At 37.9% G+C, this 105,202-nt stretch overlaps 3 protein-coding genes across 10 annotated transcripts; all 3 read left to right on the top strand.

Moving 5' to 3' along the window:
- Positions 1-2,109: 2,109 nt before the first annotated feature.
- On the top strand, positions 2,110-14,554 carry LOC137038292 (uncharacterized). Of its 3 annotated transcripts, none has more exons than XM_067412762.1 (9): positions 2,110-2,522; positions 2,884-3,057; positions 3,148-3,305; positions 6,565-6,763; positions 9,625-9,721; positions 12,084-12,255; positions 12,345-12,494; positions 13,089-13,210; positions 14,306-14,554. In XM_067412762.1, the coding sequence occupies exons 1-9, from the start codon at positions 2,158-2,160 to the stop codon at positions 14,366-14,368; spliced, it is 1,500 nt and encodes a 499-aa protein (XP_067268863.1). In that variant the 5' UTR covers positions 2,110-2,157; the 3' UTR covers positions 14,369-14,554. The 3 variants fall into 3 exon arrangements, with proteins under 3 accessions (XP_067268863.1, XP_067268862.1, XP_067268861.1); XM_067412761.1 differs by having other exon boundaries at positions 12,084-12,273; positions 14,309-14,554; XM_067412760.1 differs by having other exon boundaries at positions 12,084-12,273.
- Positions 14,555-15,803: 1,249 nt separating this feature from the next.
- On the top strand, positions 15,804-78,380 carry fgd1 (FYVE, RhoGEF and PH domain containing 1). Of its 4 annotated transcripts, none has more exons than XM_067414377.1 (17): positions 15,804-16,769; positions 56,864-57,022; positions 57,810-57,996; positions 58,636-59,323; positions 60,326-60,564; positions 63,398-63,554; positions 65,850-65,988; positions 66,199-66,257; positions 67,483-67,629; positions 69,387-69,479; positions 69,570-69,649; positions 69,836-69,866; positions 69,985-70,086; positions 71,270-71,398; positions 71,481-71,639; positions 72,457-72,603; positions 73,589-78,380. In XM_067414377.1, the coding sequence occupies exons 1-17, from the start codon at positions 16,622-16,624 to the stop codon at positions 73,856-73,858; spliced, it is 2,934 nt and encodes a 977-aa protein (XP_067270478.1). In that variant the 5' UTR covers positions 15,804-16,621; the 3' UTR covers positions 73,859-78,380. The 4 variants fall into 4 exon arrangements, with proteins under 4 accessions (XP_067270478.1, XP_067270476.1, XP_067270480.1 ...); XM_067414375.1 differs by having other exon boundaries at positions 56,810-57,022; XM_067414379.1 differs by lacking the exon at positions 15,804-16,769 and adding an exon at positions 42,724-43,132.
- A 661-nt stretch (positions 78,381-79,041) lies between these two features.
- Positions 79,042-98,244, top strand: tfe3a (transcription factor binding to IGHM enhancer 3a). Of its 3 annotated transcripts, none has more exons than XM_067414373.1 (10): positions 79,042-79,547; positions 83,423-83,536; positions 85,416-85,644; positions 85,747-85,971; positions 89,308-89,403; positions 90,977-91,094; positions 92,545-92,601; positions 92,775-92,850; positions 93,130-93,277; positions 95,777-98,244. In XM_067414373.1, the coding sequence occupies exons 1-10, from the start codon at positions 79,426-79,428 to the stop codon at positions 96,203-96,205; spliced, it is 1,614 nt and encodes a 537-aa protein (XP_067270474.1). In that variant the 5' UTR covers positions 79,042-79,425; the 3' UTR covers positions 96,206-98,244. The 3 variants fall into 3 exon arrangements, with proteins under 3 accessions (XP_067270474.1, XP_067270473.1, XP_067270475.1); XM_067414372.1 differs by having other exon boundaries at positions 90,977-91,106; XM_067414374.1 differs by lacking the exon at positions 79,042-79,547 and adding an exon at positions 81,620-82,022 and having other exon boundaries at positions 90,977-91,106.
- The last annotated feature ends 6,958 nt before the right edge of the window (positions 98,245-105,202 follow it).

The following is a 105,202-nucleotide window of genomic DNA, read 5'->3' as shown; positions in this document are numbered from 1 at the left end:
GTTTATTTTCCAATTAGCCCCAAACGTGCTCGATGGGGTTGAAGTTTGGACTTTGAGAGCCAGTCCATCATTTTCAATTTTCCAGGAGATTCCTTCCGTCGCAGGTAGTTCTTGCAATAGTTAGACAAATGTTTTGGGTCATTGGAAAATAAATCCAGGCCCAATAAGACAACTCCCAGACGTCAAGTGTTCTAATAATTTTGGCCACCACTCTAGTCACTAGTCTTCCACTAATAAATAAGGAAACAAATTATTAATTAAAAGTTAAAAGTGTGAATTCGTTTTTTTATTTTTATTTTAATGAATAGACATTTACAGGTTTTTTTAATTCACACAGACACATACACAAGAATAAGGTTGTTTATGCCAGTGAAGATGTTTTAACTTTCTTCAAGTGCACATTTAGCTTGACATTTTCATGTGAACAATCAACAAGTGCCGCTGTGGCGTGATGTTTGCAGGGCTGAAGTTTGTAATAATTTTTTTTCCAACTTCCTCTTTTGACACATAAATGTGATAATAAGGTAAGAAAAAAAGCAAAAGAGGAAATGAGAGTACTAGGGTACGTCCCATTTCTTTACTCACAGGCCTAAAGTTGAAAAAGTGGTATACTGAGAGAATTGTCAGAAAGCAGGAAAGAAATACAAATAACTGTTACCTTTAAAATGGATTCAACATCACACAGAATACAATAAATATACACTATCATTTCAGATTTGTACATATTTGGATTTCTGTTTTAGCTTTTGGAGTTATTGGGAATGTGTTTTTTTTATTTATTTTTTTATCCCTTTGCAATCAGAAAACACTTGCATGGGTACACATTCAACTAGGCTAACATTCAACAACACTTGCATCTAAAACATTGAAAACAGAATAAATCTGACAGCTAATTCCTTGAGAGGCACTAAATCCATACTAAACCCATCACTAGATAGATAGATCAATAGATAAAATATGTAGAATGTTATTAAAAATAAACATCAATGCACTAGCACATTTACTGGATACACAATTTAAATCCGAGGGTATTTTTGTCATTTTCAATAGAATTTTTTGCAGCAAATACAGCTTAATTTCACAAAAAAGGAGTGATGGAGTGATAGTGGCATGGAGGGCTCCTTTTTAGTTGATCAGAGTGTTTGCGGTGGTACAAGTGTTACTTCCTTCTCAGTACCAAAGAAACTTCCAACATGCATTTATAACACATTTTAACAAACAATTTCTGTTTTAATTTGTGAGTGACCCAGGTAAACCCTATGTTATGGGGACAAAATGTCCCCAGAAAGATGCCAACTACCAAATCCTTTTTTTGGTCCCTGTGTTATGGGTAGGTTTAGGGATAGAGAAGAGAATATACTGTTTGTACAGTATAATAATCATCATATCTACAGTCAATGAAAAAATGAAAAAACAATTTGTGTGTGTGTGTGTGTGTGTGTGTGTGTGTGTGTGTGTGTGTGTGTGTGTGTGTGTGTGTGTGTGTGTGTGTGTGTGTGTGTGTGTGTGTGAGAGAATGAGAGAATTTTGTGTCAAATATTGTGTCAAATGTGTATCATTTCAGCAATTTTGTTTAAATTAATTTGCAATCATGAAATTGTATTATGGTCACATAATAATAATAATAATAATAATAATAATAATAGTATAGGCCATATTTTGTTTAACCTGCGCTAAAGCATTTGTTGATTATATAGGCCTATTAGGCCTACTTTATTTATTCCATCACAGGAATAAATAACATTTCAATAAATACACAAAAATACTGTATATGTTTACAGTATTTTTGTGATAAATAAATGCAGTCTTGTTGAGCATGATACTTCCTTAAAAACAAAAAAAACAAATCGTACTATTTTTGAACAGTCGTGTGTATTTGCAACAAAGAAAGTATTTTTTTTAATATAGAGTTCTGAAAACGTATAATTTTAACGGTAGACCTTCATTAAACAGATGGTATGCAACTTGCAAGTAGATAATATTGTAATTTTCAATGTCACTAAACTGGCACAATTGTTTCTTGGAAATGTATCTGTACTGAAATGTATGTGTGTATCAATTTTAGGCTACTCCAGAACATTGCGTGGACTAAAGCAACCACAAGCCCCACGTAGCCTCACGTTAACACTATCTCCGGCCTGTAGGCGGAACCACCACATGTGGTTAATGAGACAAATTCTAGCTTTGTTCGCGTGGTGTGAACTTTTTGGTTTTTCCTTCCTATTAGTCATACATTATATTAAAAGGTTCTGTCTCTGCGTGTTCCTCAATTCCACGCGGACTGCAATGTGGACCACGGAATTTTTATGCATTTTTGTTATTGTCTGTTCCGTGAGTAGCGATAGAAGTTTAGAGGACAAAGGCCGCGTGGAGTTACTGCGAGTGCGTGAACTGTCGCAGCAGCCGCGCTATGGCGCGTGTTGGTCTCGAGCGCTGGAAAAAATACAGTCAAGCTGTAAAGATTTCAGTGATGATGTGCAGAGCAAGATTGCCTTGTCCTTCACACACTGCCACCTGCAAAGGTCAGCAGCTTATTTTACTGGAATCAGCTGAAACACATTGAACCAGCCATGTTTGTTAGGTGGTTTAAGATCTCATAGCCTGGCCAAGCTGGTTTTCATCTGAGCACCCAAAAGATCCATCCATCTAACAGCAAGGATATGTACAAATTATTATGAGGATATGGCTTCTTTTTCACTATGCCAAATATCTATTATTTGCATTTTATGTTTATTATTATTAATACATATTTTTTAATTAATATAATTTAGCATATTACATCTCCTGAACCATTTAAGAACCACTAGTTTAGCCTCAGTGTTGTGAGGTGACTCAACTTTAAATTTTCACTGTGTTCTGTGTTTCTCTAATTATTTATTGCAGGTCAGGTCGTAGTTTCCCCGAGTGTCCTGAAGGTAGCGATGTCAAAACCTGCACACAAGACATGGATCCTGTGGCCTTCAACACCTACACTGAGTTTTTTACCCATGCACACAGTATATGTCATTATTTGCAGAGTGAGCGCTGGCAACAAAGAGCTGAGAACACCATTCACAGGTACAAAGGTCCCTAGATGCATATTTCGAAGATGAAGGGTATTTATGTGTATAAAATATTAATGTGAGCCAATGTTTATCTGTGCTTCAGGTTGACTGAGAGTTCAGCTGGGGTGGCGGAGCAGTTGGCATCCACCCAGCGGATGGCAGAAGATCTGGTTGTAGCCCAGAGTGCTGCGCTCAAATCCCAGGAGAGCATCCTTCGCAATGGAGAGGAACTCAAGAGCACCCTGCAGGACTCAACTCAAGGTGCTGGTTACTGAATAAATAAGAGGGGAATATGCTTATGGAAGTGTGACATTAGCAGATATTAGAATATAAAGCATTCAAAACTTGCTTACTTCCGCCAATATGGATCGGGGATTTTGATGACATCACTCTGCACTTCAGCTTCTCATGAGATTTTCTGTCCAATCAAATGCACTCTATACTCTGAAGCGTCCTGCCCCCTACGTCATGAATAGACGCTGAAGCTGCGGCTCACTTCCTCACACATTTACTATTTTCTACTTAGTGAATGGCATATAATGCATTATATAGGGGATATGTTTAGAACATTTATTCAGTGTAAATTTGCTTTCCATATGGCCTGAGCTGTTCCACATGCCCCACCCACCTTGTCATCCTGTTTCAGTGGAAATTACGTCAGTACATTGAATAATGCTGTGAGTTTCAAGGCACTTCATTGGGCCTTTAAAGGGGGGTTGAAACACTCAGTTTCAGTCAATCTTGAGTACCTATAGAGTAGAATTGCATCCTTCATATCTCTGAAAAGTCTTTAGTTTTATCATATTTATAAAAGAAATATGGGCTGTACCGAGTCTTTCCGGAAAAAAACGAGCACCTGGAGGCGAATCGTGTGGGCGGAGCTAAAGAATGACGAGTGCGCACAAAGCGGTGACGTCCTCAAGCGTGGAGAAGAAAACGCTACCCTAAATAAACCATGGCTATTAATCAGGTTCAACTAATACATATATGATCCAGAATCATTCGGAAGCTGAAATAAATTGAACAGGAGAAGCAACAACAGCAGGACGTCCGTCTCTGTGGTATGTACTGTATTTAGTGGCCCGTCAACATTTGTGTGTCTTTACTCGCGGTGTATGAGGACATGATTCGGTTTATGGACTATTGTATGCGACTAAACCTTAGCAGTAGCAAGCAAAACGGTTTTGCACGTCAGACTAGTGTAACGTTATACATAAAACAACAATGGAGTAACCGTTAGCGCATTTGAATGACGAAGCACGCTTTGTGAGAACGCTAAGTTTATGTTTGGGTGGTTTTACAATAAACAAACTGACACCTACATTGGTCAGCTAAACAAATGTATTTAAACACACACCATAAATCGCATACTCCATTGATAAATTAACTATACACGATCGTGTTGTTTACTGATGTTTACTCACGTGACGATAGCCAACAGCACAGACATTTGAAGCAGTTTTGCTCACCGCCTGCTTCCAAAGCACGACCATGAAGCTTTATCGTTGGGGCCGCTCCGTCAAAAACACACTTCTTTAGTAACTGTTGATTTCGTTAAGTCCTGACAGCAGTGACTGTGGAGATCCACTGCGATGCGACTGAAGTGATGTTGTGAAGCTGCCCGTCATTTCTGCGTTCAAATGCAGCGCTGCCTTCCCGGAATGCTGTGCTGAAGCGTTGAAGTCGCTTGATGTCACCCATAGGAATAAAGTGGAGCGTGGCGCATCATAAGTGTTGCACGGACGAGTTGATCTGCACCTGAGAGCAGTGTTTATGGGCATGCATTTGGTCTCTCGCTCTAGTCACGCGTGCGCGCACCCTTCCGGGAGAAGAGCCTGTACGGCCAATACAAGGACCTTCCGCTCTATCGACGTAAAGCCGACCCATACTCGAAAAAAACTCTCCAAAACTTGTGAGAAACCGGAAGGAGTATTTTTAACACAGAAATACTCCATCAAACGTCCAACATTAGTTTTTGAAACTTTGTCCATGTTTAGGATGGGAATCCAAGTCTTTAACAGTGGAAAAATCTCAGTATGCATGAAACAGCATTTCACCCCCCCTTTAAATATTAAACTAAACTGCCAGTAGGTCATGGCAACTCATTGTCTTAAAAGGAAGAGTTCACCCAAAAATAAAAAGTAGCCCATGATTTACTCACCCTCAAGTCATCCTAAGTGTATATGACATTCTTCTGTCAGACGAATCCAATATGAGTTATATTTAAAAAAAGTCCTGTCTCTTTCCAGTTTTATAATGGCATTGACTTGATGGTTCATTTTTGAAGTCCATAAAAGTGCGTCTATCCATCATAAAACTGCTCCACAAGCCTCTATGGTGTTATCAAATGCCCTTTGAAGCAAAGTGGAGTAATTGCGTAAGAAAAATATCCCTATTTAAAACTTTACAGACTAAAATAACTAGCTTCCGGCAGTCAGCAGTACGCAAGTCGACTTACGGTAAGAGTCACCCCTGATGCAACGCATCGCACGCTTTGATGCCTCGTGGATAGTGCTTGGCAAAAACTCAAGCCCCTCTTATATCGAAATTCTCTGCCATTTCTCTTTAAAAATTCCCGTTTTAGACTAATTCTTTATCAATGTTTTGTTTTGCTCTATCCTCTGCACTTCTGCGTTGTTCAATACGCATGCGTCAAGGTTTCAGGGGTCAGGGGTGACTCTTTTGCCATAATTCGACTTGCGTACCGCTGCCCCGGAAGCTAGTTTTTTTTAGTGTATAATGTTTTAATATGGGTATTTTTCTTACACTAACGTGCCACTTTGCCTCAGAAGGCCTTTATTAATCCCCCAGGGCAGGGCCATGTGAAGCAGTTACATGATAGATAGATGCACTTTTATGGACTTAAAAAAGTCAATGCCATTATAATGCTTTGAAGAGCCAGGACTTTTTTAAAAATATAACTCAGATTTTATTTGTCTAGAAGAAGAATGTCATAACCTAGGATGACTTAGGTGAGTAAATCATGGGCTAATTTTAATTTTGGGGTTTAAGTAGTGAGTTGTTGAGTCATTTATCGGAATGATTTAAACGCAGATGCATTCAGTAACGAAACATCGCCGTGTTGCTCAGAGACACACAATGGCTCTGTTGTGGATCTGTTTGGAATTATTTTAATAAGTGAAAAACAGGCAATATTATAAATACAATATCTAAAATAGAAGTTTAACTAAATTTAACTTCTTAAACTGTTGAACTGTTCTATAAAATCAATATGACATTTGCAAACGTGCTGATATTCTGGAAATTATTTGAATAGTTTGTATGACAGTTCTTGCAAGTTTCTGCAATTAATTCACTTTTAACCACTTAACATGCAGTCTCCATTCCAGCTGTTTTGTAGATAATTTGAGCCTAATTTGAGCACGTTGTAGAGATGAGGCAATCAATGCAAATAAAACTGAAGTATGTGCTTGACCTCAAAATGTCTTTTCTTTTATCTCTCCTTCTTTGCATGTGTGTGCTATAATTCAAACTGAGCTAAATTGCTTGAATGTTTCAGGACTGAGAGATGTATTTGCGGAGATGAGGCATTCTGCGCAGGAGCAGCAGGTGGCATTTGCGGAAATCTTCAACCGTGTAGCCTTCCTCCAAAGCTTCATTATGTCCGAGACACACACGTTTAGTTCCCTTTTCTACAACGCTCTGGGCTTTGGTGCATCTTTTCTTCTGACCTCTGTGCGACGTACGGCTGGAGCCAGGTGAGTATAAACCAGTCAGTCAGTGCAGTGCTTGTAGAATATTAATGCTGTAGAAATAGTCAGCCAAAGATGCTGACATGGCATTAAATAAAACTAGAATGTTCTAAGGAGAACATTGCCCAAAGCATCACACTGCCTATGCTGGCTTACATCCTGGTGCCATTTGTTCACCAGGTAAGCGATGGACACGCACCCTGCCATCCACGTGATTTAAAAGAAAAAGTAATTCATCAGACCAGGCCACCATCTTCCATTACTTCGTGGTACAGTTCTGATGCTCACATGCCCACTGTTGGTGCTTTTGGTGGTGGACAGGGGTCAGCATTGGCACTCTGACTGGTCTGCAGCGATGCAGCCCATACACAACCATCTGTGTATTTCGACACCTTTCTATCAGAACCAGCGTTAAAGAGTTAGTTCGCCCAAAAATGACACACCCCAATGTCATTACGGGTAGTAAGACCTCTGTTCATCTTCAGAACACAGTTTAAGATATTTTAGATTTAGTCTGAGGGCTTTCTGTCCTTTGAATATAAGTGTATGCCCACTTGCTGTCCACGTCCAGAAGGTAATGAAAACATCAAAGTAGTCCATATGTGACATCACTTGGTTGGACTCTTTTGAAGCGTCGACAATACATTTTGGTCCAAAAATAACAGAAAATACTTTATTCAGCATTGTCTTCTCTTCCGTGTTCCTCAAATAAAGATTCAAATGAAATCATGATTCAGATCGCATGTCAAACTGGTAAACTGCTGAAATCACGTGACATTGGCGATACGAATCACTAATCAATCTGCTGATTCACGACCCTTTGAATCTTTATTTGAGGTTTGAAGACAATGCTGAATTAAGTCCTATTTTTTGTTATTTTTGGACCAAAATGTATTGTCGACGCTTCAAAAGAGTCCAACCAAGTGATGTCACATATGGACTACTTTGATGATGTTTTCATCACCACCTGGACGTCGACAGCAAGTGGGTGTACACTTACATTCAAAGGACAGAAAGCCCTCGGACTAAATATAAAATATCTTAAACTGTGTTCCGAGGATGAAGGGAGGTCTTATAGGTGTGGAATAACATTAGGGTGAGTCATTAATGAAAGAAATGTCATTTTTGGGTGAACTAACTCTTTAACTTCTTGAGCAATTTGAGCTCCAGTAGCTCGTCTGTTTGACCGGACCACACGGCCAGCCTTCGCTCCCCACATGCATCAATGAGCCATGACCCTGTCGCTGGTTCACCACTATTTCTTACTTGTACCGCTTTTGTAACACCCCACAAGAGCTGTAGTTTTAGAGGTGCTCTGACCCAGTTGTCTAGCCATCCCAATTTGGCCCTTGTCAACTCAAATCATTATGCTTGCCCATTTTTTCCTATTTCTAGCACATCACTCTTGAGGACATGTTCACTTGTTGCCTAATATATCCCACCCACTAATGACATGACATGTCAGTGGTCATAATGTTATGCCTGATCATTGTAAAATATAAGTCTCTTTTTTTTACTGTCCTGTCCTTCGGTAACAGCCTGTATTATATTGTGAGATGATCACAAAACAGTCCACACTGAATTGTGCTATTTATACTGTTAAAGGGGTGCTATTATACTTTAAATTTTCAGTGTTCTTGTCATGTTACTGTTTGAGCACGAAAAAGGTCTGCAAAGTCACGCCGAAGGGAGTTCTTCTCTATATCAGTGCACACTGTTTTCTGAACTTTAATGGAGGGAAACGTCTCCATTTGTAGTCTTGAATTTTCTTCCGGGAATGTATATGTTACAACTTACCCATTTAAATGATTAAAGGCATATGCAAAAATAGAGGGGTGAGGCCTGGTTGAGTTGCTTTAGTACTGTGTTCAACCTTATGGTTATTGTATGAGGCATGATATTTCCCAAACCTGCTCAAAGCGGTTGACCACTTATTATTTATTTATTACTTTAACAGTTTAACTAACCAAGAATAAAATGAAAATATGAACGTGTTTATTGCATGATACAAATATTGAATATATATATATATATATATATATAATATAAAACATTTTAATTTTTTGTTGTTGTTGATGAAATCCACACTTCTGCTGGGGTCAGGATAATCCTTTTTTTGTGGATCAATGGTATCCTAATCCTGCTCAAATGTTTTGAACAACAAACTGACGATTTGATCCGGATCAAAACCGGTGATTGGTTTCACAGCCAAGGCTTGAGTCTAGTCCCAGACTAAAATGGATGTTTGAGGTGTTTAACTGAAAGCAACTTGCATATATTACACATTAAAATATACACATTTACATGTATGCATTTAGCAGACGCTTTTATCCAAAACGACTTGCAACTGAGGAGTAGAGGAAGCGATCTATCATTAAGAGGCCTTAAATACAAAAGTGCCTTAAATACAAAGATTTGGATATTATTCAGAGTAGCAAAAGCCAGAATAGGGAGGGAAAAGAGAAAAATAGAGGATACACACCAGTAATGTTTTTCTAAGGCACATTTAAAGGCACCTAAATGTCCCAATTTACCCAAGGCCTACTGCTGTGTTAATCTAAGCCCTGTCTGTGAAACAAAGCCTAGATTTTGTGATCTAATTCATTTTCAGTGTCCTTTTTTTTTTCCTTTTCTTTTGAACAACCCATTTTCATGATTCGATCCAACCGATAGCTGAAGTCCAATCAGATTACTTTCGAACAACTGGGCACAGAATCTTATTTGCAAGTTTGGAAAAAGCCATTTACCCATCTCTTTGGGCTGGGGGGGAAGTTTTAAAGTTTGAATGTTTCTCACTACAATGACCTTAATATTGACCTTTTTAGTAAAAAAATACCCAGACACTGATGCATCTTGTTTCATTTTAGATTTTTTCTTTTTGGGCTTGTGGCTTTTAATATATACCTTGAAAGGATGATCTGTAAGACGGTGTTGGAAAATGAAGACCATGGTTTTCAACAGATGGTAAGACTAATGCATAGTAATGAATGTGTATAATCTTGTTTACATGCTGTAAACAAGCTAAATTATATTTGCTCTTTATATTTTTTTATGTAGTGTGACAGGCTGAAGTTTGTCTTTCTTTCTTGCTCTTGAACATTCAAGGGCCCCATTTTAATGCTCTAATGCATGGTCTGAAGCGCACTGCTCAAGTGTATTTACGGGCCGTGTCCGAAACCACTTTTGCTAGTTTATTGGTGGGAAAAATGGGCAGTGCACATAGTCTACAAGGGTTGTCCCCTATTTTCTTAAAGGGGGGGTGAAATGCTGTTTCATGCATACTGATCTTTTTACACTGTTAAAGACTTGGATTCCCATACTAAACATGGACAAAGTTTCAAAAGTTAAGGTGGACGTTTGATGGGAGTATTTCTTTGTCAAAAATACTACTTCCGGTTAGTCATAAGTTTCGGCAAGTTTTTTGCGATCATGCGTCCCCTTGACGTTAATGGGGGCGGAATTTCCTTGTATGGGCCTTACGGACAATTCTACCGGAAGAGCGTGAGAGAGAGCGAGAGAGGGAGAGAGCGAAAGTAACAGGCTACCCCCATTAAAGCGCTGGCTCGTAGGCTGCTGCACAGGTGATGTGCACAATTACAATGTCACCAAAAAAGTGCGTTTTTGGTTGCCAGACCAAGACAGTCCTGCACAGATTGCCCAAAAACCCCGCGTTAAGGCAACAGTGGATGTAATTTGCTTTTCCGGATCAGCAACTGAGTTGCGCGAATGTTTATATCTGTTCGCTGCATTTCGGTGCCGACTGTTTCATAAACAAGGCCCAGCTCGACACAGGATTTTCCCGATCGCCTAATGCTGAAGGATGGAGCAGTCCCAACGATAAAGGTCCCAACGTTAGAACCGCAGGCGGTGAGTGAGACTGCTTCAAATGTCTGTGTTTTTGCCTATGCCCATCAAGTAGCCCAAACATGATCACGTATAGTTAATTGATCAATGGAGCATGCGATGTGTAGTGCGTGTACATTTGTTTAGCTGGCCACTATATGTGTAACTTTATGTTTGTGTATTGTAAAAGCACTCCAAACAACAATACACAAAGAGGGGGGAAATATGTTGAACTAAATAAGCGCGCTTCTTCATTCAAATGCGCTACTATTCCGTGTCTTTCTATGTAAACACTAACTTAACCTGCCGTGCAAAACCAGTCCGCTTACTAACGTCTACACAAACCACGCGTAAACACACACACACACGTGCACAACTGCACTTCCCACATGTACACCTTCAAAGACAAAAATACGACGATATAATTCAAGTATAAATATGTAAATAACACAAGCCGCTAAGCATATTATATAGTTAGTGTATAACTTGTACCACATACAGACGTCCTGCTCTAGTCGTTTTTGCTGCTGCTCCTGTTCAACTGCAGCCTCTGGGTCTGATTCCGGATCATAGATGTATGGCTGTATCTGATTAAAAGCCATATTTTTATTTTGAATAAAGTTTTTTCCCGCTGTTAGGGATGACACAGCTTTACGACGCACTCAACACAATAGCAGTGGCGCACACACGTCATTATTTAGCTCCGGTCACACGATACGCCCCCACCCGCTCGGCTTTTTTTGGAAAGACTCGGAACAGCGCATCTTTCTTATATAATTATAAAAAAAATAAAGACTTTTCGGAGATATGCAGGATGCAATGCTACTCTATAGGTACTCAAGATTGACATGACACTGACTGAAACTGAGTGTTTCACCCCCCCTTTAATGAGTCATGGGTGTGTTTTGGGCAAAACAATGCACCTGAACACATCTTGTTTTCATACCAGCACGCCAATGGGCGCAAAAGCATTTGCTATTTAAACAACGGGGCACTTGATGTGAAAATGATAACTGTTGGGTTCAAACTAGCAAACAAAAGGCAAAAAAATAGCCTTACATTTTCCCCTCCTCTTAACCTTTTTTTGGGTTTTGATCTATATTGTGCAGCATTACAAGGTAACGATACCTAGGCCTACACTATGATTTACATTTTATCATAGTTTTTTTTCTTGTGTAATATTTATGTATACTGATTATACATTATATTCTCTGTCCCTTGCATTATGTTAATTGCATTAAAAAGTGTTACACTTGATTTGATTTCTGTAAACAGCAAACAAATTTCTTTCGCTCTATTTCGTAACTGTACTGGGTTATTTTTCTTTTACCCTCCCTGGCACCTGAATATGAAAAAAAATTAAATAAAGGTGACACCGCCACAGTTGTCTAGGTTTAAAATCTGTGGAAATTAAATTAGAAAAAATTAAATTAATCTGCATACTGTCAATCAGGATTTTATTGGGGAATTGTTTTGTGTATAGGAGAAAATCACTTTTTTAGTTGGACTTCTAAGAAAAACCATGGTTCTTGTTGGCTGCCTTGTTATGCTGTACTTTTCTCTGCGCTACCGGGATATCAGCCGAGAGAGTCTTGAAATTCTGAAGGAGCTCAAAGAGACCCGCTCGGATCTTCAGCAGGCCTTGCAGAAAGCAGGTATCTCCAAGAGAGCAGGTACCTTGACATTTGAAAAGGTTTAGTTCCAGAACTTGTTTTTGATCTTTCAATCATGTGATACTTTCTAGAATGTCTCTCGGCATCTGTGGATGAATGGAAGAAGTCCAGACGAAAACGCTGGGAAAGCAAGTGGGAAGAGAGAGATGACAGTTTAGTGATTCTGCATCCCTCGAGCGTCGTGAGTGCGGCCCTGTCGACATTCTCTGCGTCTCATGACAGTAAGCACAGCTTTGAAAAGTGTTGACATCATAATATGAGCAGGAGTTAATCTGCATGTCTCACAAGAGGACCTGGGATCAGATGGTGGTGTACATTTTGTTTTATGAAAGAGATGCAGCTCAGCCTTATCTAATAACTAACCTTAAACAGGGTCTTTACACATAAAGGTATTAAATCAGAACATAAATTCATGGGATTAAAGGTTGCATGCATTTCTTACTTAGTATTTTTCATCCTCCTGATTCCAATACAAAAATCTAAATGTCTTAATCAAGGTGCATTTACTTGAAATGCAAACGTAAAATGAATTGCCTTTGCAAACTGAGGTTATGCTTAAAACAAAATATGTCAATGAGTTATGAAAACGTCCATTTGAATTTTGATATTTTTTTAAGCCCATTGCCGGATATTTGTTCTGGTTTTAACCATAAACTTCCTTCATTTTTGACAAAGCAAACTTTATATTTGATAATTTTACTTTTTTTTTCTTTCTTGGTCTTAAAAATAAAAAAGACTTATTTTACTTGTAAAAAGGGGCATTATAAGATCCCCCTCCTAATCCTAATTCCAATGCAAATTGGTATTGTCATCAGCCAGACATCACGAGACACAGGGTACCTCGGAAGCCCTGAAGAGACGTCAGCGGCAAACTTCAGGGTCTCGGTTGCGGACGTCTTCCGCCACGGTCTACAGTGTGCTGGTGGATAACAATGAGGTACTGTAGCACAACAATACACATAATCCTTTGTATTAATGTTTCAGGGATATTACTGTCATTATTGACTCACCCTAATGTTTCATTCCAGGAAGTTTATTAGTAAATAACTTCAATAATTTGGGAGGAAGTTTGAGTGTTTCATGAGTACAGTGAACTTGATAACCCCTTTAGTGCAAAAGGCATGAAACTCTAGATGGTGCAATTTTCTTTTTGGACTTGTGGCTTGGAATGTATACCTCAAAGGGACAATCTAATGTGGTCCCAATCCCCTCTAGGAAGAGTATTAGAAAATAACTTAAAGGGGTTAGTTCACCCAAAAATGACCCAAAATGATCCCATAATTTACTCACCCTCAAGCCATCCTAGGTGTATATTACATTGTTCGGATTGGTTTGACTTTGTTCAGATTTCTTTGTTCAGATCTTTGACACTGGCATTGAAAATACTAATCTTATCAGGCAATACTGTATATGCACACATACTACATAATGAAGCACATTGAAAACACATTTGTCCCCATTAAAAACCTGTATAAAACAAAAAAAAAACTTCTTTCAGCTGAACAAAATCAGAGTAATATTAAAAGATATCCGGGCTCTTCCAAGCTTTATAATGGGAGTAAATAGTAACTGACATTTTGAAGCCCAAAAAAGCACATCCATCCATATAAAAGTAATCCATATGACTCCAGGGGGTTCAAAACCTTCTGAAGCGAAAATAATGGTTGTACATGAGTTGAGTACATTTTTTTTAATATAACTGGTTGTGTTTGGCTGAAAGAAGAAAGACATGATGGCTTGAGGGTGAGTGAATTATAGGATAACTTTCATTTTGGGATGAACTACCTTGTTTTGCTTTGTTCCTCACTCAAAGCAAATGAATAATAGTTATATTGGAGATTTTCAGTCACTTTAAAATATTATTGTATTCAGTAATTTTTTTGAAGATTTTAAACTTCACATTTCTAGTGCTTTTCCCATTTAAATCATTAACACTGCTCTTTTTCTAGCAAAGCAATTATGGCCATGTGTTGTCCAGCTGTATTTTGATTGCAAATGTCTGTTTGCTAATATATTTTCATCGTTTCCCCAGCAGCCAAGGTATAGCCTGAGAAGTCGGAAATCTTTGTGCGGTTCAGAAGTTCAAAAGGACTGATGCAGAATCTCTGGAAAAGGTTTGATTGACATCCAAAGATCTGAGACGGTGATTAGCAGATGCCAGATTGTCCTCTGAAAGGTCGAGAAACATCAAGGACATTTCATCCATTTTTAATCTGTCGCTTTTATTCTTGTTTTGTTTTTACGTATACAATAAATAAATTGCAATGTAACCATTTTAGAAGCTGTCCGTTAAACTACTGTTTCAGAAAACCTCTTCTCCTTTTTTATCAGTATGACAGTTAAATTTTTTATCTGACTTTATAAGCAAGACTGACATCTAATGGCCAAACTGTGTAATTGTCGCCACCAATTATCGAAAAGGCTCAAAACACCTTCCTAATCAAATACTGTAGTTAGTGGTGGGCAGGTCCAAGTCAAAAATGGATTGAATTCTCTACTATAAATGACTGAACAATGAATTAGAGCGATAACTGAACCTCATTATACCTCCAATGATTAAGCACTGATGATAAACATCCAAAAACGTATTGCATATTAGAGAGACGTGTGAAGGGTTCCAGTCCTGCAGCTGGACAGAATCTTCTGGCTCAACTCAACTTGTATAAACATTGCAGAGTTTGATGGTGCTCTTTCCAGCCATAACATGTTCATTTATGGGAAAACACACTCAGAAGGTTCGCACTGCTGACAGAAAGGCAAAAAAAGTCGGGGTAATATCACAACCTGTCAAGGACATGTCAAAGTTATTTTTTAGAGATCACAAGAATGTAACGATATATTAAATTACGTATTGCTTACATGAAATGACAGGACCAGTGAGGTTTACTTGTTTGCACATTATTTTCACGACAAATTACGTTATCATTGTTTTGTTTATATACAAAATGTGATTGGACATGTTGTGTGATTCAATCATTAAGATCTTAAATGCAGTCAAAAATAATTTATATGATGAATCATGTGCCATAAAGGATTACATGACAATAGAGTGCTATTGACCTAATGACACGGTTAGATCCACCCAACTGCAAAACTGACTAAAAGTTGAATCAGAGTTTTTTTTCTTTTTTTCTTCTTCTCCTCCCTCTGAAACATCGAGCTACTGTTGCAATGTAGGTCAAATGGGACGAGTCCATGTTTACAACCACTTCAGGTCTCCTCAAAAATCCACATTTTTATGGGGTGTAAATGTTTAACTTATGAAATATAAACGATCTTCCCGATTAGGACACAGGAGTTTCTTTTCAGGAAGGGGGGCATTCAAATCCTTTGAAAGTTTTTCTTCTGCCTCAGATTTCAAGCACAAACCCTTTGGAAGAGAGAGAGAGAGAGAGAGAGAGAGAGAGAGAGAGGGGGAGAAAAAAATGAGAAACAGACTTTGGGAAAAGAGAGAGATGGAGGGGGTTGAAGCTCGGTTTCATATGTCCTAGAGGAGGAGAAGGAGGAGGAGGTTTTCAGTTTAACACACTTTGGCGTTGTCGAGTCCCACAAAAGAACAGACGAGCAACCGGTGGAGAGCGACAAGAGCGGAATTGTAACATTTTAACATTCTAACAATGGGACGGTGCGCCATGTAACATTTGTTTTGCTTGAGAATCCCGCTTAATACACACCGGCACTCGGACGAGTTTTCAAACGGCCAGTGTGAATTGTGTTTTAAAGCAGCTGAGTGTGCATATTTTTGGATACGGTTATTCTGAAAGGAAACGGAGGGGAAAACCGTTGGAATAATAACGACAAAACGCGGTGCCTTGTACATTCCGAAAGAAGTTGTTTAACGCGAAAGTTCGTTTTAAAACGCGAATGTCACTAACAGAACCAGTGTGGGTATTGGAAACGTCATGTAATAATGTTATTCTCTTCTGTTGTGGATTCTTAATGTCTGTGTGTACATTCAGCTCTCACGAGGATGACCGTAACACTGCAAATGGCATAAGAGGATGATTGCTTTTCATAAAGGTCATTGCGTACTGGGAGTTCTTTCTATCACATTTGCTTGGACTTGTATGCGGTTCTGGTTGAAATGATCGTTGATGGCTGTTTCTGTTGCTCAAATCGACTTGGATCGGATTCACTCTCCACCGGCTGATCAGGGGGGATCGATCTGCCTGGTTCACCCTTTACAGCATCTACAGGAGGAGGACGCCGTCGGGACACAACAGTGGTTGCACCTGGACTATTTTTAAAATTCGGCTTTTATATCTGGACCTGGAATATAGAGCTCGTTCACTGGAAGTAGCCCGCATCTTGTACCCTATATGTCTGCGTGAGGGTTTTGCAGGCAGGGATGCAGTTGAATCGACCCAAGAGCGCGCATCTCATCAGCTCCAGTCCGCACAATTCATCCTCCTATTCCAACCAGTTCAAAAGCATGCGCTTCTCGTACCACATCAGCAGCGGCTTACCCAGTCCACAGCCTGCCCTGCGCAGAACAGGTCAGTCTGGATCTTGCGTGACACATTATATGCTTTGGTGCCCATTTCATTTCCTTTCAGTGTCAGTGTTTTAGTGTCTCATGCGGCATCATTACACATGGTGACAGAGATGCATGCAGATGTGTGTGTCAGTGACAAATAAGGATGCTAGGAAGAAGAATTCTTGGAAAAAAATCTCTTAACTTGCCAAGCTCTTGGAAAAGTAATGCGTTGTTGTTGTGTCAAGATTTGTGTTTTTCTATAACAAAAAAGGTGATTGATTGAATAAATGTCAAGTGATGTAACCACCGTTTTCAAATGTAGACTAGGCTATTTGTTTACGTTTTAATCATAAATAAGGTTACTGTACCTACTTTTCATTTAAAAGGTAAAAATACATTTTAATGACACAGTCATGAGGTCCTGTCTGTTTTGATGGTTTTCTTGTCACATGACAACAAAATGGCTCTGTGTTGGTTGTACCACACTGACTTTAATTTGGCTGACAAAAAGTCTGATAGTAATAATGTTTTTAAAAAAATACATAACCTTTTTAAAGTATTAATTTTTTGAATGTTAATATTATGCAAAATTCCCTTTTTTTCAATGATGAAATATAATGCCACACGTATACTTCTAAAAGGTTTTTCAAAAATGTAAGCCTTTAGTATTAATCTGTAGGTTACATCATCTTAAAATTTTTATTTTATTTTAAGCTGGTCTATTAATACTTTACATTTTAGTGGTATAGTTCAATTGCTCTTTTTTTTTTTTTCTTTCTTTTTTTTTTGATGATTCGAACAACAAAAACCAGCATCACATCATTGATCCATGCATAGATAAAAATCTAAAAGCTTGCAGGTTCAAACCCCACAAGGGGTAGATACACAAACCACGACCGTTGTGTCCTTGAGTAAGATCCTTAACCTCCAGAAGGACATAACCTGTAGTAAATGTATGGTATATGGAGTGTTTTATGTAACAGTTTTACTATTTAATACAAATGTTACCCCAACACTTTAGAACAATAAATGGCACTTCAATCAATCACATGACAGCCCGGCATGATAATGTTAACAATAGACATTAGTAATGTTCATATAGAAAATGTGCTTAACATTATAGCTTGAATAAAAGCTTACTCTAAAGGGGAAACTAGTAATGTATTTGTGTTGATGTAAATTGAAACTGAGATGTTGAATACCTGGAATGCTTTATGTTGAAATGCTCTTTACTCCGGATGTCTTTAAGACTAAAAAATGCCACCACTCCAGTCCTTGTTTAGCATAGTGTGTGGGCGCTTGTGCGGTTGAGTCACAGAAAAGGCAACTTTACACTATATTAAGCTGGTTTTAATGATTACTGGAAAGAAATCAGCATTTGTCTTATTTATCCCACACAACACTGAAACAATTGTGCTCTGAATGAATGTGCTTGAAAGCAAGGTCATCAGTCAAAGTGGCATAATGTATTATCCTGCCACCGCACGTTTGTCTCAAGAGGACAGCGTGTCACTAAATCAATGTCCTACGATCAGGCTGACATTTTCATGTGATTTTTCCATTCAAAGTAGACTGTGTTAAGCCCATGCAATGAGTATCTTGAAGATACAGTTTGCAGGAGCCGGTCTTAGAGAAAAGGGTGTTTGTTATGCAGTTTGTCAGATGTTCGTTGTGCATGTAATGATATTCACATGCTCCGCTGCTCTCTTGCTGATAAGGCAACAGCAGAGACCTTGAAGCAAACCCTCGTTGTATTTGTCTTTTTGGTGCCACTCTGCCATGTTTGTAGTTGTACTCGACTGTGTGGATACTTGAGGGTCTGTCTGTTTGGGATATTTACTCAAGCACTGCACTGTGAAATCCAATTAAATCTGTCTGGAGTTCAGCTCAGTTCAGTGGGTTGCATGTGTGCTGACCACCATGCTTGCTAGTGGCTTTTCGAAACGTGGCTGTGATGCATTGGAAGGCCAAACACATGAAGAGCCGTACCTTGTAAAGGTCGTCTTTAATAACTGGTGATTGCTCAATCCATTACTGTTGCTCATAGTTTGGGTTAGGGAATTATACAAACCCTTACATATTGGTGATTTTGTCCTGCGTTGTTTGAATGGTGCTTTAAATTGTATGGGTTACATTGTTCTGCAATGCATGATTATCTTGTGCAGTCTGTACATGAATATGAATAATCTGATGTTGACCTTAAAGAAGGAAGAATAAATGTGGAGTAGAAATATCACTGTTGCTGATTGAGCACAAGAGGATCAAACGAAGCTGGAATATGGAGCGCTCGAACGAGAACCGTTTCCATTATCACTCATAAAAATAGCATGCAGGCTGTTATTTTGAAGCATTTTTATCCTCATTGTATATGACAGTAACAGATGGGGTCATGACTCGTGGGGGTTTTGTTCACGCATTTAAAGTTATTACTCCAAAACGCACTCAAATCTGCAATCAATATAACAGCTGTATCAAAGACGCCTTTGGTTGATCGCTCTTAAAGTGATAGATTTTCAGTTAAGAGCAATTTATCAAAGATTTGGTTTAATTTCATGTGCTTTCTTAGCATTGATTTTATTTATCAGAAGTTTGGGGTTGTTAAGATTTTTTACTCGTATGCTTGCTCACCAAGGCTGCATTTATTTGATCACTAATACAGTAAAAAACTTAATATTGGGAAATATTTTATATGTGAATATATTGTAAAATGTCATTTATTTCTGTAATCAAAGCTACATTTTCAACAGCAGTACTCCAGTCTTCAGTGTCACATGATCCTACAGAAATCATTCTAATATGATTTGCTGCTCAAGAAACATTTCTGATTATTATCAATGTTAAAAAAGTTGTGTTGCTGAATATCTTTTTGTGAAAAGAAAACTGTGGTGCAGTTTTGTTTAATCTTTGAATGCAAAGTTCAAAAGAACATTATTTATTTTAAATGGAAATCTTTTGTAACAGTGTATGTACTAATACAGGTGCTGGTATATCATCAAAAAGTTGATTTATTTCTCTAATTCCATTCAAAAAGTCAAACTGATTTATTTCAAATGTTTCTTTTAATTTTGATGATTATGACTGACAACTAAGGAAAATCCCAAATTCAGCATCTCATAAAATTCGAATTTTGTGAAAAGATTCAATATTGAAGACACCTGGTGCCACACTCTAATCAGCTAATTAACTCTAAACACCTGCAAAGCCCTAAATGGTCTCTCAGTCTAGTTCTCTAGGCCAGTGGTTCTCAAACCTGTCCTGGGGACCCCCAACCAGTACACATTTTGCATGTCTCCCTCATCAAACACACCTGATTGAAATCATCAGCTCATTAGTAGAGACTCTAAGATTTGAATTGGGTGTTTGATGAGGGAGACATGCAAAATGTGCAGTGGTGAGGGGTCCCCAGGACAGGTTTGAGAACCACTGCTCTAGGCCAGGAGGAAGACTGCTGACTTGAAAGTTGTCCAAAAGATGACAATTGACACCTTGCAAGGAGGACGTGTTCAGAGCTCTGTCCAAGCCAATTAATAGAGACGCGACGGGAAGGAAAAGATGTGGTAGAAAAAAGGTGCAATAGGGATAACCGCACCCTGGAGAGGATTGTGAAACAAAACCCATTCAAAAATGTGGGGGAGATTCACAAAGAGTGGACTACAACTGGAGTCCGTGCTTCAAGAACCACTACACACAGACGTATGTAAGACATGGGTTTCAGCCGTCGCATTCCTTATGTCAAGCCACTCTTGAACAATAGACGGCGTCAGAAGCGTATCTTTTTTATGCACTATGAACTAACATGAATGATTAAGATACAATTGTATTGCTCAACTATTATTACACGGTGTAAAATGTATATTGCATATCATTCATGTAAGCTAGCTAAATAAGCTAATAACACCTTGTTAACAAATGGGACTTACAGTCGGTTACCTGACATTCACTTACATGTTTCTAGGTTATAGCTAAAGAAACATTTGTTTGTAATATTTTAACGTTGTAGTTATTTTCTGTAGATTTTTTCCTGTTAGAACTTGTCATTTTAATATATTCATATTTACATATGCAATTTAGAAATGCATATGTAAATATGATTAATTTATTATTATTATTTTAATCTAGTATCTTTTTAAAAAACTATCGGTCGATTAATCGGTTATCGGCAAGCGTGGTCCAACCTAGGTATCGGTAAAATCCACTATCGGTCGACCTCTAGAGGAGAGGTACACAATCCACGTTAGTTGAGTTCCAGTGTAAAGTTTCCACAGTCAGTGATGGTTTGGGGTGTCATGTCATCATCTGGTGTTGGTCCACTGTGTTTTCTGAGGTCCAAGGTCAACGTAGCCACATACCATGAAGTTTTAGAGCACTTCATGCTTCCTGCTGCTGACCAACTTTATAGAGATGCAGATTTCATTTTCCAACAGGACTTGGCAGCTGCACACAGTGCTAAAGCAACCAGTACCTGGTTTAAGGACCATGGTATCTCTGTTCTTAATTGGCCAACAAACTTACCTGACTTTAACCCCATAGAAAATCTCTGGGATATTGTGAAGAAGAAGATGCGATATGCCAAACCCAACTGCAGAAGAGCTGAAGGCCACTATCAGAGCAACCTGGGCTCTCATAACACCTGAGCAGAGCCACAGACTGATCGACTCCATGCCACACCGCATTGGTGCAGTAATTCAGGCAAAAGGAGCTGTAGAAAAAGTATTGAGTGCTGTACATGCTCATACATTTAATGTTCAGTATTCTCAGTTTTCTAAAAATCCTTTCTTTGTATTGGTCTAGTAATATTGAAATTTTCTGAGATACTGAATTTGGGATTTTCCTCAGTTGTCAGTTATATTCATCAAAATTAAAAGAAATAAACATTTTAAATATATCATTCTGTGTGCAATGAATGGATATAATATACAAGTTTCACTTTTTGAATAGAATTAGTGAAATAAATCAACTTTTTGTCGATATTCTAATTATATGACCAGCACCTGTATATACCAACTGATATCAATAGTTTTGTTTTGGTGCATTGGTATTATGTTTTTTTATGTTTTCTGAAGTACATTAAAGTACCAAATATCATGAATGATTGTGAATCATTCAGTACCATGGTGGTATTATCATTTTTGATAGCTATCATTAATGTACCATAATATCAACAGTACTGCATTTTAAGAATACATTATTCTGTTGTAGAAATAATTGCAGCAACAATATTTCACACGTTTTCTATGTCTCTGAGTCTGTTTGCCTTGGATGAAGGAGTTTTGCTGGAAAATGTTGGAATGTGAGGGAAGTTTCAAAAACTTGGATCCGTCTATTCTTAAAAGGGTGTGTATCTGAGCAACGCACGAGTACGATCAGCCCCACAACTCCCATGATCATTGTCACATAGTTTTGGAAGACAATCTTATCTCCTCCCAGACTGATATCACGAGTAGCTGTGAGCGAGAAAACTCCGGCTCCTTCAGTTCTGATCGTTCTGAGCGGCTGCATTGCTGTTATTACGACAGTGTGAAAGTGCAACAGTTCTCATTGGTCAACAGCCAACTCGGTAGATGAGTAGGAAGTATGTCTGGCTGCTCGGCCTGGCGCTCTGTGGAGAATTACACTTGTGTGAATGAGCCAAACTCCCTGTAAATCTCCAGAGCACCGCTAAAGAAACAGTTCTCGAGATGTATCCATATATAGGTTGGGAAAGAAGGAGATCGACTCTGTACTGGCTCTCTAGCCCAGATTGTGTTTTAGGAAGTCCTGTATATAAAACTGACCCATGCTCCTGACCCTCTTGGCCTCTTTTATGAACACCTCTCCCTAGTTTGATTGCTGTGCAATAGAGCACAACAGGCAGGTTTCCAGAAGTGAAAACCACAATATTCAGGGAAAAAGATTTTTAACAGGAAGTAAAGTATAAACTTTGAAGATAGACCTAAGATGAAATTCGAGGTTGTTAAATGATGTATGTTTCTGTGAAAGCCACAAGCGTGATAAATTACATTGGAAGCACCCACCCACTCCCATGAAGCACTGCTAATGACATAATCAAGTCAATCTTCTAAACTTCTTGCATGTTTGTACATCTCTAAATGCATTCAATCAAAAATATATAGTTTTTATACTGTATTTATGCATGCATAACACCAATCAGGCATAACATTATGACCTAATATTGGACTAATATATCCTAATATTGTGTTGGTTCCCCTTTTGCTGCCAAAAAAGCCCTCACCCTTTGAGGCATGGACTCCACTAGACACCTGAAGGTGTGCTGTGGTATCTGCCAACAAGATGTTGGCAGCAGATCCTGTAAGTTGTGAGGTAGGGTCACCATGGATTAGGCTTGTTTGTTCAGCTCATCCCACAGATGCTCGATTGGATTGAGATCTGGGGAATTTGGAGGCCAAGGAAACAACACAAATTTGATGTTGTGCTCCTCAAACCATTCCTGAACCATTTTTGCTTTGTGGCAGAAGCATTATTCTGCTGAAAGAGCCACAGCCACCAGGGAATACTGTTTCCATGAAAAGGTGTGCATAGTCTGCAACAATTCTTAGGTAGGTGGTATGTGTCAAAGTAATATCCACATGGATGGCAGGACCCAAGGTTTCCCAGCAGAACATTGCCCAAAGCATCACACTGCCTCCGCCGTCTTGCCTTCTTCCCATTGTGCATCTTGGTGCCAAGTGTTCAAGAAAATGTGATTCATGAGACCAGGCCACCTTCTTCCATTTCTTCGTGGTCCAGTTCTGATTTTCACCTGCCCACTATTGCCGCGTTCGGTGGTGGACAGGGGTCAGCATGGACACCCTGACTGGTCTGTGGCTGTACAGCCCCATATGCAACAAACTGTGATGCACTGTGTATTCTGACACTTTTCTATCAGAACCAGCATTAACTTCTCGAGCAATTTGAGCTACAGTACCTCGTCTATTTGATTTGACCACACACTCCCCACGTGCATGAGCCTTGGTCACCCATGACCCTGTTGCTGGTTCTTCACTGCTTCTTCCTAGCCCCACTTTTAATAGATACGGACTATTATAAGCCTGGGAACACTCCACAAGAGCTGCAGTTTTAGAGATGCTCTAACCCAGTCATCTAGCCAACACAATTTGGCCCTTGTCAAACTTTGGCCTTTTAATTGCCCTTCTAATACATCAACTTTGAGGACAAAATGTTGTGATGAAGAAATAACAAGTGGTATTTACTTCACCTGTCAGTGGTCATAATTGTTTGTATGTGTGTATGTATTTATTAAAAGTTTGTCGTTTGTAAAGGTGCTGGTTGTTTTGTTTCATTATTTTAGAGCCTATTTATATTTGTATTTCATTTAATTCCAATGGAGAAAATGAATGAGGAAAACTTCCCCTCTTAGGGACATTGAGAAATTGGAGGATTACTGTTGTGCTTTAGTCATAGTATCTTTTTTGCTGAGTAACACATTCTGTGTGCCGTCTAGTCAAACATTTTGTTTTATTAATAATTGCAGTCTATACATATGAAAGTCTTCATGCAGAACTTGAAGGATAAACTATTCTCTTTATATAATTTTTCAAGGTTCTCTTGAAAAGTATGATTCATTTTGGCAGATTCAATGATAGAAAGAAATTTGATCAGATAGAAATGTGAAATCTTAAATCCTTGCCTTCATAAATGCTTTGCTGACCTCAGTCTCTGGAACAATGGCAGCAGAACTATGCCTTCAATTCAGCAGACGTACTCCTTTAAGACGTTTATAAACGCCCACATGCTCATATAAAAGCCATCTGGTGGAGAGATTAGATTACTCTGAGGTGGTTGTTTCCATTCTGGACGTGTGTCTTCATTTCCAATATTATGAATTGTGAAAATTGTATGTTTGCAAACTTTGTATTGCACAAAATGGCAGATGACCTTCAAACCCACACATTTATGCATCACAGTAATTAGTATGCAGGGTTAGAGTTATTTAACAACCCTATAAGTATTAAACTTTGGTATGTGAACAGTTGTGTATTGTTATATAAAGTGGATATGAATGATGCCTCAAATTAGCATAAGAAACTGTCCAAAAGTATTTGCCTTATATGGATTGGGAAAGGAATCATGTCCAAGAGCCTAATAAAGCCTAACATACTTTTATTATTGGTACAGACTAGTACAAGTCTATCATTTCCATAAGCACATTGAAATTATGGTTAATTTAGTCATCCAAAAACAGTTTTTTTCCTTCTTATGAATACTGTTCAAACATTTTTGGTCAATAAGATTTTTAGATGTCTCTTCTGCTCACCAAAGCTGCATTTATTTAATCAAACATCAAGTAAAAACAGTAATATTGTGAAATATTATTGCAATTTAAAATAACTGGTTTCTATTTTAATATATTTAAAAATGTAATTTATTCCTGTGATTTAAAGCTGATTTTTTTTATCATCATTACTCCAGTCTTCAGTGTCACATGCTCCTTCAGAAATCATTCTAATATGAGGATTTGCTGCATTAAAAAACATTTTATATTTGTGGAAACTGATGCATTTTTAAATAAAATGTTCAAAAGAAAAGCATTTGACGTAGAAATATTTTGTGACATTATAAATGTATTTACTCTTGTTTCATTAATTGATTGCGTCCTTGCTGAATAAAAGTATTAATTTCTTTTTTTTTTAAAGACACCAAACCTTTGAACGATAGTATAAATTTTTTTTTTTTAGTTCTAAGCCTTTAGAAAAACTAATGCAGACATATATAATGAATATCCATGTGTTGATTGGGTTTTATTTTAAATTGGGTTTATGACCTTTAACCGATAAAATGCCACAGTTTGAAGTGTTGACACAACCTTACAACCTGTTGGGTTAAGCATAATTATAATGTTAATGCACTCATTGGGAACTAAATAGATTATTTTGTAAACAAAACAGTTCCCTCCTCCTCAAGTAGTTCATTTTTATTAAATGGACTGAAAATGCAAATACGAAGGGAAAGGCTGTGCAGCTGAGAGTTCATTTGATTACATTTTCACTTTAGCATGTTGATTTATCAGCCCTGCGTACTATTTAGACATGGTCTACACTTTCTTTATTGTTGTAGGGTAATGTGATTTGGAGCCTTTGGGGAAATAAACAGTGGAGTGAATGGAGCAACTGGGAGCTGTGTTGATGAAGCTTTACTGTTCTGTTTCTTGTTAGGATCCCATAAAAGTCTGCCTCTATTGGTTTTTGCATATTTTCATTTTTGTTTCATAATTGCATCCATATTTCGTGCTGTGCAGGATATGAAATGAACACAAACGGAGTAGGAAAAGTTAGATAAAAAAAAATCACCTTGGTCATTGCTTTAGGATCAAACTGTTTCAGGTGCGTTTCAGAGCAACCGTCTCCACAAAGCAAAATGGCTGCAACAAAGTTTAAAATTTAAAGGCAATGAAAATGTTCTCATTTACTCACCCTCATAACTCTGACTGACTTTAGGTAAACAGAAAAGAAGATTTTTAATGCAATAATCCATCTCTGTGAGTCCATATACGGCAGGTGAAGGGCTGCTGCTTGGCTGATGTTTGAAAAAAAAGGGATTGTGGCAAGAATCCATACAACTTCATTGGATGAATCAATGTCTTCTGAGGTGAAACGATACTAATATATATTTTTTATTCATAAAATCAGTTCTTCTTGGTCTACTGTCGTCATATGATCATGAGAGGGACGTTGTGACATCAAGTAAAAAACAAACAAGAAAACAATCTATTGTTTCTCTTCCAAAGACTGCTTTCATTCACTGGGGTCATATGGATTCATATGGCCATTCAGTGCCATTATATTGACTGTATGGAGATGAATTATTTTCCTTTAAAAAAAAACTTGTAACAATTTTGTAACGGGGTTATTTGATATGGGAAGGATGAGTCTGGAACCAGCAAACGTTTTTAATAAATAAACAACAGGAAAGTAACACGCCTCTCACGGATTGCTGCCACACACACACACACACACACACACACACACACACACACACACACACACACACACACACACACACACACACACACACACACACACACACACACACACACACACACACACACACATAACATAAACAAAACACAACGTAAAGTCCAGGCCTGGTCCTCTCTCGTCCTTCATCTTGCTCGCTCCTCCCACATCTCTCGCTTGCCCACCTCACACAACTTTATTTTAGGGTTCAATTCTTGCCATTAACTTTCTTATCCACATGCATATTATTAGTATATTGGCTGTTTTATTGCTACTTATAAAGCACATATTAATGCATTATTCTGTATGACCATATTCCTATAACTAATACTTAAACGGTACAAAAACTTTAACTATTAAAAAGAAGTAAATTAGGAGTTTTAGGGCAAAAGTTGTAGCTAAAGGGATAGTTCACCCAAAAATGAAAATTAGCCCATGGTTTACTCACCCTCAAGCCATATAGGTGTATGTGACATTCTTCTTTCAGACCAACACAATCACAGATTTATTAAAAAAATGTCCTGGCTCTTTCAACGATGGCAGTCCAAAATTTGTTCAAGTTCAAAAGCCCATAAAAGTGCGTCCATTCATAATAAAAGATATCCACACGGCTCCAGGGTTTTTAATAAAGGCCTTCTGAAGCGAATCGATGGGTTCCTATAAGAAAAATATCCATATTTGAAACTTCATAAAGTAAAGACCGCCTTCCGTATTCGACTTGGGAAGAAGCGTAACGCGTCTTGCAGTTTCTAATGCTTGCGGTACGTCCAACAACATCGTCGGCTCAGTTATGCTTTTTCCGTAAGTTAAATACGGAAGGTGGTCCGCCGGAAGCTAGATATTTTACTTTATAATGTGTTAAATATGGATATTTTTCTTACATAAACCTATTGACTCGTTTCAGAAGGCCCCAGAGTCTTTTTTGGGCTCCAAATTTTGGGCTGCCATTCACAGTCATTATAAAGCTTGGAAGAACTAAGACTTTTTTAACTTAACTCTGATTGTGTTTGTCTGAAAGAAGAATGTCATATGGCTTAAGAGTAAGTTAATTATGGGATCATTTTAATTTTTGGGTGAACTATCCCTTTGAATGTGTTCCCCATACTAAAGTGTTACCAAAAACCTTAATTTGTTTAGCTGAAGAAAGTCATATACATCAGGGATGGTATGAGGGTGAGTAAATGAGAGAATTGTCATTCTTAGGTGAAATATCACTTTAAAGTTAGGTTTTTTTTTTACAGTCTATGATAAGTACTTGTAATGGTGATCCTTGTCTCATAATGTCAATATAGTTTCCACTTCTGTTGTGCTTCCAAAAGGTCCATTGTTTCATAAAAACAGCACAGTGGTACGTAAAGAGTTAAATGATGGGAATATATAGCTATCAAAGAGCTCTGACAGGCATTTCGGTCACACATGCACCACTCATGGGTATAAATAGAAACCTCAGAGGTTTGGCCGGGGCTCACGGACGAGAACCGAAGGGACACAGCCATGATGCTACAGAGAAAGCAATGGTCGTCCATGTGAGTCGACGGTTTCACCAAGTCCTGCTCAAGCTAAAAGGGATTTACTAGTCAACCCCCAACCCCAAGAATGAGATTTTGCCCTTGAGCAAGACACTTGACCTTTGCCCTTTGTGTTTCTCCTAAACCACATGTCCTCTATACAATCAGTTCCCTAAGGGCGCTTTTTTTATATTTCCCCTGTGAAATCTGGGTTATCATAAGAGTTCTATATTATGTAAACCCTGGGTTAGTTCTGCATGTGATAGCCTGAAGCGGATGTGATTAATGGCAGTGCCGACTGAGCGAACAGTCTTTAGCTGGTTCTGTGTAAGTGTTAGCTAGCTGTGAACAAAGTGACAGCGTGACAGTCAGGGCGACATGCTATTACTGTTCTCTCACCTTCCACTTCGCTTTCCTTCCTTCTTAATTCAGTGAAAAACACTTGCACTAGGTTGCTGCTTCGTATTTTAAATGCAAAGGTAAATTTAATAAAAACAGGACCTGTGTGGTTCTGGAGGAAAACAGTACCTATGATAATGCAAACAAGATCTTTACTGGGCTTTATTGTGCTGTACTATATCTTTTTTTATTGTGATTTATTATATTTTATTATTATTATTACTTTATTTAATTTTGTTAATGTAGTATTTTATTACTTCAAACAATACAATAATAAATATATTACTTTTTTAATAAATGTAAAGAATATTTTCCCTTGCCTTATTTTTATTTATATCTATTTAATGATAATATTTTTATTTAATTTGATATACAATAAGAAATAAGAAGTGTATATATAGAAAATAAGTGTGTGTGTATATACAAAATAAGAAATTGAACAAGACACTCAATCTCTCTCTCTCCTCTCTCTCTCTTTATCTCTCTCTCTCTCTGTGTAAACTGTGTGTATATACTGTAAATATTTCAATAATAAAAAAATCACAATTTTCCTCTGATATGTATGTTAATACTGTTGGATATTTTTAGTGGACTAGATGAACTAGTGAGAAAAGTGATTTAAGAGGTTATTTTCTACAAGTGCCCATAGTTAAAGAAAGACCCTTGAGTGAATAAGGCTGGATATCGATTGTTTGCATGTGCGTGTGTGTGTGTGTGTGTGTGTGTGTGTAATGGTGTTTGTGGACATAAGCTAAAATGCTATCTGCTACTGCAGCTGTAGGCAGAGGATGAAATGAGGGAAAATGAAGGGAAAGTGAAGACAGTGTGTCACTGTGTCAGCGTGTGGGAATGCTGTGCTGCCGTTTGAAACCACGGACAACGTGGCAGGACTCAGGAGAAAGAGAGCGGAAGCTCTAATCGCTCGAGAGGGAGCTTTAACCCACTCGCTCAAATCCTGGACGCTTTAATCTGCTCAAGTAAACGGGGAGGGGTTGATAAGTACAGAGATGGGTCTCAAAATCTCAAGCTGATTAGACGGCTCATGAGAGAGATGAATGTGTATCTGCAGGGAGGAGGAGGGGGCCGTCTTCGGTCTCTGCTTCTCCACAGCAGAAAATGTAATGAGAGAGGCAGACCAAATACAACATGTGACCTCTTAACCATGTTTTTTTTTTTTCCAGCAGTGAAGGGATGAGAGAAATGCATGCAGTAGTCCATGGATTTTCCTATACGTGTAGCATTTTATGCATTTTTTCAGCATGGTCCGCATCCAAGTCCACGTGTGCACTGTGTCGATTTGTAAATGACAAAACCATATGATATGGTAGACCGATGAATCATATTCATTGTGCTCACTGATCCATAGGTCTTTTTCATCATAAGAGCAAAATTAATTTCTGTTTGCTATGTAAATGGTCTCATTCAAATCAGTGACGCGGTTGAAATGTATGCATTTGGGAGACGCTTTCATCCACTTGCATGCATTCCCTGGGAATTGAACATGTGACCTTGGCGTTGCAAGCTTTAGCCTACTGTTTGAGCTGTGGGAACACTAACCTTATTTATGAAGTCATTGTGCTTGTTTCATGACTGAGACCTAATACTTTGTGCTTTTTTGGAGACTTTTTATGTAGTATGTAATCATGTAGCTGTTTGTGAATGTAAAAGGTCTGTACAAATTCAAAGATTAAAGGTGCAGTGTGTAATATTTATGAGGCTCTATTGACAGAAATGCAATATAATATACATAACTGTGTTTTCAGTGGTTTATTAAAGGTCCACTGAAATCAAAATGTAAGTTTTTTAGTAGGGCTGCACGTTTTCAAGTTTTTCATTAACCGTTAACCGAGGCCCTTAGCGGTTAATACTCGGTTAACCATAGTGTGCGTCAGGGTTATTTTTAGCTTATTAATTTGACGACCACCATCTCCGTAGTGAACGCGCCTATAGAGAGAAATGCACATCATGGATTACACAATCAGAGAGTAGCCTATTTCTTTTCGTTTTAAATTGTTAAAAGACATTTCAAGTTTCTTAAGATCTATTTCATGTCTGCGAGGGGTACGCTGAGTTTCGTTAAATTAGGATGAGATGCGCTCCAGTTCACGAGCAATGCGAGTGGCCGCGAGGGCGCCTGCATGATTAGAGCATGTAACGTTAGTAAAATATGCAGCGGAGAATGATTCGCACAGACAGCGTTTGACTCGCGCGGCTGATGAGCCTCTCCCGGCAGAGAGTTCAAGCATCTGTGGACTCGTCCCTTCAGCTCTGGCCATCTTGCTTTCAGTCCGCGATTAGCTTTTTTGTTTTCTTCATTACAGTTAAAGTAACGTCTGCTTTTCTCTAGTCATTCACAAGTTTCTCACTTCAAACTTTCTTTCTTCTGATCCGTTATGCACAGCGCGCGCGGCTCGCGCTCTGCTTCTGCCCTAATGCGACTTATAGTCCAGTGCGACGTATGTTATTTTCCTCTTCATGACGCATATTTTGACTGATGGCGACTCATACTCCGGAGCAACTTATAGCCTGAAAAATGCGGTAAGCACTGCATTGCAATACTTGCATTTCGCCCCGTCACTCTCATTTTCAAAGTGCTCCCACGCTTTCTTTGCCCGCTTAGAAAGCTGGTCATGACTTCTTCTTGTGGATACTACCCTAACCCTATGGATACTACAAATGTCTGGGAGCGCTCTGGCGGTCTATAGGGGTGCAAACATATATTACAACTAAATTCAAGGCACGTCATTGACGCCACTTAACCGAGCAAAATGTTTCACTCGGTTACGCAATTTTTAACGGTTAATCGGTCAATCGGTTAACCATGGACACCCCTATTTTTTAGCTTTTAGTATGACTGTGTTAGCTTTAAAGTTGTGAATAAGCTGGTATGTTCCAAAACTATGACAAAATTTGCATTTAGGAAATATAAGCATTCAAAATTTACAGTCTCCCACTTCCGTTAAAACGAATCTCAGATTTTGGTGACCATCGCAGACTTCACTTTCTCGTCAAATCTTCTGTCCAATCAAAATGGTCTCTAGAATCTAAAGCCCACCCCCTACACTGCTGAAGCTGCGGCTGAAATCGGTCAGTTGTTAACACACATTTACTCATTTCTACATGGTGAAAGGCACATAGCACACTATATATGTGATAGGAAACGATTCGGTGTAAATATGCTTTCATTTGAGGCGAATAAAGTCTGGTTTCATGTTAGTTTCACACACTGCGGCAGCGCACACACTCCAGCGGCTCTGGTCTAAATTTAGACTACGCTGCGCTGATCATATGCGCTAGTCCGCGCAGACAATAAACATATCGACCCATTTGAATTCTGCACAGAATGCGGCATTTCAAAGCGATATGGAGGAGATTATGATGATAAACAGTGTTAGAGGAAACTGGCTTTACCAAACAGAGAAGGTCCGCTCTTGCGCTCTAGTCAAACTGTATATTAACGAAACGCTATTGGCTGTTTCAAAAAAGGGGAGGAGCTGCTAACAGCTGGAGCCGTTTCAGGGGAAATTACGTCAACACATTGAATAATGCGGCGCGTTTCAAGGCACTTCAGTGGGCCTTTAAGACCTTACATAATGGGCCGTTAGGTTTTGTTACTTTAGAATGAGCCATTTCTGTCTACATACACCGCGGGTCCACTTACAGTGAAGTTGCCATTTTGCACCGCCATGTTTCTACAGTAGCCCTAAACAGACAAAATTCTCTACAGACTGCTAGCTATCTGCTGTCTCAGATGACGACATCTTTGTCCTGTTTCGGCCACTGTAGCTTCTCTATGTGCTTCAAAAGGGACTGGTGGGTGGTTGTAATTCGCAACCTCACCACGAGATGGATATTAATGTTGTTGTCTCCCAAAAGAAAGAATCAATTCTGAACTGTCATCAGTAATTCCCGTCTCAATTTCTGTTACATGTATTGAGGTATACATGTAACTGAAATTGAGACGGGAATTACTGATGGCAGTTCAGAATTTATTGCTCCTTTCTTTCTGATTTTTGGGGCTTAAAATGATTTTGCGGTGGCTTTTCTCAAGTTTTACAGCAATATTTGCAGCATATCTCGTGTAGTTTTTTCAGTGAAAATACACCACAGTCAACACTCTTCTAATATTTTTTATTACTTTTCTGACCTCAAGAACCATGGGCTCTATACCATATTGCAATGTTTTCCACAGGACTTTATTAAACTATGGAAGCATGATTGTCGGGTCCTTTAGGGGGTTCTGGGGTCATGCTCCCTCCAAATTGTGTATAAAGGTATCAATCAATTTTGTATATATTGTGTCAAATATGATACGACAGGCTTTTTTTTAGGAACGTAGATATTTGTTCATCTCTCAATTTGCATTGTGTTTTTCCCCTCAACAATAAAATGATCTTGCTTTCATCATAAAACCAAGCCTTTAAATATCATCTTTCTAAGAAATATTACTGGGAGATATAGAGTGAAAAATTATACTTATATGCATTTTATAAAAGTAGTCTGCTATGTTAAAGGTCTCGTTCTTCGCGATTCCATCTTTCAAATTTTAGTTAGTGTGTAATGTTGCTGTTGGAGCATAAATAATACCTGTAAAATTATAAAGCTCAAAGTTCAATGCCAAGCGAGATATTTTATTTAACAGAAGTTCCCTGTCAAAGCCTACAGCGAACGGCCGGTTTGGACTTCGAAAACACGCGAAGAAAGGGACCTTTAAATATCTCATTGACCATTTAAATAACAACTGCACCAAATTACTCAGTTTTGGCCTATATTTTGAGTATATGATATGCCTACTATGGGCCATAAAAGCCTGATGTAGTAAACATATGAGAAAATATAAAACATGCAAACGTGTATATATATTTATATATATACTTTTTAATGTGATTTTCTGACCATTATTACATTTATCAGACTTTATAGGGTTGATAAGTTAGTTTTTTTTTATAACATAAAAAGAGTTTTAAACATAATTAGTAGCCTACTTTTGAAGATTACACTAAATGTATAAAATAAACAAATGTTTCAAACAGATTAAAAGAGCAAAAGAAAATACCTATAAAGTTCAGAAGTAAAGAACTTTGGCTGAATGTGCGCTGTGATGGCGTAACACGGTGCGTCAACCCGTTTCCCGTTTCCGATTTTGCGTTGAATTCTGTGATCGCAGAATGGCGTAAACCTGGAGGGAATGGGGGACAGGCATTTTTCAAAAAAATAGGAAGAGGACTCTGAATTGATATGGTAATACCGTTGCGATCGTTACTGTTCAGATAACTGTGTATACAAATGCTGAGGAAACCTTCAAAGCTGAAATTCTGATATGTTAATGCACACTTGGTGTCTGACCCCAAACTTTCAAACGGTAGTGCAAAACATTCAGCTCTTTAGGCTCCCCGACTCTAAAACTTCCATTATAAGACTCGGACTCAAATACCAAAGTCAAAGATCACTGAACCCACATTCCAGCCCAGTCTTAACTGAACAAAGCATTGCATTCCTGACCTCTAAGAGAAGCACCCATCTTTACATACAATAGTATCAGAATTGAAATAGAAGCCTGGGACACTTGGAAGCGAAGCAAGATGGATTTTCTTTGCTAGAGATAAGCGAAGCTACTCGCAGTAAAAATCAATGGCATCATAAATCTTTTACTCCTCATGCACTATTCTGAAGGTCTTTCTTGAATATCGGCAACCTGGTTCAATTCCCGAGAGAGATGCTTTGAGCAGGTTTGGCTTAGGGAAGACTAGTGCAGAGGTGTAGTGTAATCTCCGTTATCTTAAGATGTTTACAACAAAGAAACCATTATTAGAGGAAACTGATAAAATCTTTCGCTTGTCCTTTTGAAGTTTATCAGGAATCCGCTTATCTAACCCTGGTTTACCTACTTTGATAACATAATTCTGGTTAGTAGGATGCTCAAAACTGAGTCTCAGTTTTTCTTATTATATTCACAGTCACTTGAAAGTCAGCGGAGGCTTGTTTTAAAACTGACCGGATATTATTAATCATGTTTTAAGAATCATGCGTTCTCACAAGTGAGCAGACGACCAGCCCCCTCTATCTGAGAGTGTTGTTAGACATCTGGTGAAGGGGGCGTAACAAATCCAGCCCTCTGGGAGTGAGTTCGACATGTCAGCAAGCAAACAGCTGAGACTCTCAAGGCCTCGTTCGGCCCTACAGTACAGCATTCACACCAGCTCCATTACAGACACTAGACCCTCCTGTACAACAACAGCCGAGCATAATCCACTGATCCACTTCCTGTCCTTCACTGTGGCTGTGTTCAGAATGGCATGTTGCACTACTCTTACTATTTTGTGCATCTGAAGGGCCTTTTATATTAGCACTTTATTTGATTTTCAATTACTAGTGTGATACTTGAAATAGAAACCTTATCAGGCGAATTTAGAGAAAATTTGATTAAAAAATGCTAAATAATTAAACAAAAAAATCATTTGACCATGTGACAACAATGCGTTCAAAAGTTTGATAAGATGCCTTTAAAAAAAATTATTTTATGTTCACCAAGGCTGCATGTATTTGATCAGAAATACTAAAAAATAATATTGTTAAATATTTTTGCAATTTAATAGAATGGTTCTATTTTTTTATTTTAAAATGTAATTTATTCCTGCGATCAAAGTTGAGTTTTCAGCATAATTTCTCCAGTCTTCAGTGTCACATAAAGCTTCAGAAATCATTCTAATATTATTATCATCAATTTTCAAAACAGTTGTGCTGCTTAATAATTCGTTTTCAGGATTCTTTGACTAGAAAGTAAAAAAAAAAATGATTTATTTGAAATATAAATATTTTGTACACTGAAAGAAATGGATTTAAACATCAGTTTTCACTTAAATGGCTAGCAATTCTCACAAATAATTGAAAATAAATTTACTATGTGTGAGTACAATGAAATGTATAGTACTTGAAATTCATTCTGCACGAGCCCCATGTGTGTGGTGTGTTAATTACAATAAAGTGATGTGTGTGTTAGTCTAGAGGCCAATAAAAGTGCAATGAATGCAAGGAGTGAAGGTCAACACCATTGACCCTTAGTTCATCCCTCCTGTTACTAACAAAAACAAACAATGAACTGTTCTACTAAGATTCTTATATTCGCCCTGTTTTTGGGCTCATTATGGCCTTGAGATAAACACAAGAGGATGAATACAGATTTTAATAATTTAAGACTGGGAATTTAAAAATGGCTCACTCAGTCACATAGTCACAGTGCTATTGTGCTATTATTAGTGCTGTTTTCTAAGGCAAGCATCACTATTATTATTATTGCTCATGAGTAAGATTAGCGATTTAGACAAGCCCCATATTAAACATTGTCTGGTAACTCGTCCTAATGTGTTTCTGCTACATACATGAATCATTCCTGAAATTATGTGACTTGTCTAGTGTGCTTTTAATGTTTATCTACTTAGATGTTTATAAAATAATAATAATAATAATTCTGCCAAGAAAAAATTAAATTGTTTTTATTTATTTTCAAAAAATATAAAATCTAGTTTAGTGTAAATTGTCCTACATATGTAAATCATATCTCAAATTATGCAACTTATTTTTCATTCAGTTTTATTTTATTTTTATGTTCTTAGTTTTTTTTATGTGTATATTTTATTTATTTATTTATTATTTTATTTATTTTTTCAGCCTCTCACATTTATTTATTTATTTTAATTTGTTTTTCTAGAAAATTTAAATCTAGTTTTATATTTTATTGCAGATGATTGCTTTTAATAAACTAAACATGCATGCTGTTTTTTAGTGCACGTGAGTCATTGGCCAGTGGCATTTAGACTTGTGATGACATCAGTGAGCATGCGCATTGTGTAGAAGTCATAATAATGGGCCGGGTGACAGTAGGCAGATGGCCTTCTCTCTAGGGAAATCAGGGGGGTAAATCTCTCCATTTAAAGCCTACGACCTGTGCCAGGGTCTGAAAGAGCAACAGCACTGTCGACCCAGCATGAGTGAGGAAAATGAAACAGAGAGAGTGAGAGAAAGGGCAAACCCTGTACCACGTAATCTCAAGTCATTCTCTGTGCGAGAGGATTATTCAGACCTTTACCAACAGGGAAATGCACCCATCACAAATCAGCCTAGAGGCACGCTATAGCATAAAGTGTCTTGTCTGGAGGGAAGCTGTGTGTAAATTGTGTGACCTCAGAGATCAGCCGGCTAGCTTCTTTACCTAATGTCAGAGAAATTGGTGTGACACACTTTTATATTCTGTGTCAGGCTTCATTATTGTGCTCTCAGCCTCTACTCGATGTCCTGAACTGGATGTTAATCCGGATTGAAACCCATCTGGATGGATGATTTTGCAGTGGTTGATGTCGACACCAGAAGCATTTGCTAAGTCACTGTGCTTATTTACATTACTGGAGGTCTGCCGTCAAAGATTTCAGAAACCCACAACTTTCCTTATATAGGCCTTCTTGTGTACTTAGATTTTTTGCTTTTTTATTTATTTATTCATTTTTATTGTATATTCACAAATATTACATAGATATATTCATATAAACATAACCATATTTTTGTATCTAATGCGATGAAATGCATACAGGTTAAAGTGTGACTTTAACAGTCAACAAAATTTAACATTTTTACTAGATAATATTCACCTCTAAATTATGCAGCATTTGTCTATATATATTTATTTTAAAAAGAGAAACAAATGCTTATTATGAGCATTAATATGAGATAATTCATATAATATGAGAAAAATGCATATTATTATTAGTTTAAAGGGGTGGTAAAATTTCACTCTTTTAACTTTAGCTAGTGTGTAATCTTGCTGTTTGAGCATAAGCAATATCTGCAAAATTACAATGCTCAAAGTTTAAAGCAAAGGGAGATATTTGCTTTGAAAGAAATCACTTTCTAAGGACTACAGCCTTTTCCTCCAGAGTCGCTGACATCAGCAGGTACAATATTTACATAAACCCCTCCTTCGAGAATATTAAATAAGGGGGACGAGGCCATTTTTTTATTGCTGCGGAGAAGAGTAGGCTTGAGTACCCTAGGCGGTTAGCCAATCACAACACAGCTGGGCAGGCAACAAATCAGAGCCCATTGCGTTTTTTTGAGGGACTAGCTTCATAGAACCAGGAAACCATCAGAACGCGTTTACAAAGAGAGACAGCAGTGTAGAATAAAGGTCAAATGTATGAAAAATAATGCTATTGTTTTTAAAACGAAGCATGAGCGCGTTACAGTGCACCCCACAGACACAATCAAGCCTTTGAAAGAATGTGTTTTACCACCCCTTTAAATTAAAATATAGTAAAGGTATAAGAAAGTGTGTGTGTGTGTGTGTGTGTGTGTGTGTCTGTCTGTCTGTCTGTCTGTGTCTGTGTGTCTGTGCTTGCGTGTGTGCATGTGTGTATACACACCACTTATCTGGCCTTTATGGAGTAGTGGCCAGACTCAAGCCTCTCCTCAATGACACAAGACACTTGAGAACCCAGATTCTCTGGTCTGATGAACCTCAGCTCCAAGAATCATGTATGGAGGAAACAAGGCATTGCTCATCACCTGCATAATATCATCCCATTAATAGCAGAATCACGCTGTGGGGTGTTTTTCAATGTCAGGGACTGGTGGACTCGTCATAGCCTTAAATATAGAGATATCCTTGATGAAAACCTAGTCTGGAGCATTCAGAATCTTGGACTGGAGAGAAAGTTCACCTTCCAATGACCCCAAGCACACAGCTAAGACAATGCAAGAGTGGCTTATGAACAACTCTGTAAATGTCCTTAATGGCCCAGCCAGAGCCCAGGCTTGAACCCATTTCTGGAGAAACCTGAATTTCTGTCCACCGATATTTCCAATCCAACCTGACAGAGCCCTGAGAGGATCTGAGAAGAAGCATAGCAGAAAAAGCATGTTGCAGTATACCTAAACAGACTTGAGGCTGTAAAGGTGCTTCAGCTAAGTAACGGGTTAAGGATACAAATACTTGTGCGATGTCCTTATTTAAAATTTTCCTTTAAAATAAGCTTTTTGCTTTGTCATTGTGGAGTATGGAGTGTAGATTGATGTGGGGAAATAAGTCATTCAAGTATAGTTTAAGCTTAGGTTTCACATCAAAATTTGAAAAAAATTGGCTGATTTATATTTTTTCTACCCCCAAAATTGCTCTGTATTTTCATATTTCTATTTCATGTCTTAGAAATGTTGTTCATGTCAGTATTAAGCTAATTTCTACTTGTATGGTGAAAGACTAAAATCTCCTGTACTCTTTTTTTACATTTCAAATCAGCAATAAAATCTTGACAAAAGTAGTAAAAAGAATCATAAATTTTGCTTCAAATCATAAATGTAGCTTTAAATCATAAATGTAGCTTTAAATCATAAATGTAGCTTTAAATCACATTAAAACCTGATTTTTTTTCTAGGCTGGGACTGGCTCTTTAGACTGAAAGGACTTCCTTTCTTTCAACTCCCATTAACTGTCATGTTTTCTTTTATTCATTTTCCTATGGCTGGCTTGTCTCCTCCCCCTCATCCCCTCATACAGTCTCTGGTTAAAGTCAGTAGATGTAGATGATGACAGACAGGGTCACGTGCATGATCATTTGTGATGCCTATTTTTAAGAGAACCTAATTACACACCACCATCACGCATGCGGTTTAATTATAAGATGGTTATTCCATGAGTCACAGGCCCTCGATCTGTCCAAACCTTTTTAGTTGAGTACTTCAAATGTAACAGTTCAATTTATCACATAAACATGTATACACACATATACAGTGGGTACGGAAAGTAATTTTTTTTAAATATCACATTTGCTCAGTATTGAGTAGAAGCACCCTTTTGATCTAATACAGCCATGAATCTTTTTGGTAAAGATGCAACAAGTTTTTCAAACCTGGATTTTGGGGTTCCTCTGCCATTCCTCCTTGTGAGATCCTCTCCAGTTCTGTCAGGTTGTATGGTAAACGTTGGTGGACGGCCATTTTCAGGTCTCTCCAGAGATGCTCAATTGAGTTTAAGTCAGGGCTCTGGCTGGGCCATTCAAGAACAGTCACAGAATTGTTGTGAAACCACTCCTTCGTTATTTTAGCTGTGTGCTTAGGGTCATTGTCTTGTTGGAAGGTGAACCTTCAACCCAGTCTGAGGTCTTGAGCACTCTGGAGAAGGTTTTCTTCCAGGATATCTCTGTACTTGGCCGTATTCATCTTTTCCTCGATTACAACCAGTCATCCTGACCCTTAAGCTGACACCTCACCCCCACAGCATGATGCTGCCACCACCATGCTTCACTGTTGGGACTGTACCGCTTAAAATTAATTTTAACATACCGCACACATACCGCTTAAAATTAAGGCCAAAAAGTTCTATCTTGGTCTCATCAGACCAGAGAATCTTATTTCTCACCATCTTGCAGTCCTTCAGGTGTTCAGCAAACTTTCATGTGTCTTGCACTGAGGAGAGGCTTCCATCGGGCCACTCTGCCATAAAGCCTTGACTGGCTGCAGTGATGGTTGGCTTTCTATAAAAAAAGAAAGCGCTCAGCCGCAGTGATCTTTGGGTTCTTCTTTACCTCTCTCACCAAGGATCTTCTGCCCCGATAGCTCAGTTTGGCCGGACAGCCAGCTCCCGAAAGGGTTCGGGTCGTCCCAAATGTCTTCCATTTAAGAATTATGGAGGCCACTGTGCCCTTAGGAGCTCTTTAGTGCAGCAGATTTTTTTTTGTAACCTTGGCCAGATCTGTGCCTTACCACAATTCTGTCTCTGAGCTCTTCAGGCAGTTCCTTTGACCTCATGATTCTCATTTGCTCTGACATGCACTGTGAGCTGTAAGGTCTTATATAGACAGGTGTGTGGCTTTCCTAATCAAGTCCAATCAGTAAAATCAAACATAGCTGGACTCAAATGAAGGTGTAGAGCCAGCTCAAGGATGATCAGAAGAAATGGACAGTACCTGAGTTAAATATATGACTGTCACAGCAAAGGGTCTGAATACTTAGGACCATGTGATATTTCAGTTTTTCTTTTTTAATAAATCGGCAAAAAATATTACAATTCTGTGTTTTTCAGTCAATATGGGGTGCTGTGTGTACATTAATGAGAACAAAAGGAACTTTAGAAAATGGCTGCAATATAACAAACAACAAATATAACAAAGAGTGAAAGGATTATCAGGGACACCATACTAATACTGTGTTTGACCCCCTTTCACCTTCAGAACTGTCTTAATTCTACGTGGCATTAATTCAACAAGGTGCTGAAAGCATTCTTTAGAAATGTTGGCCCATATTGATAGGATAGCATCTTGCAGTTGATGGAGATTTGTGGGATGCACATCCAGGGCACGAAGCTCCCGTTCCACCACATCCCAAAGATGCTCTATTGGGCTGAGATCTGGTGACTGTGGGGGCCATTTTAGTACAGTCAACTCATTGTCATGTTCAAGAAACCAATTTGAAATGATTCGAGCTTTATGACATGGTGCATTATCCTGCTGGAAGTAGCCATCAGAGGATGGGTACATGGTGGTCATAAAGGGATGGACATGGTCAGAAACAATGCTCAGGTAGGCCGTGGCATTTAAACGATGCCTAACTGGCACTAAGGGGCCTAAAGTGTGCCAAGAAAACATCCCCCACACCATTACACCACCACCACCAGCCTGCACAGTGGTAACAAGGCATGATGGATCCATGTTCTCATTCTGTTTACGCCAAATTCTGACTCTACCATCTGAATGACTCAACAGAAATCGAGACTCATCAGACCAGGCAACATTTTTCCAGTCTTCAACTGTCCAATTTTGGTGAGCCAAAAGTAAGTTGTAGCCTCTTTTTACCTATTTGTAGTGGCGATTAGTGGTACCAGGTGGGGTCCTCTGCTGATGTAGCCCAAGGTTGTGCGTGTTGTGGCTTCACAAATGCTTTGCTGCATACCTCGGTTGTGATGAGTGGTTATTCCAGTCAAAGTTGCTCTTCTATCAGCTTGATAGAAGCTGTCGGCCCATTCTCCTCTGACCTCCAGCATTAACAAGGCATTTTCGCCCACAGGACTGCCGCATACTGGATGTTTTTCCTTTTTCACACCTTTCTTTGTAAACCCTAGAAATGGTTGTGTGAGAAAATCCCAGTAACTGAGCAGATTGTGAAATACTCAGACCAGTCTGTCTGGCATCAACAACCATGCCACGCTCAAAATGACTTAAATCACCTTTCTTTCCCATTCTGACATTCCGTTTGGAGTTCAGGAGATTGATTGGACCAGGACCACACCCCTAAATGCATTGAAGCAACTGCCATGTGATTGGTTGATTAGATTAATTAGAAATTGAACGTTCCTAATAATCTTTTAGGTGAGTGTGTGTGTGTGTGTGTGTGTGTGTGTGTGTATATATATATTCTATAATGTATATTTTTGTACTTTTATTTATTTGTAAGTGTGCGGCTTAAATAGTAAAGCATGTACTTGCGAAAAGTACCATAGTACGTCCATGTGTTTTGTTTCTTGTTTTATATATTTCATTATAATTACTTTTATTGACATGCCATGGTATTACTATATATTTTTTTTTACCTTGTAGTAGTACATCTTAGTAAGCCTACTGTGGTTTATACCAAAGTACCATATTATTACTATACGATATATCATTGTATGACACTATGCCAACTCCAAGGTCATTAGTTGATTCCCAGCAAATGCTCATGAATGCATTTCTTGTATACAGTATGCACTCTAATATACATTAAACTGTGTGCCTTGAATGAACTGTGGGTAAAATAATTTGTCAAAGGAATAGACATGATGCAAATATAATATGGTATACAGTATCAAAATACCTTAGTATTGCCAAGGCACTTTTTTGTATAAGTTTGCATTAGGAAGAATTTAGAATAGGCTAGAGCAAATACGGACACAAATGAAACGATAATTGTAGAAGTTTTGCTTTGAATGATAACATTAGATGTATCACAATATATACACAATCCAAATTAAACCCTCTAAACTGTTGTCAAGGAAACAGAGCTGAGGATGGTAAAGATGATGGTGAGGGAGGAGGGACCCGGTCCTGCTGCTGCTGTCTGTGTGTGTGTCAGGGCAGTCGGCGAGGGGTGGGGGGCGCGAGGGTGCATTTGATTCCCTTATTATATCCGCATTTTCGGTGTCATCATGGCCACCGCTGCAAAAACCTCTAAAATATTCGTTTGGGTGTCGTTTTGGTGTCATTAACTTGTATTTTACGGTGGGGTTGTGTAGTAAACGCGCGTTGGTTTTGAGGCGCTAAAGATGCGCGTGAGAGCGCAGATCCTCCTCGCGCCTTAAATCGTTCGCCGGTGGACTGTAGGAGCAACCGGAATTGCGTTTTATCTGGCGTTAATCCTATACATTTGATTTTTATTTCGTCCTTGAGTGATTGGGGGGGATTTTGTCTCCCCGTTCTGTATTTTAATGACTGGTTTCGTATTTTGCTGCGCGATGTACATGGATAAAACCAGTGTGCTTCGGGGTAAGAACCTTTTTTGCTTCTCATATCCTATTTCGACATATTAGGCGTAATTGGGGGTTTAAAAACGAATCGTATTAATAGTATGGAAAAATGCAATGTTGTATGTTTGCTCACTGAATGTATCTGCAACATCATATACACCATAATGGCCGGAATATCATACGTGCATGTCCAATAGTTCAGTGTGTCAGTATGTAAAGTGGGTGTATTCACCATCTGCCGTCTTTTCATTAATAATTTGCATTGACATTGGATTATTTTTAGCATGCATTGTCATAAGATGTGTATTTTGGGTTCTGATTAAATTTTAATGCCTTTTATTCAGATTTTTTTCTGTTAGGTGGAGGGGGATGGGCTTGCATGCAATAGGGTTAAATTAATGACATACATATGATAGATATGCACAGTGCAGAAGATAAATCACACCAACATGCACATTTTGAATTGTCTGTGCTGTGCTGCCTGTGCTTCACCTATTTTGCAGGCTGGTGCATCACTGCCTGCTGCACACGGTTGCAGGGAGACATGCAGTGCAGCCTGACATGTAGACGTGTGTGTGTGTGTGTGTGTGTGTGTGTGTGCAGTTGAGTCTACAGGGGTCTACTACTGCTGTCGCCGGCCCCTGCGCTTGCAGTGTGCATGCCTTTTGAAGGTTATTTGATGATGCAAAGACAGCATACACCTGTCATCAATTGGGAATGCGAGCTGTAGGTGTTTATTTGTGTTTTCATGTTGTTGTCAGGGTTTGGCTATGTGAAATGCAATGTTGGTTTCATCATTCCGTGTCTGATGAGCTGACAGTCTGTTATTTTAAAAGTCAAGAGGGACTGCTACTTCAAAACAATGCCTTTTTGCTGTCAGTGTACCACAGACAGAGTGGGTGTGCCTGACTACAGTATCCGTTTCAGCAATGCGTTCCTTTTAGACTGCTGCATTTCGGAAATGAATGAACTACATTCTTCCGAAAAGCATCCAACTTTATGCATCACAAGCAATCCCCCTAAAAACACTGTTAACTTACTTATATGCATTGGCGTTGTACTCACCTTCTTCATGTAGTGCATTGATTTATGTGGATTTGTTTAGATTTATATACAAAAGTTTGGAATTATGATTTTCTTATGCTCTTAAGCCCCTTATGCTCACAAAGGCTGCATTTATTTATTAATTAGCCTTGTTTATAAGCTAGTACGATCCAAAACAATAAAATAAAAAATCACATTTAGAAGAAGATGTAGCGTTCAAAACTCTCTCTTGCATCTCTCACTTCCTTCAATATGGATCAATGATTCTCTCTGCACTTCAGCTTCTCATCAGATTTTCTGTCCAATCAAATGCTCTCTAGAATCTAAAAAGTCCCGCACCCTATTTATTATAAACAAACGCTGAAGCTGCAGCTGAAATCAGTCACTTGTTCAGACAATTATATTTTCTATATGGTGAATTGCACATAGTGAACCACATTGGTGCTTTCCGTTGGGGTGAATAAAGTCTGGTATCATGTTAGTGTCATGCGAACCGTTGCAGCACGCACACAGAGACATTATAGCACAGAGCGGATCATATGTGCCAGACGACGCAGACCACAAAAACTATCGGACCTATATGAACTCTGCACAGAATGCTTTTTTAAAGCGATATGAAGCTTTACTGAACTCAAAGGCCGTGGCCGAGCTGTGATATAAACGAAACGTCATTGGCTATTTTTAAAAGGGGGAGTGGCTTTTAGACATCTCCGTAATCAGCATATTAGAATGATTTCTGAAGGATCATGTGACAAAAAAAAATCAGCTTTGTCATCACAGGAATATAATTTTTAAATATATTAAAATTAAAAATGTATTTATATTGCAACAATATTGAACAATATTACTGTTTTACTGTATTTTTGATCAATTAAATGCAGCCTTGGTGAGCAGAAGAGACTTCACTTTGTTTCTAAAACATAAAAAAAGCTTAATTATTCAAATCTTGTGACCGGTAGTGTAGGAGAATGATGGACAGATGTGTGCGATGGTGTTTTGCTGATGTCTGACCCATTAACGGAGACACAGATGCCGACACCTGGTTTAATCTACATTATTGACCACCTCCAGTAATATTACGAGTATTAAAGCATCTGTAGTTCTGATTGATTGCAGTATTATTCTTAAACCTTCCAAAGATTCCAGTAATGTTTTCCTGCAGATTTTTGGAAAGCCTTTCGGGTGCTGTAATAAAGACTTGTTTTTCCACTTCACAGGCTGTGCATTGTTATGCAGTGTCATCTGTGTGTGCGTTTTAGCTGTGTTGAGATGAGAGCAAATCTTTGCTCAGCTTGTGTATAGCGGTGGCGTGTTGACTGTCCTGTCAGTGCACAAGCTCCTGATCACGATAAAAATAGTCCTGCTGTTTCAACATGTCCCTCGGCTCGCGGTGGAATAGATATTTATCAAAGAGAAAGTTTGTTTTCACTGCTTTTTTTCATAGCTTTGGCGGCCTGATGTTTGCTGTTATGCTTTTTATTCCCTGCATGTTGAGAAGAGCAGGTATAAAATCTAGAGGAGCCTGTTTCCATTCCATACCAGAGTTCATGAAATATTCATGGAAACTCACGTAAGATAGATAGATCAGCAAAGTGATGTGGATCTAAATGTCTTATTGATCTTGAGTTGACTGGCAGGCAGGGATTCTGACGGGTCATGTTGTAACATGAGGAAGCCCATCACCCAACAGACCGACACATCTCTAACCACAATCATCCTATTTTATCTTTTGTTCCAAAACATAGGCAGCATTTTAAGGCATCGCCTGATGCTAAGTCTAAGGTAGGCCACATGATTGCTGCCTGAAAAAACAGTTGGTTTAGACTTTACTTTCACTCTTACAAAGAACACACATTAAATTAAGCATACATTTTCAAAGTAGAAAGACTGTGGTAGTATTTTCTTGTCAAATGTTCTTGAATATTCCTTTTCCTTCTTCTTTTGGACAAATCGTTGAGTAATTAAAGTGAAGAGAAATGTTGATTTATAAATGTTATTCATTAAATACTGAAAGATATAGATTCATTTTACTATTTCACCCAGTATTTTTGATGTTATCATTTATATCTTTCAAAGTTTTGGGGTCTGTAACATTTTTAAATACAGTAAAAACAGTGATATTGTGTATACATTATTATATGAAGGCAAAGCTGACATTTCAGCATCATTACTCCAGTCTTCAGAGTCACATGATCCTTCAGAAATAATTCTAACATGCTGATTTGCTACTCAAGAAACATTTATTATTATTATTATTATTATTATTATTATTATTATTATTATTATTATTATCAATGTTGAAAACAGTTGTGCTGCTTAATATTTTTGTGGAAACTGTGATACATTTTCAGCATTATATGATATGACAATTTTGGCCAATACCAATAATTCTTTATATTTGAAAGCTGATAACCAATATATTGGCAGATAAATCTGAATCCAAATTTGTATATAATTTTTAAGAGCCTGATTACAAAAACAAAAGTCTCACCATTAAAAGCCATGTCCCAAGCACACAATTATAATGTTCTCATTATAATTTTATGTAGCCTATATGACAGACTTGTCTTGCGCTGCACATGTTGCACTTAACTGTATTTTCTTTTTTTGAAGTGATTCTAATCATTTCAAGCAATTCAAAACCATCATGGTGAACAGTGTTCATCTAAAGTGCTTCATCTGAAGAACATAATCCATTATTTATCGGCTTTAATATATCGGACACATTTTTTTATTGGTCAGATAACTATAACAATAAAAATTAACATATAAGGAGCGATATCGATATGGTGGCCAATATATTGTGGATCCACTGTAAACCCTAATGCTCAAAATAATTAATTGATTTGAGTAGAGCTAACTCAAATTAAACACATTAGTTCAAACAAATGAACTTTTATGAGTATTTAGAACTTTCTGTTTATTTTGAATTTTTAAAACGGACAAATTTTAAAGTGATAGTTCACCCAAAAAAATAAAATAAATAAAAATCTATTTATCTGCTTTCCCTCAGGGCATCCAAGATGTAGGTGTGTTTGTTTCTTCAGTAGAACACAAATTAAGATTTTTAACTCCAACCGTTACTCGTATAAGGCACGTCAATGGGGGGTTTTCTTTGAGAGTAAAAAACACATAAACATACGAATCCATTTTAAATCCTGTGGCTCGTGGCAACCCATTGATGTCCTAAGACACAAAACGATCGGCAGAAACTGAGCAGTATTTATAAAAAAACGTTACCTCATAACACTGTACATCAGCCGTTTCTGCGCCATAACTGCCTGCAAGTGAGGTCAAATGACATAATATGGCTTAGAGATACGCGCAAGAGATCACTTCTGCCGCTTGTATCCCATTGAGATACGCTGTATCTTGAACATTTTACCTTACTTGAGGGAAGTGATGGCGCGGTCGCACCGCTTGTACATAGTGTTGTATTTGAGGTACATTTTTTTTTATAAATACTGTTCGGTTTCTGACACAAACCAATCGTTTCTTGTCTTAAGACATCAATGTATCGCGATGAGCCGCTGTGTTTAATATGGATTCGTATGTCTGTGTTTTTTATTCTCAGTGACTCTCATTGCAAAACATCCCATTGACGGGCATTATACTAGGGATGTTAACCGATGACCGTTTGACCGATGGTTGACCGTATCAACGTTAACCGATCAAAGTTGTCGGTTGTCGGCAAAAAAAAAAAGTGATCTCTAAATTAGGCTATTATAGACAGTGGACTAAAAGCTACTACAGTTGGCCTTCTCATTCCAAAATCTTTTTGTGTGAAGTGAACAAATCCATCACACTCAATTTTTCATATCTCGCCTGTTTGTACTTCGGTGGTCGGTCAGGAAAATGTTTAGATTTCGCCATCCCTACATTATACGAGCAACGGTTGTTAAAAATCTTCATTTGTGTTCTACTGAAGTAACAAACACACCTACATCTTGGATGTCCTGGGGATAAACATCAAATTTTCATTTTTGGATGAACTATCCCTTTAAGTAATCGGAATTGTTTCATTGTTTTGAGTTTTATTAACTTGTTTCTGGGCTGGGATTTCCCAGCAAGCTTTCCCATGACATTCAAAAGGGACAGTAAAAGGCAAAATTTTGTTTGTGTGTGTGTGTGTGTGTGTGTGTGTGTGTGTGTGTGTGTGTGTGTGTGTGTGTGTGTGTGTGTGTGTGTGTTAACATAAGATTAACATAAGTGGGAGATTTAGTAGTGTTTAATATTTTGTTGTGCTAGTTTAGAAGAGTTTCTGTTATGTTGGGTTTTAGGGTTAGGATCATGGTGACAAGTTAGAGCATAAGCTTATTTTGAGCTCATGCTCAAATTTAAAATCAAATTTAAAATATAGTATATTGCTTTTCTCATTCACCAAGTGCCATGCTAACGCTACTAAAGCGTGGTTTTACCAATTAGCAAGGTGGCATTTATTGAAATAGTTAGTTTAAAGCAAGTTTCCTCTACTAAAAATGTGAGATTATTGTAAGATATTTTTAAGTTAAACGAATGATTACAAAATAAAAAGGCAACTGATTGCCTCCGTTAGTTTTGCCAGTTAATTCAGGTTTACAGTGTAAGTTTATAGAATTACAAATATTTTGTAACCATGTAAAAGTCTTTGCTGTCTTTAATGTAATGCATCCTTTCTGAGTAAAATGTCTTTCAAAATAATATTGAAAAAAATCTTACTGAATGAGTGAGAAGGAAGCCACATGGTTTGAATTTACTGTTTCTTTCACCAGTGTGAAAAGCCAGTGAATATGTGTCTGTCAAGCTGGAAAGTGTATCATCATTCAAATAAGAGTATTTCTGTGTTTTTTGTGGTGTAGACATTAATCTGAATTGTGAAGGTGTAACTGACATCCTGAGATCAGACCCACGGGGTGGAGATTTCTGCTGAGGTTGTCAAATGCGAGTCCGCTGTGCCTCAGTGCCTAGACTGCAATATCTCCACCGTACCAGAGCTCGTTTTTTATGGGCCTCTTGGTACCATTAAGAAGAAGAATCTGACCTTCGTCCTAATGTGTGAATATCTGTAACGGTCACTTCCTTACAGTGCAGGTGCAAGTTCATCCTGTTTGCACTCTGTGTCCTGATTTCACACTCAGACTTTGACATTAGAAAGTTTCCCTTTGGTTTTAGCCATATTGGCACTTTCTTTCAGGTCTAGCTGTGATTGTAACGCCAATCTAGACTAATTAACTGCTCATTAACATATTGCTAAATAGTTGTTTACATTTACTGGGGACTTTGATTTTTGATTGGAAATCTTTCAAGTTGCTCCAAACCCACGGGTCTTGTTATTGAAATGCAAATGGCTGCAGTCAATAGGATCAATCTGGCTCTGAATGTCTTCAAAGTGGGATTTGTTAGGGAGGCTGGTGAGGCAGATGTTTTATTGAATCAAGGGTAATTCAGATTATGCTTACAGACCTCCGTCACAGGAGCTTCCCATTTGAGTTTCTTAAAGAGATACTTCACCAAAAAATGGAAATTCTGTCACCATTTATTCACTCTCATGTTTATCTCACTCTCAGACATGTGACTTTGTTTCTTTAGAGGTGGGATACTTTAGGCACCGGATGATCTGATCCGATTCTGGGAATCATGATCCGATTATAAAAAACGATTCTAATAAAAAAAAAAAAGTTCTTGCTCATCAATGATTTTATTGACTTCAGCGTTATTTTAGTTTTATTCATATTTTGAATAAGCTTTTATTTTAATATTTCCATGTTAATTTCAGTTTAATTTTATTTTTTTATTTTAATTGTTTTGAAAATATTGCTACTAAGGTTTAATTTATTTCAGTTTTAGTTTTTTACTTATTTCGAGTTAATATCTTTAGTGCTTCAACAGTTTATTGCTAAGGCAATATTTCTCATTTTCACCTAATATTTATATTTAATTTTATTTCAGCTTTATTTTAATTAACAGAATTTTTTTAATAGTTTTGGTTAACAATAATATGGTTAACAATAATATCATTAAAAATGATATTCCCTAGTTTGAACATCAAGTTTATTTGTGCATTTTTATTATATAATTATAATTACTTATAGCATGAAAACATACCATACAATATAAAGTAATAAAGAGGAACAAAGAAACACATTTCAAGCAATAAACAGAGTCAAATAAGAATCTTTAAAGACAGAATCGCGACGCACCAGAGAATAGTTTTTTCTTCCACTCCTAGTTTCTTTTGTGCAAATCAAAATATATTTTTGAAGAAGCTCCAAGCTGCTTCATTGAAAGCATATTTTGACAGCATCCTGTCAACAAGCTCCAAAAATGACTAAAAAGTCCTAAACATCTTAACATTTATTTTTCATATGGATTAGGAATAACATGAGGGTGAAGACAGAATTGTTGGTGAATTATTCCTTTGACAAACTGCAGCCTAAGCATTTCATGGAGTAATCCTAAGTCTCTGAATTGAAGAGCAGAACAGCATATTTTTACTCCAGTAGTATGTCTGTCTGTCTGTCTGTCTCTGCTTTATCCTCATGGCCCTAAAAGCCCCCTGTCTGCACTTTATGCCTTCAGGAGAAATGGAGCATGAAAATATCAGTCAGTCAGAAGTAAACTTCTCAAAAGAGAAGACGCCTGTTTGAAGCGTATTTCAGCGGAGCTTTATTTTTGATGACATTCAGTTTGTATATGAGCATGAATTGCTAGGATTCATTAAAATGCATGCTTTTGACTGTACAGGAGGAATTTATGTTTAGATGTTTATAGATGTCTCAATGACTTTGTGCCTAATTCTATTTAGCCTTTGTGCCTGTAAATGGAAAGATTTTTTTTCTCTGTCTGCTATGGACCTGAGACCTTGTGAAAATCTAGTTAGATTCTTGTTGAATAGAAATTTATGAGTGGGTTTCTGCGTACTATCTCTATAAAATTCCATTTTTAAATGTTCTTTGGGGAATGACTTGCCTTATATTATTATATTATTTATAGTGGCATTACTATTGCTCATATGTAGAGTTATGCATTTGAACAAAACCATGAAGCTGAGTATTACACTTTGGCATTTGAATGATACCTTGCGTGTTTTGCTGAGGAGAGGTGTGCTATTGCTTTTCTAAGCATATAAATGTTCAATTATGTACAAAAATGTCCACTGGTAGATGATAAAACAGCTGAAAACGTGAAGATTTTGGACACGATTTGCACCCCTCAATGATCGGAAGCTGTGGCCGACTTTTTGTCCAAAAATTTTTCCTCAGTTGTGTGGTTCAGTTTTGCCACAGTTACTTTTTTACCAGTTAATCTGATTACTGATTACTCCTTTAAAAAGTAATTTAGTTATATTACAGATTACTTGATTTTAAAAGTAACTAAGTAAGATTAAAAGTTACTTTATTAGTAACATTCAGCAGTTTCCGACAACACCCCTGCCACCACATTAGTCTGACGTGGTCATACTCAATTCTAGTCAGAATATGAGTCTGAAACTGCTCCATTGGGCTGTGATTATGAGGCGTGTTTCAACCGAACCAGGAAAGACATCAATTGGACAGACCTACAACCAATCAGAGCAACGAAGCGACGCATTGTCAAATGTCATAAGAGTTCAACTGCACTGTGTTGCCAAGTCTGCGTTTTTTCCGCGGGTTGTTTTCTATGTCCGCGGGTTGGAGCGACTATTATGTGATATATAGACCCATGAGTGCGAATTTTAGCAGCAACCTTGCCAAAATAACACACATTTTACCCCCAAAATGCCATTTTTTCCCCGGAGAACCCCCAAGGTGTGAAGGTGAATGCAGATACAAACAAGCTCTCCGTTTAGGATTCGAAAAAATATAATCCAAGCCCCTTTGATGACGTGCATGATTACGTTACTGTTGATCATCTGTCCGTCATCGTCTAAAGCCCGCCCTGATGATTTCATTGGTCTGAACAGTTTCTTTTCGGGGATAATTACTCCTCTATGGAGCAATGCCAGACCGAACTGCCTGACCTAAAAAATTTGTGGGTGGGGCTAAGTTCGGCTGGCATCCAGGCTACCTTAACATAGAAATGACAACCGATTTTGCCAACACTTTATTGGAAGTGCATTTTTAACAGTAACGTCAACAATGTATCTCCTGATATTTTAAGTTGAAATTAAAAAATATTTCCTGAAAAAATACTCTCCCCGAAGACACAAGAAGAAAGCAACAATATATATATATTTTTTTTACTAAGGAAAATTACTAATAGTAACTCACAGTGACTTAGATAAATTACATTAATCTGATTACTGGTTTGAAAATAGTAACGCGTTAGATTATTGTTAATTATTGATTATTGTACCGGAAAAAAGTCAGATTAGAGTGACGCGTTACTAAGTAACTAAGTTACTGGCATCACAGATGGTGTTGTTACGATTGTTTTACTGCTCCCGATCGAGCCGGAGCCTTCCCTATCCCAACATGTTTGATGTATGACTCTTGATCATCTGATGGGCTGTCCTGGAGTCCTGCAACAGGGGTACCCGCATAAAATTGGCTAAAACGGGTGGATTGTGACATTTATACAATTTGTGGGCGGATAATTATGATAATGCGTGATTGTGAATGAGTGTCACGTGCGAGCCACACTGGTCTCAAGTCCTCCCAAAGGACAAGCGACACCAATAAAGGACGAGAGATCACCAGACCTGGATTTGATGTCGAGTTGTGTTTACATTTATTATGTGTGTGTGGCATTTGTCCGTGAGGGGCTGCCCGCGTTACTTTCGTTTTGTTTGGATAAAGTCTTTTAAATGTTCGCTGGTTCCCGCCTCCTTCTTCCTCTCCGAACATACTGTATTGCAATTTATATGTCCTAATTACCATTACACATACACGCAACAATGATATGCCATTTGACCCATCATGTCACCACCACTGCAACGGTGTAACTTTTGTTGATGCCTCTTATAGCCCAGTTGCAGGATTAGCAATGGATGAAGTAAAAGTAAAGTTGGTGAGTGGAGTATATAAAATTGTTGACAATGAGTCTTTAAAGGCACAGCCTGTTTCATTAGCCCATATATAACGCTGTAGTGATGTTGAGAGAGGTGCAAGATAATTATTTTTTTTTAAATTGGAATGATTTTGGCGTGTGTTATTTATCGCAGGCACGGGTTGGGTAACGGGCCAGATATTACCGGGTCTGGGCCTGGTGCGGATTTAATTTAGATTTTTCACGGGTCGGATCTGGTGCTTAACCTTGCGGGTACAGGCGGGGGCGGGTCTCCAAAAATGGACCCGTGCAGGACTCCGGATGTTGCATGCTTTTATAGCTGAAACATGGCAGCCACAAATATGTTAGGAAAGATGAGGACTGATAAAGAAAACTATAGTGTCTTCTCAGCCATGATTTTACCAATATTCTTTTTTCCCTTTTTTGTTTTTAGCTGCAAAACATAAAGTACGCTAGAAGAGCCAGCTGACAACATCGATCATCTTCCATATTAGTTTTTCTTCTTAAGTCACGCCTGGTCTTTCGAGTTTCTGTGAGATCTTGTGCCACTGTGAAATCGTTACTAAAATCGGATTTGTGGCCTTGCGTTCTGGCCGAATCATCTAGTGTGTGAAGTGTGTTTCGATTATAATGTTAAAATCAGTTATAATGTTAAAAACTGTTCTTAATTACTTGGTGTCTGGCAGTTTTAAAATCAATTAAGATTTGAAAATCGTCTAGTGTTTCCCATGCCTTATAACATCATACAGATTTGAAACCAGACTTTTTTGACATGCATCAGTAATAATCCACCTAGCAACACCCTAGAAACCACTCAGCAGGTTTATCATAGTTAAAGGGTTAGTTCACCCATAAATGAAAATACTGTCATTAATTCCTCACCCACATATCTTAGCAAACCTGCAAGACCTTCGTTAATCTTCAGAACACAAAGGAAGATATTTTTGATAAAGTCCGAGAGCTCTCTGAGCCTTTAATTTAATTAGCATATAATTATATATATGGTTTACATTTTTGCAATGATATAAACATTCAACCAGTTTCATTATCATTTTAATTACTTAAAATACATTTTAACTGATATAAAATGAAATATGAAAAACGATTTTATGTCTGTTAGTTGCATGTCAGCAACATTTCTCATTTTCAGTTAGTAAGTGAGGGACAGGCAAGTAATTTCACTCGGCGGCCATCTTTGAAACACCTCTAGGGCAGCTATTTCAGTCATGCTAGTACAGCTCGCATCGCTTTGAATGGGGAAACATCAAATTCTCCAAAGCTGTTCACCAAGCTCAGAATTAAAATTAATATCTGAAACCACCAATGAAATCTGGTGCAATCATAACCACACATTTCAGAACACTGTTTCTATAACAACCGTAGCTTCTAAAGGCAACTGTAGTGATGCAATGACTTTATCAATTGTCGATTGGCTCTTTTATTTAGACTTATTTCACCATATTGTGTGTTGCACTTTTTGTCATTGATAGTAATATGAGTGCACGGTGCCCCATCTTTATATATCTAAAGTCTTTGGTTTGGCTTAATGAACTAAAATAACTAAAAGTGAAATAAAAAGACATTTTGATATAAAACTGATATATGAGTAACTATTTTGATTTTTTTCATCTAATAAAAATGACAAAAACATGCTAAATCAAAACTAATTGAAAATATAAATAAAATATGTAAAATCACTCAATTATACTTAAAAGAACACTTTAGTAACCATAGCATATAGTCAATATATATATATATGTATATTCCAAAGGCAGATATTGTCCTTATCTGCCCTTCAAGTTGACGTATTTTGAACGGGCCTGTTCTTTTGATACATAATTAATCCGTCCCGACTCATATAGGCTTGTAGGTCAAAGCACACATCCCTTTCTCATACAGGACTGTTCCAGAGCACATGGGAAAAACAACATGCGCTGCGAATCCAAATTTGTGGCTAGGATAACTGGTTTCTCCTTCGCTAGCCTTTCTTCACCTTTAAGTAATTTTGCTGGAGCATGTGGAAGTCATTTCAGCCCCCTGCTTGCACTAGCTGGTATGAGTGTCACCATATGGAAGCAATTAGCTCTTTGTAGGGGGACAGACAAGCTTTTTTTAAAAATGGAAACGTCATCTAGACGGCGGGTCTGCCTAACATCTGACCCGTCCGTGCCACTTTATGAAATTCCAACTAGATTTTTTCCTGTCCACACTCATTTTAATATCAAAGCCCACTTTTATGTTCATATTGTATTTGCGCGTGCCTCATTTGAACATGTTTTGGGTTTGAATTTTGTTGTGTCCATCTCGCTGATTGAGCTGAACAGGCAAATATACACAGTCGAGACTGGCACTTTAACACACTGACCTACTTAACACACGATGGCCCAACAAGGGCAAGAGCGCTCAACTGCTTACCCAGAAGTCTTTTTACACAGTTTGATGTCATGTTCACATTGTCAGCACAGATCAGTGTGTAATTTAAGCCTAAGATTGATGTGGAGTATTTACTTGGACTTATCACAGGATCTGGACTCACAGTTTATTGAACCAAAGGTGATTTGTGTGAAAATGTGTTGTACATTTATGCTTTCTGGCATTCAGACACATCACTCAGCCCAACTGTAAATCCATTACGCCCAGCCGGCTCCATTAAATTAGGCTGAATTGAATTTGCCTGTCTTGTTTTCTTCTCTCTTGTTGGTTCCTAAAGCGTTTGCTGTCTGAGATGATCATACTAGCAATGATGAGCCTTAAGACATGAGGAACCACTAACCAGTTCTGTTTTATTTTTATTTTTATTATTAATACTTTTATTCAGCAAGACTGCAATATGCATAGGATGTTAAGTGACATGAAATACATTAATAATGTTGCAAAAGATTTCTATTTCAAATAAATGCTATTATTGAACTTTCTATTCATCTAAGAATCCTGCAAATAATAAGCTGCACAACGGTTTATTTCTGTTTATTTGTTTAAAACTGAGTATAATACAAAATATTTCTTGAGCATTGAATCATCATATTAGAATGATTTCTGAAGGATCATGTGATAGTGAAGACTGGAGTAATGATGCAGAAAAACGCATCAAGCTCAAACTTTTGAACGCAACTGCTTGCCACATATTAGTGATAAACAATACAGATCACTATGGCAAATAATAGGAATCAGTCTGTCTCTCTGTAAAACTGATCATAAAAAACATTATGATATGTTCCTCTCAATATTTTGCTGGCTTTTTTTCACAGGTTTCTGGGGGGAAAAAACAAAAAAATCATCCTAGAAAGTTGTGAGGGTAAATATTGTTAGGAGATGCATGATTCGGGACAGATAGACTATTTTGGTCTTTGATTTGAATTACTCATGTCATTTACAAGTAACTGTTGTTTTATTTACATACCAAAGCCTATATTATTTCCATTTTCAACCCTGATGAGAACTCTGTTGTCTACAAACACTGCTTTTATATCACAAAGCTCTGCCTATGAAAGAGAGAGTGGTGCATTTTTACTCAAACTAATCTGAGAACAAGACTCATTTTGGCCAAAACCTACTCAAAGGAATCCAATAACAAGTCCTTAACTTCAGTTATTAGTTGAAACTGGTAAAAAACATTAGGCATGGTTTATCCCCTTTATTCAGATTCTCAGAATCAAAGCGAGTCTGCACTCTCTCTTTCTGTCAGGCCTGTCCACATCCAGTCCGCGGCTCCTAACCAAGAGTCTGTCCCTTGAGCCAGGCCCCTGCCTCGGAGCCCACGAGACCCCACAGCACCTCTGCTCTGACCCCGGACCCCTGGAACCACAGCACTGCAATGGCACAAGTGAGAACGGCCCTCAGGATGTCCCGCCTCCACCCCCTAAGACACGCCCACCTTTACCTGGGCCAAAGCCTCAAGGTATGTTCTGTACTTTAAAAGGGATAGTTCAGCCCAAAATAACTCCTGCCATCATTTACTCACCCTCATGACACCCCTGCTGAAAACTCCAGTGTAAACCAGCATGAATTCCACGTTGGTCCAGGCTGGTTTATGCTGGTAAGAGCTGGTTGATCATGCTGTTCTCAAGCAAAACTGAACTGGTGTAGCTGGTCAACCAGCACTTCCACTACTCTAGTCCCAGCATGCAAAACAAGTCCCTTTATGCTGGTGACTAGCAATGCTGGATTTTTCCGCAGGGACATATAACACATTTTTAATACAGAGTAATACATTTTGAAGAACACCTAGCTTATTTCTATACAGTTCAAACATACAGTAAACAAGGGTCATCGGGGTCTAAAAAGGACAAAATGACAACTTTTATGCTTACAGTCAAACCAAAAATGATTCAAACACCAGGTATAATTTTTTACTAGTGTGTGCAGGACACTATAGTTAATTTATGTAAGTGATGGGCCAAAATTATTCAGACACTTTGACCTGTCCCTGTTTTGCTGCTTTATATTTTTGTGAAAACCGTGATACATTTTTTCAGGATTCTTTGATAAATAAATGGTTCAAAAGAGGTGTTTTTGCAATAATGCAAGTCTTTATGGTATAGTGTGATATACAATTATGATGCAATCTAGGAACGGTACTAGTTATTCCACCCTGTTGTTCTAATTTAATATCTGTGTCTGTGGTGCAGTCATGTGATCGTACTGTCTCACTGTATTGATTTCTGTATTGATTTTGTCTCGTTCAGTGCCCCCGAAACCCCCTCATCTACAGCAGCAGAGCGTTCGACGGCCACGCCCCCCGGACAAGCCCCTCCCTCCACCGCCCTCTCGCCCTCTCCCTGCTGACCCTCGCCAATCACGCGCCACCTTACCGAGAGCAGAGGGAAGCTCCTCCCCCACTTGTGTCCTCTCGCTCATTGAGAAGTTTGAGAGGTGAGAGAACACAACAGTCAAGCGGTTGCAGCTGAAGCCAGTTTTTAGATTTTGGTAGATTTTATTATTCATAAATACAGTCAGATTTGATTCGGTGCTCTTGAGTAATGATATCTCCGTTTGTTGATCACAGGTAAACAAGAACTTAAATATTTCTTCTCACTGCAAAACAAATATTTTCTTAAACAGTATTTTTGTCTTGTTTTTCAGTAAAAATATTGAACAAGATTAACTTGAGGAGCAGAACTGCATTGGATATTAATCATTTTTCAGAGAATATAGCTATAGGTTCTTATTTTGAAGCATGAATATTATTGAATTTAGTTTATTATTTATTTACTTTAGTTATTATTTAATTTAACTTACCAATATGATTGATTCAAGATATGTTCACCGACAACAATTCTTAATATCTTATGCAATTTGGCTTCTCAAGTAAAACATTTTTTTTTTTAAAAAACAAGACAAAATACTCAAAGAAAATGTTAGTTTATTTTTTATGTAGTGCTCACTATGTGATGTGTTTTATGTGATATCAAAGAGAATGGGAAAGTGTGTCCAAACTTTTGACTGGTAGTGTGTATATTTTTAGAACTCTTGCCATATTTAACAAAAACTTTTTTATGTGTCTTTTTCCAGGGAGCAGATCATCGTGGTGCCAGATATCACCGGGGGAGTGATGTGTACCCCAAGGGTCCCAGAACAGCAAGCCGCTCCTGGGTCCATTAGCCCTCCATCCTCGGAGTTCATCCTTCCCTGCACGTCCCTTCAGGAACCACTGGAGGCGCCGCTGGCTGAGCAGGAGGTCGAGAAAGAAGAAAAGGAGGAGGAAGAAGAGGTGGACGAAACCGAGGAGGATGACAGTGAACTTGGGGCATCATGCTCCGAAAAGCGTCTCTCTATGGAATCAGGCTACGGTGCCTCTGATAAACTGTTGGACAACATGGAGATGAGGGATCTCACAGCCAACCAATCAGAAATCCCCTCGGAACGCTTGTCCCTCCCACCGTCACAGATGGATGGGAAGCTGGCCAATAGAGACAGCGGTATTGACAGTATCAGCTCGCCCTCACACAGTGAGGAGCTCTGCTTTGTTGGGGATGAGGATCGGGTCGGTCATGAGAGGGAGATTTGCCCGTGCAGCCCAGGGCCCGGGCTTCCTTGCGGCTATGCCGAGGGGCCCGGAGGAGATGGGGCCAGCGGGGTGGAGGGTGGCAGAGACTCGGAGGGAGACAGTGATATGGAAGAGGGCAGCGGGGACGAGAGTGAGATGAACCCAATGGCACTACAACCTCTACCTAAAGCTGAACGACAAGACTCCACTGAGGTGAGTAGAAGTGTGTTCTACAGAGACCATGCCTACCATCAATTAATTAATTCATAAGGTGCGAAAATTATTAAAAATGTGTCTTGGATTGATTTACCTCTGTTTTGCCAAAGACTCATTTGCATATAGTTTACATAAAATTTACATAAACACGTATATGCAGCATACATAAGCAGCTTAATTAATTCTAAGGCATTCATAAATTTGGTGCAAGAATTATATGATATAATAAATAGTTTTATTTATATCTTATAATAAAATAAAATAAAAAAGATTATACTTTTATTCAGCAAGGATGCATTATATTGAAAACTGACATATATATATATATATATTGTAGTATATAATTGTATTTCAAATAAATGCTGTTCTCTTGAACTTTTATTTATTAAAAAATACTAGGGAAATTGTATCACAATATCCACAAAATATTTTCCACACGATAATCATAATAAAAAATTATTGAGCAGCAAATCAGAATGATTTCTGTAGGATCATGTGACACTGAAGACTGGAGTAATGATGCTGAAAATTCAGCTTTGATCACAGAAATCAATTACATTTTATACATTTACATGTATTACTGTATCAAATAAATGCAGCTTAGCTTAGTGTATATATATATATATATATATATATATATATATATATATATATATATATATATATATATATATATATATATACACACAAACTGAATTTTAAAGTTCTTACAGTTAAAGGGATAGCTAAACCAAAATGTTGTCATTAATAGGGAAAAAAAATACTCTGGAAGTCAATAGGGTCTATCAACTGTTTGGTTAGCAATATTCTTCAAAATATCTTCTTTTTTGTTTTGTGAAAGAAACTCAAACTCAGGTTTGGAACAACATGAGGGTGAGAAAATGATGAAATAATATACATTTCTGGGTGTAAATCCTAAAACTACACTCTTTAGTTCAACTTGTTGTCACAGGTGTGTTCAAACTGTCATTATTCAGCCAACATGTTCTCGTTTTACAGCTGTCAGTCCAGCAGCGGGTGTTTAACATTGCTAATGAGCTGCTGCACACGGAGAAGGCCTACGTGTCCAGACTGCACCTCCTGGACCAGGTGTTCTGTGCCCAGCTGATGGAGGAAGCCCGAGCTCGCAGCTCCTTCCCCTGTGAGATGGTCATGGGCATCTTCTCCAACATCTGCTCCATCTACTGCTTCCACCAGCAGTTCCTGCTGCCCGCGCTGGAGAAACGCATGGAGGAATGGTGAGGAAGATGGAAATGGCCTGTGAGAGTGATTTGACTATGGCTAAGTGCTAATGTTTGCTGTCAAGTCAAGACAAATGTATTTATATACACATTGTTTCAAAGCAGCTTTATAGAATAATATCTTAATGCCTTATAGTTGCATTTAGCAGATTAGAGCTGAGATATAATGCAGTTATATTTTGATATGATACAAGCAATTATATTACCGCCCTACATGAGTATACCTTATGTATGCCGATAAAGCTGCACATACAACTTTATATAAAGAGCTAGGCAATAATATTACATTTAGTGACAAAATAAATAATCAAGCAGTTGAGATTTTTATTTTATATATACAGTGCCTTGTGAAAGTATCCGGCCCCCTTGAACTTTGGAACCTTTTGCCACATTTCAGGCTTCAAACATAAAGATATGAAACTGTAATTTTTTGTGAAGAATCAACGACAAGTGGGACACAATCATGAAGTGGAACAAAATTTATTGGATATTTCAAACTTTTTTAACAAATCGAAAACTGAAAAATTGGGCGTGCAAAATTATTCGGCCCCCTTAAATTAATACTTTATAGCGCCACCTTTTGCTGCGATTACAGCTGTAAGATGCTTGGGGTATGTCTCTATCAGTTTTACACATCGAGAGACTGAATTTTTTGCCCATTCCTCCATGCAGAACAGCTCAGTGAGGTTGGATGGAGAGCGTTTGTGAACAGCAGTTTTCAGTTCTTTCCACAGATTCTCGATTGGATTCAGGTCTGGACTTTGACTTGGCCATTCTAACACCTGGATATGTTTATTTTTGAACCATTCCACTGTAGATTTTGCTCTATGTTTTGGATCATTGTCTTGTTGGAAGACAAATCTCCGTCCCAGTCTCAGGTCTTTTGCAGACTCCATCCATCTTCCCATCAATTTTAACCATCTTCCCTGTCCCTGCTGAAGAAAAGCAGGCCCAAACCATGATGCTGCCTGCCACCACTATGTTTGACAGTGGGGATGGTGTGTTCAGGGTGATGAGCTGTGTTGCTTTTACGCCAAATATAACGTTTTCCATTCTTGCCAAAAAGTTCAATGTTGGTTTCATCTGACCAGAGCACCTTCTTCCACATGTTTGGTGTGTCTCCCAGGTGGCTTGTGGCAAACTTTAAACGACACTTTTGATGGGTATCATTAAGAAATGGCTTTCTTCTTGCCACTCTTCCATAAAGGCCAGATTTTTTGCAGTATACGACTGATTGTTGTCCTATGGACAGAGTCTCCCACCTCAGCTGTAGATCTCTGCAGTTCATCCAGAGTGATCATGGGCCTCTTGGCTGCATCTCTGATCAGTCTTCTCCTTGTATGAGCTGAAAGTTTAGAGAGACGGCCATGTCTGGGTAGATTTTCAGTGGTCTGATACTCCTTCCATTTCAATATTATCGCTTGCACAGTGTTCCTTGGGATGTTTAAAGCTTGGGAAATCTTTTTGTATCCAAATCCGGCTTTAAACTTCTCCACAACAGTATCTCGGACCTGCCTGGTGGGTTCCTTGTTCTTCATGATGCTCTCTGCGCTTTAAACGGACCTCTGAGACTATCACAGTGCAGGTGCATTTATACGGAGACTTGATTACACACAGGTGGATTCTGTTTATGATCATTAGTCATTCAGGTCAACATTGGATCATTCAGAGATCCTCACTGAACTTCTGGAGAGAGTTTGCTGCACTGAAAGTAAAGGGGCTGAATAATTTTGCACGCCCAATTTTTCAGTTTTTGATTTGTTAAAAAAGTTTGAAATATCCAATAAATTTCATTCCACTTCATGATTGTGTCCCACTTGTTGTTGATTCTTCACAAAAAATTACACTTTTATATCTTTATGTTTGAAGCCTGAAATGTGGCAAAAGGTTGCAAAACTTCAAGGGGGCCGAATACTTTCGCAAGGCACTGTATATATATAAAGAGAGAGAGAGAGAGACCGAGATACTTTTGAGACTGAACGAGAGATCTAGTTCATGAACTAATTGAATGAACTGGTAGATGTCGTTCGTGAAGTTAACATAACGAACCAGTTGTTGAACGATACTGATAGCGAACAGGTAGAGCTTGGCTCATGTAATTTGGCATATTTGCAGCAAAGAAAGAAATTTACACTTTACCATTGTAATAAAAACAGCGTAATAATGCAGGCTAAAGGGCTAAATGATTACTGTACAGAGTATAAGTACTGGTTTTGTGTGATTTCATTACGTTTGAGTAATGTACTTCTATAAAAACTGTAAAACAAAAAACAAAAAAATTAAGATAAAGATCTCATGTGTGTCATGTCAGCAAATAAGGCATTCTAGAGAGCATGTAATTGGAGTGATCTATTGAATAAACACGGCCAAATATACTGGTCGCTCATGTGCAACTGGATGTAAAATTCAGTTGTACACTCAAATTTTGGTAGCAAAATCTAACCATTTGGTGGCAGTCTGGAGCCCTGTCGTATGTATTTGCTTTATGACTATACTGCATGTATGAGGTTATAAGGAGCTAGTCGATAAAAATATGTTAATGCTCAATAAATCCTTATTTATATTAATAATAACCCCAGGAAAAATCATCTGGCAAGTATTATTTTTGATTAGCCTAATTATAGGATAATATTTAAACCTGGAACATTAATAGAGTATTAAACTGATCTGTTGACTATTTTACATGGTTTATTGGTAATTACAGTGGCTCGTGCAATCAGATTTTAGAGACATTTTTAATTTGGACTTAACTAGAAAAGTTTTGAGAATTTAATCAAATAGAAGCCACATTTGTGCTTCCACAAAGTAAACTTTGCCCCTGTCCCCTCAGGGATCTGAACCCCCGCATCGGGGACATCCTGCAGAAACTGGCGCCTTTCCTGAAGATGTACGGCGAGTATGTGAAAAACTTTGACAGGGCCATGGAGCTAGTGAACACGTGGATGCAGCGCTCCTCTCAGTTCAAAGGCATCATTCACAACATCCAGGTACCAGAGTGGATGCTATAAATGCTTTATGCTAAGCTATGGATGCAATGTTCTGTAATAAGAAAAAGCCGCAATATATATTAGGGAGCCGGGACTCCCACATCACTGTAGTGATTGGTCTGTCAACTGACATATGTGAAGTAATTGGTGCTTCCATGATTGGTCACACACAAGGCGTTTTCAATAGTGATATTGAACAAATGTTTGAAATAGAACATTCAAATCAGGCATAAATATTTGATGTGTAATATCTGTATGAGTATCTCTCTTTTCTTGAACACAAAAGACGATATTTTGATATTATAATTTTTATATTGACAATATTGACTGCCGTAGTATTTTTTTCTTACTATGGAAGTCAATGGCTTTTGCGTTTGAAACAACATGAGGGTAAGAAAATGATGAGTACATTTTCATTCTTGGGTGAACTATTTCTGTAATGGATTTTCAGTAGAGTATCTAAAATGATACTACTGTAGAGTTTAGAGCGCTAATGTCTGAATAGATTGCAAGTGTAGACGTGTGAAACGTCTAGGACTTACAATAAAAGTTCTCTTAACAATTCAAATTGTGAATGTCAAGGCAGAGCTGGTTTGCGATTAACAGTCAGATGTGGTGTGTACTGTCGAGGATCACACTCTCGGCTGGAATGTGTGAAAACCCCCTCAATGTTATAATGAGTGTTAATTGCACGCAACCCTGCATAATTCACACCCATCGACTGAATGAACAGAGATGTTCTGTGTGTACTGTGTGTTAGTCATACAGTAATCTCATACGCCAGGTGCACTCCACCAAATCCACCTTCACAGTCTGAGACAAGAGCGTTCGTGTTAAAAATAACGAGAGCGCTCCCAGGGCTCAGCGGTGATTGAGCGCGTCAGATGAAAGCGTGAATCGCTGTGGGTGCGGGAGTGTTTTTGGGGAGTTGTAGGCTATGTTGAATACTAATGGCGCCCCAATCAGGCCTGGTGCTGCACTTCAAACGTCTCTGGTTGCCACTGTGTGAAGAATATCAAGGGTGTGCAAGGCCCAGTGCCTGAGATCACAGGACTGCTGTAAGGAGATCAGGCATGTCATGGGCCCCATCACGCAAGGGTTACGCTACCAGTGAATTATCTTGTTTGTGCTTGGCAATGCTTTGGGAGTTTGCCTTATTGTTAAAGACATCATGAAACTGATTCATTCAATACATTTAACTTGTGCAATATGATTCATATATTTAAAAATTTCAGAGTGAAACTAAATACTTATTGGGAAATAATCTAGGCGGTGACTTGCATTGTGAAAAGTAAAATTATTGCTCAGGAATTTGAGCAAACCTCTAATTTTAAAGGGATAGTTCACTTTAAAATGAAAACTTTGTCAACCTTTACTCACCCTCAATTTGCTTCAAACCTGTATTAGTTTATTTCTTCAGCTGAACACAAGGGAAGATATTTTGAAGAATGTCAGTAACCAAACAGTAACTGGAGCCATTGACTTCCATAGTATTTTTTTTTCCTACTATGTAAGTCAATGGGTCCAGTTAACTGTTTGGTTACTGTCATTCTTTAAAATATCTGCCCTTGTGTTCAGCTGAAGAAAGAAATTCATACAGGTTTGAAACAACTTGAGGGTAAGTAAAGGATGACAGAATTTTCATTTTAAAGTGAACTATCCCTTTAAGTAGTAAACATTGAGAAAATCAATATTACAGTCTAGTAACCACATAGTAACATGCTATACACATTCATATTTTAATAAATAAAGAAAAAATTATATATTAAAATATAATATATAATAATATTTTAATAATATATTTTAACAGATTATATATATATATATATATATATATATATATATATATATAAATAAGAATGAAAACAAGCATTTTACTTTCTTATATTTAAGTGTATTTTAAAATATGATATACAATATATATATGTGTGTGAGTGTGTGTGTGTGTGTGTGTGTGTGTGTGTGTGTGTGTGTGTGTGTGTGTGTGTGTGTGTGTGTGTGTGTGTGTGTGTGTGTGTGTGTGTATTAATATAATACTTTAATAATATATACTTTAGTTATATGTGTAATACATTGTTTTTAATATATATATTTGTATATTTGAATAAAAGTTAATGAAAACAAGTTTTTTTTATTTTATATTTTAAGTATATATATATATATATATAAAGTCGGTCTTGATTTAATTTTCTCTTTAAGGTCTCTGTCTTTGCAAATTTTCCACATTCGTTTATGGGAATGGATCTGTGTGTGTTTTCTTTTTAGTCATCATATTATTTTGGGTGTGTATTGCAGAAAGAGGAGATGTGTGGGAATCTTACCCTACAGCACCACATGTTGGAGCCTGTGCAGAGGATCCCTCGTTACGAGCTCCTGCTCAAAGACTATCTGCACCGCCTGCCAGAGGACGCGGACGACTTCAAAGACGCTCAGAGTGAGTGCAGAGCGGCGGAAAGCTGAAATGGGCCTTATCTCCTCCACTGACCACAGCGGCCCACTTTCTGTTTCATTTCAACTATTCGTGCATGTGCCTGGAAATATTTCTGTGAAAAGATTCATGCAAGGTTAACAGGCCAAGATAAAAGGCAAAAAGGAAAAATTACACCTTGTGAATATCAAGAACTTTATCCTTTATTCTTTGCAGAATCTCTGGAGCTGATCGCCACAGCGGCAGAACATTCAAACGCTGCCATCAGGAAAATGGTGAGTGGATTTCAGATGAACCACGGCACCACAGATCAACGCCACACTCCATCTGGGCTGAAAACCAACACTGCCACTTAACATCCCTTTGTAATTAAGCATGGTTGCCTCTTTAATGTGTAGTCTGTTTTGAAAGTCTCTCATTTGTAGCTGTTAATTGCCTATGTATTTATTTTCTTCATTTTGAGACATGAGATGCCTCCCTCCCCGTGGAACTGACCCAAACAAACAATAGCCATGTCTCCATCCACCTATTTTTATGCAAATTTTGGGAATAAATTCTAAAAATGTCCATTAAAAAACATATTCACTCAAGAATTGTTTTATTCAATAATATATAAACTACAATGAAAACACACAGAATATATCCCCCAATGTGCAACAAAAGACTCGTGCAACTGCAACGTGACCTCAACAGAGAATAGAGAATGTGATTGGATAAGTAGACTAACCAGCGGACCAGTTTCATTGCATGCCATCTCAAATGTTGGTTTGGTCATTCTGAAATGCCTGAGCCGAAGTCTGTCATCAAAGTTCCCAAACACCAGGCATACAAACGCAAGATAACATGACACCGACTGTGTTCGAAATCCCTATACCCTCATTCACTTTCCCTACATTACTCCACTAATATAGTCCACATGAAGGAGTGAATGAAAACAAGTGAGTGAATTCGGACAATGCGTCGGAAGGGCTGCTGCATTTGCATAGTTTGTGCTTTCTGTTAAACTGGCAGCTCCAGTAGTAAGATTAAACAACTTATCTTGAACTCTGTCATGGAAACTAAAACCTTAATTAAACTATTCAAATTTAATAATCAATTAAAACGTGCCCTATTTAAGGGTATAGTATAGGAGGTGATCTTGGACACAGCCAGTGTTTATTGTGTTTCGTCTGCATGCTCTGAGACGCAAGTCATTTATAATATATATAAAAAGAGCTGCATATTCTTCCCCGATAGCAGCAACTTAAATTTTTTATTTTCCAGGAAGTGCTGATTTGATCCTCTTGAATCACATGGGATGGAAATGGTGCTTTTTTCACAAAGCGATCTTTCAATTTTGTGCACAGGTTAAATTTGAAGCTTTGGATGGAAGCATAGCTACTGTCAAATTTGACTTAATATCATTGGATCAGCTTGAAACTCTCTAGTTTGGATGCTTGCTGAAAATGAATGAGTAAATAAGAAATGTCTCTACAAACATTTAAATGTTTTGTCTCTCAGGAGCGCATGAGAAAGCTGTTGAAGGTATACGAGTTGCTCGGTGGAGAAGAGGACATTGTTAACCCGACTAATGAGCTCATTAAAGAGGGGCACATCCTGAAACTGTCAGCTAAAAATGGGACATCGCAGGATAGATACCTCATTCTGGTGAGTCAGACATGCCAAAAGTGTTTCACTAGTTGTATTTCTTTAGTCCTTTTAGAGGGTTATCATTTACTCACCCTCATATCGTTCCGAACCCGCAAGACTTTCATTCATCTTCGGATAAAAATGAAGATATTTTTAATGAATCTGTCTCTCCATTGACAGCTACACAAGTACCACTTTGACGCTCAAATTCACAAAGAGATTGTAAAAAAATAATTCACATGTATTGAGTGGTTTAGTCCAAATTTTCTGAAGAGACTGGATCGCTTTATGTGATGAACAGACTGAATTTAGTATTTTATGCACATTTCAACATTGATCAGAGAACATAAACAGAAGCTCAACTTGACCTGCTTGACACGTGAGAACAGACCTTTTGCTGAAGCTCAAATGTGCTGCGTAACACAAGAATGAACCTCATTGGTTCTCGCAGAAGCTCAAACGTGCTGCGTAACACGAGAATGAACCTCATTGGTTCTCGCAGAAGCTCAAACGTGCTGCGTAACACGAGAATGAACCTCATTGGTTCTCGCAGAAGCTCAAACGTGCTGCGTAACACGAGAATGAACCTCATTGGTTCTTGCTGAAGCTCAAACGTGCTGCGTAACACGAGAATGAACCTCATTGGTTCTTGCTGAAGCTCAAACGTGCTGCGTGACACGAGAATGAACCTCATTGGTTCTCGCAGAAGCTCAAACGTGCTGCGTAACACGAGAATGAACCTCATTGGTTCTTGCTGAAGCTCAAACGTGCTGCGTGACACGAGAATGAACCTCATTGGTTCTTGCTGAAGCTCAAACGTGCTGCGTAACACGAGAATGAACCTCATTGGTTCTTGCTGAAGCTCAAACGTGCTGCGTGACACGAGAATGAACCTCATTGGTTCTTGCAGAAGCTCAAACGTGCTGCGTAACACGAGAATGAACCTCATTGGTTCTCGCAGAAGCTCAAACGTGCTGCGTAACACGAGAATGAACCTCATTGGTTCTTGCTGAAGCTCAAACGTGCTGCGTGACACGAGAATGAACCTCATTGGTTCTCGCAGAAGCTCAAACGTGCTGCGTAACACGAGAATGAACCTCATTGGTTCTTGCTGAAGCTCAAACGTGCTGCGTGACACGAGAATGAACCTCATTGGTTCTTGCTGAAGCTCAAACGTGCTGCGTAACACGAGAATGAACCTCATTGGTTCTTGCTGAAGCTCAAACGTGCTGCGTGACACGAGAATGAACCTCATTGGTTCTTGCTGAAGCTCAAACGTGCTGCGTAACACGAGAATGAAGCTCATTGGTTCTCGCAGAAGCTCAAACGTGCTGCGTAACACGAGAATGAACCTCATTGGTTCTTGCTGAAGCTCAAACGTGCTGCGTAACACGAGAATGAAGCTCATTGGTTCTCGCAGAAGCTCAAACGTGCTGTGTAACACGAAAATGAACCTCATTGGTTCTCGCTGAAGCTCAAACGTACTGCATATATTCATCATAAAGTGATCGTGTCTCAGATTTTTTTTTTTGACTAAACCACTCAATTAATGTGGATTCGTTTTATGACCTCTTTATGAACTTTTGAAGCGTCAGTTGTCAATGGAGAGACAGAAAGCTCTCATATTTGATTAAAAAAATGTTTGTGTTAAGAAGATAAATGAAACGACATGAGGGTGAGTGATAAATGAAATGATTTTCTTTTTTGGGTGAACTAACCCTTTAATGTGTGTTGGTAAATCATGCATGTTTGACTTTGTTCTCCTCTCTCTGAAGTTCAATGACCGGTTGTTGTACTGCGTCCCTAAACTGAGGCTGATAGGACAGAAATTCGGAGTGAGAGCGCGGATTGATGTAGACGGCATGGAGGTTCGACATGTTTTTATCTTGTTTACAGCGTCATATTCAAAATAAATCTGCTGTTTTCAAACGGTCGATTCACTCTGCATTGTTTTACAGCTGAAGGAGACCAGCAGCATGAACGTACCGCGAACCTTTCTGGTATCCGGAAAACAACGTTCGCTAGAACTGCAAGCAAGGTACGGCTTAGGGAATGTGCTTTGTCTGCTTAAAACATCTGAGGTTGATTGACAACCACAGAAATGTTGTCCGAGCTTATGGGCATTAGGAGAAAATACCCAAGAAAAGCAAATCAGTCATTGAAAAACAAGAGAAATATGTGCGGCTTTTGGCATTTTAAAGTTTGTCTTTTTCTTTTTCACCAGGACGGAAGAAGAGAAGAGAGATTGGATTCAGGTAACATTTTCTCCTCCTGCATATCACATCGCAGGCTCTCATGTCTCTTGACCATAACTCTCCCGCTTACATTTTTCTCATTTTTTCCATCTTTTCTTTCTTTTTCACTTTCTCACAGGCAATCCAGGCCACTATACAGAGACATGAACAAACGCTTGAGACCTTCCGTATGCTCAACTGCTCGTTTCGGGAGGAGGACTTCACGCCTCCCAACTCTCCAGTTAGTTTTTATTTTATCACTTGTAAATTTGATTTGCTTATTAAAGCTAAAATGACCACAAAAAAATATTGTTAATTGAAGTTAAGCTGATATAAAGTAAATATAATTTAGGTTAAGTTTTACATCCAATATTCATACTTTACTTCAGCTTAATTTCAATGAACAATAATTTTTTGTCTGTTTTTTTGTTGTTGAAGTTTTAGAAACTGTAGTACTTCATACACACATGTGACAACAAAAGCGCATAACAAAATCACTAAAACTGTAAACTCAAAGTTACTTTAAAATATTAATAAATACTATAATATTATATGAATAATATTATTAAATATTTTATAATGTATATTGTTCTATATATTTTGGGGGGTGCTAAAATAAAATACAACTATTTTAAAATGTAATACATTCTATAACACATTTCTAAACACTGGTTGTAAATCATAAGATTAATCAAATATTTGTATGCTATTGTCAGAAAATATACAAAAGATATCAACTTTATAGCAAGTATAATACTATACTTTATACAAGATTAACTAACTATTAGTTATGGCTTTTGCCTCAATAAAGTCCTAATTACTGCTTATTAATATTTAGTGAGATTTTTAAATTCAGGTATTGGGTAGGATTGAAGGATGTAGAATATGGTCATGCAGAATAATGCACTAATATGTGCTTTATAAGTGCTAATAAACAGCTAATATCTTTATGCTAATAAGCAGCAAATTAATAGTGCAAATTAATAGTGAGAATTGGACCCTAAACTAAAGTGTTACCCTTTATACTATTACCATATATACTGTTATATAATAAAATCTTCCCAGATAATAGTTCACACATATTTATAATATGTTCCACAGTATAAATGGGTATTATACATGAACATGTGCATTTATATTTTAGGAAGGTGATCCCTCACAAAGGATTTGCTGTATATGTGGCATCTGAAGTCCCAGATCTATGTGAATGAATGCATTATACAGTGTCCCCAGAAAGCCACACTTAAATATGCATGAATGCCATTTCATTAGTTAGCAAAATATCAAATCAAGTGGCAAAACATCAAAGCAAACACCATTAAAGAAGACACTTGCTCTAATGCAGTGACATTTAGGTGTGGGTTAGGTCTGTGAATACTTTATGTGGCCACTGCAGTATTCTCTGACCGTTCTTTGTTTTTTAGAATTGCACAGAGCTTGGAAAGCGAGCACCCACTCCGATCCGGGAGAAAGAGGTCACACTGTGCATGAAGTGTCAGGAGCCTTTTAACTCTATTACCAAAAGACGGCATCACTGCAAAGCCTGCGGACACGTAAGTTGCACGACACCATAACTCTGTAACTCGACATGCTCCTGATGCTGATGGAGTAGGCTGACGTCGGCCTTGATTTCAGGTGGTGTGTGGAAAGTGTTCGGAGTTCCGCGCCCGTCTGTTGTACGATAACAACCGAGCCAACCGTGTGTGTATAGACTGCTACACCACGCTAGTGGGAGTGCCGCCCTCTCCTGCCAGTCTGAGCAACAGCACACAGAGACGTCGCTCCATTCTAGAGGTAGGGGTCACGGTGTAAATGTGTTTGTCAATTTGATAGGGACAATGCATGTTAATGAACATAAGTATAAAATACATGTAAAACAAATGTAAACAATGATTTCCATATTTAAAACTTTATAAAGTAACGCTTCGGCCGATCGCCTTCCGTATTCGGTTTATGGAAAAGTGTTGAAAGTGCCTCTGCAGTTCAAAGGCTTACGTGACCAGTAACGCTAGTCAAACGTCACGTATGCATCTTGAACTTCGACAAGGCACTTTCAACACTTTTCCACGGATGATGATCGGCCGGAACTTTAAAAAAAGTTTAAAATGGATAATTTCTTACACAAACGCAACGATTTGCTTCAGAAGGCCTTTATTAACCTCCCAGAGCTGTGTGGAGCACATTATTTGACGGACAGATGCATTTTTATGGACAGAACAACAATCCCTGCCAATATAAAGCTTGGAAGAGCCAGGACATTTTTAATATAACTCAAATTTTATTTGTGTAAAATAAGAATGTCATATACACCTAGGATGACTTGAGGGTGAGTAAATCATGGGCTAAGTTTCATTTTTGGGTGAACTTTCCCTTTAAGAGACTTCTTTTTAAAACATTTACAAATCTTAATTATTTTTATGACCGGTAGTGTAGGTTATAGGCATGCATGCAACTGTAGGGAATCAACACTTAATGTGACACATCTTTGCAGTCTAAAGGCAGCAATATGGCTAAATAGATGCAAGAATGAGAATACCAATCATAATTCAGTATGCAAAAATGTGAAAAGTAGAAATGTCCGGAACTGTATCTGTTTCTTCCCCTCATGCAGAAACAAGCCTCAGTGGCAGCTGAGAACAGTGTGCTGTGTAGTTTCCTGCATCATATGGAGAAGGGAAGTGGCCGTGGATGGCAGAAGGCCTGGTTCGTCATCCCTGAAAATGAACCACTGGTGCTGTATATCTATGGTGCTCCACAGGTAAGGCTGCAGTAACTAATCCACAGGTTTACACCATTATGTAAATGTGTGTTTCTGTAAAGTACGGATGTGGTTTCTACATTTTTGAGAAGAAATGAAACCGCCATGACTGCATGTACACCTGGTATTCATCAACTTTATGGGGATTCAGGTTTGCCTGATGTGTCCTGGACAGAAGCAAAAGACTTCCTACCCACTGCCAAATATTCTGTATATAACTATTGTCTGTTCTTTGCTGATTTAAAAGAAATGACTTGTATGATCAAAAAGATTGGAAAAGCCTAAATATATACACTACCATTTAAAATGTTTGGGTCAGATTTAAAAAAATTAAAAAAAGATATTTATATTTTTTTTCAGCAAGGAATTCCTTCAATTGATCAAAAGTGACAAAGACATTGATAATGTTACAAACGATTTCTATTTCAAATAAATACTGTTCTTTTCATCAGCTTTCTATTCATCAAAGAATCCTGAAAAATGTTTCACTGTTTCCACAAAAATAAAAATAAAAATAAATAATATATGTTTCTTGAGCAGCAAATCGTCACATCAGAATGATTTCTGAAGGATCATGTGACACCGAAGACTGCAGTAATGATGCTGAAAATTAAGATTTGATCTTAGGAATAAATTACATTTTAAAATATATTCAAATAGCTATTTTAGATTATAAGAATATTTTATGACTGTTTTACTGTATTTTTGATTAAATAAATGCAGCCTTTTGTGAGCAGAAGAGACTTCTTTCAGAAACATAAAGAATCTTACCAAACCTAAACTTTTGAACATCACAGAATTTGCTTGATGTCAGCATGAACTTTGTTCACACGTGCACATTACTATCTCTAGACAGATGTTAACACCAGGTAAACAAGGCCTTAGTGTCCATTCATGACTAATGCGGTTCACAGTGATCAGTTAATGGTTTACTAGGGAAGTATTGATCTTTTCTTCTTTTTTCTCTCTCTCTATGTACGCACAGGATGTCAAAGCTCAGCGCAGTATTCCCCTCATCGGATTCGAGGTGTCACTACCTGAATCGAGCGACCGTCTAGAACGTCGCTTCGCCTTCAAAATGAGCCAGAGTCACTTGACCGTTTACTTCAGTGCCGACTGTGAGGAACTGCAGCGACGTTGGATGGAGGTTTTGTCAAGAGCCGGCAGGGGTGAGGAGTTGCAGTCAAATGGTCCAATTTCTGAAGCCCTTGAGGAAGAAGGGGAGGAGCCAGCACCTACAGGAGAAAGCACATGATTGGCTGAAAAATATGATATCATTTTGCACACACAAACTGTACAAATGTGACCACAGCGACAGGATAAAATAGACAAAACACACACACACACATATACCTTCTCTCTTACACACATCTGTATTAATTGTCAGTTGTAAGTTGCATGAAATATCTACAGGTACGTTTCTCTGTGTATTGCTCATCTTGTGTGAGTGACCAGTGTTTGGAACAATCCGACTAAAGTGTGCACACTTTAAAGGTGACTTAACAGAAGACATGTGATTACATTCAACTCTTTCGGTCGCTAGCAGTTTCTTTGTCGAATCGACTGTTTCTGCCAAATCTCGAGGTGTTGTGAAGTGGTTTCTCAACTGATGCTTCTATGGGTGTGTTCACACTTGGCAGGTTTGGTTCGTTTAAAACGAACTCTGGTCCGATTGCTTTGTTAGTGCGGTTCATTTGAATAAGTGTGAACACGAAACTTGGTGCACAACAAACAAGCGGACCGAGACCACTGAAAAGATGGGTCTCGGTCCGCTTCCAAACTAACACTGGTGCGGTTTGACTGAAATATGAAACCCAGACGGACCAAAAACATCTAAATGAAACCAAAAACAGGACATGATGTCACAAGATGCGAACCTAAAATGGCTATGGTGTGTTACGGTTTGATACAGGTGTCAGAAACGTTGTTTCGTTTCAGCAGATCTTTGTTTGTGTATGTAACGAAGGAATTCCTGGTGCTGTTTTGACTCTTTTACGCATTTTATAAAGCTTTTGTGAGTTCTCAGCTGGTAAAAATACCAATCATATGTACGCACATACAATAAGCCATTTAGTCCAAAGCAAAATATACATCATAAAAGCCTTTTTTTTCCCTTTAGGTTCGTTGTTAAAAAATGAGAGTATGAATGGTAAGAGAATCAGGTCCAAATGTATTATTTTCTTTTTTGGTCCGCACCAAATGAACCAAGAGAACCGAACTACAAGTGTGAACACACCCTAACTCGATATGGATCCCGCTTGGTTTAACGAAGTGAGACAGTTTTTAGTATGGCAAGGTGGCTGCACATGAATGTTTTGCCTGGTTTTGTGAAAAGTTTGGGTGACACAGAGAGTCTACAGTAAAATACCCTAGTTTACATAACCAGAAGCAGGATGGAATGACCGATTTGGTTGATTTTAAATAAGCAAAAGTCAGTGGACTATCCGGCCAATATCTATGGCAATAATCCGCTTGGGAAGACGATCAAATCCTGGATTTCACATTTCGATTACATATTAAACATTGGCTATTGCGGTCAGCAGTGAATTGAGACAGGATTAGACACATGAAATTTTGTTTAGCTATGCAAGCCTGTGTTTATCTCAGAAACAGTGTGGTAATCAGGAATTGAACTGCTGGAACATAGCAGGAATATTTATTAAGCAGGTTTTAACCACTCGAAAACAACAGAAATATGTGCTTCCTGTTGACTCCATGGTCCCTAAGCTCAGAGAACACCACCAAATTTACTCTGCCACCTAGTGGGCGCTCATCATAATGCTCGGAGTGAATGTCAGGAAACCTGTCAAGAACATGTCAGCCCAAAATCAAAAGAAATTTTATTTTGCATAAAGTAAATTAAGCTTGTTTTAATGACCATTAAGATTTTTTGTTGCATTGTGACATTAATATTAAAAATCTCATTACTGTGATGTGAAATAAAATAAATTATATATTTAAATAGTAAATTATTTATACTGTAGTATTATATGTTGTACTGTCTGTAATTTATGCGAGTTGAGAATGATGGGAATTATAATGAAAATAATATGTCACAATCTTAATGGTCCTAAAAATAAGCTTGTTTTTATTTTAACAAAATAAAATGTATTTATTTTGGGGGTGAAATGTGATTTGGACATGTTTTTGTGAGATTCACATCTAAGACTGTCCCTTTTGCTCAAACTGTGCGGAAAAAAATGATTCTGAGAAGGAAAACGTGTGTAAAAGGAATGGACAGGGCTCTCCCTACAGGATAACAGAGGTTGTATCCTGTTGTTTGAGTGTGCATGAGTGATTTTATGAATGCAGAGGTTTGATAAGATTTTAGGTCATGAGGGTATGTATGTATCGGGCTAGTTTTTATCATTGAAAACTCAATGGTATCCCTGCCTTATTTAGAGGGGCTTTTGATAAATATAGAATATATATAAATTAAAACAAGGTAAAAGTTTTGATGAGGATATCAACCGTTTTCAACCATGTTGTATTTGTGTATAAAAAAAAATGCAAAAGATTAAAGGACGAACTCATTTGTAAATATAACTTATTCCTCTGAGCCCAGTTTTGTGGGTTAGGTATTGTCGAGAGCTTTGGTGTTTGATCTTCGTTTTGTGCGGTTTTAAATGGACTTCTGAGCTCTGTGGTAAATCCCAGGTCAAGAAAAGCTTAGGATAAGTTCTCTCATTTCACCACTTATTCCAGAGGTAGATATTCCGTGTTTTAGAAAGAGCTTCAGTTTCTTTTCCTCTTTTGAATCCAGTTTCCAAAATGTATTTGCCAATGTGAACGCCTGATGACTCATTGAGAACTGCTTTAACTCTTTGTGTTTGATATTGCTTTAATCTTGCTCTTTGTTGTCAAAGACATCGCTCGATTAAAAGTGAAGGTGAACCAGTCGGTGTGTTTTCCCAGTCCACCAGCCTGTCAGCTGTTTCCTTCCTCGAGGTACAAGAAAGGACTGTTGATGCCAGTGCACGGTTTGGGAGCGCTGATGGCTTCGGGACAGGGCTGCGTGTGTTTACTTCCATATGTTTACGACTTGTACTGGTCATTCCTAGATCCTCAGTTGAGCCTGCCCGTCACTTACGATTATTACACACACATCTCAACTTCCTCAGTATTATTGTTCTTGATATCCTGCCTTACTGATATTTCGCAACCCTGTGCTTATCTACACATTGTTTTTCACAATTGCTTTTTGCCAAAGTATACTGCAGAAAATGTTTTTTTTTTGTTGTTGTCGTCACGTTTTTTTTTTATTTTTTTTTACTTTTCTTTTTATACCAATATTTATTGTCTTTTTTACTCCTTGAAATAATTGTAGTGAGGGTCATATAACTCAACCAAAAGATGAACACTACCAAAATACAAAGGAAAAACACTACACATTAACATTTGGGAGAATAAAAGGTTTTTTTTCCTGTGTGTGCTATGTTTTAGTCCACACTAATATTAGATTTTTTTAAATCGCAGTCATTTCTATTCTCAGTTCCGTAGTCCACTAAAATGATTTCTAAACTGTATTTTGAAGGGATATAATATAGAATACAGATATAATTCTCTGTAATCTCAAACAAAAATAGTTTTACTGCATAATTCAAAAAAGATGGAGGTGAAATACACTGTAGTGAACAATTGTGCATTTTTAAACAGAGTTATCAGAACAATCTCTTTGATCTGACATTAAGTCTCGTATACAGAAATAGAGGTGCTATTTTATTGTTTGATCAAGGGAACAGCTTTGTGTTTATAAATAAATGACATGATGAGATCAGGAATTCAGTGTACATGAATGAACAGGCTATATAATCAGAGTTTCTAGTGTTTAATATGGAGGAGTTGCATAATGGTACTTGAAGGATTATTCTGTGTGGCAAAATCCCACCATTTGGGAGAAACATTATTTTGGGAGAATTAAATGTTAGTATTGTATATGCTTAAATCTGCATACCAAAAGACTTCATAAATAGACTCCATAAATCTGATGACGATAATGTAATCTATTCCTACACCTGGATTTTTCACTTGATTGTTCTAATATTGTTCATTTTTATAACAGTCCTATTGCACCAAAATCCATTTTGCCATGAGGATGATTACTTTGTTACACGCCAAACTTTTAAAACCTATTTATTGTAAACCGGCCTTTGGACGAGCAGGTTTCTTTTATATGGACATGTACAATGGAAGCTAAAGAGAGAAATGTTGAGGCATGGATCCTTGGTTTGCTCATAGACGTTAATGATTACCTGCCTAGTGATGATCCAGCATTCCCTCTCTTCTGCTGTATGGCATCATCACAGCATGCCAAACCTGGGGTATTGAAATGAGCGCCTCCTGACCCGTTTTTTTTGCTGCCTCATCATGTGATGCACGTCTGCAACAAATCAGCAGAGAGGGATATGTAAAACATTGCCAGATAGCCGGCCCTATAGCTGATCTTCTCAAGGACAGTAAACCGTGTTATTTTGCTCAGAAACACGTTCTCAGACAACCAAGAAATGGCTGCATCATAAGCTTTGATATGTTTTATTGTCAAGCCTATTAGCCAAACCATCACACTATATGGCACAAGTATACATGCTATTGTGTTCCCTCATGAAACATGGTTTATTGTACACATATGGGTATTGCTGTTATTTCAAGTACTATTATTATTATTATTGTTGATTCAATTAGTGGCAGGCCACTGGGTACCATTGTATGTTAATATCCCAATGAAATCTGTGCAAGATCATGAAAATGTTTATGAAATAAAGTAATAAAAGAACAGACGTCACATTTATTGGTTTTAATCCAAATGTGTGTTATTATAGTTTGTAGATTTTAATATCTTACAATGTATGTGTGTAAAAGGCACTTTCCTTCAATAGCCTAGATAATAACCATTTGTACTTTCACCTAGCTAGCTATATAAAAGTTTATCAGTCATATCTAATAGATCTCACAAATGTGATGTGTGACTTTAAGGCTTTCAAAAAGTGTACCCTATTAGTGGAATGCCTCAAAAACATACCTATGCATCCTTTCATTTAGGCTTAATACATTTTGCGATTCTATTATACCATTTAGCACTTTGAGATTTATTTTAATATAAAGTGCATTATAAATAAAATTTATTATTATTATTATTATTATTATTATTATTATGTGGTTAATGAAATCACACATTATTGTAATTATAGTATTCTATTCATTCGAACATCACAAAGAGATTTTATTTTCTCAGTGACACAGAGGTTCATCATATAAAGCTAAAGGATGACGAAATAGTTTGTAATGTTATATCAAAGGCTGACCTAATGCATGAAGTAAACAAGTATTCTATCGTTTGCCTATTGGCTGTTGTCAGTGAAGTCCCGCCCTGCTGCACAGCTATTGGTCCGCTCGTCTTTCTGTCATTACTCGGCTGATCATGGAGCGTCACTGTGGGGTTTTCCAGTCAGATGTACTAGCAGAGAAAAGAGCAAGAAGATAACGGTGTGCAGTGCACAGCAGTCAGACACTGATAGAGGAACTAAGGACTTTGGCCGTCAAGACGCGTTTGGTAGTTTTCATCAAGCTCCAGTCTAGACTGATAAAGAAAGCACCGATACAGGGGACAGTTAACATTTGAGGAAAATTTCTGCAGTTGACATCTTGCTAGCGATCGGGCAGTGCTGTACGAGAGTCCTCTATTTTAACCTCTTTAGAAAACAACTGCTTTGATATAGTTTGTTAACTTGAGCTCAGTTTATTATCTTTATTAGTTGCTCAGCTAACAGTCACTCTAGCTCGTTTATTTTGCTGTTTATATATACCATTGCGCTCCTGGAGAAAATGTCCAGCCTGCCTTCAGCCAGACCCGAGAAGGGCAGAGCGGAAGTGGCGTTACCTGGACAACAGGCGCAGACCGTCTACGTCATACTGGACTCCTCAGCCGAATCTGTCAATCTCATCAGGTTAGTGCACGAGCATCACTTGCTTAAACTCAGTAGTTATAGCGACTTCATTCAAACAAGTGGTTGTTTAACTGATTGTTGTTTTGCATTCACATCCATGGGATCCTGGTGCACCAGATCATGGACATAACTGATCTTAAAGGGATAGTTCACCTAAAAACTTGTTCCAGACCTGTATGAGTTTCTTTCTTCTGCTGCACACAAAAGGAGATATTTTGAAGAATGTTTTTGAGCAAACAGTTGATGGGACCCATTGACTTAACATGGAAAAAAAAATACTATGGAAGTCATATGGGGACTGCAAACTATGGGAACTCTTTGGTCAAAAACATTCTTTAAAATATCTCCTTTTGTGTTCAGCAGAAGAAAGAAACTCATACTGGTCTGGAACAGCATAAGGGTGAGTAAATTATGATATATGATATATAATGAAAATAATTTTGATTTTTGGGTGAACTATCCAGGCTACTTTGTAAAGCTAGTGATTGTTGCCTATTGACAACTCATGGAAGATAATCTAAATTGAATGTAGAAGATATATATGCAAGTCAGAGTACCTATGCTTTGGATAAGAGGTTGTTCAACTTGTTGACAAAAAAAACAACAACTTGGTATTGAAATAATTTTCACTCAGAACAGAAATGGCAAGTAACTCATTGAATTAAACACGGAATTTAGAATAAAAAAAAGACATTTATTTACAACTTATAAATATACATTTTCACAGTTTCAGAGTTTTCCATTTATTTAGGGTTATGCAACTTATTTTTGCTTATTACTTGACTCTCTTTTAGATCAGTTATTTACAGGTTAATTTCTCATTCTGCTCTGTAAAATTTAATTTAATTTTTAACTAAATAATTTTAAGTTATTATTATGCATAGTACCCAAAGTTGAGCAGAAGTTGAACATTGCCAAAATTATTGCAAGTCTCTTAATATTGTGTGCAGGAAGATGGTGAGGTCAGGAAAGCCATGGCACATTAAAATCTTGTTATGCATGATAATTCTAAAGGGAGTTTCCAGAATATCAAAAGAACATCTCCTAATTCCTCAACCCAGCCATCAAAGCCATGAACCAGCCTCCCCTGCCCTTCCATCCTGCCAAAACAATTCCTCTGGAATGTCTGTCTGTGTTACTCGTACCCACTATAGCCGTTTAACCGGAGGCTTAGCTTTGCAGTTTCTGTCCTGAGCCTCAGATTTCACGGGATATGACTCAGCAAATCTACCCACACATTTTCCCTTTCGCTTTTTTTTCTGTATCCATGTTTTTCGATCTGCTTCCTCTCAAGTTCATGCTTGCTGAGCGCACGCTATTTTGCTCCTTTTGTACCCAAAAAGAATGTGTTTTTCATTTGCTGTCCTCAGAAAAAAAAAGAGATGACCACAGCCTTTTCTGTCAATAGACCAATTACCATAAAAGTTTACAGTTTAATGTTTTACATTGCATAACTTGTTTTCAAAGTCCAATATTCTTTATTTTCACATCATCAGATAGGTGGTAGTTATATTCACTACAAAAAGAATCAAATTAACTAGGATTAGGTACTTTAAATTCTTATATACAATATTGCAAAAGTTTATAGTGCAGCTTACAGAACTAGAAATGTACAATACAGAAAATCAATAAGATCAGATCAGCTAAAAAAAGAAAAAGAAAAATTTAAAAGGGGAAACTAGAGTATAATACAATGGAAATTAATGGTTTTTGCTATAGAATTGATGCAGGGACTCCCTCTGGCGGTCACTATTGACTTTATGCTTAGTAAAAGAGTAGTTTTTATTAGGGCAGTCCGCGGCTAATATACGTGGAAAATAAATATTATGTAAGTGTAGGGAAAGTTTTGTCGTGTAATAGAAATTTTCGTTAAAATTGGGGTATTCCCCAATTATATTAGGGAAAGTTTCGTAGCCTGAAAAACTCTAGTCTAGTGCAGACTGAGTATGGTTTATATGCTTCATGAATATGAATTACTTTCCCCAGACAGCTAAGCTGATTGGCTCAAATGCAAGCGTGAGCGGGTGGGCGTTGGTCGGTTGGCCAATCAACGAATAGTAAAGGCCTGGCCAATGAATATTAATTTTGTTTTCCGACTGACAGCTACAGGGAGACAGAGCGAGGTTACCAAGCAATTTTGAATGACCTTTTTAATAAACATGAGCCAAGCCTTCATCGTAGTAGGTTTCGAAATTTCATAATGTCACCGGAGGATAGAGGAGCTTCGCGTGCGCGGAGTGGCGCAAACATGGCCACCTATGGGTGAAAACAAAACACAAGCGAAACTGCGATGCTCTCGTAAATCTCGCCTTTAGACCGTGCAAATCAGCGTGACAGCTCGTAACAGGCCGGGATTCAGATGCTGACCATGAGTTGATGCGGTTTACAAACCGGATTTACCGGAATGGTTTCGTCTGATAACGTTTGATCTGATTGCATCACTTGGATTATTGCACTAACCAGAAGAGGCTTTAGGTATGTGCTATCTGTGAAATGTTTAAAAATGCATTTAGAGCTCTTTGAAGATAATATTAATAAATTGTAAGTGTGTTTGTCGCCTTTCTGTTACAGTGGATATTGGTAAGATAGTGGATGTCTCTTAAACCCTTGTTGAGCTGCCTATCTAGACAGTACATCACTTAAGGTTATCAATGCCAAAAAGAAATGTTGCACAGATGAGAAGCTGAGTAGTTTTGGGGCATTTATGCTCAGGGTTTTGCCATAATTTTTTGACACAATTTTGGCCATAAAAGCTTGAAATATATGCTGTCTAGGTAGGCTTTATGAGCAACTTAACCTTATGTAAACTAGGCACATATTACCTACATAAGAAGTGTGTGTGTGTGTGTATATATATATATATATATATATATATATATATATATATATATATATATATATATATATATATATATATATATATATATATATATATATATATATACTGTATATTAGTGGTGCAGCAGATCACAGAACTGACGCCACGTTTGGAACATATTACGGTTTTTGAGTAAGAGATCAGGCCATTTTTGTCAATCAGCAAAAAAATTAAAAAGGAAAAAACAATTGAGTTGTCAGTAAACAAAAATAAGACCAAATTCACTAATTATAAGCATATATACATTTGTGTAAAATAGCACTGTATAGTGTTTACTGTATAAGCTAAATATAGATTCATCTTGTAAGTTGTTTTATTATGTGATTGGTTAACATTAATGACACGTACAGCAGCAGGTATTTATAGGCTGCTGTCACTTTAAGACCTAATGCACGGATCCAATATAATGATACACATCCTATTGCTTTCTCAACTGTTTATGTTCACTTAACATCTCCGTGACCCGGCAGTTGCGACTGACTTCACTTCAGTATTTTCAGAGTGAAACTCTGAGAAAAATAGAGGGTGTGGCTTGTTTTTTTCCCTTTGGGAATTGATTGGTTCTACAAAAGTGGGCGTTTTCCATACAGCTCGCTGACAGTTGAAGGGGATGTTCTATTACTAAAGACAAGAGAATTAAGTTTTTTGAAGGTTTCAGATTTTAAGCAAAGATTGCAGACAATTCATATTTTTAAATCTAGTTAAGATTTGAACATTTTAAGTGTATGATGATAACATTTAAACTTTTCTTGGGTGTTTTAAATGATAGACTGTACTGTATTCTGTGTAATGTATATGCATGCAGTTTTTCCCGCCATCAAAAATCTGTGATCTTTGTATTGAATAGTATTGGGAGTTTAATGACTAACACAGTTTATTCATTGCAGGATGTTACAGTAAACACCTCCTGTTCACAGTCTCTGCAACAACATGTCAGATTATGGGAGATGTTTGTGGTCTGACAGTATGTGACGTTGGCGTGTTCTTCCCTTCTCAGTGTTGAACCCCTTCTGCCGGAGTCTGGGATCGTGGCAGATATTGAGGTAGAAGGCATTTTCTCCACCGAATCGGAAACCTTCTACGAGCTCAAGAGTCAGCCCATCACCCCAAGGTGAGTCTGATGAATGATATGATTATATAAATATACTGAACTTCCTGTTTATATCTGTACTGTCTCTCACCTGCACATTTAGATTGTGGCCACATGCCAGAGAACCGCAATCATATCTGATTTACTTCCTGCATACTCTTCGAGTTAGATGTTTAGAAGTTTTTTATGTTTTGCCACATACCTGTTACATGTTGATTTAAAAAAAAAGAAGCTATAATCAGTTTTACACTATGAGAGTTACCGGCAATGAGTTCATGTATTTCTGAATTGTTGACATATTTTACATTCTTCTTCGTTTGCTGCTTTCAGTGTCACTCAGTTACTTATTGGTCATTTTATATGAGATTAACGTTTTTGCGCTAATTTGGTGAGCGCTGCATGTTTTTTTCTGAGATGAGGCAGGCCAGTGCATGCTGTCCTGAAGGCGTTTAGACGAGGTGTTGGGTTTCTGTTGGCAGAACTTCCCAGTGTCTGTTTCCAGGGACTTCCCAGTGATTCAGCACAAATCTAAACACAGTGATCAGTCATAATACCTCTTTCCGCAGCTCTCCTTACAAAAAACATATTGATTGTGGAGTAATATGTTTAAGGATAATGGGTCAGATGGTTTGATTACAGCAAAGAATGACATAACCAAGTGTTTTTTTAAGATAAACCAATTATACAACAGAGTCAAAGTTCACACACTGCTGTCTCCCACAGTCTCTCAGCTCTTATCTGACAGTGTGATCTGTGTGACATAGTAATCTTTGGATTTGCTTGATGCAAACAGTGTGTTTGAGGCAGCATGGTCTCTGCTGCTTGATTTCTGTACGCTCTAGGACTTCCCACCATGACTCATCAGTAAAAACGAGTCCGTGAGAAAGAAATGTGAAGGCCGTATTGTTGGAAATGCAAGACGGTATGGAGAGATTTGATTTGAATTTGCTCTAGTTGATAGCACTGCCTGATAAGATACAAAGGACATGTTTGTATTATTCTCATTTGGAAGTTACTTTGCATAAGTGTCTGACTCTGATAAAGGAGTATGTAGATGGTTATATTTGTTAGCTCTATTGTTGTTCAAGTAAACAGGAAAGGGTTTACGACCCAATTTATTCCATAATATATTTGAAAGGATAGTCAATGAGGAAAATATGTAGACTTTGTTTTTTCTGTCAGTTGAATGGATTGTGAGAAATTGTCTCTATTTGACATTATAAGATGAGAGGACCTAAAAAAAAAGCACATTAAAAAAACATCAACAGAAATAGGAAGTAGTTTCAGAAGCAGATTAAGTTGTATTTTTAGTTATAATTTTATAATAATATACGTTTTATTTTGATTAAATTTTATGAGAACACAACTTTTTGTCTTTGGAATAACATACACTGGTGAAAATAAGACACGGATTGTGTATTATATATGTAAATATGTTAATTTGTGACAACATAAAATAGCATTTGCAATGCATTTAACTTCCACAATGTGATGTATCTCAGAGCAGGAAATCATGCAGAGAAGTATTTGATAATAAATATTCATCAGGATTTAATTAGGTCATAAGGAGGCAATCATGTTATTGGTTTCTATATTCCACCACTTTGCCTCAGGTAGAGAGCGTCATTCAATTTTGATATTTTTCATCAAAGTTGCAAATTATATTTTTTTGTTTGACATATGAAAGTTTCATGATCTCATGAACGAGCTATACTTATTTCTGACCATCTTCTGTTTTATGTTTTAAATTTCTATTCTCATGCTGTCTGTTTTAAATTGATCTGGAACGGTGAACTCTCCGCCCTGTGTTTCAAAAATAGCATTTGGTAAGATGATTACAGCACGGGGGTGTAGCGTGGTACTACAAGCTTATTTACCTTCTCATCATCTGCCCCCGTAGTGGCTCACTGACCTCTGCTGACCCCGTGACCCCAACCGGCTCCGTGATGACGTCACGCGTGTTGATGAGGCAGGAGCTGATGCGACAGCAGGCTCAGGATCAGGAGAGACGAGAGGCCCAAAAACAGGCGTCCAGTGCTCAGCAGCGCCTCACTGACGCCACCCCTGCCATGTCTGTCGCTTCCACCCTGCCTGCAACCCCGGCCCAGGTGCCCGTGGAAGTGCTGAAGGTATCATATGAGAAATCTGTAACAATCAACATCAAAAATGATGTTTTGGATACTGTTTACAACATTAGAGGGAACTAAAGTTGTCCTGTGTTTGAATTTTAGGTTCAAACTCACTTGGAAAACCCGACAAAGTACCACATCCAACAAGCTCAGAGGCAACAAGTGAAGCAATACCTCTCTCACACCCTTGGCAATAAATTAGTCAATCAGACGTTGACAACATCGCCTTCGCCCCAGCCTGCCTCTGCCCCTGAGTTGGCCCCTGCTGCCAGTAGCACTCCCAGCAGCCCACTGGCTGTGCTCAGCCTTGGATCGAACAAAGAAGAGGTACGAAATTAACCCAGATAAAAAATGTTAGTTATAGAATGAATATCGCCAATAATATTGTGGGGTTAGTATGATTTTTTTTTTAAAGAAATTAATATGCATTAAATTGATCAAAAGTGACAGTAAAGACTAGACTGGGTAAACCCAGCCTGATCTGCCGGCCTTTTCGCCATGCAACTCACAGACTGGCTTATCCACCTGTCGTGTTTAACATGATGACGGATAGAGAAGTGAGGGGTCTGTGCCCGTTGATCATGCCTCTTGTGGTCTGATTGGTTGAAGGACTGTCCAATTGCATACAGAGTCATTTGAATAATGCTCGTTGATCACGCCTCTTGTGCAGTAGAAAATACAGAGCAGACTCCCCAGACCAATGTTCAGTCTTAAATTAAGCTTGGTCTGGTGATAGCCAGACAAAGTAAAGACATTTATAATGTCACAAAATATTTCTGTTTTAAATAAATGCACAAAAATATGAAGCAGCACAACTGTTTTCAACTTTGATAATAATAAGACATTTTCTTGAGCATCAAATCAGCTTATTAGAATGATTTCTGAAGGATCATGTGACACTGAAGACTAGAGTAATGATGCTGATAACTCGGCTGTGATCACAGGAACAAATTACACTTTACTATATATTCACCTAGAAAACAGTTATCTTAAATGGTTCCCATCATTTCCAATATTGTTTTTTTTCTCCTGTATTTTTGATCAAATAAATGCATCTTTCGTAAGAATAAGAGGCTTCTTTAAAGCTACACTGTGTAACTTTTTTAGTTTATTCTTAGCTAAAAACACTTAGTTCTTTCAAACATATATGTGCTCATTAATGTATATTTACTTCTTTCAAGTAATAAAGTATTCTCGTACGTTTATAATATACCATTGAAAATACATACGGGTGAGGGGTTCGAATGCCGGTCGCCATGTTGCCCCTCCATCTTGAAAGTACATTAGCCAAAGAGGGACATACCCATAAATTCAAGCTTCGCCTTTCGCGTTTTATCACTCGATGGCACGGTGTCGAATGTGAAGAGGGGGATTGCCATGTTAATCTTGGACTAAATCGGCCACCGTAGAAGTTGAAACGCAATCAGAATTGAGAGGAACAGAAACTAATATTGGCTGGATGGTCATATACCTTTTCACCGCTAGATGGGGGAAAATATCACAGTGTAGCTTTTAAAAAACATAAAAAAATCTTACTGGCCCCAAACTTTTGAATGGTAGTGTATATTTAATGAGTTTTAATCTCCAAATTATGTAAGTTTAACAGTACTACTACATCAATGCAATACAGTTATTGTAAAGATAATAAAGACAAAGTCCTTGAGCCAATGCCATAACAAAAGATGACCCATTTACACAATCACTGACAGGATAATGTGATGCTCTGTGCACTGGCCTACTTTCACATCCACATTAACAAAATATCCTTTAGATTTTAGTGTCACTTGTTTCTGGCATGATTCTAGGCTGTGTGTTTAAAGGGTATTTCAATGTGGTTGTTAGGATGTTCTGTGGGGTTTAATACTAATCCCCAAACTCTTTTCTTGATCTTCTTGATATGGCTTTGGTTCCTTCTTGAATGAAAGCCTAGTTTTATTTGTGTCAGTTTGAGTTGTGGTCAAAAGTGACATCTGACCTAGGAAAATTGTCATCTTCGATCTTTATTCAAATATTAATATTAATAGCATTATTTTGTAGTAAATGTATGCTTTTTCCTGTGAGTTTTTCTTCTTCTATGCATTTCTTTGCATTGTTAAATTAAATGTGTTCCTGTAGTTTGCCCCTTTTTTGACAAATAATTAAGATATTTAAAATATAAATATAAAATATTTTCGAAACAGTGAACCTAAAACCGTGAGCGATCTGTACCGTTACAAACCTAGTGGTGTCTGTCATTATTCCAACATTATCTTCATAACTTCTTACAAAATAAAAAGTTACCCCTCAGAAAAATTAACTTTCCTGTCTTGTCAACTTTATAGCCTGGTGTAAGCGCGGCGCGCACTCTTTAGTAGTGAAGGTGTGTGCTGTATATCACGTCACATCAACGCACACTCAAAAGTAATCGTGACAGGTCGTTTACATGGTGATTTTTTTCATTTGATCGGTTTATGAAAAGGTTTGTCCCACCCCTCTCAAACTGATTACAATTTAATTTGGTTTGGGCATTTTTATTCGAATTGAGGTGTTTATATGGTGCATTTTCATTTGGACTGGACTTTTAAACCGATTACAGTGCTCCATGAAAACACACTAAGGGTAGCACACACATTCTGAAAGCCTTTGGCAGAATTCAGATGAGCCATTTTAATCTAGATTAATTTTTTTTAATCTATGCCCACCTCTAATATATATATATATATATATATATACACATATAAATGAATATGCGCAACCTACTTTCACTTGCAAAGTTGCGTGTTAACTTTTACTATCCCTCTGACTAATTACGATAGAGATATTTCGTTTTGAGGATTTAGCATACAGTAACCTACAGTATCTCAAATCTGCCCCAGATCTGTCGCAATAAGATATCAGCACAATAACATTCACTCACATATTCTGTATATGATATTGCTTGTGTGAGAAATCAAAGTTTAGCATTGTGCTATCAAACAATGCTGCATTGACAGGATAAGGTTTATTCTCCAACCAGCTTGTACTTTAGGCTGCTTATTTTGCTAGTCATAGTCTGTGAATTTCACATGCTTACAAAACGGCACTAACCAGTAATTATTGTCCTAATAATCTCAAGTCTTAAGCCGTTTAGAGTATGGTAGACAACTAATTAAGTGTTTGGCTCTGAGACTCGGAAAGATTCTTTTGAAGAATTCGCCTCGCGTTTACTAAATACAATAGTGCGCTTTGTCAAGTCTGCGTGAAGTCGGCCAGACTCTCTCGGGCACTTTGCTTTTGGTACCACATTGTGCTGGTAAATATCACACTCGAGGCTCAATGACCCCAGCACACTTTGCACTTGGTGTGGGCTTGGCTGTTAAAGCCTTTCAGTCCTGTATTTCCCCTGTTCATGTACTGAAAGACCCTTCTCAATCAACCACTGGCCGGAAAACATTACGATGAAATACAAGCTGGCTAAGGTTCGAGACTTTTATCAGACTTTAAATCGGATGTCTGTATTTTTCATCTCCATGTGGCCGGTGTGTCACTCTGGAAACTGCTGTGTCGTGTGTTATTTAGACATCCTTCTGCCTCATGACTCAACATGGAAGTCACACTTAAGCAGATTTTTGTGCCAGAAGGCATCAAAAACATTATCTAGTATTCCTGCTCAGCCATTTTTATCTCTCTTTTTGATATGCACAGATTGAAGACGTCATCGATGACATCATCAGCCTGGAATCAAGTTTAAATGATGAATTTATGACCCTGATCGACTCGGGTTTGCAGCTTCCCAACACGGTATGTAGCAATCAACTCTATTGAGGATTAATTGAGCAACACCTTCATTTCATAAGAACTGATTCGGTAAATATTAAACTTGTTTTGAAACAGATCTTACCATATATATATATAATTTACTGATGATGATGGTTAAACAGCCATTAGTCATAGTTTCTACTAATTAATTGAAGCCCATTTCTGCCTTAGTCTTTTGCAAGCAAATTTGTCTCCAAGCGAATCCTGCTATGACATGCCATTGCTTTGGAAATACAATTTCGGTTTTCAAATCAGTAATTTTCAGTTGAGTCTGGGAGGAGTTCAGGTAGAGGCGCTTGCGTAATCCGCTACGATTAAAGGTTAACTGAGGCTCATGGGCTTCTGAATTGTCAGTGAAGTGTTTGCATTCGGGACGTTTGGGTTGAATGTAGGCTTGAAACACTGGAAGCAAATATAAACTTCTGACACATGGCTCACAATGGGTGGGGTCGGCACACCGCGGAGGAGTGACAGAGAGCTGCCGCGCACACGCATGCAGAAACACTGGCCATTCAACGTGTGTGTGCACAAGCTGATTTCTGTGGCGTTTTTAATATCACCTAAAGATATTTCCCTATTTCTAAACGGAGAGACACACAGAAAGAGGAAGCACTTTGCGGGTGTGTAAGAGAACATGAGGATTCTTGTTTTACTGCCGGAGAATGAAAAGAAAAAGGGCCAGATTGAGGTAAATTTAGCACATTTTATCTCTCTGCTTCATTGCCTGTGTTATAGCTTTCTGTTTAAATGCTGTGTGAAGGGTTTGTGTTTTAGTTGCTTTAGAGACAGCGTGGCATGTTGTGAACAGTCGGGTTTATTTAAGTGATGGGTTTATTTGAGCATGTGCTGGCTAAGATCTATGCCTTAGAGAAAACTTTGATGGATTTTGCATAATTGTTTTTGCACAGGTGTCACCTCATCGCTTTCACGACTCAAAAGCCACTTTTCAGGCTGGCTCTGTTTGTCAAGATGAATGAAATGTGTTTTCTGGTAAACTTGCGTGTTTGAAACTTCAAACATGGTTATGGATCTTATGTACCTAGTTTAATAATTCTAAAAATGTCTGACTTCAGTCTGAAGGCAGCTGTGGGTTGATGAAATACAAGCAGTAAAATGCAATACCACATTGATGAAATGCAAGCAGAACAAACTTCAATTGTGAAACTGTTTGTTGCATTCGGTATAGAAATATATGTTTTTATGAGTATTTTAAGCATAAATTTGTAGTTAGATGTGCTCTGTTTTATGATCTCAAAAGTTTTAGTAAGTACTGATGGTGGAAGGTTTATGAATTTTTATGTTTGACCTCCAAATGAATTGATATTCATTCATATAATCGTCCTTGACTTGTCCACTTTGTTTCACTTTACAAATAAATGTGCTCACAAGAACCGTTTGCCCATTGTGAAAGATAGATATGAAGGTTCATGTCTGTGGTTATCTGAACTGAATGAAGGTTATCCATACGCTGCACCATGTGTGATGAGGGGGCCTTTGACTAGATAATGGAGTGGGCGGGGTCCTGATTTGATGTGTTGTGGTTGATTTTCAACAGCTGCCAGTCTCAGGAAATCTCCTGGATGTTTACAGCAGTCAGGGCATGGCAGCACCAACCATCACCGTCAGCAACTCCTGCCCTGCAGACCTGCACAACGTCAAGAGAGAGTTGACCGGTCTGTATCACGGTCTGTGTCCTTCCATCTCTATATTTCACTGCTTATTCTTCTTCCTCATTTCTCTGGCACAGATCCTTCAACGAGCAGTCGACTCAGTCTGACTGTATCAGCAAAGTTACACACCACATTTGCCATTTCCCAATTTCACTGCAGTTCCAGTTGAGATCTGTTCACATACACACAATGTTAAAATACAAGAATTGCTTCAAATGATTCATTATTGAATCAGTGGATATTTGTGCTTTTGCAGAACTTGTGACTAAGTAGTTAAAGTAAATACCTATCATTCATCATTCACTGGTCAGCATGCTATAAAAAGAGAATTATAGAAGTAAAACTGTTGTTTTAGTAGCAATTTTATTTAATTTGCAGTTTTCATCAGACTTTTGTAATGATAGGAGGACAGATATGGTTTGTGAATCTTAAGCCACGTTCACACTGCAGCAGAACACAGTTGTCAGTCCTGTATTTGAGTCCTTATTACGTTTACATTCACACACCATTCTGATGTTTAAAGGAGCAACAAAAATTCTGTTACTGACATCACATCTGTACATTTTCGGGACTTCCAACCGCATTCTCTGGAAAAACCAAACTGGATAATCGACTCCAGTCTGAACAAAACTGGACTGGACAACTAGTTGTCTGTCACGTCATATACAGTGAGAGAGAGCCGCTCTGTGCATGAGTGCACAAACGCGTATCTACCGTGTGCTGTGGGTTTTTAATGCGTGGTTTCAAAAACTTACAGCGACAGAGTTTGTCATCTGAAGGTTTTAGATCCGGTCCTAGTTCTCCACCAGAGCCAGTTTTGTGTTGTACACGACTCAAATGCTTTGGTCTCCCAAGAGACATAAAACCTGCTATCGGTTAATGAAGAATTGATAGATGAAATCAAGGCTCGATTGGACTCTTGTCGTGTCAAAAATCATAAGACTCAGTTTTATGGACATCGCCGGTCACTGCCGATATGGTTCCCAGTAAGAGAAAACAGCCTTGACTTCTATTGCACATTCATATAGACAGTATTCGAGACGCTACTATAAGTTGCTGTGTGAACAAAACATTTCGAGACTCACATCTGTGAGTAAATGCGGTTGTCAATCCTATGAACTGACAGTGTGAACGTCGTAGCCTATTTAGCTAACATAAAACCTTAAAAGTGCAGTGAAGTACTTCCTTGTATCTCAGTTTACTAGAAACAAAGTTATTTGTTGGGTGATTTCCACAAAAAGCCCCCATATCTCAACCAGTCTGACAATAACTTTTGGGACAGAACCATCTGTTTGTTCAACCAGTGGCAGACTGAGGAAGTGTTCAGCATACCTGTTTGAAAAGAGTCGTTTTTGTGGCAGCTCTGTCTGGTGATAGTAGTAATAAAGAAATTGCACACTTCCCCATTCAAATGAAATATAAATTGTCATGTTATTTGTTTTGTTTTTTACAGATGCAGAGGCAAAAGCTATTATGAAGGAAAGACAGAAAAAAGACAACCATAACCTCAGTGAGTTTTGATTTGATCTCTAAGATATGTCATTACGATCTGCACGTAACCTGAAGATTAATCGTCTTAACCGGTAGAGTATAAGGAAGTAAATTACATTTCTGTTTATCTGAAACATGTTGCCTGTCTAGTTGTTCCCATCCATTTGAAGTATGTGTGTGTGTGTTTTGTAGTTGAGAGAAGAAGAAGATTCAACATTAATGACCGCATTAAGGAACTTGGAGCTCTCATTCCAAAGTCCTCTGACCCGTCAGTATTTCTGCTCTCATTTTCACTTCTCTCTGGTTTTCAACACTGATCGTTTGCACTGCTGAATGAATTCAGTTAGAAAGATCATATAAGTTATAATGACACTGAGGTACAAAATTCAGAGACAATTAGTGAATATTTCATTATTTGAATTGTTTTAAATATTTGTTTTCAGATTTAAAAAAGAAAAAATAATCTAAGTAGTATATGAGTGGAGTATTTTGGATGATTTAATTCAGTGCATGCGTCTGTAAGAGTATTTGCATGTTTTCTCAACAGGGAAATGCGCTGGAACAAGGGCACCATCCTAAAGGCGTCGGTCGACTACATCCGCAAGCTACAGAAGGAGCAGCAGAGAGCCAAAGAGATGGAGATGAGACAGAAGACACTTGAACATACCAACCGCAGTCTGCAGCTGCGCATTCAGGTATTCTGCAGCATACGTTTACATACAAACTCTTTATTTTATATACTATTATAGTTTTTAAAAATGTTGATTTTAGTTATTTTATATGCTTTTGTAATGTGTATTATGTATAATACAGTATATTAAAAATCTCCTGACATATAGCGAAAAGAATTGACTTCAACTGCGCTTTAGCAGTTCAAAATCACTTTTTTTTTAACCACAATACTTAAAAATGCATGCCACCGATAAGCTTTTTTGACTGCGTAACACAGCAACATCACGTGAGGGCATAACCATGATAGATAGGATAGTCCAAAAATTCTACTGGTTGACATTTTTACCGGTTAATGATGTCTACTATGAATTTTAGCAATGGCCTAGTGGTTACGCACACGTTTCGGACACATTGGGCCCTATTTTAACAGTCTGAGCGTATGGTTTGAAGCAAATGGCCTGAAGCACATGGCGTAGGTACACTTAGTCCAAATCACTTTTGCTAGTTTAACGATGGGAAAAATGGTCCACAAGGGTCTCTTAATGAGTCAAAGGTGTGTTTTGGGCATAATGTCCAATAAACCAATCAGAGTATCATTTCCCATTCCCTTTAAAAGCCAGTTGCGCTGAGTCGCACCATGGTGGATTTACTATTTACATGAGGGAATTTGTAAACGGAAAGACTGAACGCTTCTCCAGAGGGGAATCCTTTTATTAATAATATTTAAAAAATGTTTGTGTGCTGCTGCTTATCCCTATGTGTGTAATAAGCAGAGTGTACGCACATTTTGCACTCATCTATAGGCGCATATTACTAGCGCACCCTTTAAAGCAGCACTTGGCAACTTTTGCTCTCTGGGTCCCCCTACAGTTGGGAAAAAATAATGTCCTCAACTACTGTCGTAAGATCTGTCATCCTACAACAGGGGGTGCCATCGCGCGTGCATTTGTTGACATGACAACCCTGATAGCCCTGAACTAGTGATGCATGGGTCGTCTCATAACCCGCGGACCCCGTATGTCTATTTAATGGTCGCCGGTGCGCGGCGGGTTGTAAAAATATATACAGTGGTGCTGGGCGGGCCAAATAACTTAATAAAAGCGGCCCCGCGGGTTGGTGCAGCACTAACAGTTCCCCTGAACACTGCAAGAGGAGTTCTTCTGGCGTCGCGTGTGAAATGTCTTCATCCCAGGTACAGTCAGTGGCATATGTTTCAGCAGGTCATATGAATATAATTTCATGGGTTTTTTTTTTTTCAAACGCCAAATAATCGCGATGCTCACGTTTACAAGCCAGCGTCATTATAGTAGTCTATTGGTTACCGTTTTACAGAATCTATATGATACTTCAGTTCAATGTTTGAGTGGTAGCTCACCGTAACAAGCAGGACAGCAACGGTCGGGCACGCCTCCTTCAGCTCACGCCAACGAGCAAACGCTGGTCACATTTTGATCCTCGTCCTGCCTTTAATCCCATCATTTTTTCATTTCCTCTTATTGCTTTCCTCCAACAAAACCTTTTCTTTCTTATTTGTCTCTGCTGCTTCGGACATGACTATATTATCCGACGAACAAAGTTGGGCTCGCACGTCCGAATGTAAGGAAGTGTGTGTGTTGGTGGAAGTGACGTATGTGCCGTAAAGCAGTCGAATTTTGTAGTTCTTTTCTTTTTCTCGGGTTACTACCCGAAACCCGAAGTTTAAAAGTACGATTAAAAACGATACAGACCCCATCAGGCTATGGCAGACGTGTCATTCAACCTATTGTAAGTCGATTTATCAGCACAAGAGTCTTGAAAATATATTATGAAGGTTGAAAAGTTACCTAGTGTTGCTTTAAATAACACAAAAACACCACTGTTGGTAAATGGCGCAGTTGTTTTCAGTTGCCACAAAATAGCAACGTGCCAACAATGCCCCTGAACACACCTTGTTTTCAAACCCATGGGTGAACAGATGGGTGTGAGTGTATTTGCTATTTAAACAATGTGACGCTGGACTGGAAAATTATAACTGCGTCACATTGCACCAGGTGTATGATAGGGCCCATTGAGTTCTGGTGCTAATGCAAAACACTCTAATTAGAGTTCAACTTAAATTGTGTCCTGATCCCATACCCACTTCCTTTGCCTCATCATTTTTTTACTCTTACTGTCAAAAAGGCTAAAATGGATTAAAGAAGGAGATATTGACACTGACAGCGTTTTAAATCACTGGAGCTCAGTGTGTCTTTGTTCTGTCAGTTTCTAGTAGTAGCCATTTGTGGTTAAAACTGGTGTATCCGTGTGTATCATGCAGCAGATAACGGTTTGCAATCCCACTGGTAGTTTCCGCATCACACCATCGCTCATTCGCATAAAGCTGACCTTAGTTGAACTCTGCTGTTGCTTTCGATGCCAGAAAATGACAACTCTTATTAAAACCCAACGTCTGCAGATCATCTTAAAACGAATGTTCCTTAAGTTGTTGTGCATGTTTAAATGCCCCTCTTGCAGTTGAATGATTGTGCCTGTGTGATCGGCAGGAGCTGGAAATGCAGGCTCGTCTCCACGGCATGTCTTCATCTCAGATGTCTGATACAACGCTGACCCAGCCGCAGGCTTTAACTCTGGATCACAACCTCAGCAATGACCTCTCCAAGACCCTTCTTTCCCTCAACCAGGCCACGCCCTCTACTTTCTTGTCTCCGCCTTCTTCTACCTCTTCAGTGGGCGGGGCGGTCACCAGCCCTCTGGACCTCGGGACACTCAGCTTCGGCGAGCTGGATGACCCCGCTGCCTCCGTGTTTAATTCAGCTCTGATGGTGGATATGGGGTATGGGGATATTTTGATGGATGACAGCAGCGCACTGTCGCCTGTAGGGGGCGCCGATCCCCTGCTTTCCTCAGTCTCCCCGGGAGCGTCCAAAACGAGCAGTCGCAGAAGTAGCTTCAGCATGGAAGAAGACTTGTGATGGCTTCAAACCGGACGATAGTTTTGCTTTAAGTTGCAAATCCTGCTTGTGCTCTCCAATATCGGCCAGTAGAGGGAAGTGTCTTTATTAATCGTTGTACTGTAGAAGTCTCATAAACATTTTTCTAGAAGTGACACAAGTATTGAAAGACTTCGGGAGCAGACGCTGGTGTTTATTATCTGGACTATATATCTATATAAATATATAGAAGAATATATTTACATTAGAGTAGATTCAGTCCAAAACATCTATTTTGTGTTTTTAATATGCAGTTGTATGACAAGTAGCACTAAATATAAACTTATGGACACAAACCACATGCATTTATTATATCGTAAATAGTAAAAATTATATGATTATTTTTAGGTTCAGACCTCAGTCTAATAGTGGGCTCCAAAAGTCTGAGACTTTGAAATATGCAATACGCAGGATTTTGTTTCATAAATGGAGTAAAATATATTGGATTCTGTATTTGTCAGCTGCTGTCAAGTGAAAAGAGACAAACCAAATACTAAGATGTTTAACTTTTACCTTATATTTTTATGCAAATAATATACACTACTGTTCAAAAGGTTTTTTGTTTTTTTGTAAAGAAATTAATACTTTTATTCATCAAAGATGCATTAAATTGATCAAAAGTGGCAGTTAATTCATTCATATTGTTAAAAATATTTCTCAAATATTACTTTAAATAGATTCCACAAATATATTAAGTTTTCAACATAATAATAATGATCGATAATAAGACATTCTTAAGCAGTAAAGCGTCATATTAGAATGACATCTAAAGGATCATGCGACACTGATTACTGAAGTAATGATTACAGGAATAAATTACATTTTAAAATATAGAAACCAGTTATTTTAAAATGTAATAATATTACAGAATTTTACAATAAAAATCTTTACCAACTCCAAACATTTGAACAGTAATGTAATTTGTAATTAAAGATATTGTATTCAATTATAAATATCTCAGACTTTTGGAGCTGACTGTATGTCAGTGTTTACTGTATAGGTAGCTTATCAAATTCGAAAGGGACAGTTGTGTTTTATTTCCCTTTTTTAATGGTAAAGTGTGTGTATCTGTACGCTGTACATCCGTGAGTTTGATAAACCTGCTCCTAAACATGCTTTTAATGTCCTCAGGAAAACACAACAGAGAAAAGAGAACACCCTGTTCAGCTCTGCTTTCATTTCCTGCTGGAACATTTGTGTTCTTATGTGAAACTGGTGTGATTATTGATATTAATTCAAACCAGCTTCATGTCGAGGGTCTGAAAGGTGCATGCTTGATTTTGATTGTTTGATGCATAAACACATGAAGAAACACTGAAATAGAGTCGAACATGGTGTTTGTGTCATACAGTGTGTGCCAGTGACCTGCGTTGCACCTCAGCCTCTATGATTTTGATTTGATCCAACCGAGACTAGTCATGTGCTGATGTCAGATTGTCTATGCAAGTACTTTCATAGTGAAGTAGCAGAGGGTTGTGTGAGCAGATGACCGTCCCGTTTCCTTTGACATTCAAAGACCTTTCAGCTCAGAATGTTGCTCTTCTCAGCAAGAGAGCCACGAATCACATTAATGAATGGTCAAACCCTTTGGCATTTATTACTGCTATCAGGATTAGGATGACATTCTGAAGTTCTGTGTTTATTTATTCCATGGCTCATTCTGCTATTGGTGTTTTTCGGACCTGATTATAGGTATTAACGTCATATCCTGTTTTAGACGTTTTGGAGCCGAAAGCAAAGGAAATCAAAAGAAAACACGATTTTTTATGAATCTGTACAGTTGATGGCGCAATATTTCTAGATGACCATGTTGAAAAGAGAAAGTGTTTTATACCACACAAGAATGATACAATGTTTTTTACCCTGTTGTGACCGATCTGAATATGTATGTTAGTACTATCAACTTGTTTGAAATGTCTTGTAGTTAGGCAACATTACAGCTCATCTATGATGCATCATTGGGAATAGTTTAGATAATATCTAAATATATTATGTGCTGATTTAGCACAGTGACTAATATACATTCAAAAAGAGTTTTATTTTACACATAGATCATACATTTAACATTACATAAAATGTATTTTCACTGCTATTTAAAATAAAACAACTGAGACATTAATATCCACAGTGATGGATCGTTTTAGAAACCTTGCTGGCAAAGAGGGATCGGGATTTAGAAACAATCTGTAGAAAATAATGTAGAAAAACATTAAAGCTTATTGCAGTGGCCTGTTCACACCAGGTTCACACCAAGAGCGATTTCCGGGTTTCTCTGAAGCTGAAGTCGTCATAGTTGGGTAAACTTAAAAGCAGTGAATGAGAGAATGTATCAAATATATACGGCAGTCAGGAGAAAAAAAATGCAATTTTATGTTCACTCCCATAGCTGCAGTATTAGAAAAATGGAAGCTTGTTTCCGCCACAGAATAAAAAAGGTAAATGTGACATTTTATCAAATAATTCTGACTTTTTTTCTCTCACGAATACAAGTTTATATCTCTTATATTATATCGATATAACACGCAATTGCTAGATAGTTGGAATTGGACTGTATAACTCACTCTGTATAATTTATATCTGACAATTCTGAGAAAAACCGTCAGAATTGCGAGTTGAAGTCAGAATCGGTTGATATAAACTTGAGAGAAACACTTTACACCATGCACCTTTATAGTGATTGCAATCATATCGTTTCTCTGTGCCATTGTCGTCATAGCTGTGGCATGAACCCTGCATGCTATTCTTTAATATTGAGAGCGATTTTTAGAACGATATCTATATCGTTATCTTTATATTGATCGTCCTTGGCGTCAACGGGCCTGTATGCCGCATTTCAGTGGCTCTGTGACTTTAAGGTGGTTTTGTCCACAGCTCGAGTTCAGCCACTGAATAATTGTACATTCAGTCATAAACAACAGGGAATTACCTGTTCTTTTTTTCTTTTTTGTGTTAAATAATCAAGTACTTTTGTATATATTTCTTTGAAGCCTCCACGTTGGCTGTCGAGCGATGGGATTTTTTGTTTTGGAGGTTGCTGAAATGTCCTCAATCTTGCCATCGGTTCTGTGATCGATTGCGTGTCGAGAGCTTCGTCTAAAAAATCATTAAAAGACCTTCGAGTTCACTCTATACCGACTATTAGGCAGCGTTTACATTCATCTCATGAGTATGTACTTGATAATATCCTGTATATGTCCACTGTCCAGTCAGACTTGAGCAAAGGGAATGTGTGTGTCGTTTGTTCTGTATTTCAATGTGTCCACAGTGCTTGTGGATGTTTATTCCCTGTATTTTCCTAACTGAAACAAGCAAACAGTTTATGTGGATTTCTTTTTGTACTCTTCAATAGCCTGTATAGATTTTTTTTTTTTTTTTTTTTTACTTTTTAGGAAAAAATATAAATAAAGTTGTAAAACAGCTATGCATTCGTATTTTATTTTCTCTTTTTAAAGAAACTTTCTGACCAATAAGCATATGGTTGAAAATTACAAGTTGAAATGTCCAAATGAAAAGTGAAAATTTTGAAAAGTTGTGTGAATATACAGGTCCTTCAAAAAAAAAAAAAAAAAAGCATATGTATAACTTTTATATGCATAAAAGCTTATTAATTTCCATAATGTAATAATAAAAATTAAACTTTCATATATTTTAGATTCATTGCACACCAACTGAAATATTTCAGGTCTTTTATTGTTTTAATACTGATGATTTTGGCATACAGCTCATGAAAACCCAAAATTCCTGTCTCCAAATTTGCATATTTCATCCGACCAATAAAAGAAAAGTGTTTTTAATACAAAAAAAGTCAACCTTCAAATAATTATGTTCAGTTATGCACTCAATACTTGGTCGGGAATCCTTTTGCAGAAATGACTGCTTCAGTGCGGCGTGGCGTGGAGGCGATCAGCCTGTGGCACTGCTGAGGTGTTCTGGAGGCCCAGGATGCTTCGATAGCGGCCTTAAGCTCATCCAGAGTGTTGGGTCTTGCGTCTCTCAACTTTCTCTTCACAATATCCCACAGATTCTCTATGGGGTTCAGGTCAGGAGAGTTGGCAGGCCAATTGAGCACAGTAATACCATGGTCAGTAAACCATTTACCAGTGGTTTTGGCACTGTGAGCAGGTGCCAGGTCGTGTTGAAAAACAAAATCTTCATCTCCATAAAGCTTTTCAACAGATGGAAGCATGAAGTGCTCCAAAATCTCCTGATATCTAGCTGCATTGACCCTGACCTTGATAAAACACAGTGGACCAACACCAGCAGCTGACATGGCACCCCAGACCATCACTGACTGTGGGTACTTGACACTGGACTTCAGGCATTTTGGCATTTCCTTCTCCCCAGTCTTCTCCAGACTCTGGCACCTTGATTTCCGAATGACATGCAAAATTTCAGGCCTATTCGTTCAGAAATTTCTTACCCTCTCGCTTGAGGGTGTCAATGATGGCCTTCTGGACAGCAGTCAGGTCGGCAGTCTTACCCATGATTGCGGTTTTGAGTAATGAACCAGGCTGGGAGTTTTTAAAAGCCTCAGGAATCTTTTGCAGGTGTTTAGAGTTAATTAGTTGATTAAGATGATTAGGTTAATAACTCGTTTAGAGAACCTTTTCATGATATGCTAATTTTGGTTTTCATGAGCTGTATGCCAAAATCATCAGTATTAAAACAATAAAAGACCTGAAATATTTCAGTTGGTGTGCAATGAATCTAAAATATATGAAAGTTAAATTTTTATCATTACATTATGGAAAATAATGAACTTTTATCACATATGCTAATTTTTTTAGAAAGATCCTGTAATGATTCTCTAAAGATTCTCATTATTGTAATGTAGCAATCAAGATGGTCCTCCTAGGATTCAATCACTGTAAATAAAATTACGTTAAATAATAAAATTAGGTTAAATAAGTAAATAAAAAATAAAAAATGTAAGCAGAATCAGTTGCGTAAAGAAATTTAAATAACTTGCAGATTTTTATTTTGGAATCATACATTTAATTGCTCTTTAAATATTTGAGTAAAATGATACATACATTTAACTTAAAATGATCATGTAATCTCAATTTAAATATTTTTAGTAGTGGGAACTTGGCTAACTTGTGTGAACTCAAAAGAAAAAAAAGTTCTAAATACTCATAAAAGTTCATTTGCTTGAACTAATTTGTTTAATATAAATTTGCTCTACTCAAACCAATTAATTGTTTCTAGCATTAGGGTTTATTTTTATTTTTTTATTAAACATAAATTTAAGAACAAAACAAAACAAAAATATTAATTTAAATGTATAATGCAAACAATAACATTTCATGAATTGCAGTAATGAACACAATTTTTATTTAATGAGGAAAATGTAATCATAATGCAAAGGTTTTATAAATGTCCAATCAAAATAGGCTTTTATGAAAATTTTAGTTATTTAAGGGTGAAATATAACTTATGCATTGTAAGAATAAATCACAACGAAACAAACTCCTGAGATCTTTTCTCAAAGTCTGTTCTTGACCAGTTTTGTGAGATTAACTAACTAGCATCCACACACTCTTTTGGCTTTTTTTTTTTTGAGAATAAAACAAAACCGGAAGTGTTTTGTCCAGCAGAGGGCAGTGACATCTCACGTCTTGCGTCACTGACGTCACCTCGTTTGAAAAGATCAATTTATAACTCGTTTCTTGAAACAAGATAACTTGATTAATTTATTTATTAGTAAAACTACAGTAAATTCTGACCGGTTGTCCCTTCTCCTTTCTGCTGTGTCTGCTCTCTCTCTCTCTCTCTCTCTCTCTCTCTCTCTCTCTCTCTCTCTCTCTCTCTCTCTCTCTCTCTCTCTCTCTCGCGGTGTGTGTGTGTGTGTGTGTGTGTGTGTGTGTGTGTGTGTGCCGCGTTGTTTGTCAAACTCAGCGCTGAATATGTGTTGGCTTTAGCCCGACCACAGTATAACACCATATTATTGTTATTCCAGCTCTCCACCTCCCTACTATAAAATGTGTTTCTGTTTCTTCTGAACCCCCACTTCCCCATATTAACTGTGTTGGTTTTGGATGAAACCTCGAGCCCACCCGTGTAACTCTTGGACCCGCAGTGAATTCTGGGTAGATCTTCTGGACTGTGTTTTTTCGATAGTTCACTTGATTCTTCATCAGGGAGGGGGAGGGAGTGTCATTCGATCACAGATAGGAAATAAACATAAGCACTCGGACGGGAAGTGTCCTGAGATGAGATGCCAACTGGGCTGTTTTTATTAGCACTTCTGCCAGGACAACATTATTTTCCAAGTGTGAAACTAATCAGGATCTCGGAGTAATTGAAACGTAAATCATAAAGAAATTGCCTGTAATAAAGTAAAGGCCAAGTTGCAAAAGCAAAGGATTTTGTTTGCACAGGAGGGTATAATCATTTTGTTAAATTAATAATTAACTTCTATATTATGTTTTCAAATTGATAAGTAGGCTAAATGAATAATTATATTTTTTATTAGAACATAAGCCTATATTTCGAGTCTTGATTTCTGTTGAGACATTCAGATAGAGTCAGAATTTGGCGTAAACAGAATGAGAACATGGATCCATCATGCCTTGTTACCACTGTGCAGGCTGGTGGTGGTGGTGTAATGGTGTGGGGGATGTTTTCTTAGCACACTTTAGGCCCCTTAGTGCCAATTGGGCATCGTTTAAATGCCACGGCCTACCTGAGCATTGTTTCTGACCATGTCCATCCCTTTATGACCCCCATGTACCAATCCCCATCCTCTGATGGCTACTTCCAGCAGGATAATGCACCATGTCACAAAGCTCGAATCATTTCAAACTGGTTTCTTGAACATGACAATGAGTTGACTGTACTAAAATGGCCCCCACAGTCACCAGATCTCAGCCCAATAGAGCATCTTTGGGATGTGATGGAACGGGAGCTTCATGCCCTGGATGTGCATCCCACAAATCTCCATCAACTGCAAGATGCTATCCTATCAATATGGGCCAACATTTCTAAAGAATGCTTTCAGCACCTTGTTGAATCAATGCCACGTAGAATTAAGGCAGTTCTGAAGGTGAAAGGAGGTCAAACACAGTATTAGTATGGTGTCCCTAATAATCCTTTAGGTGAGTGTGTATATATATATATATATATATATATATATATATATATATATATATATATATATATATATATATATATATATATATATATATATATTCACTTTAGAACACTATATATACACTTAAAACACCTATATTGTTTTAGGTGTGGTTTTTAACCTCGACGTGCCAAATAAAGGAAGTTATGATTATTCCTTCACCCCGTTTGAATGTTGCGGTGCTCCTCAGCCATGAAGAATCTGCAGCGTTTGTTGTTCTTCATGGATGACAGTCTTCATAACGTCAGCACTCTTTCTTCTCCAAATCCTTGAATGAACAAAAGGAGGATTGTGGTCAGCCGTCTGCTAACCCACCGTGCAGGCCATGAGGGAAAGACGTCACACTACAGGAGACTCGCAAGGTTTGCCAGATTCACCAGATTGCAATTTTTTTTTCATTTGTAAGTCATTAAAATTACAGCATCTAAAACCCCATCTCCAGAAAAGTTAGAACAGAATCTTTTGATTTAAAAAAAAAAAAAACCTTTAAATGGTTTCCTTTTCAATGTTTTCAGCTTGATTGTATTTTGTAAATATAAACAAATTTTGATTTTGATGGCGGCAACACACTCCAGACAGAGGTATGTTTACTACGGTCATATCACCTTTCCTTTTAATGACACTTTTTTTGAGGGTTGAGTGTGATGCAGCCATTATTATCAAAATGTGTTTATATTTACAAAATCACGTTTTACAAAATGTTCCAACTCTTTTGCATGGAATTGTGGTTGTGATTGAATAAAAGTAAAATATGTCATTCGTTTTTGATACTACTATAGTGTAACATAATGATCTCAGCAGAAGAGTCCCGCTGTTCTACTGACTTGATGAGCTCTGGCGTGACGTTTGGGCTTTGATGTAGTAAAACTGTGTTTTGTCTTTTTTAGTGCAGTGATGCTGAAAGCTGCTTCCTGTCCCTGAAGAAACAGTGTGTGGCGGCGGCTCTTTGAAACAGAGGGCAGGAGCGCTGGGTCAGAACCGGACCTGGATTAGGACCGTGTGGGCCTATCCTGTCGCCCCAGCACTGTCATTTCAGTCACTTCCTCCACTTCCTGTTGACGCCACTTGGCACATCTGTACAATAAACACAGCCTTCCTGCCCCTCCAGCCAGCAGTCCAGGAGGTAAGACTCATCTCCATATGCAGTCCAACTCATCAGTGTTAAAACTCATAAACATATTGATTTATATACTCTTTCTATACACCGTTCAAAAATGTGGGATCAGTAAGAAGTCTCTTATGCTCACCAATGCTCAAAAATACAGTTAAAACATTAATATAGTGAAATATTATTACAATTTAAAATAATTGCTTTCTATTTTAATGTTTGCAAAGCTGTAATTTCAGCATCATTACTTCCGTCTTCAGTGTCCCGTGATCCTTCAGATATCATTCTAATATGATTTTCTGCTTTAGAAACCTTTATGATTATCATAGATAAACCTTGATTAATACAAATTAAAAAGAAAAGCATTTATTTGAAATTAAAATCTTTTTTAACATTATAAATGTTTTACTATCACGTTTGATTGGTTTATGAATAAATGATAACATATAGTATAGTTAATTTTAGTTATAGTTCATGTATATAAATATAAATGTTTTGCATTTTGCATTTTTGTCTTGCATAATTTACAATAAGCAATCAAATTAGCAATGGCATTTTTTTCTATTTAAACGTTTACAAAAAAGCAGACAGATAGAACGATAGATACAGACAGACAGACAGACAGATAGATGGGCAGACAGATAGAACGATAGAGACAGACAGACAGACAGATAGATGGGCAGACAGATAGAAAGACAGAGACAGACAGACAGACAGCAACAGACAGACAGATAGACAG

The sequence above is a fragment of the Pseudorasbora parva genome, chromosome 13 (genome assembly GCF_024679245.1).
Source record: "Pseudorasbora parva isolate DD20220531a chromosome 13, ASM2467924v1, whole genome shotgun sequence".
In the NCBI taxonomy this organism is placed as follows: domain Eukaryota; kingdom Metazoa; phylum Chordata; class Actinopteri; order Cypriniformes; family Gobionidae; genus Pseudorasbora; species Pseudorasbora parva.
The sequence above is the reverse complement of the archived record's forward strand: the minus strand, read 5'-3'. Positions and strand labels throughout refer to the sequence as shown.

What these genes read in the sequence shown, in the direction of transcription:
- fgd1 (XM_067414375.1), top strand. Translation starts at nt 16,622, where the DNA reads ATGCAGTTGAATCGACCCAAGAGCGCGCATCTCATCAGCTCCAGTCCG. An exon ending in TTGATGTAGACGGCATGGAG is followed by an intron (nt 69,480 to 69,569) that starts GTTCGACATGTT and finishes ATTGTTTTACAG; the next exon opens with CTGAAGGAGACCAGCAGCAT. An exon ending in ATATCTATGGTGCTCCACAG is followed by an intron (nt 72,604 to 73,588) that starts GTAAGGCTGCAG and finishes ATGTACGCACAG; the next exon opens with GATGTCAAAGCTCAGCGCAG.
- LOC137038292 (XM_067412760.1), top strand. Translation starts at nt 2,158, where the DNA reads ATGTGGTTAATGAGACAAATTCTAGCTTTGTTCGCGTGGTGTGAACTT. An exon ending in GCTGAGAACACCATTCACAG is followed by an intron (nt 3,058 to 3,147) that starts GTACAAAGGTCC and finishes TCTGTGCTTCAG; the next exon opens with GTTGACTGAGAGTTCAGCTG. An exon ending in ATTCTCTGCGTCTCATGACA is followed by an intron (nt 12,495 to 13,088) that starts GTAAGCACAGCT and finishes TATTGTCATCAG; the next exon opens with CCAGACATCACGAGACACAG.
- tfe3a (XM_067414372.1), top strand. Translation starts at nt 79,426, where the DNA reads ATGTCCAGCCTGCCTTCAGCCAGACCCGAGAAGGGCAGAGCGGAAGTG. An exon ending in AGTCAGCCCATCACCCCAAG is followed by an intron (nt 83,537 to 85,415) that starts GTGAGTCTGATG and finishes CTGCCCCCGTAG; the next exon opens with TGGCTCACTGACCTCTGCTG. An exon ending in GTTTGCAGCTTCCCAACACG is followed by an intron (nt 89,404 to 90,976) that starts GTATGTAGCAAT and finishes GATTTTCAACAG; the next exon opens with CTGCCAGTCTCAGGAAATCT.